General features: G+C 39.2%; 1 protein-coding gene and 2 pseudogenes across 2 annotated transcripts; 2 read left to right on the plus strand and 1 right to left on the minus strand.

Moving 5' to 3' along the window:
- Positions 1–4,886: 4,886 nt before the first annotated feature.
- SPARCL1 (SPARC like 1) lies at positions 4,887–53,490 on the minus strand. Its single transcript, XM_024574949.4, has 11 exons — positions 53,077–53,490; positions 22,907–22,971; positions 19,972–20,148; positions 18,680–19,600; positions 17,223–17,295; positions 15,991–16,109; positions 15,398–15,518; positions 13,763–13,899; positions 11,585–11,733; positions 10,824–10,972; positions 4,887–5,314 (listed from the first exon to the last, which is right to left on the minus strand). Exons 2-11 carry the CDS (start codon positions 22,958–22,960, stop codon positions 5,286–5,288), a joined length of 1,929 nt encoding a protein of 642 aa, XP_024430717.2. The 5' UTR covers positions 22,961–22,971; positions 53,077–53,490; the 3' UTR covers positions 4,887–5,285.
- Positions 28,439–77,583, plus strand: LOC112317714 (dihydroxyacetone phosphate acyltransferase pseudogene; annotated as a pseudogene).
- A 25,197-nt stretch (positions 77,584–102,780) lies between these two features.
- LOC112317834 (cytochrome c oxidase subunit NDUFA4 pseudogene) lies at positions 102,781–103,224 on the plus strand (annotated as a pseudogene). The gene has a single exon (XR_011651067.1). The product of XR_011651067.1 is annotated as a cytochrome c oxidase subunit NDUFA4 pseudogene (transcript).
- The last annotated feature ends 16,445 nt before the right edge of the window (positions 103,225–119,669 follow it).

The raw sequence follows: 119,669 nt of genomic DNA on the forward strand, positions 1-119,669 counted from the left end.
AGGAATTTGTTACATTTAGATAGAAAAAATATGCAAAAATCATTTATATTACTATTTAAACATTTAGGTGATAAACAAGAAGTTAAGCAAGATGCTATTTTAAAATGTGTGTGAACTTTCCAAAGCATCATTGCTTAAATGCTGTCCAGATTTAGCATGTTTCCAACCTGTGTTGCAGCCTCATTGTACTGGTTATTCTTCCCCCAAGTTGCCTTGTCCTTCCTAGGTTTGTCCCAGACATTTGTGGTTCCCTGGGCGGGGAGTGCCCCACCCACTGCCCATCCTTCAGGACCTGGCCAGATACCATCTCTGTAAATGAAGTTTTTGATCCACAGTCTAAGCCAACTTTGTATTTACATCTAGAAGCACTTATCAAATCACAGTTTTTTCTTCTGTGAATCTCTCTTCCTCATCAGACTTCTCTCATACTTTTTGTATTCCAGCCCTCACTATAGACCCTATTATATGGTAGACACAGTAAATATTACCTGAATGAATGCTGTCTGTACCAACAAAAGCATGAGATAGAGAATAAAGGCAATTCTGTTACGTATTTAGCCTTTCTATTATGTATTCTGGCCTTTATTAAATAAAGTCTTCTAAGAATCCAGGTATTAGGAAGATGGGAGAGGGTCCAATAAGAAGGGAAAACTAATGATACAGACCTGTGAGAAAAACTTACAGAGAGCTGGAAAAAAACCTCTAGCCAGAAGAAAGCAACAAAGCGATTTAGAAAAAGAAACAGAATGGGTATTACAGCAAGAGGTTAGTATTCTCTGCATGAAGAGTGGCCTCATCATAGTTAAAGTAATTCAGTATAAACACCTTTTTGATGGCAAGTGGAGAAAGACACTGGAAGAAATCACTGAGGATTTGGGGGGATGTGTGCGGCCCCCACGTCACACATCACCAGAAGCTCTGCGGGGAGGGCTTGAGCAGCTTATGCCTGGCGATCTCACAGAGCTTCATGGTTCTGTATTAAAATTTGGAAATGTTCACGATCATCACCCAACTAATAAATACTTTTTTCACAATTTGGAGATTTCCCAAACCCATACTTACTGGGAGCAGTCGTGGGGGTGGGAGAAAGGGAAACTGAGGGAAAAATGGTGGTGGGTAAACATAAAATCTCTGCAAAAAGAAACATGACGTCAGCGATTGCAGGCAACTGCAAACTTTTAAAACGACAAACATGTCATCTGAAAATACAACGAGACGCTTACCTGACCACTGGAACTGCCTCCAGGTTGTTCAAGCTTGTAAAACAATAATAGCAATACAGTGAAGCAACATATGGCAAGACATGACTCATTACAGAGATTTTATTCCAACGAAAATAGGTAACAAGCCACTACTGAGCACTATACCGTGTCAGTGATGTAGTTTCACCTCTGAAATAAAACATGTTTGAGTACCTAATAGGGGAAAGTTGAATTAATTTTGTCCAGTGATCAGAACATTGTATGTTTTGTCTTTAAACTTATTTCCAAAAAATGTTTTATTCATATATCTTCAGATTAATTACATATTGGATGCCTCTTTATACTTGAATCAACAATGTTCTCGGTTCAGTTCTCTGCATTTAGAATTTCAAAGTAAAGGGAGTGTGGAAATGTGAATTTAAATTTTGTATCCTCAAACACAAGATTTGAAAGCTCCCTAACTTCTCCCAAAGCTCCTTTGTTGTGAAAGAACAAAAAATGTGCAGAGGAGAGAGATTCTTGCCTACCTCGCGTCCGACATATTCAGACTATACTAAACACAGATTTGACACCTAGATCCCATTCGTGTGGATGCAGAAATCACGGCGACAGTCAACACGAGGCGGTTTGGGGTAAGGGCATTGTAAATACCGTTCAGTTTAAACTGCATAAGTAAGACCTAGGTCACTGCAGAATATTTGTTCTATATTGCTAAGTTTATCTGAGAGTTTCCTATGTTCCGGTTAGGACTCTTCAGTGCTCTGGATGCATTTTTATCATTCTTACAAGGTTCTGAAGTAGTTCTTATCGCTCATTTTACTGACAGGGAAGCCATGGGTTAGTTCTTTTCTCAAGGTCTCACACTTAGCAAATGGTACATGAAGCTGGGATTTGTAAAAGCAGTGCGTTCCCAAGACTACAACTTTCCTGGACTCCACTTTCCTCTTTTGTGAAATGAAAGCTTATACAACGCGCTTTCTAGCCCAGAAACCCCGCCTCTAGACTGCAAGTGGAGTGCACAGCTGGCAGGGAGTACTCACAGGGATGGGCAGAGCGGGGACAGTGCTCCAAAGGACAGCCAGGATGAGAAATCTCATTCTGAAGAAAGAGTCTGGAATGGAAGGGTTAGGAGATCATTTTCAGGTTTTTTATCTAAGTCCTATTACCATTGAAAATGGACTGTTTAGTTAGAGGTTTTGAAATAGTGGTCAGGCTGAATTCTGCCTCCAGATTCAGGTTTCGTAAGCCTAGACAGTGCTTTAAAACACTTCGAATGCCTTTAGAGAAGACTAGCATTCTCTGGCTCATAACGTTGCATACAGTTCCTGCTCTTCCTCATAATCTCATTGTTCAACCGATACCTGTTTGGTCTCTGAAGTTATTTGAACTTGTGATCTCTACCCACAAATCTTCAAACACCACTGTCCTATTATCCGTAGTATTGGGGACGTACCACTACTGGCTCAAATGAGATTTCTGATGCAACATACAAGTAAAGCCACATTGAGCTTCTGCCGCCGTGGGACTCACCAGACGGCCGCAAGGCCTGGATGCTGTTACTGACAATTATAATTTCTCAAGAAGGAAATGATATGAGTTGGTAGACAGTAAGTACAATATGAGTAGATTCTGTAAAGCAAATAAAGGTCATCTTTACTGGCCAGCTGATTCTGAAAGCAAACCTTTTCATGGTCTTCAACCAGTTTTAATTCAAATGAACTTTGTGAGTTTCCAAGCAAATCACTGAACTCTAGAACTGAATTTTGGAAGAAAAAATCAACTTCATCATGATCTTATCGCTACCATCCGAAGCAAGTTATATTTCTTGATACATAAGTTGCCCATCAACTATATTATTTGTACTTGAAACTGAAATCGGATTTACCTTTGTGCTATTTTATTGTGCCTGAATTTAGGCAACTTATTCCCCTTTCCCTCCTTCTTCATGTCTCCCCTTTGTATTTTTCTCCCTTAGATTCAAACCCTTGAATTTCTTTTTACCTTTGTTAACTGGAACTATTAGAAGCCATTAAATGATCCAACACAAGAACATCTTACATTCTTTTACCTAGTGCAATAGAACCAGCCCAAATGTGTCCTTTTAAAATTACCTGTGCTTCAAATGGCCCTCGGAGCAAGAATTCAAGGAACAGTGTGATCTCCTAGAATCTGATGCCCATCTAGTATTTAAGCTGTGTTACTAATTAATGCCTTTATGGTTATGGGCAATATGAGTCACAAAATTCAAAGCTAAGCTGGATAACTGTTTCCAGACTAGGAAGTCCAACTTATAAAGTATCTCAATTACCCAGAGATAGGGTTATAGACTGATTACTGAGAAAATAACTTCATCCCCTTGGTTGGGATTAGACTAATGTCTTTATTACAACCCACAATTAAAAACTGTGACCACCAAGAATATATCATTTAGGGCAGCAATACACACAGGAGCCTTAACAGACAGAAACATTTAAGCTTCTATAATTTCCTGTTATTAAGTAGTATTTTTCATTTCAAAATGAAAATTATTTTCAATTAAAACAGTTTTAGTAAATATTTAGGTAGTGTCTTTAGCATTAACATCACTTTTCACTATTCCAAAAAAGGTTAAAAAAAACCTTCAAAATGGTAATTTAGGTTGAATTAATACCTCCAAATACAATTTCACTGCTCCCAGAAAATGCATAATTAGAACCCTGGTTTGTACTTAGTTAAGGACTCTTATGACATTTCTTTGGAGCTATACATAAGAACATTCTAAAATTATTTCCCTAGTTGGAAAAAATTATAAGTAATAATTAGATTTTGATTAATCAAATTGAACTTTATTTAGACATTGTATGGTGTGATGTGGTCTGGTTAAGAAGTGACCCACTGAGCTAAGAGAAGAGGAAACAATTTTGACATTAATCAGAGAAGATTATTCTGATATAAAAGCTTAGGGGCACATTCTCTCAGTGATTATCGTAGATGAGTCTCTCTTAATAACAAATTTTTGATTGAAGAAATAATAAAAGATAATTACATTGATGTCTTCTGTTTCCTGTAGGAAAATATATTTAAAAAACCATTTTATTTTCTTTCATATATTTTAAGTAGAGTAAAGCGGGTGACAGGGTCTTCCGGACCTTGGAAAACTCTAATATGGTGTCTTTTATACTTTTGCAATCTAGCTTTTACTGTATTAATAGTTACCAAAGAAGACCTCAAATGAGAACACATTTATGATAAATTTTCTTGCTTTCAATTTACAGTACTAATATTTATCTCTGACTATGCTGGACATCAGGACAATGTAGGAATCTCCACTGTCCAGGTTATCTTTACTATATTTTGAGGACATGAAATGTGTAGAAAATTTTCAGGGCTACCCTCTCTCTCAACGTATATGGATGCCTGCGTAAAAGCTAAAATTGCTTGCATGATCATTCACATTTTAATTGAATTTGGTAAAGGCTCCCCCTTTTTTTTCTGTTTAACCTTACATTATGACAAAGGACATTGATGAGCAACTACCATTTAACAACTGAATATTTGCTTCCCATAGGAAATGTTTTTTCCCAATCACGCTCACACTTTTTTTTTTAAGTTGTAGGGTCCAGGAAGCACAATTGTAATTAGATATGAAGTGTGAACCCTGGGTTGGTCTTTAAATAAATGACTAGAAATAAACTTGAAAAAGCATTTGGGATTCTACAGGTTTTTATTAGGGTATTAAGACACTGAAAATAACATACATTCACAAGAAATGAGCATTATTCCATTTTCTTGACATGCATATTATATAATGTACAAAATGAATGTATCTCACAAATGGACGTGGAGTGATGCATTAGGCTCCTGTTTACAAACAGCATACAGTATTTGGAAATTAATTAACTTTACTTAATTTTAAAGTTTTATTTCCAAAGTTAATGTTAAATGCCTGGTGCACATACAGTTATCAAGCAATTACTCTCATTGTCTTCTCAGACATGCAAACATCTGCTAAATTAAATCTACAAGTGTCCTGGCTGCATGTATTTCAGAAGTGGCCAGAACAGAGGAGGACGCTGGAAAGTTTGAGTTCTTTCGGATCTTAATTCAAAACAGGAGATTTTCATCTATGTCTTCTGCAAAAAATGAAAACAAAACAAAGAACAGTTTTAGAAACTAGACAAAGGAATAATATAAACAAATGATAGAGATGAATGGTCAGAGCAGTAATGAATAAGGGAGCATGATGGTTCTCAGCCCTGGTAGGACATCAACATCACCTATGAAGCTTTTAAAAATATGTAACTTCAGGCTTCACCCTTGGCTTCCTGAATCAGAAGCCCCAGAGGTGGGCCAATGGTATGCATATTTTTAGAAGGCTCTGCAGGTAGTTCTCATATAGGGCTGAGAACCACTGACAGAGGATGTTGAGGGGAGGCCTAGCCAAAGAGTGCCTAGTATACTAATCTGCAGGGTTGCTGAAACATAATGGAAATAAGGAGATGTAGAGTGCCGGTTACATCAAATCTCCAATCAAACAATTGGAAAAGAACATGTTGCCACACGTGTAGAGGAAAACAGCCTGCTCTGGGGAATATGAGACCACTCTTTACCAGTATGGCCCCCCCTCACTCAGTAATTGTTGAGCAAATACTTAAAGCAGATTGATTGGAAACATACTAAACTACTGCCCTGTAGGGGCACCAGGTAACTTTCCTGCACAATATAAATCTTCCTCTCGTTCCAAGAGTGGGAAAGAGTATGAACTTTGGTATATTTCTTTTGAGCATAGGCTTCATTTGTAAAATTGGGATAACAGTCTCATTACTTATAAATTTACTTATTTAGCATATATTTGAATAGGCTATATTCTTGAATATATCTTGACTACATTTATGTTTTTAATCCATATCTTGAATATGTTTGTTTTTCTTTTCTCTAATGTAGCTGCTCTAGTTCAAGTTCTCATCATCTCTTGCCTGAATTTACCACAGCATCTTCTCCACTGTTCTTTGGCTTCTCCACAATATAACCAAAAGAATGGTTCTTAAATACAAATTCAATGAAACCACTCCCTTGTTTAAAATACTTCCGTGATCTCTCAGTACTCCCAGGATAATGTCTTTAACTGGCTTGGTAGGACCTGCATGATCTGACTCGTTTACCCTATTGGTCTCATTTGGAAGGCTTTTCTGAAGATTAGTGTGATACATGTCAGTAAGTACAGATATGTTATGTCCTGGGCAGTGAATAAGACTCCTTCATCTCTTAATTGAACTGCTTTTGTACAGGAAAATGAGACCTGCGGGGTATGAGTGGCATGCCCTAATTCACATAGCTAGTTAATGACAGACCTGGAATATTTGAGCACATTTAGTTCACATGAAAGGCAATTAAAATTCAGGAAAACCCTGGCTAAAATTATCTTGTCTTCTGTTGAATTCTCAGCCCCAAGAATAAAGGGTATACTTACAAATAGAGATTTTTTTTTCTTTACCTAGCTGCATCCCAAAGCAGTAACTTGTTTACTTGTTCTGACCAAATGTTTCATATCTGCTTTATTGCCTTACTGTGTGATAATTTTTCCCCTTCTTCAAAATAACGTAGTCACAGCCAAACCACAGTGAACAAACAAGACTATTAGGAGCTTTGCGAGTCACTGAACCTTAAGCTCTTCCTGCTCCTCCCAGACAACCGACCAGCACAGAGCCTGAGTGAGCCTATGGGCTGAAGAGCTGCTAGAACTTTCCAAAGAACAGCAAAGCGTGACTTGTTTCTTTAAATAAATGGCTCAAATTCACCTTTTGACCCCTCCTTTTAAATCAAGTTCCATACAGAAGGTCATTCATAAGTATGTTCTGCCCCAGCTAAGTTATTCCCTCTTCCAAATGGAGTGGAGAAGCTGTACTTGGGTATCTTTTAACATGAGAATTGGAAAACATGGGGCCATTTTTATGGATATATTTGAATTTGTAAGTACTATGCTTATAGAATAGCTGTTCTAACACAGAACAGAAATTGGCATTATTTGTATGAATCTGAGTCTATTCTGTCTCTATTTACCTTTTTTATTGCTGTTCAGTTATAGTTGTCCCAATTTTTCCCCCTTTGCTCTCCCCTGCCCTGCCCCTCCCCAGTCAGTCCCCAGCATGGGTCCTTTATACATGTTCCTTATACATCTGAGTCTTAATAACTTGTTAATTTTTTATCGATGCTGACAGGTATAAACTGTATGTGGCAGCCAGCCTCCAAGATGCCCCAACAATCCCCACCTCCTGCATCTCCTCCCACGTTGCAGCGGGTTTGGTCTGTGTGACCCCAATGTGTCAGAAGTAATATGTCGCTTCTGAGATTAGGTTATAAAAGACATCAGGGCCTCAGGCTTGGATTCTCTTTCCCTGATCTTTCACTCTGGAGGAAAGCAGGTGTCATGCTGTGAGCAGTCTTGTGGGGAGGGCCACGTGCTGGGGAGCTGAAGCCTCCTGACACCTGGCCTGTGAGGGAGTTTAGAGCGGACCCTCAGCCAGAACCATCTGGGTAAACTATGGCTGGAATCCTGACCCTCAGAAACTGTGAGAGGGATTTTAAGCTTCTAAACTGTAGGGTCATTTGTTATCCAGCAATAGACAACTAACACCCAGAACTAGTTGCTTACAAAAATATACATTCTTTTGTTCATTACAGTGCTTATTTCACAAAATAATATGGAAGAGACAAAGAACTAACCTTTTCTGCCTATCTATTTATGAACAAGTAACTAAACCAAACTCTCAGCTCTGTCTCTCTAATTTTAAGGCATTATACATATGCATAAAGAATATTTTTGAAGTGACGGTCGCACAAGTTACTTCTTTTTGGGAAATTCTGACCTTTGATGAACTTACTTTTCTTTACTGTTTAATTACATGTCATCCTACATGTCTGCTGTGAATATATGTATAAAACCTCTGCTTTAGAGATTTGATGTTCACTGTTCATTTTCATTCTACAAGCAGGTTTGGTCACATATTATTTAACATCTTTCAAATCTTAGTTATTATAAACATGCTTGTTCATAAAAGCAACTCTAAGTTAGGAAAAGAAAAGGAAGTAGATTAAGATATAGCCCAATAAAACAAATGTCTAAATTTAAATACTTCCACTGTGGGGGTAAAGAAAGAACCCTCTTTTCATTTTATTTTATTTTATTGAAGTGTATTGTATTATTTTATATTTTTGTCACTGAAGATGAAGTAATTGGTCACTTTCGGATGAAAGGAATAATACTGGGACACAAAGTATGATGTAAGACCCAATTCTCAGTGTGTTGGTAATGAATTCCCCAATGGCAAAGTGAGGCTAGCTGTTTTACTCTTTACATATGACTTTCAAAAGTTCAGCTCAGTACCCAGGTTAAGAAAGGATATAAAATCTTTCCCTCAGAAGGGCAGTCTTCTGAGTTCTGGCCAAGACAGAGGCATAGGCAGAAATACTTCACTTTCTCACCCAACCAAAAGAAGGATAATAACCAATTTAAAAACAAAGAACAAGCAAAATTCCAGAAAATCAAACTGCATGGAAATCCGACACCAAGGAGTAAAGAAACATTCAACCAGACAGGAAGGAGGAGTGGACATGAGCAGCCTGGGCAGAGAAGACACATGGCAAAGCAAGGCAGCAGCCCACCCAGGAGATCCCACATTTGCATGCAGATAAGCTAGGAGGAACAATGGGGGTGTGAGACAGACCTCAAAACCCAGGGTTTCAGAGTGGGAAACTAAAGACTCAAAACCCCCGGCTGCAAAACATCTGTGGGGGTTGTGGCAGTGGGGGAAACTCCCAGTCTCACATGAGAGTCCATTGGAGAGGCTCATAGGGTCCTAAAAGGTACACAAACCCACCCACTTGCGAATCATCTCCTGAAAAAGCACAATACACTTGTGGGAAGTGAGGGAAGTGATAGAAAGTAGGACAAGAGCCAAGCAAGCAGCATTGTTCCCTGTCTGACCTCTCCCCCACAGCATCACAACACTGCAAGAGGGTTGCCCTGCCATGGCAAATACCTCAGGCTCCACCCCTGAAATGTAACAGGTGCACCAAGACAAAGAATTATAGCCCAAGTGAAAGAACAGATAAAAACTCCAGAAAAAGAACTAAGTGACAAGGAGATAGACAACCTATCTGATGCAGAGTTCAAAACACTGGTGATCAGGATGCTCACAGAATTGATTGAACTTGGTCACAAAATGAAGGAAAAGATGAAGGCTACACAAAGTGAAATGAAAGAAAATATACAGGGAACGAACAGTAAGGGGAAGGCAACTGGGACTCAAATCAATTATTTGGAACAAAAGGAAGAAATAAACATCCAACTGGAACAGAATAAACAAACAAGAATTCAAAAAAGTGAGGAGAGGCTTAGGAACCTCTGGGACAACTTTAAATACTCCAACATCTGAATCATAGGGGTGCCAGATGGATAAAAGGAAGAGCAAGAAATTGAAAACTTATTTGAACAAATAATGAAGGAAAACTTCTCCAATCTGGCAAAGGAAATAGGCTTCCAGAAAGTCCAAGAAGCTCAGAGAGTCCCGAAGAAATTGGTTCCAAGAAGAAACACACCAAGACACATCATAATTAAATTACTCAAGATTAAAGATAAGGAGAGAATCTTAAAAATAGCAAGAAGAAAGGAGAGAGTTACCTACAAAGGCATTCTCATAAGACTGTTAGCTGATTTCTCAGAAAAAAAAACAAAACCTTGCAGGCAAGAAGGGGCTGGAAAGAAGTATTCCAAGTCATGAAAGGCAAGGACCTCCATCCAAGATTACTTTATCCAGCAAAGCTATCATTTAGAATGGAAGGGAAGATAAAGTGCTTCCCAGATAAGGTCAAGTTAAAGGAGCTCATCATCACCAAGACCTTATTATATGAAATGTTAAAGGCACTTTTCTAAGAAATAGAAGATCAAAAACTATGAACAGTAAAATGAGAACAAACTCACAACTATCAACAACTAAACCTAAAAAACAGTAACAAAAACAAACCAAGCAAATGACTAGAATGGGAAAAGAAGCACAGAAATGGAGATCACATGGTGGGTTATCAGCAGGGAGGGGGAAGGGGCAGAATGGGGGGAAAAGGTACAGGGAATAAGAAGCATAAATGGTAGGCACAAAATAGGGGGAGGGTAAGAATAGTATAGGAAATAGAGAAGCAAAGAACTTATATGTATGACCCATGGACATGAACTAAGTAGGGTGTGGGAATGTTGGTGGTTGGGGGGCTACAAGGTGGAGGAGGATAAAGGGGAGAAGAAGATTGGGACAACTATAATAGCATAGTCAATAAAATATACTTAAAAGAAAAGGACAGTCTTCTGAGATTTGGCACAACTCTCTGGATTCACATCATTTTCTCAGGCTTACCAATGGCTGAGAACTCGATGTAGTTATCCCCTAAATATTCACATTTGCTACTGTTTGAAATCAGAGTATCATAAAGGGAGTAAAAGTTAACCTTGCCATGATAGCGCCTACTCTGAAGGAGCCTGTCTGAACGCTGCCACCTTGCTGCGTCTAGGTTTCAATTTGAATGCACAGCAGGATCTAGCTCTGGGGGGCCTACAAGGCTCAGGGTTTGTCTGGACGAGGCTGGTGAACTTACCTTCTTTAATCCCAAAGCAGTGGCCCCACTCCTTCAGGGTGATGTGCTTATCTTTGTTGGGGTCACACTCATTGAAGAAGCGAGTGATGCAGTGTTCCATAGGCACCAGAGAGGCTCGCAAGGGAGCGAGTTCGGAACGTGTCAAGACTCTGCAGTGGTACAAATGGCAGCCTATTAGCTGTGTGGCTTGTGTATGAAAGTTAATACTTAGGATCACCAAGGGTGTTTTTCTTCCACAAGGTTGCTGAGTATGGTGAACAAGTAGTACACTCATGAAAAGTTGCAAATGAAATAAACTATTTATGAGTAAGATAGACAGCTTTTGGGATGTCAATTCACAAGGTTTCCTTCTTCACTGTCCTCCATCCACCCTAAATTTATAGGGTGCACCCAGCAATCACGTTTGTCCAATCTGGTCATGCCTGATTGTTCCAGATGTAGGCACTTGGCCCGAACTGGGCCAATCGGATGATCTTGGGACTTTATGATCAACAATGAGAGTTATGAGAGTCTCTCTGAGAGGCTGGACCCTAAGAAGTGAACTTGGGAGCTGGGGTGTGGCCATGATCTGTTATTTTCAAAGCAGTTGTATGTTGACACACCTAACCACATTTGTTTGGCATTTCAGTGTTCCAGACTGAAATTGGGAAATTTCCTAAATCTGTTTAGAATGTTCTTTGTACTAGACATTATATTATTATAGATAACTAGACATTATATTAGGGAGATGACCTAGTTATGGGAACCTAAAGAGTTTTTACCTGTCCGTAGGATTTTGGTCAAGTTCACTAAACTGCCAGTGTACAGGATACACATACATATGGTAGTTTTTCTTAAAATCCCTTAAGAGAAGGTCGATGGAATGATTCCCAGGCAAGAGCCTCTTTTCATCCAGGTAAATTTTCTTGACCTGTAATTAGGAAGGAACAGGATAGAACATCAGAGAATCAGAGAAATGTAATCAAATGATCACTTGCTAACACTTACTTGAGGAGTGATAACAACATGTCAGATGAAAACAAGCCCGGGCCACTGCATGAGACTCAAAGAAATGCCTTCTAGTGAACGTGACAGCTTTTCTTCTTTCTACATTGAATAACAGCTAACATTTAAAAAAAATTTCAGAAGAAATTTGGCTTTTTTGACTTTTTCTTTTAACTAAGTAATGTTTATTGCATTCCTTAAAACTATGAGAAGGTTTAACTGAAAAGGGCTAAACTGATTTGGGCAAAATTGTTGATTAGTGAGTGGAAACCCCTGAGCTTCCTGGGTGGCATATTCCTTTCTTTTCTTTTTCTTTTTTTAAATTTTTATTGTTATTCAATTACAGTTGTATGCCTTTTCTCCCATCCCTCCACCCCACCCCAGCCGAACCCACCCCCTTCCTCCACCTCCACCCTCCCCCTTGGTTTTGTCCATGTGTCCTTTATAGTAGTCCCTGTAATCCCCTCTCCCCACTGTGCCCTCCCCACTCCCCCCTGGCTTTCTTAATCCTGAGTGCATTGCCACCCATTGCCTGCTCAGTCTCAGTTTAGCCCTGTTGTGGTACTGTTGGGCCACCCTCATTGAAATTTCTGTTTTGTTTCTACTGTTCTCTAGGCTGTCTGTGATGATGTATTGAGAAAGAGGTGGAAATTATTTGGAGGCAATGTGTGTAAAATTCTCAGCTTGTGACATTACCCATTATTTCACTGTGTAATTAGAAGCAGTCAGAGTGGAACTTCTATCCATTCCCATGACCACATCTATGAAATTCCCTTCTTAACACCATGCATGAAACTTCCTGTGCTCTTAATCTAAGCCCATCCCTCACGGATGCTCAGGAACCCGCCCCTTATCCTTTACTCAGGAATACCCTGTGGCAGTGGGGTATCTTTCTTTCTCTCCTGGGTTATTTCCAGAAGCACACAAATATCCTCTACCATCTCCCACGGGCAGAGGGGAACTCTTAAACCCACATTCCCCTCCAGCTTCCACTCTATTTCACATTTTCCCTTTACAGCAAAATGTCTTGAAAATATTATTTATACTTGCTGTTTCCATATTCTTCCTCTTATTCTATTTTGAACCCTGTCCACGCAAGCTTTTCTCCTCTCTACTCTGCATTCACAGCTCTTGTCAAGGTCGAACTCTGATTGCCACATTCCAGATTAGTGGCCACCTCTTAGTCCTCATCCCAAAACCTGCACACAGCATTTGACACAGCTTATGCACGCCCTCCTTCTTGTTTTATTTTTGTCTTCATAGCACATTTCATTCCACCTGACATATTGTATAGATATTTGCATGTATAAATATATACACATACATGTATTTAAATGCATACATATGCACTTATTTGTTGAGTCTGTCTTTTTGCCTAGAATGTGAGCTCATAAAGGCAGAGATTTTTGTTGTTGTTCATGGCTGGATCTCTAGCACATTAATCAGTTCCAGGTACCTAGGATGCACTCAATAACTATCTGATGAATACATTTTACCTGGGAACTTCTGGAATCAATATTCTGCACAATTTAATCTTAATATATTACTGACATTGTGAGTAACACATTCTCCTGTATCATAAATCTATGTCTGGCTTATGAGGGCAAAAGACATTTTGATTGAAATAACATGCCTAGGCCAGAATATATAAATGCTGAACTGAGGTTCAGTTTGCTGAACCAGAAGTTGCTCTAGGTATGAGGTAAAGAGCCCGTGCTCAGGCTCCTCCCCTTTGCATAGGAATGGGATGGTTTGGTCGTGTCCCATACCTTGTGGCATGAAATGTGACCACTCTTAGTCTGTTAATCTATATGTGCTAACCAGGTTTAGGGAGGCAAAGTGCGCTTTGCTATATGCAGAGGGATGTAGCGCCCCTCCCCCATCACACCCCCTGATATCTTTTTTCCTCAGGCCTCGTAGACACACACTTAGGGAGCTGATTGTGGGTAACTTACTTTATTCCTTTGCTTCTCATTTAAATATCCAGTGTGTTTAGGGTCAGACTCATAAAGTTGTATGAGGATATTCTTGAGCCAGTCTCTCATTCTTAGAGGAAACTGAGTCACTTCAAAGTCCGTACAAGGAGGAATAGCTGTTTCAACCAGAAAGTAAATCAGTGTTAACCTTTGGGGCTCACTCCTGTCCTATAGGAGTCCTCAGTACAGGACGTGTGGTGACTGACAGCACCCTCACTGCCAAGTCATCACAGCAGTGACCCTTAGTCCCGGTGGCACAGCAAAATTGCACTGCGTGTTTAAAAAACACGCCAGATGCCAGCTTCCATTCAAATAAATTCTGATTTCATTGCTCTGGGGTGAAGCCTGGGCATCAGGATGTTTCAAAGGCTCCAGAAGTAATTCTGATGTGCAGCCACAGCTGAGAACCGCTTCTCTAGAACCAGAGACTGGAATTTAGAGGTGGAGGACACAAGAGCTATTTAATAGAGGAAGAAGGAAAAGGTAGAAGTTGGCTTCTTCTGTGGTCACAATGTAATAATTTTAAATCCTAGTGACTTAAAGGAACAAAGTTTGTTTCTTTCAGTTCTATTGAGATGTAATTGAAGTACAACACTGTATAAATTTAAGATGTGCAGCCTAATGACTTGACACACATATACTGTGAAATGATTACCACAATAAATTTGGTTAATATCCATCACCTCATATAGTTCCAAAATTTTTTTCTTTACTTGCTTTCAGGATCTACTCTCTTAGCAAGTTTCAAATATACCAGATAGCAGTGTTAACTATAGAGATATCACGTGGTACATTACATCAAAGATTTGCTTCGTGGTCCTGCCACAAGTGCAACACCAGCTGGCAGGAGGGCTCTCAGCTCATTGCAGTCTCCATGGGGCCCAGAGGGATGGAGACTCCACCACCTCAACACTATCTCAACACCAGGGAAAGGGGGCATGGAGAACTGTGCGCCAGGGCAGACATGCTGCTCCAGAATGCACACAGATGATTGTTGCTCAAATTTCCTTGGGCAAAGAACCCACATGGCAACATCTAAAGCCAAGGGTGCTGAGGGGCTGAGAAGTTTAATACTCTCATGGGTCCATAAGGAGAAGAAAAGGGGAAATATTAGAGAGCCCAGCTAATGTGGAGAATTACTTAGCAGTGAGGGGATCCAAAGAAAACAGGACATCCTGGGAAAGGAAGACAAAAAAAAAGTTCTGGAAAATGTTGTCATTAAACTTATTGGCAGAGGCCTAACTTGATGAGCGAAAAGGACAAATAATTTAGCAAAATTCCATCTCAGTTATTAAGTGGATAACATTATGCAGTGGCTCTGAGCCCTGGCCACACAGTAGAATTACCTAGGTTACTTTAAAAACCAATGAAAAACAATGCCAAGGCTCCAACCCAGCACAATAAAATTGAAATCTCTTATAGTTAGAGCCTGGGCATTCTTCTTATTTTTTAAAAGTCTTCCCAATTGATTTTAATGTGCAGCCTGGGTTCAGAACTACATTAGTTTTCTCCCAATTGCATATGTCTGAGTACATATAAGTGAATTATTCAGATATGCAGATTAACCCCAAACCATCTCAGCAATGGTGGTTGGTAGTAGTGACAGAATCTTACATTTGCAGGCTCCAAAATAATCCAGCTGCAGCTGGTGCCCCTTTTTGGTCCCCTCCAGTCTGCACTTTGCAGCAAACAGATGACAGGAGCTAGCATAGGTCTCGTTGTCAGTCCCACAGACCTAATAACGACAAGCATGAGGAAAAGGTCATGTTTCCAGACGTTCATTGGGAAAACACTCTGCTCCTTAAAGCTCCTAGTCTGTTTGGTAAAACTGCTGTGCCGCCCAAGTGGTCAGGTAGGTGAGGCTATCAAAATCATAAGTATCCCGCTTGGCACAAAAATATCAACTAATATTATACCAGTGGTGATGGCAATTTAGCTTTAGATGAGCCCAGTGGAATGAAAACTGAAGATGTTCCAAGGATAGAATGAATTTTAAAGTGATTTCTTATAGATCAGTGCCATCATTACTGCTTTAGGGCACAGGTGAAATTCTTTGATTTTGCTGGCATTTGTTCCTATTTAATATTAAGGCAAATATTAGATGGTATCCTGGGCTTTTACCTTTTTTTAACAAAAACATTTCAGTTGCTCCTTTCATTTAAACCGCTAGTTGGTGCCCCTTGGAGACCAGTTTGCAGAACACTTACTTGGTCAAGGAGCCTTGCAGGAGGACAAGACGCTGGATCTTGGCAAACACAGTGGGGTTTTCCCTGTTGGTCAGCCTTACACATGTGTCCTCTTTTACACTGGAAATTCATGCAAGAATCTAAGAGAAAAGTTTGGACAGGATAAGCTAAATTGAATATGTAAACTCAAATTCATCCAGATAATTAGCTCCACCTTCATTAATAAGAGAAAATTTGGGAAACCATTCGAAGCCATTTTAATGTAATTTTCTGGCAGGACCCTATGGCATCAGGCTACTTTACACAATAGCCTAGATTTTCTGTGCACTTTGTAAAAGGCAAAAGATTTACATGATCTGAAGAGAAACCAGAGTATTTTCTGTGCACTTTGGATCAGAGATTTAGAAAGAACGAATAAGGCTTCTTGGTCTGCCTGCAATGGTCATAGTCTGAAATCTATAGTGCAATTTTGTACAAGTTGTTCAGACAAGCCCTGAGAATTTTGTTGTGTTAAAATTTGTGACTGGGAACTAGGTCTTAATTAAATATGGGGCCTAAATTTGCTAGTAAATTACGGATTGAAGAATCAAGAAGGTAAAATTAATTCTTCTCAGAAGCAAAAGGATTTATATAAAAAGAAAGCTGTCTTTTGCAGTAATATTGCAGCAAGACTTCCAGTTTATACACCCATTTACTCATAGTTGTACAGTAGCCCCGCCCCTTATCTGCAGGGGATACTTTTCAAGGCCCTTAGTGGATGCCTGAAACCATGGATAATAGTAACCACCTCACAATATGTTATTTTCCCTATACATATACATATACATGCCTAGGATAAAGTGTAATTTAGAAATTAGGCATTGCGAAGTAGTGTTAAGCTACTATTGACCTTCTGAAGATACGTTAGGAGGAAGATCATTGGCTCTGGGTGATCCTGGATCATCATGACAATGCTGATGGTTGGGTGTCAGGAGCAGATGATGTTGATGGTTGGGAAAATGTAGTATTGTGGGACTGCTGGTCACTGCAGAGAACTGAAACTGTGGAAAGCAGAGCCACAAATGGGGTGGACTACTGTATATCAAATGTGTGCAAGAGAATGTCTACAGTTTGTGAGAGATTTCCTTGGGGAGACCTGGGGAGAGGAGAATTCTGGGCAGTGGTCACAAATGAAGGGACAGTGATAGCCCAGCGTGGCCTGTTCCATCTCTTCCGTGACATAGTTATAAACAGCTCTCTTAGCCCATACTCACCAACACTGTACACCCTCATGTTGCCTTCACTTGAACTTTCATCTTCATTCAGGGAGCTCTCTGCTTTTTTGGCCTTTATAATAACAAAAGGAGAAGTTTGAGTCTATTGGAAAGCTATATATAATAATTTATATATAATTTATGTTTTATATATAATTTATGTTATATAATTTATGTTTCTTCTGTGCATACCTTCACAGAGCTTTTCCTATCCAAATCCTTTCAGATCTCAAAAAGAGACACCAGTCACAACTGTGGAAATAGACAGTAACGTTTGGAATACAGGAGCTATTTCTATCTTCATCAACTGGATTCAGTGCTGTATCTCTGGAGATTAGTTAATAAAAGTTGGTACTAATATCAGGAGCAAAGTTGGAGCCTCCCCTTTGGATTTGGGAAAACAGCAGAAATGTAATATTATCATGCAATCCTGTGGTTAGAAATCTCTGTGAAGCTGCTGGTAAATGTTTCTTACCAGTTTCTAAAGTGTAAGAAAACTTCCACATTAGAATGACAACAGAGTTCTCAGTGATTGAGGTTATTATTGACCTTGCCCACCCAAAGCTGTGCCAAGACCTCCTGGTGGGTGGCTGTCAGGGTTTTGCATGAAAGCTCCAAATGACTAAACAACCAAATAGCAGTCTGCTTCTCCCGCCCCCCCCCCCCCCCCCCCCCGCGCTTTATCCCGATTATCATTTTTGTGTGTTTTCTTAATAAGTTGTAGCTGAAGTCCTTCTTAATCTTTATAGTTAAATTAATGAACATTGCTGGATCTCATTATGTTAGAGCATTTTGCAGACCTTGCTAATTCAACTTGATAGGACAGGACACTGACGAGGCATTGGAGCCGCAGTTGTCAGTGTCTCCCACCCTTCATATCCGTTTACCATTCTGGTTAGCTCCAGGTACTTTCACCTGCCGGCATCTGTGTCTTTGTGGCTTCAAAGCCATGGAATTCTATTTAACCTGCTCAAAGGACAGGTTACATAGACTGCAAGTTCTAGGCAATTAACAACCCTCCTGGCAATTCTCAGCCTGCGTAAATGCCTCAGCTTTCTCACTGTCCAAATGGGACAGTTCAGAGGAATGTGCTTTCCATGGCTTTCATCAGGTACTTTTGATTAGCTTTGTCCTTCCCTGTATAACTTCTCTACTCTTCTTTGTTCCCTGAACTTCAAACAAACAAACAAACAAACAAACAAAAACCACTGAAATTCAGGGGCTGCTTTCTAGGGGAACACAAATAAAACAAGCACTTTCAGCCTAATAACGGAGGTGAAGAGGAAAATAAATAATTGTAGTATATTTAGTAATGTACTGATAGAGAAAAGTACAGGAGACTGGGAGAGTGCAGAGAAAGTTGATGGCTGTTTCTTGATAAAGCCAACTGCTTTATCAACAAACATCGCCATAAATAATCTAACCCATTTGGGTTCTCCAGGTTCACTGGTACCTACGTTCTCATTCTCATGTGCTCTTTCTCTTTGCTCCTCATGTTTGATGTGATAGTAATTGGAAGTAGCTCTTTCAGCCTCGTGGAAGGCCTTGCTTGGGATGAAGTAGTCTTCACTTGCACTGTGTCTGGGGCCATCATCACCATCATCAGTGGGCTCTGCGAACAAATCCTCAGAAACAATCTTTTTCTCCATCTCCTCTGTGTTACTGATAGCTTCAAGGCCAACTTTTCCTTCTTGGCTCTGCCATTCAGTGTCTTGATTGTGCTTATTGATTTTTGAAATAGTTTCCTCTTCCACGTCTTCGTTGGAGTTATCCTGTTCTTGTTCTTGGTGAACCTGCTCAAAATCATCTTTCTGTGTCTTGCTTACTTGGGTTGGTCGGTTAAACTCTTCCAAAATACCAGCTTGGGTGCTGTCTTCCTCCTGCTTGCTGTTAGAATGCTCTGGGGGAAATTCTCGCTCCCTTGCTTGGTTATCACTGTGGGTGCCAACTGCACCTGGCCCTTCCTCCCCTTCCCCTTCTCCATTGGGAATGTTTGGATCTTGCTGGTGGTTTTCTTGATCACTTAGGTCTTCACCATGTTCGCTACTCCTGTTCAACTGAGGATGTGAATCAATTGTAAGCTGTTCTTGTTTATTTTCTGTCTCTGTGACGCTTTCTTTTTGGTCAGAATCTACAATGGAACTAACATTAGGAGCAAGGAAATCAACGTTCTCTGGGAGTTTTTTCTTTTGAGGTTGGCTCACATCTTCTTTCAGGTCCAACGCACTTTCAGTTGGTGTGTACTCCAAATTCTCAGGAAAGTCGCTTTCGCTTCCCCCTTGATCGTGTAATCCCAGCTCTTGGCTGTGACTCTCGTCCTGATCTTCCGACTGGTCATGGTTTTCCTCCTTCGACTTTTGTACTGAAGAGTTTTCAGCCTTAAAAGAAAGAAAGTTTATTTTCAAACAAATGATAATTTAACATATATATCACATTTACAATTCATAAGCCAACATTCTATATTTATTATGCTTTTTCTTCATATAATTTGTAACCTTGTATGATGTTCTTCACATTCTATAGATACAAGTTTTACTTGAGTTTGAATTTTGTGAAATTAAACAATCATATAGCACCTCAGCCCAAGGAGTAAAACTCACAATTCTCCTAGTGATCGGAGGCAATTGATACGATCACTTTTAAAGAAACTAAACTGAGATGAGAATGAAGTAATCTCTTTGGCCATGCTTTGAAATGGAAACCGTTGGAGAATTTGGAAATTATGTTAGCATAACCATGTGACTTTTACCTTAATGTTGGGATGGGCTCCTACCGATGCTGCAGCTTCCTTTTCATTTTCTGCATCTTCAGCCCTTAAAACGGGCACCGTAGTGCTGTCAGGTGTTACTAACGTTTCATCCTGTTGTACGGAACTCAGGGAATCGGCAGTCGGTTGGGAATGACCAGATAAGAACCTTGCATTTGTCTGGAAAATGAAAAACTGGTGTGTATTATTGTGTATATTTGTTAATGTTTAAAATTTTTAGTTAACCTTTTATTGTCATCATTATTAGTAGCAATATGCTTCATTTCTAACATTAATTAAAAGATATTTTCTAGAATTTTTAAGAATACAAACAAATTTTCTGGATATAATCTTAAGTGGAAACAGTCTCAATGGTGTTTAAGAAAAGTTATACATGTGGAGACTGCGTGGCAATAGAGCAAAAATGCCTTTTGAGTTTTGGAATTATTTTCTGTGTTTTTAAAACTTTTATAAAATATTCATATGCTATAATTTTGAAAAATATTGTTTAGAAGAAAGTTGAAGTTAAATTAACCATAGAGTATAGCATTGTATATTTTTCACAGGGAATAGCATTGTACATTTTCTTAAGTTAATTACTTACTGATAATTAACAGAAAGGTTATAAATCTTTTATTCAACATTTGTTTCCTTTCTTAATGCTATCAGCCTATGTGCAACAAGAAATCTTTTAATAAAAACAATTTAATGTCAACTAATTAAAAACCTGTGAAATAAGGCACCAAGTCTAGTATGGAGGAGCAGTTATGACACATTTGACTCCTATTTCTAGCAAGATTGGAGGTATGCTAGAGAAGTTGAGATAAGACACCTCCCTTCAAGTCTTGACTCTCCTATTTACTATCTTTCTGTGGTTTTCTTCATCTCTACCCCGACTTCTCTCAAGAAGAAGTGAGCAGAAGTATCAAGATAAGGTCATGTACCTTAAAATATTTGATAAACTTCAGAGTTAGTTACCCAAGTGAAAAATTACTGTAGCTAGTAGTAATATCATGCAGTGGTAGTATGAGGAAGTATCTGATATCTTAGGCAGGTATTCACCATGAATCTTTATTAAAGAGATGCTGTGGGCACTCGGATGTCAGAGCCAGGTGGAAGTATAACACTCAGTTCCATTTGGACTGACTTGGCTTTACTCCGTTAGCTGGCCCTGTAGTGCTGACTGTGCAATATAAAGAAAGGCTTGAAGTATAAGATTTATTATAGATTTGGTTCATTCTCTTGCTTTTTATTATCTTTTCAACTAAGAAGAGTGATCGTATTTTAAAATATTTCCAAAGAAGTTGTTTTTAAGGGAAGAAAGAATGGCAACCAGGTTGGCAAGTTGTTGGCTGGGGCACCATGGAAGTCAATAGAGGGAGGAGATTGTAGCTTATTAGTGGGGAATTGCTCCTCCTCTCTGCTCCTTTCCTTCTCAGGGTCCCCTCCTCAAAATGGAAGAAATGCACCAGAACATGGCAGCTTATTTTCTTTTGGAGATACCCTGAAAGTGAAATTTTTTCATCATTATGCTCACATCTATATATATAGCAATATACCCTCTGGAAATGTGCACAGAATCTTCTAGCCACACGGAATCAATCCACTGACTTTTGGAAAACTCAGGCAGGAGGGGGAAATTAAACAAGATTTCTAATAGGTAAATCTATGAGAAGGCATTTTGAGCACGTCCTGGGTCCACGTGATAACAAAGCGTCTGAGAAAGGAAACATCTGGAATGTGTCTATACGCTGGCATGTCATTCAAACACTTCGTTTAAAGACGTGTTTGATGCCTGTTTACATCGCAGCAACAGCTGCAAGGACAAAACACATTTTCAGGAGAAAACAATGGTTCTGTGGGAGCTCCTTTCTGTGCTGAACATAATTTATGCCATGTTTATAATTTCTGAGGACAGCGTATAATTTCAACTTCAACATGATTCCTAGCAGGGGTCGTAAGTGTTGCTTCCTAAGAACTGCTTGGTCTGAGTGACATGGCGTTCATCTTTGCTGACACGTCTGTCAGCCACAAGCTACCCATCAGCTCTCTAAAGGCAAGGATAGGATCTTAGACACAGAGAGGGAGAGAGGAGGGACAAAAGATAAGTTGCTTTGTTTATTTAAAGAAGCCTTATTCCTCCAATTGCTGAAAAAAGAAAAAAAAATACACAAATCCTTTAGTTTGATTAAGGATGGATGATATGGATCTTTGGGGGACATTTAAATGATTATCCGGCCATGGTTCCATATACATATATATAAACTTTCACGTTACTTTGAGGCTGCTGACATGTCTCAAATGATTTGATCTGTAAGGCTGATTTATTGCTGTGTGAATGGGTGGGGCTTATATCTGACTGCGAGGAAAAGAATGTTCTAGTCCTGTCTGCTTTTATCATGTTTGCTTGGACAAACCTCCAAGGATGAGTTAAGAACTGCTTTGTGTTTACCGTACATTTCTTGTCCGTGACCCATTGGCTCCTGTTTTTATCACAGACTCAGAATTTCTCATGCAGTATGTATGTGACTTGGAAGAAAAGGCTGCTGGAGAGTGGGGATGGGCACCCCAAGATTTCTCATATGAGTTCCTTAGATTTCTCATGCTCATGTGATGAGCTTCCTTAGGAGAATTCATTTCTTGCTGTTATCTTTGGTATTTGGGCATATTTCCTGACTAATAAACTGATAAGCAACACTTTCAGCTGCATATTTAATGTGTCTTATAGAACCTGATAGTTCTGAAAGAAATATTTGTTAAAAAGTACCTTATCTCAATTTTTTTAGTCATCCATTCCTTGCCTGGGCAAAAGCAAATATGATTAAAATTTAAAAAGAAAATTAAAAGTCACTATATAAGAACATTTTCTTTTAAATGGAGGATTTCTAAGCTAAATGTCAGGAGGGAGAGACGCAATCACAAAAGAAAGAATGTTTACCGGGATTGCAGCTGCAGTTCCCAGAACGTACAGGAAAAAAATCACTGTCTTCATGCTTTCAAGACCTGTGAACCAAGAAGATGATGATCCGTGATGGGTGGTTTCCTTATGAAAGGTTAAAATATAATTTAGCAAATATTGAGCTATACAGGGACCATCAATGTTCATCCAATTCAGAGGTTTCACATTGGCAATCTGAGTTGGCGGTGGCCTGCCAATGGGTTTGGTAGGCACTGTGTATTTTAAATGAGCATTTAAAAACCTGGAGATTTCATGTTACAAATCCATATTCGCAGTTTCACTTGAACTATTGGCCCTCTTAACATTAACAGGCTTCCATGACAACAGTTGGCTAGATCTGCACAGAGACCATCCTGTATGAGGGGTGCTGGCATTTGTACCTGGTGTGCTTCCCTGTTGTTGTTTGCCTTGCATTTGAGTTTAGTTAGTCCCAAAGTAACTTTTTCAGTTTAGAAATGAAACAAGTGAGGCTGAGAGGCTAAGTAAATTGTACTCTCTTAAAAGCGTGGGCCGTCTACATTTTTTTTGCACAGTATCCTAAGTCTGACAGTCTGAACTCTGACTGAGATTAGGGACATAGTTTTAGTCCTCAATAGAGATTTTTCTATTTCTGAAGCTCCCACAAATAGTAGATAACTCTTTTAAATTACTTTTTTGCAACCATGGTTTTTTACATTAATACATTCACAGAGCTTTAAATTCCACTTTGACATTTATAAAGTCAGTCGTTTCTTCTGCTCGTTACCTCAATACTTCCAACTAATATACCTAATTGGATATTTAAAAAGTATATTACATTATGCTTTATTGTACTGATTTTATACTGTAACAACTATCACTTCACACACACCACATGCACACCCACACATGTGCACACCAACTCTTCTTCTTTCCCCTCCGCTCTCTTCCTAAAATAATTGTATCACAAGTTTTATTTAAATCATTATTTAACGTTTATGACAATGTAAATATTCATCACACCCAGCAATTTTCTGTGATGAATTATACTTAAATTTCTTGGACAACATTTTGATTTTGTCTGGACCTAGAAATCGCCTCCCTTTTTAACATACTTTTTCATGTACCCATCACTTACACTTCCCAAATTTTCCAAAAAAAAATTAAAAATTACTTTTAATAAGATAACAACAGCAACAATAATAAAACCACAACAACAAACTCACGAAGAAACCCCCCGAGTCCCCTTGCCCCTTGGAGGTGCCCCTCCCAGAGTGTCAGTTCTCTCGCTCCATTTGACTGCTTTTCTCTTGGGATCTCTAGTCACCAGCACCCTGGAAACGCCCTTTGCTCATCTCTTGTGTTTGAGTTCTTGCTTTCTGGGTTTTATGTACATATTTTTTGGTGTTTTCCCTCATCTTTACAGAGCATATCCTCCAGAAGCTTCCTGAGAAACAGTCATATAGGAGACAACATTTTTGAGACTTTGTATATCAGAAAAACACTTGCATTTTCTTCACTTAATGCATAGTTTGGCTGGGTATAGAATTTTAGTTTGAAATTACCATTTTTGTCTGAATTTTAAAGCATGTTCCATTTTCTTATAGTTTCCAGAGTTGCTAGTAAGAACTCCAATGTCAGTTTCCCAAATTATTTATAGTGAGAATGGTTTTTATCCTTTTTTTCTGAAAGATTTTGTTTTGTTATTTATCCCCAGTGTTCTGAATATTACAATCTTTGCCTTAGTTTGTATCCATTTTAATTTATTTTAGGCACTAAATTAAGCCCTTGGAAATTTATATAAAATTAATTTTATTAATTTAAAAATTAAATTTATATAAAATTTGGAAATTCATATATTTCAGTTCTGAGAGATTTTTTACCTATTAGTTTTTTGATAATTTTTGCCTTTATAATTTTAAAAATTTGTCTTTTCCTTTTGAAATTCATATTAGTTAAATGTCATAATTCTTGAAGAGATTTTTAAAATTTATTTACTATCTTTTCTCCCCTTTTCCATCTTGTTTCTATTATTATGGGAAACTTCCTCAATTTTATCTTTCATTTCTTCTATTGAGTTTTAAAACATTTTGCTCATATATTTTTAATTTCTTATTTCTTTATGATCCTTTTTTAATATTATTCTCTTCTTTTTTATTGGTGTAATATATATTTTTATCTTTCAGAGTATATTAATTGAACATTTGGAAAATTTTCTCAGTACCCAGCATTTTCTGTTTCTGTATTATCCTTCCTTTTCTGGTTTGTTTGTTTTGGTCTTTGTTTTTCATGTTGAAAGCTTTTCTCAAATGTCTAATGTCTTTGGTTGTCCAGTACTATTTAGTAGTGAGTCACTAAAAGCCAGTTAGAAGTCTCATGGGCACACTTGTCATCTTGGAGAGTTGTCATGGAAGGGCTGCAGCAGGAACTTAATAGTTTTGATAGGACACACTAAATGTCATTGTCAGATATTTCTCTTGGAGAGATACTGTTTGTCTAGAGAAGATTGTATCTCCTACCTTGAAGAGGTGCGTATAAGCTTGGTATACGTATTCTGTGAAATGAACGAGAGAAGAAATGGGAGATCTCTTTGCGTAAACTGACTCTCAGTCCTCCAGGTTGCTGGGTGGCACCACATCCACCCTTCACTGTGCCTACCTGTCCAGAGCCAGAGAATAATTTTCTCTTTCCTGCTTCAGATAAAATGGGCATGAAGTACCCTGGCTGTGCAGGCATAAGGTTGTATCTCATGTTTATTTTTCTTATAAGCTTTTATTCAATCCTCCTGATTTCAACTTCTACTCTCACCTCGTCTTCCAGATTACCCGGTGTTTCCAGATTAATGGGTGCCTCCATTTCTTGAAACATTTCCAGGTTCTGAAATGTGAATTGGCTCCTTTGTTTACGGTAACTGTCTCTAAAAATTCTTAGGTTCAAGCTTTCCCTGTTCTTCCAGCTACTATCAATCCTCTAAAACTTTGCTGATGTCTTTTACTTTTTCTGTCTTCTCTTTTTCTTTGTCATTGTGAGTTTACTTTATGATTTTTCTTTTCTTATTATTATACTGGAATTTTAGCAGGAAGTGGAAATATGTGCACATGTTTTGTCAATCCTGTATAATCAACAAATTTTCATTTCTTCATCTGATTTATATTTGCCTTATTTATTATTATTTTTATTTTTTAGTACACATAGGCATTACTATGCATACTTGGTTCTAACTTCATTAGTAAATACAGTTTTTATTGAAGAAGAAGAGGCTGTGGGTGCTAGCACAGATATTCTTATCATGTCAGAAACAAATAAGAACTCATCCTCACCTGTATCACTATTGGAACCTCACAAGGTGGGCCACCTAAACTAGGGAACAGAACAGTGCTTTGGACAAATGGAGAGTAAAGCTGCACATAGAGGGTGATTTAGGATTGAATGTGGGGGAAAGACTCAAGTCACTTATAACCTTAAATAACTAATCTATCCCAGTTTTAATTAAAATAACATGCACTCTGCTTGAAGTTTTAAATTTAATTCTTTTAAGGGACCGCTCTGAAAATGAGTATTTATAACAAGCAAAAATTCAGAGTATTAACAGTGAAATGTGTGTTACATCATTTATACCTTTACATAAACACTATTTAAAACTAGTAATGGTGTATAACAGACACCAAAAGTGTTTATAAAGTGATAGTAAAGTTTACGTTATCAAAGTCCCTTGGGTTTACCAAACAAATTTATAAATGGGATATCATCTTATTTGATCATTGAAACAACCCCATTGACAAGGCAGATAAACAGGCCTAGAAAGGCTATGACAAGGCACACTCAAGATCAAAGAGCTGTTAAAAAGGGGATTGGACTGGAACCCAGCTTTCCTGGCTCCTGTTCTGGTATTTTCCCAGCTCTCTGGCAAATAAAGATCTCCATTTATCTCTTACACAAAGATGTTGGGAAAGTTAAAAACAAACACCCCGAAACCAGTATTGAAAGGATCTCACAATGCACTTTGAGTTTTTAAATAAGGAGTTCCAAACATTTTAAGGGTTAAGGTTTTGCAAATGTTGAAAATAAATATTTTTTATAATTGGGAGAAGAAAGACAGATTAAAGAAGATTGGTTGGGTTATATGAACCAAAAATACCTTTCAACAATGCTTTTTCAGTCTAAACAAGTCAAAAGCATAGAAATTAAATTTTCAGGGTGGTCCAAGATGGCAGAGAATTAAGTGGAAGCTACAGTAACCTCCTCCCAGAACCAAATTGGAATGACAACTAAATTGTAAAGATCATCCTGAATAACCAACTGGACACTAGAGGGAGAGAAGCCTAATAACCAAGGTCGGACAGAAGAAACCACTTCACCAAAATGTGACTGGTAGGGAGTGCAGAAGGAGAGGGCTGGCTGGGCTCCTACAGGTGGCAGCTGAAGTTCCTGAGAAATATTTCAGCATATGGGGGTTCCCTCTGAGAAGTAGGGGGTCCAAACCCCAAGTGGGCTCCCCAGCCTACAGCACCAGAGCCAGGAAAGGAACCAAGATAACACACAGCTGAGAAAAGCAGCAGGTTTTCTGTCAGCCAGGGGGAGATGGCAGGAGGTGCAGAGACCTCTTAAAGGGCCAACATATGCAATTCCATTTGCTGCTGCTTACCCTGGACTCCAGCAGAGAGAGGGCAGAGTAGAATAGAGACACATGAGGAGAGTTTGGGGATGGTGACTCTGGGGAGAGAACTGAAGAAACAGCCACCAGGGTCCCTGTGCTGAATCTTCCCCCTCACTGCAGAAGCCATCTTTATCAAAAGAGCACTCCCCTACAGGTGGCGTCAGCCTGAGGAGAAGCAATAGCCCCACCCACAAGAATTTTTCTGCCCCACCCTGTGGAGCTTAAGCCAGGCTGCTGCTGAGTACTGCTGGATATTAACTCAGTGATTGAGTTTAACAACTAAAGTGGATCTCTGGGAGGTCTAAGACCTTAGCTGAACATCCCCCAGGCCTGGTGCTGGTAAAAGCCTGTATTGGTGTGCAGCCTGGTTCTTTCTGCCACAAATGGGTTGAGTAGAGGGAGCCACAAATTGTGAATTGCTAGTAGCTCCAAACAGGTTGCCCAGGACCAGTCACAGTCAGTGTCTGACATAGGGCTGCACCAGGATCTTTGCAGAACTACCTAATACATAGAAACAAACACAAAAAGGCAGTCGAAATAGGAAGACAAAGAGACAGACCCCAAATGAAAGAAGAAGAAAATCTCCCAAAAGAAAAACTAAATAAAAGGGAGGCAAGCAATTTATTACAGAGAGTTTAGAACAATGATTACGAGGTTACTCAACAGAAGGAAAAGAGAGATAGAAACCATAAAAAAGGGCCAATCAGATGCAATATCTGAAATATATAATAAACTGGACAGTAGATTAGACGAAGCAAAGGATCAAATCAGCGATTTGGAGGACAAGGTAGAAAAAAACACTCAAGCAGAGCAGCAAAAAGAAAAAAAGAATTAGAGGGAATGAGGAGAGCTTAAGACACCTTTGGGACAACACAAAGCATAATAACATCTGCGTCATGGGGATACCAGAAGGAGAAGAGAGTGAGCAAGTGATCAAGAATCTATTTGAAGAAATAATGACTGAAAACTCCCTTATTCTGGTGAAAGAAAAAGACACCCAAGTCCGGAAAGTGCAGAAAATCCCAACCAAGATGTACCCAAAGAGACCTACACCAAGACACATCATAGTTAAAATAGCAAACTTTAAAGACAAGAAAAAAATCCTAAAGGCTGCAAGAGAAAAGCTGGTAACTACCTACAAGGGAGTTCTAATAAGACCGTCATCTGATTTCTCAACAGAAACATTTTTGGCCAGAAGAGATTGGCATGATATATTGAAGATGATGAAAAGCAAGGACCTACAACCAGGGTTACTTTACCCAGCAAAGCTATCATAAAATTGAAGGAGAAATAAAAGAGCTCCCCAGACAAGAAAAAGCTAAAGGAGTTTGTTAATAACAAACCAATACTGCAACAAAGGGCTTGTTTCAAAAAGAAGAAGAAGAAGAAAAAGAAATACAGAGGCAAATAGTTTAGAAATAAAATGGCAATATATGTATCTATCAATAATCACCATAAATGTAAATGTAAATGGCTATCTCAGAAAACAAGAAAAAGCTCAAATAAATGATCTAACTTTACACTTAAAGAAAGTAGAAAATGAACAACGTGGGCAGCTACAGACGACATCAGAGCACCACCACCCTATCCCCACACAACTAATCTTCTATAGAGGGTGGAGGTCAGTGGTCACAGCCAATACTTGAAGGTGACTGGCCTGGGTAAATCCCTCCCATTGATCTGCCAACAGCAACCAAGTCTCAACTACAAGAGGAGGGTGTTCTTAGCCCACGTGAAGAGTGCACCTCTAGTAACAGATTGGGTGACAGGGGAGGCTGTGCCACTAGATGATACAGGACACCAACTACATTAGGCCACCCTACCAAGACACAGAGTCAAAAGCAGCTCTACCTAATACATGGAAACAAACACAGGGAGGCTGCCAAAATTAGGAGTCAAAGAAACATGACCCAAATGAAAGAACTGATCAAAACTCCAGAAAAAGAGGTAAATGGAATGGAGATAAGCAATCTATCAGATGCAGATGTCAAAACATTGTTTATAAGGATGCTCAAGGAGCTTAGTGAGGATCCTAACAGCGTAAAAAGATTGAAACGAAGGATACATTAATTTAAATAAAGAACAATTTACAGGGAAATAGCAGTAGAATGGATGAAGCTGAGAATCACATCAATGATTTGGAACATAAGGAAGAAAAAGACAAACAATTAGAACAACAAGAAGAAAAGAGAATCCCAAGAAACAGAGATAGTGTTAACAGCCTGTGGGGCAACTTTAAGCAATCCAACATTCTCATCATAGGAGTGCCTGAAGGAGAAGAGAAAGAGCAAAAAATTGGAAATCTATTTGAAAATATAATGACAGAAAATTTCCCTAATTTGGTGAAGGAAATGACATGCAAGTCCAGGAAGCCCACATAGTCCCAAATAAGATAGACACAAAGAGGCCCACTCCAACACACATCATAATTAAAATGCCAAAGGTTAAGGAAAAAGAGATGGGAGGTGGGGTGTGGGAAAGTAGGTGAGAGCTGAGGGGATTAAGAAGCACAAAGAGGTGGTTACAGAATAGTCATGGGGATATAAAGCACAGTATAGGAAAGGGAGAAACCAAGGAACTTATATGCATGGCCTTTGGACATGAACAAAGGTGGAGGTGTAACAGGGTGCAACCAAGGTGGGGGGACCCAAATAGGGATTGGTAATGGGGTCTAGAACTCAGTGTCCAGGAAATATTAGAAAATATATATATAGGGTGTTCTCACCCCCACAAGTCTGAGCTGGGGGATGGGACACATGGAACGGGGCCATTGAGAGTTGTTTTGAATAGCAACAGTTTTGCAGATAACCTCTAGAATGGTCATTTAACATATCTATAACCTTTAACTGGTTTCATAGATATGTTAAACAGCTGTGGCCATGCTTTGAGCCAGGGGTATGGGAGTGACTTCAACCCATGATGTAACTGGGAGTCAACTCCCCCTGGTTACAGAGCCTGGTAAGAGCTTGGAGATGATTGGCTCCATACCACAGGGCCACACCTGCCTGGACTTACTATGGTAGTCCAGTAAAGCTGGAAAAATATGGGAATGCTGTCAGCTGTGGCCAATTGTGGGAGGAGTTGGAAATGGTGCTGCAGAGGAACATTGGTGCTGGGATTTAAACCCAGGCATGGCAGCCGTGCGGCGTCTTTTTGGACCATGCGGCTTGGGCAAAGAAGAACCACAGACTTCTATTTCTTTTTCTGAGATACAGTACTCCGGACTGGGCAGAGGGGGAAGGAAGGACTGTGCTTTGTGGGTATTCTAAAGGACTTTGGGATCTCAATGAAGACATTAAGTTATTACTCTTAAGTTTGTATAACTCTTTATAAATAATACCTTTCCTTTTCACCAATCTCTGGCATTGAGAGACGTCTTTCCCTGATGGCAGGTAAGGCAAACCTAGTATGGGGTCGGGGACCCCGGGAACAGAAAAAGGGGATCCATTCGGTAATAGTATATAATTCAACACCTCCCCCACCCCCACAGGTCTGTTCTGTAACAGAGGGATTGCCTGAAGGAATAAGGGTGCTGGATGGACAGAGGCAAAAAGGGAAAAATTAGGACAACTGTAATATCATAATCAATAACAGAGAATTAAAAATAAATAAATAAAATAAAAAACAAGAATGAATACAAAGAAAATGAACAACAAACAAAGCCTAACGTGAGTAGAAAGGAGGAAATAATATAGATCAGAGCAGAAATAAACAAAATAGAGTCTTAAAAAAATGATACAAAACATCAATGAATCCAAGAGCTGGTTCTTTGAATAGAAACAAGACTGACAAACCTTTAATCAGACTCATCAAGAAAAAAAAATAGAGAACCCAAATAAATAAAATCAGAAATGAAAGACGAGAAGTAACAACTGACACCAAAGAAATACAAAGCATTGTAAGAAAATATTATAGACAACTATATGCAAACAAATTGGACGATGTGGATGAAATAGATACATTTCTAGAAACATACAATCTTCCAGAACTAAATCAGGAAGAATCAGAGAATCCCAATAGACAGATTATACCTAGTGAAATTGAAGCAGTAATAAAAAAAACTCTCAACAAAAAAAAAAGCCCTGGACTGGATGGCTCCACATGTGAATTTTAACAAACATTCTGAGAAAAACTAACAACTCTCCCTTCCAAACTATCTCAAAAAAATTCCAGAAGAGGGAAATCTGCCAAGCTCATTTTACGAGGCCAGCATTACCCTAATTCCAAAACCAGATAAATACACTACAAGAAGAAGAAGAAGAAGAAGAAGAAGAAGAAGAAGATGATTACAGGCCAGTATCCCTGATGAAGCAAAGTAGCAGGATACAAAATTAATATCCAGAAATCAGTTGCATTTTTATATGCCAAAAATAAACCAACAGAAAGGGAAAATAAGAAAATAATCCCATTCACAATTGCTTCATAAAAATTATAAAATACTTAGGAATAAATCTAACCAAGGATAGAAAAGACCTGTACTCAGAAAATTATAAGGCACTGAAGTAAGAAATTGAAGAACATACAATAAGTAGAAGCATATACTGTGTTCATGGATAGGACGAATTAACATCATTAAAATATCCATGCTACCCAAAGCAATCTATAGATTCAATGCAAGTCTTATCAAGAGTCCAGTGTCATATTCCACAAAACTGGAACAAATAGTTCAAAAACTTATATGGAATCATAAATGGCTCCACATAGCAACAGAGATTCTGAGAAAGAAGAACAAAGTTGGAGGAATCACACTACTAACATCAAACTATACTGTAAGGCCATAGTAATCAGAGCACCATGGTACTGGCATAAAAACAGGCACATAGATCAATGGAACAGAATAGAGAGCCCATAAATAACCTATATCTTTATAGTCAATTAATATTCAACGGAAGAAGCAAGAACATACAATGATCTACAGGTAGTTTATTCAATAACTAATTTTGGGAAAATTGGACAGATACATGCAGAAAAATAAAACTAGATCACCTTTTATGCCACACACAAGAATAAATTCAAAATGGATAGAGACTTATATGTTAGACTGGAAACCATAAAAATCCTAGAAGAAAACACAGGCAGTAAAATCTTGGACATTGCTTGTAGCAATATTTTATCTGATATATCTCCCCAGACAAGGGAAACAAAAGAAAAATAAATAAATAAATGGGATTTTATCAAATTGAAAAGTTTTTGCATAGCAAAGGAAAACATCAACAAAATAAAAAGACAACCTATGGAGAGGGAGAACATATTTACTGATACATCTAAGAAGGGTTTAATATCCAAAATTTATAAAGAACTTACAAAACTCAACACACTCCCCCCCAAACCCCCAAACAATCCAATTAAAAAATGGGCAAAGAGCCTGAATGGACACTTCTCCAAAGAGGACATACTGATGGCCAATAGACATATGAAAAGATGCTCAAGGTCACTAATCATCAGAGAACTGAAAATTAAAACCACAATGAGATTTAAAACCTCACGCCTGTGAGAATGACTATTACCAATAAATCAACAAACCACAAATGTTGTCAAGGATATGGAAAAAAAAAGAATCCTTTTGCACCCTTGGTGGGAATGAAGATTGGTTGAACTGCTGTGGAAAGCAGTATGGAGATAACTCAAAAATTAAAAATGGATCTGCCTTTTGACTCAGTGATCCCACTTCTGGGCATATATCTGAAGAAACCCAAAACATTAATTTGAAAGAACGTAAGTACCCCTATGTTCATTGCAGCATTATTTACAATTGCCAAGATATGGAAGCAGTCCAAGTGTACAAGTAGATGAGTGGATAAAACAACTATGGGACATTTACACAATGGAATACTACTTGGACAAAAAAAGAAAAAAATTTTACCCTTTGCAACATCATGGATGGACCTGGAGAACATGTTGCTAAGTGAAATAAGCCAGTTAAAGACAAATACCATATGATTTCACTAATATGTGGAATCTAATGAACAAACTGAATTAACAAGCAAAACAGAGACAGATTCATAGAGAGCAGGATGACAGGTATTGGGGGTGGAAGGTTTGGGGGTGGAGGGATCGAGCAAAAATAGAAAAGGACTCATGGACGTGGACAACAGTGTGGTGATTGCATGAGGGATGGGCTGTAAGGGGGTTAATGATAATGAACACATAGAATAAAAAAATTGAATTTCCCTTGAATGAAGACCATATTTAAATAAAAACTTGTAGCATGTTAGAAATGGTCTTTGGGGCAGTTAGGTATGAAGGACAGACCAGAGAAAGACTTACTAGGAAGAAATTGCAATATTAAGGTATGAGGTTGTCAGAGGGTTACATTTTGGCTGTGGTTCTGGAAAGGGAGAAGAGTAGAATGGATTGAGTTTGTACTGGCTCACAAGAGCCAATTGTTAAATTTCCAGGAATTCTGTGACCTCACTATAAATTAAGCCATTTTTTAAAATTAAGTTATATGCACACTTACTTAAATTAATTATATTAGAACAAAGGAAATAAATACTCAAAACTCATCACTTCATACTTATTTTACTACATTTTACTGTTACTTGCTCTCTTAGGGTTATTTATGTCTGTTGTATCTGTAGGTGGAAACACTATATAATATGTGCTAATGCTCATCTGTTCTCAATTCTGTTCAGTGATATCTTGTTAACAGTTTGAAATTAGCCACAGTGGGAGGGTTACACCATGGAAATCATCAAATGTTACCCAATCCCTCCTCATCCCTCCCCAAAGCTGGTTGTTAAACTTTTACCAGCATATTGAGTTGTATACTTAAAACCTCTATGGTTGTGTTAACCAATGTCACACCAAAAAACTTAATAAAAAAATTGCCAACATGCCACTCAATAGTTCTGAGAAATATTTTAAGACAGAACAGATAAGATTTAATGACCATTTGGATATTGTGGGAAGAAGAGAAGGAACAGTGTTAGGTTATCACATTTCTAATTTGAGCAGATGGGTAAATGGTGGTATTAATTACTAAGATAGAGAATTATAAGAGGAGGATCTGGTTTTAGAAGAAAGGTGATGAATTAGTTTTGGACTTGCTGAATTTGAGTAGGTATATGCTTGAATAAATGTGTCTGCAGGTAAGCATAGAGTTGGGGTTAAGGTAGAGTTTGGGTGCTATTAGCATGAGAAGCTGTATACTGAATGGAGCAGATAGCAGGAGACAGAAGCCTGGTGAGTGAAGACCATTAGGTCCATTTGAGGATGGGAAGAGCTAAAGACACAAAGGATGATAGAAAAGAGAGCCACATAAGAGAAATATAGTGTTAAATGTCACAGAGAGGTAAAGGAAAAAAGGCCAGGAAATTATCCATTGTCTTTGGAAACACAGAGGTTACTGGGGAGTTGAGGGAGAGTAGTTTTGGTGCCATCGTGTTGGTGGAGGCCGGTCTGTAGTGACTGGGGAGGACACCGTGATGAAGAAAAGACAGTGAGTGTAGATCACTCTTTTGAGATGGTTATCTATGAAAGAACGGAGAGTAAGAGGAAAGTTCAATCACAGGAAAATTTTATTAGTATTAAAATGTGGTCATCTGAGTATTTGTATTCTTAGGGGAAGCATAAATAACCCGAATGAGAAGACAGAGAGGAAGAGAGGAGTTGTGGTTATCAACGATCACCCCAGTGCCCTACAACTCCTGGGCTGTGACTTGCTTTGGTCAATGGGACATTAGATGCATGATGCCAGCAGAGACTTGGAAAGCACTTGCACACTAGGATTTGTCCTCCTCTGGAAGCCATCCACCCTGCTATAAAAAACTTGGACTGGAGACTAGCTCAGATCACTGATCTTGGTTGCTTGGTGAGCAACCAAGAGGAGAGAGCCCTGGAGGATGAGAGACCATCTGAGAAGGTTCAGCCTTAGCTCTGCTCCCAGCTTGCTGGAACCACATGAGTAACTCCAGACAAAATCAAAAGAACCACCACCCAGTTGAGTCCAGTACAGATTTCAGAATCACGTGCAAATTAAGGGGACTGGTTTTAAGTCCTTTCATTTAGAGGTGGATTGTCATGCAGGAATAGATACCTGAAATAGGGGAAAACAGAGAAGATGCCCAAGTCATTGTGTAGCTAATATTTCACAGCAGTTAATGACATAGGCTCTGAAACAAGACTTCCTGGGCTCCAATATTTAATTTTCATAATCCTGAGTAAATTATTTAGTTTTTTGATCCTCAGTTCTTCATCTGTACAGTGATAATGAAGATTAAGTGAGGTGATAGAATCTTAGTAAGCCCTTGATAAATATTTGCTGGTCTAACGTTAAAGTACAGGTTGAAGTTTTAATTCTGAAGAGAAGGAGGGATTCATTATCTTTTTTGCAGGAAAAAAGAGAGAAAAGCTTAACTATAAGGATGTGTTTAGACAAGGCCCCAGGAATATCAATTCATTCTGTCAGCGATGGTTACACGTTCCTTACCTTTATATAGCAATTCAAGTTTATAAATTGTTTTCCTGTATACTGTCTCATTTAATCCAAGAAAGAAAGGAGAGTAGAGAACATTTCACTCTAAGAAACAGAAGTTTGGAGAATCTAAATTTCTTGGTTCAATGTGCAAAGGTAAGAAGTGAGCAAGGACTAGAAAGAACACCTCACTGTGGACTCAGAATCCAGGGTTCTCACATGGCTCAGCAGAACAGGCTGCAGACTAGGAATCAGAGGGTTTTGCTTTGGGCCCTGGTTTTGCTAAGCAATAAGTGCTATTTCGAGCAAATTACTTAATCTCTCCAAGCCTCATCTACAGAATAGGAGTGACAATTCTTTCCAGTTTCAAAGAGCTTCATGGTGGGGAAGCTCTTCGCAAATTCTAAAGTAACATAAACATGTAAGAGATTTTTCCATTGCTCTGCCTGGTCCTCTCATCAATACCACTGCAGTCATTTATGTTTTGTATTAAGTGTTAAGAGAAATGAGCCTTTAGTGTTCCTTACTCCCCCCCCCCCACCTTTTCATGTCTTCTTCCCCCAGGGGATTTGGAGCTGCCCAGGAGTCCTGGTTACAGAACATGTTTACATTTACTTCACTCATAAAAAACAAACTCACTTGTCCTGTATTTCAATCATTTAAATTCTAATTTTTTATATGTATCTAATCCATACTTAGAAGATAAGAATGTTCCTGAATTAATGTCCTTGTAGTCCCAGGAAAGAGGTATTTCACCTAGACTTTACTCCAAAGGAGCTCCTAGAATGCTGAGAATCTTGGCGTAGCTGTGGGGACACATATAAACACATAGAATAAGTAGAGGGTTTGTCCTATGACCTTAGGTGGCCAGTTGTGCAGTTTTTGAGAGTCAAACCCAACATTTCCTGCATAGTCCCTGACTGTTTTACTGTGCCCCAAGATGGAACGATTTTTTAGGGTTCTCATGCTTATTTATATTTCCATCCAGAAATTGAAAACAAAACTTAAAGGCAGAATATGGTTGTCATTTAGAATGATCCGAGGGAAACCACCTTGTTTTCAATTACGAAGCAGATGCCTGTGTTGAATTTTGGAAGATAAGACCTTGTGGAACAATCCAGTAACTAGCATGTAGAAGGCTCTGAGTTTCACAGTGTCCTTTAGACAAGTCACTGGGCATTTTTGTCTCCTGAGCTAATTGCATTTGCCACACATTGATCAAAATAATTTCATGGCCTCTAGCTTCTTATTTTAGGAACTGAACAAATGTGCTGGGAAAGGAGAGATATTTTGAAAACAACTCTCATGCTGAACATTACAGGAAGCCTTAATTAGCTGTTGCTTGCAAAGTACATTGAAAATGAAACCCATGATGTTCTTACTAAGTATGATGAATACCATTTATTCTTGGGTAAGTAAAAAGTCATATATTTTGAGACGTTCAAATTTGGTGTGCACTTTCTACAAATGCAGATTGTTATTTTTGCAGAAGAGCAAGTAAAATTCTAGGAGAAAAATGCAAAAATTAGACACATTTTTAAATACAGAGTTATTATTCTTTTTTTCAGAGTTATTATTCTTAAAGACTTAAATATGCACTGTTGATGTGAAATTAGATATTATCTTGTCCAAATGTGTGAGCTTATTCAAAGGCAGAAGCATAGCTGAAAGAACACTTGGCATGGAATTGAAAGATCCAAGTTCCAGACCTGAGCTACCTTTTGTCAGCCAAGAGACTGTGGTCAAGTGACACGTTTCTTCATCTACAAAGAAGGAAAGATAACAGTACCTTCCCTATTTACTTTCTATTGTTTTGATATACAAATGTGGTCATATATAGTCATTTGGTAATTTTACTAACTATAAAATGAAGTGAAGGATAATTTTTAGACACTCATAAGGCAGAAATTGGGTTAACAATCCCAATAATTACTTCTTCACAGAGACTTCATTCATCCCTTTACTTAGAGTTCTTAAGTTCTTTCTTTCTTCCCTCTGTGCCACCAGTTCTTTTTGTGGGTCTGGAGGGGTTAAGGAAGAGAGGTGGTGGGAACTTGGAGGAGGGCCTTTTCCTTCCATTAGGAACAGAGTGTCTCATTACCACTTTCAGGGGAACCTCATCTGGGATTTTGAAAAAAGGCAGTTAAACTGACTCTTTTAGATATGGCCTTTCTGGGGAAACCCAGGATTTGGAATTTCAAATGTCCAGAGTTCTTTTATTGGCTGGAATTGTATACTATCAAAACAAATGTCCAGATGAAACATTTGGCACAGAAACAGTTCTCCCATTAAGAACCAGATATCCATGACTGTCACCTCTATTCAAGTCATGTGGGCAGCTGTGTTCAGACAATTTCCAACATTTTCCCTCTAGTATGTATAAACATTCTAGTATAGTAAAGATGGCTGTAATTTCTTTGCTGCTCTTCCACTGAGGTGGAGTAGAGTTTTCCTCCCTTGAACCTGGACCAGCCTTAGTGATTTGATCAAATCACTGAGACAAAAGTGATGTTCTGGGATTTGGAAGGTTAGTTCATAAGAAGCTTTGGAGTTTTGACCTGGGTCACTTGGAACACTCACTTTGGGAGCCTGGCACCACTGTTTAGAGACTGTCACACCACAGAAGACACTGTTCAATAGTCCCCGAAGAGCCTAGCTTTCCATCTGTCCTCACAAATACACAGAACCTGTGAGTAGAGCCACCCTAGGACCTCTAGCAGGGGTGTCCAAACTTTTGGCATCTCTGAGCCACACTGGAAGAATAGTTGTCTTGAGCTGCACACTAAATACATTGCAACATGTATTCACAAGAAATTCTCGTAATGTTTTAAATAAGTTTATGATATTGTGTTGGGTCACTTTCACAGCCATCCTGATCTGCATGTGACCCTCGGGCCTTAGATTGGGCATTCCTGCTAGCTTCTCAGTACCTTTGAGTGACTGTTGCAAACTCCCGACCCACAAAATCTTGAGATATTATGAAATAGTTGTTGTTTTAATTCACTAAATTTATAATCAGCAATGAAGAATTTGAATGTTGGGGGGCTTTAACGCAGCCCCCCAGTCCGCCACAGATAAAGAAAAAGACTACCAAGACATGATCTGCTTGCGGAGGAAAGGTGGCCGCCTCTCTCAAAGGGGAAGGGCCTAGAGCCTCTCTCTCCAGGGGCTTTTATTAGGTTCATTCGCATAGGAATACGGATAAAGCTCATCAATCATTGTCAGCCAGTAAGGGTTAAACAATACATGATTTACAGAGAAGTTTGAGGGCTTATTCTGAGTTACAGCCAATTAGTTAGAGGGCCATAAAACTTTAGGCGCCAGACTCATCTCAGGTCTGGACCCTTATCTTTTAAACTGAGGGTACAAATTAAGTAGGTTTCACAGGAATGTATGTATTTTTCTTAGGCCTGATTCCCCAGGGAATCCGCCCCTCCCAGCACAGGACTGCACTGCCCTCTGTTATTGCTTTAGGTTTAAGTCAGGCAAGGGAAGTGAGGCTGCTAAGAGATTAGGAGACTTCTTGCAGACAGAATGAGGACTCAGGCTATTTCAAAGCCGAGGGGCGAGGGTCCATCACCCCCTTTTCCCACAGCCCCCCGAGTTCTTCCCTGCGGGCCTCTTCCGTGACCATGCCTGTCTTAGGTTGATCCTCCCTTGAGGATTCTTACCTGTCATTGGCTAACTGGCCAAGCTCAGGGCCAACCAGGGTGAAGTGGGCAGGGGTGGCACACCTGCCAGGGAGATAAGCTTTGTCTCCTTAGTGGCTTATGGTCCCAACTCTGACTCAGCCTTAATCATGGGGGGTTACAGCTTCTGAAACCAGGCAGGGCGGTTCCCAACATCTGAATAAACATTAAATATCTTGAGTGAAATAGCACTCAAGTATATTCATTAGTAGTAGAATCACTTATGTTCATAAAAGTCTTATTTTACTGAAAAAAATAGCTTTTATCTCTGACTGTTCAATATAGTAGCTAATGTGATGACTGATAGTTTTGAGATTTTAGTATAAGCCAGGAACAATGACAAGCACTTCATCTATATACACCCTTGTGTTCCCATCTGTCACATCATACCCATCCAGAGAGAGTTGCCCGAACATCCCTTTGTGTCACTGTGCCCAGTCATGAATGAGGAGTGTGGAAGCCATAGGATGTGAGAATTTCAAAAAGGGTGGCTTTCCAGGGACATTCTCTTAGATCTCTTTTTCTAGTTCAGGGGAAATTAGTACATTCTCGGTCTTCTATAACGTGTAATTGAAGGGTTACTTTAATTGTATTTAGAAGATCCTCATGATTTATCCTTGGCAAGATTGTTCAATAGCCATATTTCCACCCTTCTTCATCATTCCTTTCAGACTTCCTCATCTTATTGTCCACTCACCACTCACTGGCCTCACTGGGTCTCATTTCACAACTCCTTATGGAACGGGCCCATGGAGTCAGTGCCCGCTCTTTCCCTCAGGCATTTGCCAACCCTTCAGAAAGTCTCCACCACACCCTGCCCCTTGGGGTGGTGGAAGGAATTATTTTGGCTGTATTTACTTTTCTTTGCTCAAATCATATTATGATATCTATCCTCTCATTTTGTCTTTATCTGTGAATGCAGGGTTTTCTAATATTCACATTTATTTATTCTTCCCTCACCTCTTCTTGAATATTCTTCGGGGCACAGACATTTGATTATGGCCAGAGGTGGATGTAGCACGAAGCTAAAGATCTTCAGGTCTCACTTGTACAGGCTGTGTTCTGAATTCTGAATTTTCTATTTTTTTTAAAAGGATGCCACACATTACATTCATAAAATCTGTTATGTTAAGTTCATAAAATCTGATTCCACTCTTGAGTAAGGCTCACCAGATTGCCTGTGGCATTTGTTATGTTGCAGGACCTAATAATAGCTGAATGCTTTGCTGCATAGTGTTATAGCATGATGATTCACCTTTGGAAGCCTACATCCCCACCGAAATGATCAGATACATTAATCCTATTCTTTTTCTGCCATTAGCTCTCCTTGCTACCCTCTCATTTATTTTACTCTCCACCTCCCTGTAAGTTCTTTGCCCAGAATTCCGGGTTCTTAGTTTTCTCCTTTGACTACTCTCATTTGAATTTCCTTTATTTGTTAAACTCTGCAAACATAATATAAAACCTCTTTGGATTCGGTGGAAATTGTTTCTCTTCTTTTGTTAATTGAGTAAGTCAGTTGTTAAGGTCTGCTAAAGCTGGGAGAGGAATTTCAAGTGCTTTCAGCTCTGTGAATGCAGGAAGAATTATTCACTGGGGTAGTTGTCTTCCAGGATTAAGAAAATAGCAAATCATACCTAAGAACAGTTCCAAGTAGCCTCATTCTCATGGTGTGGGGACCCATGAGGGAACAATGCAGGCTTTGACCACTAGTTCTTGTGTGAACCACTAATGAAAGCACTCAGTCCAAGCAGAAGTCCCTCCAGGATTCAGCACGTGGTCTGCACTTCTCACGTGCCTTGGTGAGGGCCAGCACACTGAAGAGGAGAAATAACTGCTTTCCCCAGTGGTGCAACATTACTCGTTACCTGCCTTCTCTGAAAGGAACACATTCAAGAGACCCTCATGGATTTCATGGCTGGTGATTGAAGAGTTCTTTGAAAATAGGGTGGAAAACCTAAGCTTATTTATGCTTTCATAGGGGAAGCACTAGAAGGTTCTTTTGAGCAAGGAGAGGACACTGCTGGTCTGCAGCTATGAACCTTGTCTCTCCCACATGGGGGAGAAATTTTCTTCTATGAATATGTAGATACTTTTCATTTGTTCCTCCAGAGTCACTCCATGTCCACTCTCCAGCCTGATCCAGCCTGAGCTGCCCTGGGCCCATGTGAATTGCATGAGCAGATTCTCATACTTGATGGTTTCTGTTGGGTTTGGCCAATGGAAAACACTGGCAGGAGAGATTTGAGGGATGGAAGAGAGTAAATGTACTTCCTCAGGGAATGTACTTCCTCAGCTCCCTCTCTGTGACTGTGTCCCTCTGGGTTCAGAAAATGCTCTCTTCCCTGGCTCCGGCAAGCTTACCTCTTACTAACCTGTTCCTACAACTCCTTGTAGCTTCTTTATACCCTACCTATACCTTGGTAAAAATCCCATAATTATACTCTCCTCCAATCCTCTGATTCTTTTTTTCCCCCTGGATCTATCATTTTCTTACTGGGACTGGGACCAATCCAACCTCTGATTCAAAGTTTAGGATTCATGGGCTTGAATATTTTCAGATCTCCTGCCAACAAAGCTGCCTCCTGCTCCCCAGTGCTGCCCTGTTTTAAATCTTTCTATAGTTGCTGTGAGGACCTGCTTGGAACCTTAGAGTTGGTATCAAGATTATTTTAAAATGAAGACATTTGAGATTCAACAGATGCAGAAGGAAGCCTTTTTGTAGTTTCCCTTTTCTGACTAAAAACAGAAACTTCTGAGAAATGAGAACTGCCATAGATTTCCTCTTGGAGTGGCTTCTACTCCCAGGAGAAAGATCACAAGAGTGAACCTACTGTGAATCCTTCTCCAGGGCAAACTTATGATCTGGAAGAAGACAAACAGACCGCTTATACTTCTATAGACAAACACCTCAGACTCTCTTATCTCTGTTTGGTCTAAGCATTGTTTGTGTTTCCTAAAGAAATGTTTTTGTTTTTGCCACAGAAGTTGCTTCTTCCCGCTCTCTTCCTCCCACTAAGTTAGGTATATATGCATTTATCTTTAACAGTTTAGAAAGTCAGTACTTTTGTTCGTCCCTGTGTGCATATGAAGAAGTCATTTTCTTCTGTTAACCTATCTTGTCAGTTTAGTTTGCAGGGCGCAATTACTAAACATAAGAAAGTAGAGGAAAAGGTTTTCCTTACCTGCATTGTCTTAGTGGGTATACATTTTTTTTTTCCCTAATGAAGCATAGCAGGCCTCATCTTTGGAGGAAATCAAAAGCTACAATGTATTAAAATGTGATTAGTGCTCAATAAAGATGATTTCACTGATATAATCACAAGACTTGCAGGTGCTATGGAATCAAAGAGATTTAGAGGAAATATGGGCAACTAGCTCTGAGGTACTTTGTGTGGGAACATGGCGTGTTTCACGTTACGGTGCTCTTCCCCATTTCTCTTTGCATGCAATCTCTAGACTGCTATGATACCAGCATTAATCTGGAACCCTGAGAATTAAATTAGTCTTTCTGTTCTTTTCCCTTCCCACCCCACAGGGAAACCAATTCATTAGCTCAATCTGACTGAACATTTTAAACTTGTTCTAACAACACTGTTTTTAGATGGTTAGTACCAGAACGTGTAGACATTTGCCTAGTCGAAAATAGTCTAATTACCCAATTGAACCAAAGTTGTATTTCGGGTAAATAGTACTATACAAGGGCAACTGCTATAAATTCTTTTTGTACAATGACTAAGTTTGTTCTCCTGGCACTGAAATTCACACACCACACTTAATAACCAGGCTATTAGAGATATTAACCCTGTTATCCAGATGCTGGGAAGCTTGAGGTGAGTCAGCCACCTCTGGCCATGACCACAACCTTGGACCTTGCCGTAGCTGTCACCCATAGAATTTGAGAAAAACCAAACAACAAAGAACCAAATGTATAATAATCATGGGCTATATTTTTGTATGTCACCTTCTGGGAAAGAAAAGTTCATCATATTCAGACCCCAGGCCATAGTAACTCCTGACATTCCCACCCAGAGTATTTTTTTTAATTATAAGAAAACATATGCTTTTGAAATGAATCACTTTAAATTGTTTTCTGGTTATAAGAAGAAATTAATGAGCTGTTTTTATTAGTGAGCTGATGCTGGTACTCCACTCCTCCCACCCCCAAGACTATTTAGGAAGCTACTGAATTCAAGATCACTGGGAGTACTGAGGTTTAACCTAAAAGTTTTCCAGATTAAAACAAATCTACTATTCCTCTACTTATACTATGAGAAATTATGCCTCAACTGGTGTAGTTCAGTGGGTTGGGCATCGTTCCACAAACCTAAAGGTGGATGATTCGATTCCAGGTCAGAGCACATGCCCGGGTTGCAGGCCAAGTCCCCAGTTGGAGACACAAGAAGGCCACCAGATCATGTTTCTCTCCCTCTTTTTCTCCCTCCCTTTCTCTCTCTCTAAAAGTAAATTTCAAAAAATCTTTGAAAAAAGCTGCTGGTTTTAAAAAAGGAAATTACTGAAAAGTTTTCCTAGAGAGAGCTTAACCTGCACTCCACCATGAGGTCCTCAAAGCCTACTCATGTGCTAAAATTGGGGGTCAGGGAAGATAAAAAGAAGGAAAGAAGACACCTGGGGTTTAGCATTTCTATTTTGTGTCTTCTGAATTCCTACAGAAAGCTGTGTTGCTTTAGAGTTAGCTCTAAGTTGTTTGGTCCCAATAAAAGTTTGGGGAATCCTCTGAACCAATGGCTTGAATGTTACAAATAATTCCATTGTGCTAAAAGAGGGTGAAGATCTGACCACATGGTGTCTTGAAACCAGCTACACGTTTTCATCGACCCATAATCAAGATTCAAATGTTCTGACTTTTATAGATCGCAGGCCACCTTCACACTTGGACCCTATCATATTATATGGATGATTAGGTAACTCAAGTTGAATCAAGTATTGTAAAAATGCTTTGCTTTTAGAGCTATTTGAAGGTGACTCTGAATGGTGATTCTTATTCTTTTTTATTTACTCTTATTAACAATATAGATAGGCATAGCACTTTCATTAAACCTAGGCTAAACTTCATCCCATTCAAAAACAAAATAAAGGATTTACCAGTACTCACCACTCTCATAATTAAAAACCTATTAGTTGACTGAACATTTCTTCTAAAAATGTTGCCCATTTTTTTGAATAAGCTGCAAATCTGGATTTCATTCCTATTCAGTGGATTACAGTGATTGCATAGTAGTGATAAAGATTGATTAGAATCTAGTTAGTAATTTTATTGTTTCAGCAATTATATACTTATGCTAGGTATTTGTAAAACATGCATTTCCATAAATGATTATTTTGATAACTGTCTCCACTGATCTAAATTAAGTGTTAGAAATTTTAGGTGACACTTCTCCCAGCAGTACTGCGTTTTCTAATTATCCTCCAGCAGACAGATTGGCTGAAGGGGTGGCAAAGAACACTGAAGATGTCATAAACAGATTATAGGAGGCTGCAATAACTCACACCTTTTTTTACATGTCTAACACTACATTCCAAGTTCAGTAAGAGAAGTCATCTTGCTGAATCAAAAATGGATGTGAAGAGGGTGACTGAAATTTGTTTTACCCAACAAATGAATCCCTGAAAAATCTCCAGAAAATCCTGGCATTAGATAAGAAAATATTTTTCTTTGTTATGGGAATAGGGGTAATAATATATTATGACCATCATTTCCAAGCAAAGCAAGCCAAGGTCACTGCAACCTTCCTGCATAGCTGCCTAAGAGAGAAGGCAGAACACAGGTGCATCCCCTCCTTAAAACCTCTTTGGTTTGCTTCCTTTTGTATCAAAAGAATTGGCTTTCACCAAGGGAGAGGTTGTAATTATATTTCACCATGAAAGGAGGTTGTAATTAGATTTCTCAGCAGGTCTACAAGTTCTGTCCTTGGAAAAACAAGGAAAAGGACCTGAAAATGTTTTCCACTAGCGGGAAAGAGAGCCCAGGCAAGCTGGCACAGATTGGTCTGAAAGGCACTAGCAGAAAGGGCTATGCATGTGTCAGTCGCCCCTGATCTCTGGTAGAGCAACACCAGCTCTGGCCTCCAAGACCGAGAGCCAGGCCCTGCTAGTGGGAGGTGGAAAGCAGTGCATGTAATAGCAAATAGTGCTAGGACTATGCAAATATTGCAAATATTGTATTTGGTAGGAAACATAGGACATTTCTCTAAGTGAAACCCTCTGACTCTTGGTCCTAAATGTCTATCTCCTAGAGAAAGGGAGGACACTTAAAGCTTGACACACCCTAGAACATCATCCTTCATCTAGATTTAGGAATGAATTTGCACAAACAACTAGAATAGACTTTGGGTGCTCTGGTCCATTTTGAATTCTTATCTGTACTTGGTGCCTTTTCAGTTTCAATAATATTTTCTAGAAGTTTAAATTAGAATAAAATTAGGTCAGAGTAGATATTTGTATTTGATTTCTTTTCAGTTCATATAGTCTTTTAACATTAATAGAATTAATTTACACCATTAATTTAAATTTACATTTACAATGGTAAATATTATTTTTGAAGTCTGCATGTTGCTATGCCACTTAAATCTACTTACCCTAACCATCTGTCTCTACTGAGCACTTCTTGTCCCACTATACATACCTCTTCTATCTGTTTTTTAAAAAAAGTTTGTCTCTAGTAAATTTTTAAAAAACAGTCCTCACTCAAAGACATGTTTTTGATGATTTTAGGGAGAGAGCAAAGGGATAGAGGAAGAAAGAGAGAGAGAGAGAAAACATCTATGTGAGAAACATCAATCAGTTGCCTCCCAAAAGTGCCCTACCAGGGATCAAACCCTCAGCCTTTTGGTGTATGGATTGATGCTCCAAGCAGCTTAGCCATCTGACCAGGACCCTTTTCTCTCTTTTTATCTCCCTTCTCTTTCCTTTTCTCTTAAGCATTTCACAAGCTGTCTGACCACCACTGAACTTGAGTGTAAACATGGTCATCCCTACCTCTAAAAGGAGGGCCAGGCTTGGAGTTTATTCTTTTCAATCTCTTGTAATGGTTATAGCAACAACTTCTTGGAAATTTTAGTGCTGGTAGTTATTGCTTCAAGTCTTTGTAATTGAATTTTTCTCATTTTTCCTGAGTTCCTCCCCAGTCGTTGGCTCCTTGGTTGACAGCCTCAGCCAAACTTACAAGTCCTCCTCCTTTCCTTCTGGACCAATGAAACCTGCTTTAGCATTTTTGGTTTTCAAAGCAGACAGTTGCTGCTTCATCTGTTCATCTGACCTGGTCTCAGGCCTTTGGCCTGAGAAAGACATACCATATACTTTAGAAGAAGGAGAGGTTTATATTGACTGTTTCTCTGTTACTCTTCTTTTCTTCTTATTGGCATATCAATTCCTGAGGTACGTACCTCCACACTTCCAAATAAGAACAGGTATCTTCTGTTGAATTTGTTTATATCAGAGGAAGCCTGCAGGCTGCTATTTTTAGTAATTATTATAACTATGAAAAAATTTCCTTTCAGAAAAATGCAGTAAACAAAATGATTATTACAGGTACTTAATAGTCAGACTTAGAGAGAATATTCTTCTTCACCCTATCTTTACATGATAACCGGAGCCTTCGTTATCAGAGAGCAAATCCTTTAGTCATATTTTGGCTAACATATACGTGTTGTTACCTGATCCTGAGTTAACAGTGATGCTTTAGGGTTTTTAAAGTATTAATGAGTCTCTTGGGAGAGCTTTATAGCTTGGGGTTAAAGTTATCTGAAGGATTAAAAAAGATGCTCTTCTATTTCGAGTTCTCTGCTGAGTCACCATCATCTGACATCAAGCTGTTCAGTCCTATGAGTGTATGTAATATACTCAGACTCAAAAGGTACAGACTTTTCTGGAGCTCTGACCTTCAACGCCTGTCATTCTTTCTAACTGAACCCACCATCATGTGCATCTGAGCTAGGAATAGACATGGTTCATGCCTATCAGAACTTTGACTCTGACCAGAATTCAGCAGAGATGTGAAAGATACACATTAAACAGGAATCAAGCAGAGGACAAATACCTTTAGTCTCAGGTCAGAGGACCTTATGGGGAGTTGCTTGGGATTTGCCTGTCCCACTGCCGTGCCCCTTGCTCAGAGGAGCTGGCCTTCTCCCTGTTTGTGGAATAGGCCACAATCCCTCCTGCTGCAGGGTCTTTGTGCCAAACATCCACTTGCCCCAACTACTACCACCCAACACACATGCACCCCACAGACTTAACCTCTATTTAACCTTTGGATCAAGGAAAGCCATCATTGACCTTGAACAGCGGTCAGGCATCTCACATACTTTCTTAGAACAGAGGTTTTGCCTTCTTTGCCTTCATAACACTTATTTCAGTGTATAAGCATATATAATACACATAGAATATTATTTGAAATTTTTACCCCCTAACATTATGCTATAAAAAAGAGGATTTGACATATAGTCCAGTAATTCTGAGGTCTGTCATATTCAAGGCCATTTTCTCAATTATTTAATTTTGAACAACAAAGTGCCATTTCAAGAAAAGAGCCTAAGATGATCTCACACAATGCTTATTTTTGTTTTTAAGTTCATCTTGACAATGAAAAAGAAGATAAAGATATTAAAAGCAAATTTAGTAATTATTCTTGAGGTATGACTTCATTGCAAATGCTGGAGTTGAACAATTTTAGAAAGCCACAATTCACAGATTAAAGTGGTTTCAGACAAGCCCTTTAAAGAGCATTGGTAAAAGCAATATAGTAAGTAATTAACAAGTAGAGATCGTCACCACAGAATGCGAACTCCTGCCTGGGATCGAGTGCGCAGCGTCAGCAGATTTCTCAGAAGGGTGCTGTACACAGCGTTCTGGGGACTGAGGGCGCCCTCTGCATTAGATCAGTACAGAGCGGATGCAGTGAACACAGACAGTGAAGTTAAAGACGCATACAGAAAGTTTTAATAAAATTGTTTCATGAAATACGGGGATGGAAGAAGTCACTTTTATAAGTAAAAAATATGTAAAATAAAATGAGATTTTGAAATATGTATGTGTAACAACAGAGTAAATATCTTAAGTATATATTATAATCTATTATCCACACGTACATTTAGGTTGACTAAAGACTTCGGCTGAGAATTTCTCATTACAAACATAAAGATAGCTTTATAACGAGGTCACCTTATGTTAGAGCGTATGCACTTTTTATTAACGCGATGGTGTGATTAATGACTTTCTCCCTAACTACATGGGATGCTCCACGAGAGCACAGCCCCTCTCTATCTCTGCTCCATTTAGTGTCTCTAGCATTTTGCATGAGATAGCATATTGAATACATTAGTTGTTTGACACATAAGATTAAAATACTACTTGTTTACATAATTGCACGACCTGGAAAACACTGGAGAAACTAAAACAGAAATTTTAATAGTAAAAAAAAAACATTTTAATGAAAGACAAGATGTGTTAATACCTTTTGCCCTAGTGTTAATCAAGATGAGAAGAATCTTCTTTATTCATTATAAATGTAAAAAGCCTTAGTTCTTTTCATTTCTTTTTTTCTGTTTAGGAAATCAGCAGTTCATGTTATACAATAATGCGTCATTCATTGCTGGGAGATGCCAAGTCGAAAAAAAGCCATTCTTATTAGAGGTAGACTTTATCATGAAAAATATTAAAAGAAATGCTACTTATTGAGCACTTACAGTCATTAGTTCAGTTAATCGTACAATCTTATGCATTTGCTGTTATCTCTATTTAACGGTGAGGGGAACTGAAGCTTGTCTAGCTTACCAACCAACCATTACCACTGGTCAGAGGTGTAATAAAAGCCTTACATTCAGTATCTCATTCAATTCCCAAGACTATTTTATGACTATTATCGTCTCTATTTTACATATTAGAAGATGGAGGCAAAGGGTGGATAAGATTAAAAAAAAAAAACCTAGAAAGTTTGAGTGCTAGGATTGGAGCCCAGGCCGCCTGCCCCAGAATCCCCCTCGATAACCACTACACTATCTATTCCACATCATGGGGTTGGGAGGAGACAACGGGCACTTGCAAAACAGATTTATTTTGGGTGTGAAGTATGTGCCACGAAGTGAGGTCATTTCTACTTTTTTTTCCCTTGCTTTCCCAGTTGTTTTTCCCTGCACTGCACAATAAGCTGGTCACCATTTTAGTAGTTTCCTTGTTCATTTTCTTAACATCTATTCATTGAATCTTTAAAGAAAACATTTAGTTACTGCAATTGGTATACGTAAGTTGGTTGCATAATAGGAAGGAAACAAGCCAGGACTAAAGATTTCATTTCTAAAGAAGGATTTTAAAGCAGATTAGGAGTTACTTCACAGAGTGAGTCAAGAAACTCGAGTCTCTCTATACCCTTTCATTGCTGTGACGACGGGCTGCTCCTGCTACATGTAGCCAGAAAAAGCAGCTGACATTTCAATGACAGGAACATAGGGGAGAGGTCTGCAAAAACAAAAAAACAAAAAACAAATCCTCTCATTTGAATTTCAGTTAGAGAGGAAAAATACGCCCTGGAGCAAGTCAAAACCCCTATTCTTTCCTTTAGAAAATATAAGAAAGGAGAACTGCTGGGGGCCTTCTCCCCTGTCCAAGTAGTCCCATGAAAGAGAATTGACTGCAAAGCAGCATTTCTTCTCATTTTCCTCAATGACAATCTGAAACAGAAAGCGCTCTGGTTTCATTTGACTTGGCAACTAATTGATGAAGCATACTCACAGTAATGAATACTTTCTGGTGAGGCTCCCGGGGGAATACGGTAGTGCCAGATTTATTTTTTCAGTTCTTTGAATAACAAAAGATAATTAATTTAAAGAATGTTCCCTTCCTAATCCCCAATTTTACTACCAAAAAAATCATTCTGAGTGCATAACCAAATGTTTTCTCACTGTGTGTTTAGTACTCTACCAGGTGCTATACTTAGCATTAAAGAAAAGCAAACTCATTTAATTTCTAAAACAACCCCATTTGTGGGTAATATTATCATTATTTGCTTAAGAAATGGGTGAACTGAGTCCTGGAGGGGTGAAGTAAGGGCCCTAGCTCACACAATCTGTAAGAGGCAGGGTCAGGATTCAAATCCAAGCGTGTGAGACTCCGAAACCCAGGCTCTGTCCACTCTGCTGCACTGACTCTGAGGCAGAGACCTGGTGTTGACATTTTATTATACAGCAAAGTTGTGAGTATAAGGAGGAAACCCCCGAGGGAAAACCTGGAGTACATTCCCTTCTACAGACTTCCAATCAGGACGTATAGGTGGCTGGTGCTTTAGCATCAGCTACGATCAATTGATTGCTTCGTATACCACGCATAGCTGTGTTTTGCACTAAATTTTCACAACATCTCTCTGCAGCAGCAGCTAATTTTATGTTTCCCATTTCCAAGAAATGGGGAAACTGAGGCTCAAAGAGTCATTTTCCAGAGTTTGTGAAGCCCAGATCCGCACGCTTCCAGAGTGCACAATCTTATTCACTTTATTGCACCATTTTCCTACAGGCACTCTGTTCTCCAGAATTCTGCGTACCTTTTGATGCCCAGAGCAAAAGCCACACTAGCCCCAGGCGGACCACCTCTGCAGGCTCAGCTCTTGGTGTAAGATGCCCTACAGGCCCTGCATGAACCAGACCCCGCGCTAGCTGGGCATCTCTTGAGCAGCCAGGCCTACTGGAGAAGTTCCCCTGGGTTTAGGGGACTCCCTTCTCCTTCACTAAAGGTTGTTGCAGAACGATGTGTGAAGGAAAAGGGCACCTGAAGTTCTTTAACAACAGTTGTTTATGTCCTTGGTGGAAAAGATCAACAACATGCTCTGGACGTCCTGCTGCCCTTCACTAAAACAGCAGTGTTTGCGTCCTCTTAAAAATCAACTGAATAAAAATAACAGGCAGTCAAGAGGAGAATAAAATGAATGTTTGGAGTTGTCCAGATACATCACTATTCATTTTATTTTGTCATCACCTTTCATTATCTTTACTTAGTTGTTAGGTGAAACTGCGCAGGAGAACTATTGGGATTAAATCCCAAAGGACCTGGAAGAGAAGCCCGTGCTCTAATTGCTAAATGGCTGCACAGAATTTCCTGAAAGGAAAAAGGCAAGATTTATTAAGAACACGTACATATTCTTTTCCAAAATGTGGAAAGCAGTATTAGTTGATTGGATGATAAGCAGCTGACACAGATGGCTTGGCTTTGCTAGGTCTTGTTGACTGAACAGAAATATGTACTTAAATCTTTCCTAAGATGGGTGTCTTATTTTTGTAAATAGTCATAGTTAACAATGGTCACAGCCCTCAAGGTTTAGCTGAATTAGCTGTGAACTGGAAAAGACTGGCATCTGTGAGAAAGGGGCAATTTTTTAAAAAAGATTTCTGCTGAGTGGGACCGAGTGAGCATTTCTATTCAGTGTACTTAGGCCCTGGGCCAGACGAGAGCTCAGATACAGTGCCAAGGTGACACATTTAACCTCCTGGCAGATCAAAGGCTGTATAAGAAAGATACTGTTTCTGCGGTACCTCTTGGTTATAGTATCGAGCTGCAGTAGAAAGCATGGTTTCTCCCGCACGGTGACCTCCAATACCTGGAGGGGTGAATAGGCATGACTTGCATTATTTATTTTATTGTATTTTAGAAGATAGAGCTACAAATGATAGTACCTTACAGTATGAGTTATCATAATCTCTTTAACTCTTCGAGTGCCCTCGCTCTTTTTCCCCTTCTTGAGTAAGACATCGTTAGGAATTAGAAATTTTACATATGTGTATGAATATCTTAAAAATGGTAGGAGATAAGAGACTCCTTTTATAAAGAGACTTTATAGAACTATAAAAAGGAACCAGTAAAAGAATAGTCACAATAACTAAAGAATAATCAAAGAAGAATATAGTATCGGAGATTTTTCTACCTTTTGTAAAAGCAAAATGTTTCATTTCTATGTTGCTGTTATGTACAGACTGGGAGAATGGTGGTGACTGAATAGCTTCACATGATTTAGGCATAGAAAACACACAAATGACCTTGACTTGAAAGTTTTTTAAAACTACTTTCATTATGATTTGTTTAATGTAATCAGTAAAGTATTTCTTCAAAATGTAGTTCCGGATTTAGACTTAACCAAGATCTGAATGCAGTTGTAGCTGACATTAGTTCTACATTTGTGTTCTTTCTCTACACTGAACCCATCATTTACTAGTAAGTATTATTTAGTTCTGAAGGAGAAAAGGAAACATGAATATAAGAGTTAACATTCCCTGTTAAGTAACTTTTCTATAAATCATACAAAAGGATTTAAAAGAAATAAATGAATGGCTTTGTACCAGACAAAAATCTTAGGTATCTTCATCGGATCATGCACATCAGTTAAGCAAATGCAATTAGATGATACAGTAAACTTATTAAAACTTACCTTCTGGTAGGTGGCTGGACCCAGAGCCTTGGCAAAAAATGGAAGTTGAATCCCCTCTTTGCACACAGTCAGGGAATAAAAGTTCGATAAATGCCAATGCTCTTTAAATCTCTTCCCTCGTTAGCTTTGCTTCTTTGCCCAGAAACATTCGAGCCTATTGGAGTTGAAATTCTGCTGCTCTGTCACCTAGTCAGGGTCTGAGGTGACAGACCAGTTCGGAAGTTGGCACTGGGGCGTTTTTCAGACTGTCATCGTTTTTGTTGCAGATTCCTGCAGTTCTCTGGCAGGCTGGCCTCTCGCCGAGAGGGCGCGATGAGCTTTGCGAGCAGTGCAGACCAACAGGGAAAGAGTTAACAGTCTTCCCCTCAAGCTCTTGTTCTCGGGAAGCTCATAACTTGGCCAGAATATGAGCGCTTGGCTCCTCATGCACTTTTTCCCCTAAACAACTCTAAAAGGTTTTATAAGCCAGATCCCTTTTTAGGGGATTTTTATTTTAAGACTTTGAAAAAAAAAAAAAAAAACCTACATGCAGTTCTTTCTTCCTAAAGGAAATTGGGAGGTGGGAGAAAAGGAAGGGGAGAAGAATTGTAGTGGATGAATTTTCACATTGCTTAATTGGAAACTGTTCTCACAAAGACAGTCTGAATTTTAATAATAGCAGGGTCCTTCAGATACTTAACCTTTCTGTAAATGACCTTCAGAAATGTACGTATGTATGAAGCATCACTCCTTCAAATTACAGGTCACTGTATCTGATTCTCAAATATTGCAATTCACAGACTGTTTTCCCCCCAACACAACCTCCTACTGTAACCCCCTGTATAGTGATTGGTCTGCAAGAAGGAGTTTGTCCATGAAATAGGCTGGAGGCACGCACTTATTTTTGACTTGCCATTCTGGTGATTTATATATGTGTCTGATCTCTTCTGCTACTTCTACGTTTACTGCACATTTATTATGCTTCATACACCACATTAACACTTTTTATGCATTATTTTAGTTGGTCCTTACAAGTCTACATGAGCTGAGGGAACTACAATCCCATGTGAGGGAAATATAGTGTAGTGGTAAAGTCCACACACTTTGAGGCCAGGCAGCTAGGGTTTGCACCCCGACTAGGGTTTAACCACTTCCTAACTGTATGACCTTGGACAAGTTATATAACCTTCCTAAGCTTCAGCAGCAGTATCTATAACATGTAGAATACGAGCATGGGGACAATAATAGCATCTATCTCAGGTGGTTGTTCTGAGTTTTACGGAAAATTCAGTGCATAGAATACCTCCTGCCATCCAGCAGACACACATGTTAGCTATTGGGATTTGCATGAGGTAACTGAAGCTTGGTAACACTGAGTAATTTTCCCAGGGTCTCTAGCTGGTTAGCTGTAGAGTGGGATTTCAGTCCCGCTACCTTGGCAATGGCTATGTTGTGGTATTCAACCTTTATGCTATAATATCTCTTTTTGAGTAAGCTGTGAGCTCACTGAGGGTAGAAACCTGACCCCTCTGTATTCTCCATGTGCCTAGCACAGTGCTTTGCATATTGTAAATGTTCCATCACCATGAGATGAATGGTTCTAATGTAATTTAATTTAGATTTTCTAAATTTATGCCAATGTCAGTCCAAAAGCAAACCAATAAAAACAAAAATAAATAAAACTCCATCTCTAGTTCTGGGGAAATCTGCCCTCGGACAATTGTCTGCAAGGAATACATTATATGCATTGGCCCTGTGTGTTTTTCACAACACCATGAGAGAAAGGTAACAGGAATTACTTCTCTTTTGCAGTTGGGGAAATTTGGGAGCAGAGGAAACTGGGCAACTTGCCTAGGAGCAGAAAACAAGTCATGGCGCAGCTGGGAATCATCTCAGGTCTTTAGAATCAGGATGACTTGTTTCAAACTGCCTTTCCAAGCACAGGATGAAATGACGTGATGTCCTTTTGCCTCAGACAATGGGATGTTTTTCCTCAGCCAAGGTCTAGGGTGTGGACAGCCTCCTCAGAGAAAAGATCAAAGGGGTAGGCTGTGATCCACGGTGCTTCTCCTGGGCCTCCGTGCACACGTGGGTCTGAGCAGTGGGGAGCACAGGTGCCGTTTCTCCACCAGCTGCTGAGGGCCCCGGGGGTGGCGGGGCTACTGCAGGCTAAGCAGGACATGCATTTCTCCAGATTTGTCCAGTTAGCTAAGGGAAATGTCCTCTGGGACCCCAAATGTTAACTTCTTATTCTAACACCATTCCCCGTCTACTTAAAATAATTTTATGAGATTTATCTCAGGTGATTACATTGATTCAATGAGGGTGTAGAGAAAGTTTTAGCTGCAGGGTGATGGAAAAAAGATTTGACCACCAAAAATATTTTTTCTTAATATTGAAGTTGGTATTTTATGTTTCTATAAAATGATCAAAATGAAATTTCTTATAGAAATCTATGTTAGCATAAAAATAATTTGTTTAAAGTAAACTGGACTTATTTCTTAAGTATAAATATGTACCCAGAGGGTTCATTTGCAGGTAGCAACGCTTGAGAATTTTGACTCTTATAGTGGATGTTTTCTCTAGGACTTATTAATCTACATGAGTAAAATGATCCACTGTATTTCTTTTTTTTTCTGTATTATAAATAGAAAGTAGAGGATTTTTGAAAAAAATAAAAGGACCTTGAATCCACAATGTCTTTTACATGTGGCTTTATTTTGGGAATGTTTGTGGGCAAATATCCAAACTCTTATTGTTTCTGAAGCTGCCATTTATAAAATACAGCTCATGAAGCTGAGGACAGTAAACCTACAGCAATGCCCACTTAACAGATGGAGCTGTAGCTCAGATTTAGAAGCTCATCCAGTGTCTAAATGTGATGGGGGAACTTTGACTGATAAAGAGCTTATCGCATCACTGAATATGAACTGACCTACATAACATGGGCACTGGGGGGAAGGGTTTAACAAAAGCCAGTGTCAAAGCTTAAGTGCTTTTTAACCTTCTAAGTGCTAGGTGTCCCTTTGAGAATTTGATGAAAGCTGTGGACAAGCTCTTAAAGTCCATCTATGAACTCTTGCCCTTGGTTCCGTAAACCCGAACTTCAGATTCAAATGAAGGTTTAGAGAACTTATAAATCAATCCTCAAGCATTGCATGAGCCTTTTTAAATACATAGCACAAGTTTCTGGGTGATATGGAAGTAATATCATCGTTCCTGCCTATTAGGAGTCTAAGGGACACGACATACACTCGTTGTCAGGAGTGGGCATGGTTCCCCTGGAAGTGGAAGTGAGTGCGGATGAAGGAAAGCTGCCTGAAAATAGTGTCGGTTGTTATCTTGGCCAGGACCTGGCAGGAGGGCCTTCTTCCTCACTTACACCATGTGTTAGTTTGCCAGGGCTACCATAACGAAATACCACACACTCGGTGACTCACATAACGAATTTATTTTCTAATAATAATTCTAGAGTCTAGAAGTCAAAGATCAAGTAGCTAGCTGGGCTGGTTCCTTTTGAGAGCACACTCCTCAGCTTGCAGATGGCTGTCTACTCAAACTGTGTCTTCACATGGCCTTTTCTCTGGGCTCATGCACCTCTGGCGTCTCTTCCTCTTCCTATTAGAACACAAATCCTAATGGATTAGGGCTCCATCCTATGACCTAATTTAACCTTAATTATGTTTTCAAAGGTTCTGTCTTCAAATTCAGTCACAATGGGAGTTAAGACTTTGACATACAGACTTTGCGGGGGGACACAGTTCAGGTCATAACACGTGTAGGATCCTCCTCCTTGGTTACACCATGTGTTTGTTGCTAGGGCTACCATACCAAAATACCACCGGTTGGATGCAACAGGAGTTTTTCTCACATTTCTGGAGGTTAAAAGTCCAACATCAAGATGTTGGCAGAGCTGGTTTCTTCTGAGGCCTCTCTCTTTGGTTTGCAAATGACTGTCTTCTCCATGTCTTCACATGGTCTTTCTTCAGTGAGGGTCTGTGTCCAAAGCTCTTCTGAGAACATTAGTTACATGTGATGACTTCATTTTACCTTAATTACTTTAAAGGTCTTATCTTCAAATATAGTCATATTCTGAGATACTGAGGGTTAGGTCTTTAACATGTGAATTTTGGGGGAACACAATTCAGCCCATTACAGGAGTAACTCTTTCCTTTCCTGAAAGGATAAGAAACATTTGTAGCCATACAAAATTTTGGAAGTCTGATGGCCTTTACTTCATTCTGTCTTTCCCCTTTTCAGTCCAGCGTAGAGTGTTTCTGCTGATAGAAGTTCTCAAGAAACTTTTGGGTCTCCTGTGTGCTCTATGAGGGTCTAGGTCATCAGACAAGAAGATCCTCCCCAGCTGTTTCCTGGATAAATTCACCCGTATTCCTGGCATCACTGAGAAGGTGGATTGTATCCATGGGTCACACTCACGCACCTGATCTCTGTAGCAATACCCTTGATGTTCCTTCCAGAATGTGCTCTCCAGTTTTTGCTATTTGGAGTCTGAGAATTTTCAGAATCATTAAGTTCTGGTTCCTTTTTTGCTTAGTAGTTCCTTCCTCCATGTATCTCTTTCCTGTCATATTTTACTATAAGAAACAAAGGGAAACCAAGCTCTGCCTCCCATACTTTGTTTGGAAACCTTCTCAGCTCAATATTGAAGTTCATCACGTACAAGTTCTGCTTTCCACCCAACAGTAGAAGATAATTCAGCAAAGTTCCTGCCACTTTATAAAGGGGTTGCCTTTTCCCTAGTGTCAATAACATGTTTATCATTTCCTCTGAGACCTCACCAGAACTACCTTTAACATTTCTATTTCTACCAACTTTCTGTCCATGATAATATAGGTATTCTCTAAAATGATAGATTTCTCTACAGTTCTTACTTCTTTCCAAGCCCTTACCAGAATCTCTTTCATGTCCATATTTCTACCAACAATCTCTTTAAGGCAGTCTATTTTCTTTTCTATTATATGCCTCAAAGTTCTTCCATCTACCACCCACTATCCAATTCCAAAGCCACTTCTACATTTTGGGAGGTTGGTGCAGCAGTGCCAGTTATCAGCACCAAAACTTCCATTAGTTTCCAACAGTTGCCATAACACATCACCCAAAATTGAGTGGCTTAAAACAATAGAAATTTATTTTCTCAAACTTCTGGAGGCTAGACATCTGAAGTCAGCAGTCATGGGCTCCTTAAGAAAGCTTTAGGTAAGGAAGCTTACCTCTTTCTAGCCTCTGGTGGCTTCCAACAATCTCTGGCATTACTTGGCTTGTAGCTGTATCATTCTCATCTCTACGTTAGTCTTCACGTGGTCTTCCTCCCTCCGGGTGTCATCTCTGAGTTTCTGCATCCTGCTTTCTTACAAGGACACCAGTAATTGGAGCTAAGGCCCATCCTAATCCAGGATGACTTTATCTTAATTTAATTACATCTGCAAAGACCCTATTTCCACCTGAAGTTCCATTCATAGCTCCCAGGGGTTTGAGATCTTTTTGAGGGACACAATTCAACCCACTACAAGGTAAGTTGCAGATTTGACTCTAAATTTCTGGCTGACCAAAGGAATGAGGAAAATATGATTAGTGGGAGAGTTCATAGTGTAAAAAGGTTCCAGAAAAACATGTAAGGCACTATGTAAAGCAGCAAATGGTCCCCTTCTAGCATCCTTGCCCAAATCATGTTTCTTTTAGTGGCTTCCTACAACATACCCTTGTGGATAGGTCATGGAAAAGGGGTGAAGGCCAGTGAAGTAAGGAAATTTTGTGGCACACTAACAAACGGCGGTGATTTATTCTTCAGTGCTGCTATCAGCAAAACTCAAAAAAAAAAAAAAGGTAACTGTTATTTGTGAATAAATTCTGACCTCTGGTCTGTGGGTTCAGTTTGAACTTCATTTATGCTCTACTGATTAAATTTGGACACGTCTGAGGGATGAGTAGGGTGGGTCCCCCAGGAGGAGCCAAGGACATCTGGGAAAGGCTCATTCTAAAGGAACAGGAAGCTAGGCAGACAAGATTAGCTCAACAATATAACGAGTAGCGTGGTGGAATAGTTTATATCCCTTCGATTTGACCCTAGGCCAGCCCTCAATGGACTCAAGCACATTTTCGGGAGGAAGAAATTCTGGGTTTAACTGAAACAAGTAATTAATTGAATCGCTTGAAAACCCAGGGCATAAGCAGCCCTACCTTCGTACCCAGTTGACTCAGTATCACGAAAAGCACTGCCCGCTTTGGTGTGTAGGTGACTCGGGTACCCACAGAGCTACTTTAGCATCTCAGAGGCTTTAACCACAAGCAACAGCACACAGTGTAGCCCCTTGGGGTGATGGCAGTAGTGGCGTTGACTGGCAGTGACAGCGCTGCCCACTAGAGGGAGCTGGGTCTACCAAACACTGCTGCTCAGCAGGAGCGGGCTTGCCGCACGCAGCTTCCCAGGTTGTTGATAATCCCAGAGGAGCCGCGACAAGAGATTACGAAATGGGAGTTATCCTGTGAAAATCTGGATCCTAGGAGCATGAGAAATCTTTGAGGACATCAGGAAAACAATGATTGAGCATAACTTTGCGGTGGATGGCTGAATTTAAAGAATGAAGTTGAAAGCTATAGAAGTAAAGCTGCAGAGGCCTGAGGAACAAAGCAGGAGATTTTTTAACATATATATATTTTTTCTGGGATTTTAAAAAGATCATTCTTAGTTCAATCAAAACGTACAGCTGTTTTTATGTGGTCAAGTTCACGATGATATTTTTGTATCTGTGTGTGAGCACATTTTCATTTAGCCGTCAAGACCTGTCTCCTTTTTCGTATCCCTAAAGTCCTTCATCCCAACAGCAAGCAATCTTTTATTTTTGTTGTCCTCTGAGAAGTTTTAGTCACCTATGAAAGATTCCGAAAGAACCCAGTCTGATGGTGTTGGGACTATCAAATTCATTAGTAATGTGGTAGTCAAACATGTCTGAGTTCCAGTCCCAAGAGTTATACGTAGGCGCATATATCCTGCACTTTGACTTGGAACTGGTTAATTTTAAATTGAAGGACATTAGGAATTCGATGCTTGCCATTTTCTAGTACTTTCAATCATTTGTGCCTACCTCCTTATCAGGTGCCAGATTAATGAAGGATGTGCCGAAGGCCTCATAGGATTTTGCTAATGACTAATGCCATTGTATATTACCAAAGATAAATCTACTACCTCTTAATCTAAATTATATCAATTAAATGGTTAGAGGATAGAATACGTTAAAAATCCTTCCTCTCTCTGGAAGAAGTATAGTAGAGAATTGATGAGTCAGACAGACCTGAATTCAAGTCACAGCTCTGAGATTTTCTGGCTGTGTGACCTTGGGTAAATTACTTAACCTCTCTGTGTCTCCATGCCTTTATCTGTCAAATGGGGATGATAACAATACCTACCTCCCAGGGTAATTTAGAGGAAAAGGGATGATGTTTGCATAGTACTTTGTCAAATATATGGCTGCACTAAGACTTAATAGATAAATAAATTAATAATAATAATAATAATAATAATAATAATAATAATAAAAAGATGATGATGAAGGCCACTCATATGGAAGCCAGATGTTGCTGGAGATTGTCATGGAGCTTTCTGTAATAGAAATTAGAATGCCTCCTCTTTCTACAAAAACTGCTAATATACTCTGTGAGGGATGATGACTTTCAGGCAGAAGGGTGAAAAACATCCGTTAAATCAAGCTCTGTAAAAACAGCAGCTGCTCACATCAGTCCCTGGAGTCCTATGTAGCTGACTTTTCTCAGACAGAACAGAACCCTCATTGAGTCTGGGAAAATTGAGGTGGGCTACACACTAGCAACGTTGAGCTGTGTAGCTGTTCTCTTGTTCTGACCTCACTTTGGGATTAACACAGAGCCCAATCCATCAAATCGCCTGGTGTGAGGATCTCTTGTCCAAGTGCAATGCAGCTGGGCTTCTTAATATTTCTGTGCGTTTGACTTGCAGGATGTGTCTTGTTCACCAAGACTGAAGATTATACTCGGGCTGTCTCACGGGTGAGGTCACTCTGCCGTTGCTAGCCAAAAGCCGCTCCCCTCCAAATCTGTGTGATGTTTTTTTGGCTCTAGCATTAAGTTTCCAGAGCAAGATGCTTTAGACTAAGAAGTACTGTTTCTGTAATGAAGCAATCCTATGCTGGAAATTTGTTTCAGTGATTGTGATTTCTTCTTGTTTTGAGCAACGGCATTTGTATTTTTGTCAGTATTTCAGATGTGAAAGAGCACACTGGGTATGTTGTGGAGATTCCACGTGGTCTGGTTGTACACAAGAGTGTTGGTGGCACTACACGGAGGCTCGAGCTCTAGCAAACGGTAAGAGAAGCAGATTAGCACTGGCTAGAGTGTACACTAGCATTAACTGGCTGGCCATTCAAACGGAGACAAAATGAACAATTTGCACCATGTCTGTCCTCTCTAGTTTAGCATTTCTCAACAATTTCTTTTCATGATCACTTTCCCAATGGGTTTTTGAATATTTTTTCCTCTGTCCCCACCTTCACCCTGCTCAGTGGAATTGTAATGCCACAGACATACTGTGGTATTTATGTACTGTGTCTATAGCTATATTTTATACATATTAAAAATAATAGGATTTTTTGCTCCTCCCAAGAATTGATTTTGCCCCCTTGACTAGTGAGCGTCACCAACTGACTGAAACACAAATGCATAAAAATACACAATTTTTACTCTGCTGTAATCAATTACTGTGGGTGGAGAAACTGAGCCATTTACGTTTTACTATTGAACCTTATAAAATACTTATAACAGTATTCATTATCCTAAAAAGTTTATAAAGAAACAAGTTGGAATAACTTTTGGAAAACATTGTAGTTGTTTTTCAGAGGAAATGCAAAATTTTCATAATTCTAATATTTTTCGTCGTTAGCACTTCTCACATATACTAACATTCAGCAAAAATAGCGCAGTGAATATCTCTTGCATGGGCTTCCAATAGCTTCTCACTGCCTACCAAGTCAGTTCTGAACTCATGAACCAAGCATTTATACATAATGAAAATGGAAGGGAAGATATTGCCCTTCCACTTTATGTACTCTCTTCCCTTCACTCACTTTTCCTTGCTTTGTAATTTTCTACCTTGATGCTTTTGCTTAGGTAGTTTCCTCTGCCTGAAACCTTCATGCTTAAATCCTACCAATCTTTAAAGGTCCGATGTAGATGCGTCCTTCCCAAGAAGCCTTCTGTGCTACCTCTAATTGGAAGTTATTCCTTCTCTGAATTTCAATAGCATACTTTTTTGAATGTTAAAGATCTAATTGGCTTTATTGCACAATTTATGAACTGGTAGCATCCCATTAAGCACGTACCAGGTTGGCCAAAAAGTCCATTTAATTTTTTCAGTAAAATAAAAGACACATTTTTCATTTTCACCAGTAACTTTATTGATTTGTATATTTTGAGTATGCTGGCTATCTCCCACACAGTATAACATTGGTTGTTCTCAATAATGTCTTGATTTGATTGCTATGAAGTTCAACCCATCTACCTGACTGTGGAGCATCGTCCAGGGAGAAATCTCCAGCATGAAACTTCACAAAGGGAGAACCAAGATGGCGGCATAGGTAGACACACTGCACCTCCTCGCACAACCAGAACTGACAGAGAATCGAATGGCAAGGGGGACCGACACCAAGGAAGTAGAAAATAAACATTCATCCAGACTGGTAGGAGGGGCGGAGACGGGCACCGGGGTGGAGAGGACTCACATGGCTGTGGCGGGACTGAGACTGGAGGAGTGTGGGACAAATGGCGCAGGCAGTCCGAGCACTAGCCAAGACTCTGCGGCCCCACATTTGCACAGATAAACCCAGAGGGCTGGACTCAGAGTGGCGGAGAACGGGGCAGGCAGAGTGGCGGGTAGCACCCTGCGGCACCACATTCGCCCACAGATAAACCGGACAAACAGTAGGGAGCGAAACAGACCTCGAAACCCAGGGCTCCAGCTCGGGGAAATAAAGCCTCAAACCTCTGATTGAAAGCGCCCCTGGGGGTTGGGGCGGCAGCAGGAGAGACTCCCAGCCTCACAGGAGAGGTCGTTGGAGAGACCCACAGGGGCCTAGAGTGTGCACAGGCCCACTTACTCGGGAACCAGCACCAGAGTGGCCCAGTTTGATTGTGGGTATCGGAGTGAAAGATTGAAATCCGGAGGAGAGTGAGGTGGGCGCCATTGCTCCCACTCGGCCCCTCCCCGACGTACAGCATCACAGCGCAGCGACCGGCATTACCCCGCCCCGGTGAACACCTAAGGCTCCGCCCCTTAAAGTAACAGACGCGCCAAGACAAACAAACAAACAACAAAAAAATGGCCCAAATGACAGAACACTTCAAAGCTCCAGAGAAAATACAACTAAGCGAGGAAGAGATAGCCAACCTATCGGATGCACAGTTCAAAGCACTGGTTATCAATATGCTCACAGACTTGGTTGAATCTGTTTGAAAAACAGATGAAAAAATGAAGCCTATGCTAAGAGAAACAAAGGAAAATGTACAGGGAACCAATAGTGATGCGAAGGAAACTGGGACTCAAATCAACAGTGTGGACCAGAAGGAAGAAACAAACATCCAACCAGAAAAGAATGAAGAAACAAGAACTTGGAAAAATGAGGAGAGGCTTGGGAACCTCCAGGACACCATGAAACGTACCAACATCCGAAAAATAGGGGTGCCAGAAGGAGAAGAGGAAGAACAAAAAATTGAAAACTTATTTGAACAAATAATGAAGGAGAACTTCCCTAATCTGGCAAAGGAAATAGACTTCCAGGAAGTCCAGGAAGCTCAGAGAGTCCCAAAGAAGCTGGACCCAAGGAGGAACACACCAAGGCACATCATAATTACATTACCCAAGATTAAACGCAAGGACCTACATCCAAGATTACTGTATCCAGCAAAGCTATCATTTAGAATGGAAGGGAAGATAAAGTACTTCTCAGATAAGGTCAAGTTAAAGAAGCTCATCATCACCAAGCCCTTATTATATGAAATGTTAAAGGGAGTTACCTAAGAAAAAGATCAAAAATAGGAACAGTAAAAATGACAGCAAACTCACAGTTATTAATGACCACACATAAAACAAAAATGAGAGCAAACTAGGCAAACAACTAGAACATGAGGGTTGTCAATAAGGGAGTGGGAGGGGAGGAGGGGGGTAAAGGTACAGAGAATAAGTAGCATAGATGATAGGTGGAAAATAGACAGGGGGAGGGTAAGAATAGTGTAGGAAATGTAGAAGCCAAAGAACTTATAAGTATGACCCATGGACATGAACTATGGGGGGGGTGGAATGTGGGAGGGAGAGGGGTGGGCAGGATGGAGTGGAGTGGGGGGGGGGAAATGAGACAACTGTAATAGCATAATCAATAAATATATTTAAAAAAAAAGAAACTTCACAAAGCACTCCATACACAGCACAAATCTCTTTTTTTTTGCATTTCAATTGCATTTTTGTCTTTCTTGAAATAATAAAGCATACAATGCCAAAAATGTTGCATACTTTCTTCCATCTTTAATATTAAAATAGCTACACAAAAGTTCACCAATTTTAATAAGCTTTTTAAAATGCATGCTGATAAAACAGCTGTCACAATACAATCTAATAAAAAATTATGAATGAAGTTCAAGACAACTAAGTGCTACTACAGCCATCATAGGGAAAAAATGAACTTTTTGGCCAATCCAAGATCCAACTAAGAATCTTCAAAGAGCTACAGAAAAGGAAAGGTTATTAAGGGCATAGAGGGGGTAGAACAAGGAAGTCATATACTAAAAAAATGGATTATTTCTGGACAGGTCACCTCATTTGGGGAGACAATAGGGTCTAGTAGGAAGATTACTTCACTGATGCTGACCAGAAAATCCCAGATTATTGAGTTTAGGTGACCTTCCTGGGCAAGGCTGAAACTGAAATCAGGTTAGGTATTAAATCTTGGTTTCAACAGCATATTTTTAAAAATAACTTTTATTGTGGTAAAATACATATGAGGTAAAATGTACTCCCTTAACCACTTTAAGTGTTCAGTTCAATGATAATGTGGCGCAACCATTAGCACCGTCTAGCTCCATAACTCTTTTCATCTGGTAAACCTGAAACTGTACCCATTGGACAGTTACCCGCACTCCCTCCCACCCCTCAGAGTCCTGGCAATAACGTTTCTCTTTCTGTCTCTATGATTTTGACTACTCTAAGTGTCTCACATGAGTGGAATCATGCAGTATTTGTCTTTGGTTTATTTTACTTAGCGTAATATCGTCTGTGTTGTAACCTGTGTCAGAATTTCCTTCCTTTTTAAGGCTGAGTAATTTCTCATTGTATGTATACACCACCTTTTGCTTATTCACCCTCTGTCAATGGACATTTGTATTGCTTCTACATTTTAGCTGTTGTAAGTAATGCCGCTGTGAACGTGGGTGTACAAATATCTCTTTGAGACTGGCTTTCAATTCTTTTGGGTACGTACCCAGGAAGGAAATTGCTGGGCCATATGGTAACTTTTTAAAGTTTTTTGAAGAATGGTTATACTATTTTCCACAATAGCTGTAGCATTTTACATTCCCAACAACAGCCAACAAGGGTCCAATTTCTCCTTATCCTTGCCAACATTTGTTATTTTCTGTGTGTTTTTTAAAAATGATTGCCGTTCTAATGCATGCTACAGGAGCTGAGCAGAGCTGAGAACAAAACACTGTGGACATCACTCATTTATAGGGTCACCAGGAGTTGGAGCTGACTCAGTGGCACATAACACACACATACCCTCGTGGGTCTGAGGTGAATAGCATAATTTTTGATAAAGTTCTTAGAGTAAGTGCTGTATCTATATTGGTCCTGCACTCGAATGTATTGACTGAGAGGAAGCAGCTCATCATCTACCCCCTTTACTTCCCATCTCTGGCTATGTCCTTTATCATAGAGAAATACCACATTAATTTAATTTGGGGGAGTGTTTATCACTTTAATGAGGTAATACAGTTATATGTACACAGGTCATCTCTCCTTATTAGATGATATTTTAAAACTCGGATTATTTCTTACATAACCTTGCTTCCCTACAATGGTAATTGTTCAATAAATGTATGTAAAATGAACATTTGGTGACTCTATTGATTGCTTAATTCACCAGATCATTCCCTCCCACACCCTCCAAGACTCCCACATCTGCGGTGGGCTAGTTGGATGGCACAGACTGACCGAAGGCCCGTATAATTAAGGAAGGGTAATGTGCAATGGATGATCAGGCCTCGCAGGCTTTTGCATCAAACCTTCCACCAGCTTTAGCTCAAATGCTGAGATTTCTAAACATTGATCATTGCAAATTTAATACAACATCTATTGATCCTTGCTTCAAGATGCTGTTAAACAACATGCGAGTTTTCAAAGAATTGGTCTGGGGTTCTAGAGAAGTGAAGAATAAGTGAATAAGTGATTCTCAGGTTACCTGACTTGAAAGAAGAAATCTGATTGCTCGTTTGCCTTACTACGCTCCTGTGTGGAAGCCAATATACTTACTCGAAAGTGGCCACAAGAGGGGAGTGTGAACCCTGCTCTTCTCTCAAAAATGAATGGAACCCTTGAGTCATTCCTTCTCCAGCTGAATGCATGTTCTACTCTGAACAAGTCAATTGAATAATGATCCTTCTTCTGGCTAATTGTCAAAGTGAACGTGGGTTTGCCCTTCACGTGTTCACAGAGACTATAACCAACTCTCAGCTGTCTGGTCAGGCCATAGTCCTCACTGGAAGAAACATTTAGGGGGCGGCCTAAATGTTTATGCAGTCCCTCTCCCTCAGCTTCGCAATGTTATTTTACCTTTGCCCCAGAACGCTGAGAAAACTGTTCTCGGATCCCCTAGCATTGTTTCTACTGGACACTGACATGGTGTGTTGGCACGGGGCTGCACTGAGTGACGATGTCAGAAACAGCTGTTTGAAAATGTGTTCCTGTGTCAGTATAAGGATGTTGCTGACAACCTCACACAATGTTGTATTTGTGAGGGCCCACGGGAGAAATGTTGCTCAAAATGCAGGAAAAGCTGTTTGCTTTTACTTTCTGACTTTGTAAATATTTTAACTTACCATGCTTATCTCTTTCCTTTAACTGCTGGGAGGCTTCTGTTATTTAACTAATATTTATGCAGTGACCATTTTATGTCAGGCACTGCGGGAGAATGATGGGGCACACAAGGAGAGGACTGCGGTCCTCATGAAGCCTCCGTCTTAGTGGAAGAGACTGAGAGATACTCATTAATCACTCAGATGAACGTGTAAACTACAAGCTAACAAGTGCTGTGGAGGAAAGCACGCCTCACACCATGAGAGTGCAAAGCAGGAGGACTTGACTTAATTTGAAAAAGTGCCCTTTGAACCCAAGGGTGAGTAGGAGTTACCTGAGTGACAGAGGTGGGGCACTAGCACTCCCAACCAGAAGGGGACAGCACTGCCGTGCATTCTGGAAGCTGAAAGAAGAATTCCAAGGGGGCTGAAGCACAGAGAAAGGTGGAGAAGGTATGGGGCAAGGCTAAGAGGACAGTGAGGTGTTGGCAGCCTGTGTATGTGTTTCGGCTTGCTAATCTTACCCAGGCTTTTGTTCTACCCTCTATTCTTGTCTGTATTATCCTTTCATAATTTAAAAGTTGTTATTCCAAGTTGCCCTACAAGCTGACAATATCAGACATTACAGGAGAAACAATTTCTCACACACACAACACCCCCACCAAGCTGGGTCAGCACACCTTGGTCGCGGACACAGGTGTGCTGGCCCACTCTGAGTGAGTCTGTGGACTTGAGAAAACTGCTTTTCTCTGGAGGCTCATGTTATTCTTCCTCCGCAGCACATCAGGATCCTGGAGTCAGAGAATTCTTTTTAAAAGATGGCTTTGTTGACAATTTAGAAATAGCCTGTTTTCCAATTCTGTAAAAACATTATGGTCAGCTGCCTCTTAAAAGAACTTCAGGAACAAAACAGGTGAACAAAAAGGCAGTATATTTTAGTTGCTTTTTTGATTATAAACTTTCATTCTGCCAGCTTTGCTGAAGATTAGAATGTGTCAGTTAAAGAGTCCTAGTGGAAAGCTTGGTGGTCAGATGATCTTCCCTTCATCTGTTGTCCCTGTTCTTGATATAGAGTTAAACCAAGGCTTTAATGGGAACAAAATAAAACATATCAATGTTGGCTTACCTTTCCTAGTCAGGAAAAGGTCTATTTCTGAGTCCTTACTCAATATAGTAAAGCATGTTTCATTCACCAAATGGGGGAAGAAAGGAAGAAAGAGAAAATAAATTGGAGATACCAGTTGAAGTGGTTACAAATGCGGTTACCCACATTGTCTCTTAGCTAGACTGAGCTACTTGTTAAGCCTCAAAGCACACCAGACACATTCCTGCCATGGGACTTTAGGACAGGTTGCCCCTTCTACTTGGAATTCTCTTCCTCCCTGGAGCTACAAGTCTGACTTGCTCACCTACCTCTGGTTTTTGATTGAATGTTACCTTCTCGATGTGACTCACTGTGACCATCCTATTTGAAATTGATGACACATTTGAACTCCTGATTCTTTTTACCCTACTTCAGAAGTTGGCAAACTGTGACCCCTTGTTTATGCAAATAAAGTTTTATTGGAACACAAGCATATTCATTTGTTAAGGTCTGGACTATGACCAATTTGCCCTACAAGAGCAGAGTTGAGAGACACTAGACTGCTAAGTGCATGGTGGGTCTTCAATAAGTATTTGCTGAATGAATGAATGAATGAATGAATGAATGAATGAAAGTATTCTGCAGAGATTAGACAGTTAGTTATGACCATTATCATTTCAGTATATACAAAACTTGTCAAAAGAGGAGGAGGATATGCATTTTACCAGCATATATTCTCAACCTACCACGTAGAAGGTTGTATCACAAGACTTTCTCAGCTACTGTGGAAAGTGTGCTCTTATAGGTTTGTCTCTGAGCCTTATATACCTCTACTAGAACACCTACACAATTCAAAAATAAAATCTAGAGGAAAAGGCTTTTTTAATGAAAGTAAACATCTTTTGCAGCTCTAAGACATTGGGCTGTTGTCGGGAAGTGCTATTTTCATGTTCAGACAGAAGAATGGCTATTTTTACATTACAGCCAGACAAGACTTAACTTTTGAGCTAAATGGGTAGGTGCATTTTCAAACTATGTCTTTATTTTACTTAAAAGAAGAAGGGAATAGCTAGGCTTACCTTTTGACCAAGGAAATGAAGCTTCAGACTTCTAGTTCCTCAGCAATTGATAACATTTTTTCATATGGGTTACATTTCTTGATCACATTAGTGTTTGTTGAAACACTAATTTATGTAAAGTAGTTTCATGTCTATTCATGCAAAATATCCACATAGTCACTGTAACAACATTAAGGTTGGATTGCATCTAACCCAAATTCTGAAATTTATTTTTTATTTCTGTCCACTTTTATCTCCACTTCAGTGGTAGTTTATTCGAAAGTACAGAGATACCAACCTCCTGATCGTTTTTAGATAGCTTTGGAAAGTGAACGTGAGCGAAGAGTTATGCATGGCCCAACAGGGTCATCCCCCGACTGCCAGGGTCAACTGGGGGTGACTGCGTTTGGCACAGTCGGAGACATTTTTGACAGTCACAACTGGGAAGGTGCTACTGGCATCTGAATGCTACTTAGCAACACCAGTAATGCTGCTGAACATTCTGCAATTAAGTCCCCTCACCCCCTTATGTTCTGACAAAGATTTTTTTTCCATCTAGAATGCTAGTAGTGCCGAGGTCAAGAAAGCTTGCCCTTTGGTATAGTTAACATCTCCCCTTTTCGTTTCTAAGCCATTTGCTTTCTTGTTGCCTTGGTGATGTCATCTCGTGTAATCTAGGGTTAATAGTAAGTGCCCATTTCCTTCTTCGCTGGGAGGAGATAATGACCGTAAGTGCTCTAAAGCGTTCAAGCATTAAAAATCCCTCAGGAAAAATTATTACTATTTATTAAAACAGAAGTATATGTCTGCAGATTTCATGTCTATATTGTCTCAGGGCTGCTTTTTAAAAGTTTAAATAGTTTAGGAGCACTAAAGACCTATATGTTAGCTGCCCCTTTGTGGGGTTGGAAAGAGAAGGCCACAGAACACGAGATGCAGAAATCCAGGTAAAAAATCCACAGCTGGCATGTTTGCTCTTCTTTGTCCCTTTGTGGTTGTCCTGTTCCACAGTGCTTCTCCTCTCTGCCCTTGTCCCGGGCCTGCCTGACTCCTTTCTTCTCCTGAAGGATAGCTTTGCTCCAGCCTCTCATTCCTTCCCCTTAACTCACTGGTATTTCATCAATTTTCTTTTGTTATTCATGCATTCCCTTGGGGTCTCACCCGTCACCAAATAGCTTATCAGCATTTTTTTCTGAATAAATACAGTGCCCTTACAAGTTGAATAAAATTTTACTCTAAATACAAATATAAATATTTCCCCTTAAATGTTTAATAACTTTATGCCACCTAACCCTTCTCAATTAAGTAATGGATAAATTGTAATTGGTACAAAATGAAACCAGAGAAAAGAATAACTTCATCAAATTATTTATTTGGGGCTGAAAAGAGAAACTTGTGGCTTTTATTAGTTTCCTAATGTCTAAGACACCTAAATACTCAAACTGTTGTTGGAAAAAGTGTTTGTTTTTTAATTTTATAGAAGTCTGGCTTATGGGGACATAAGGCTGGCATGGTTGGGGTAAGCTTTAAGGGTTGGAACTTCCTGTCTTCAACATACAGATCATCTTCTCACAAGAGTTTATGCAAACTGAAAGAATATATCTTGAAATGGGATTATGTGCACATCTGCACAGGGGTCTGAGGCTCGTGATTAGTATATAGCACAAGGCCCTCTACTCGGCAAGCTGGAAACACTTTAGGTGTAGAAGACAGAGTTGCACAGGTCATTGGTTCTCCCCATTATGTTCTTTCTTAGGTTTCTTATATATTTTCTTAAAAGAGGATAGTCTGTCTTTATCAATTAAACTCAAGAGGAAATGTAATTTACCTTCCATTTACACCCACTCTAACACCCAACGTCCTTGCAGTGGCCTGCAAGGTCTAAAGCCATGGCTGCCATGATCTCGCTGACCCCACTTCCTATTCCTCTCCCCTCCCTCACTCTGTTCCACAGCCCTGGCCTCCTTGCTGCTCCCCTGACCCTTCTGATACACTCTGGCCCAGGGCTTTTGTACTTGCTTTTCCTTATGCCTCAAATGTTCTTTCCTAGTTTATCCACTTGGCTCACTCTCTCCTAACCTTAAGTCTTTGCTCCAATTTCTCCTCAGTGAGACCTCTTCTGACCATGTTATTTAACACTGCAAACTACACCTTTGCCTTCTTCCCTCAGCTCTCTTGATCTTTCTTCCCAGCTCAACAGTTTTTCTTTTTTTATGTAATAATAATGATCTAACAACCTAAGTTATTTACTCATTTATAATGCATTGTGTTTGTTTTCTGCCTTTTCCTGCTAGAATGCAAGCTTCTGATTGGTAGGACATTTACTTGTTTTTCTCACTAATGTATCTTAAGAGCCTAGAACAGTACCTGGCTCACAGTAACCATTCTGGGCGTATCTGTTGAATAAGTGAGTGAGTTGGATCAGCACAGACAGGGACAGAGGACTGCAGTTAGGGCAGCAGCGTTTATGAGGAATTTGTAACACTCAAGAGGGCACCTTGAAGACACCACAAAACAAAGACAGAAAGAAGACAAACAGAGAAGGGGTAAAGGAGATTTTATGTATTGCACTTTACAATTTTCCTAGGGTTGACCTTGCTGGCAGGTATTTGGAGTCTAGGAAAATGCTTGGATATAGCTGTCTCCAGTGTGTTTTAAGACTGTGTGTGTGTATGTGTGTGTGTGTGTGTGAGAGTGTGAGAGAGAGACAGAGAGACAGAGAGAGACAGAGAGAGAGAGAGAGAGAGAGAGAGAGAGAAGAGACAGGAAGGCATTGCATTGGTGTTGCTAAGAAATTTCCCATCACTCACTTGACCTCCCAGACCTCCCACCCCTATACTCAATCTTTGTGCTTCTACCTGCAGCATGCCATCTGGTTTTATTTTTATAGCCAGACAAAGATGACAAACTCAAGATATCTCTGGGTACAACCAGGGCCATAATGAGACAAAACAACTTCATCTTTACGAGACACAAGACAAAGATGAGTCATCAGACAAAACAAATGTACTTTTCCAAACCCACCTATTCCCCCTTGGGAAGTTGCTTTAACCTGATATTCCAGTAGCTCTGGCTGAATTAGAAGGCAGAATGGAAAGGTTATTAAGAGACAATACAGTCATATCAGTTTATGCTCCCTTCCCCACTATGAGGGTGCTCATAGTGAGCACAGCTCTGAGCCTGAGCTCTGTATTAGTTTGGAGGGTAAGTATCAGACTGCCTGGGTTTAAATCTTGGCTCCATTACTGGATAGCTATGTGGCTTAAGGAGAGTTATCTAACCATTTTAACCCTCCATTTCCCCATCTGTAAATAGTACCATGATACTACTATGAAGGTAAATGAGCTAATGTACATGTAAAGCCTTCATAAAGCAGAGCTCTTAGGCATGCCCTATGACGTAGGTAGCCAGACTGCCTATATGAAAATGCCGGCTTTCCTACTTACTTTCCACACAGTGTATAGCAAGATGCTTTTCCTTCCTTTGTTTCAGCTTCATTTTCAAGAGGCAAATTATTTATCTCTAAGGTTTATTATGAGGACCCCAAAAAATAGTTTAGTCAAGTAACTTAGGAAAGACCTGACACACAGCAAATGAACAACAAAAAAAGGCAACTTATATTCCTCCTATTTACCACTACAATTTCTATGACTTACTGTTACTATAAGTTTGCAAAGAAAGAACAACCCTTAAACTTTGCTCTCAGAGAGACTTCTGTCTACAATTTTTAGAAGCACTCTCCCTCACCCTTCTATCTATATTCCTTTGTGTATCACTCAAGTATAATCACTTATCAGTAGAAATTGGTGAATGGTATCAAGATACCAGAACACAGGGGTACCCTTCACACTCTTAACTCTATAACCACGCAGGGATTTTAATTTAAACCACGCATATGAGTGCAAAAGACCTTTTTCCAGTTTATGTCACTTATACTTGGACTTGGTAATACACTGAAAATAATGGGAGAGATAAGAAGCTGGATATAATTGAGGAATAACTAACTGGTCACTGTGGGAAAGATTATGAGTTGTCTACCTAAACCAATTTTGTCCTTTCTGCAATAGTAAACTGCTGGGTCATAGCCGGGCACTCTGCTTTTCATCTGGGGAATCTATTTCCCAGACGCTTGTAGCTACTTATACTTTTATGACTCATTTCTTCACAACAGAATGGCAACAGAAGTGATACGTGCCTCTTCCGGGTTACACCCTTAAAGAACTGGGTAATGCATAGTTCTTTTCCTTTCTTCTTGCTTTTTGGGATGTAGATATGATGGAGGGTGTGGAGCAGCTCTTTGAGACCCAGAGGTGGAAGGTTCATAAAGGGAATGGCAGCGATCATCATCTCTGGATCTTTGTATGTGAGACAACAATAAACTTTTATCTTGTATTAGCCACTAGACTTTGGAATTTTTTAGCCTGTAACGAATACAGCCAAATTAACTCAATAAAAGTGACATTCTACTCAACCATAATCACAAAGGAGGACAATTTCAAACAGTTTGAATGTAATAAAGACATTTTCAGAAAGGAAACACATTAGCCTTTGAGGAAGATCAATTTAAACTCAAGGGACCAAACAAAGTTTTGAACTTTAAAGCAGTTTCCAAGTCTTTTTCTCATACTTTGTACCATGATGAAGACCCAGCTCTGGTGATTAGAATAACTCAGTTATATTTGCAATGTTAGCAATTACCAGAGATCTTTTGGATTTGAGGTTCGATACCATTTTCTACAGTTAGAATTCAAACAAGTATCAATGTGATTATCTAAATAATTTATATTCAGTCCATGGATAGAGTGATACAAACACCAAGGTATAATAGATCTTAAAATTTAGGATAAAAGGTAAGTATATTAAAATATCAGCAAAAGGTCAATGCAATCACATTGGGGAATGACGTGCTCAAGACTTGCAAGTCTGAATTATTTATTGTGGGAGTGTACTGTTTTTATATTTAAATATACATACATATATTTAAAAAATTACATGCTAAGGTTGCAACTCATTGCTTATAAGTTTAGAATTAGTCTACAATTTAGAGGTAGTTCACTGTTCCATAACAGTAAGCCCAAGCTTACTCTTAGGAAGTCAGCCTATCAAAATACACTAAAACTAGTCACATATTTGGGGATTAACACATTAATGAAGTTGAAAGAAGCAGGTTCATGTTGCAATGTTAAGTCTAACGTAAAGAGAGCCTTCTCTCAGGCTGCAAGGTGTTACAAAATTGCCTGCAAGAATGGCTGTGTGCTGTGCTTTCCTTCAGTAAACATTTGCTCTGAGGTTTGGGCTCTTGGGTAGACCCACCATAGATAATACCCTCTCTGTGGGCCAGGTTTGTCTGATATTATTATACCTGACATTCTAGCTTGCAGACAAGTCTCTTAGGAGTTTGTTTGGTATTATCCAACACCTGTGTATCCTTTTATATGTAGGTCAATGAATAAAATAAAGTTTCTGAATATTTAGAGCTGAGACCAGATCACTGAACTCAGTAAAAGCCATCCATTGAGATTTCATCTGAAATAGCTGTCCTTAGGTTCATATCATCACTGGTGTTTTTATGCTAATTTTATGTTTGGGAAGCACTGTTTTTTATTATTTAAACAGTGCTCAATTTAAATTGGACATATAAAGAAAGGAAGGTAATACTGATCTTGAGAACAAATGATTACTCCACTGCACACCAATTAACCCAGGGGAAAATACTAATAATACTAAATGCTCACAAGAATGCAGAGAAATTGGATCACTCGGATATTCCTAAGTGAAAATGCAAATGGGGCAATTACTCTGAAAAAGAATTTGGCAGTTTCTTATACTTACCATACAACCTAGCAGGTGCACAATTGGGCATTTATCCCGGAGAAATGACAACTTATGCTCACACAAAAACTTGTACACAAATACTCTTAACAGCTTTATTTATAATAGGCCTAATTGGAAATGATATAAATGTCCTTCAAAAGGTGAAAAGATAAACAAACTGAGGTAAATCTATACAATGGAATACTACTCTGAAATACAAAGGAATCAATTATCAATACATACATCAGCTTGGATAGGTCTCAGGTCATTACGGTAAGTGAAAAAAAGCCAATCTCTAAATTACATACTGTATGAGTTCACGTTTATAATATTATCTTTAAAAAATATATTTTAAATTGGCCCCCAGCTGCCATACCACCACCGCTTAGCAAAGCATCCCAGGCCCCGCCCAGGACGGCAGCCACACCAAGGATTCTTCCAGTCTATCTGACTCCTGTTTTGCTGTCGGCTCCACCTGTCCGGCACTGTCGTGCTCCTTTACTTGAAGGAGCTCAAAAAGTGGGATGAGTTTGAAGATATTTTAGAGGAAAGGAGGCATGTTAGTGACTTGAAGTTTGCAATGAAGTGCTACACCCCTCTTCTGTGTAAGGGAATCATTCCATGCCAGCCCAGCGATGTTAATGTAGCCTCCTCAATTCGGAAGAGGTGTTCTATGTCATTAAACTGCTTTCCAAGGAATCCCCCCAGTCCGTGGATGCCCTCTGAGAGGAGGCCTCTCAGATCTTGGATGAAATGAGCCATAAGCTGCATCTGGAGCCACCCGGGTTTTGCCTTTGCCCTGAGAAAATATTTGAACAAATTTTCTCAACAGTGTGTGTAAATGAAGAAGGTATTCAGAAACTACAAGGTGCCATCCAGGAGCACCCAGTCGTCCTGCTGCCTAGCCGTCAGGGTTACATCGACATTCTGATGTTGTCCTTCCTTTTGTACAACTATGACTTCCCTGTAGCGGTCGTAGCCGCAGGAATGGACTTCCTAGGCATGAAAATGGTTGGGGAGCTGCTCGGGATGTCGGGTGCTTTCTTCATGCGGTGCACCTTCAGCAGTGACAGACTCTGCTGGACTGTGTTCTCTGAATATGTAAGGACTGTGTTACCGAATGGTTATGCTCCTGTTGAATTTTTCCTCCAAGGGACAAGAAGCCGCTCTGCCAAGACATTGACCCCTAAATTTGGTCTTCTGAATATTGTGATGGAACCATTTTTCAAAAGAGAAGTTTTTGACACCTACCTTGTTCCAATTAGCATCAGTTATGATAAGATATTGGAAGAAACTTTGTATGTGTATGAGCTTCTTGGGGCTCTTAAGCCAAAAGAGTCTACAACTGGATTACTGAAAGCCAGGAAGATTCCCTCTGGAAATTTTGACAACATCCACATGTACTTTGGAAACCCGCTGTCCCTGTGATCCCTGGCAGCTGGGAGGATGAGCCGAAGCCCATATAACTTGGTTCCCAGGTATATTCCTCAGAAACAATGGAGGACATGCCTTCATCACTGAGGTTGCCTGCAAAGTGCAGCTTGAGCAGATCCAGAACCTGGTGCTGAGCCCGTGAGTCCTTGTCATTGCTGTGCTCCTCCAGAACCAGCCATCCGTGGATTTCAACACTGGTGGAAAAGACTCTGTGGCTGAAAGGCTTAACCCAGACCTTTGGGGGGTTTCTCACTTGTCCGGATAAAGAACCTATGTTTGAAGTGATCCAGTCCAGAATTTCTCTTCATGGCAGCGTCCCCAGCCTTCTCAAAGACTGGGTGGCTCTGAAACTGGACACTGGAGACTTGGAAGTGGTCTACAGCCTCATCTACCAGCATATCATCCCCCTCATGTGCTTGGCTTACAGGAACCCATTGCTCAACATCTTTGTTCCTCCCTCTTTAGTAGCTCTGGCATTGCAGGTGGCACCTGGGTGCAGGAAAGAAGATATCTACAGTTACTTTCACTTTCCTATGCAGCTTTTTGTTGGAGGAGTTCATCTTCCTTCTAGGAAATGAGCTACAGGACTTTGAAGAAGGTTGTCACTTGCTTTGTAAAAGTGAGACCATTCAGGTGACAAAGAGGAACATCCTAGTTACAGAGAAAGGAAAAATTGCTAGAATTTTTAATAGGACCCTTTAAGCCTCTTATGGAATGTTATCAGATCATTTGCAAATACCTCTTGAAGGAAGAAGATGTCCACTTCACTGAGAAACAGTACTTGGCTAGAGTAGGATGTTCACAAGTCAGCTTCTCGATCAAGGTGCCTCACAGGGGTACGATGTATTATCTTCTGATGTACAGAAAAATGCCTTAGCAGTTTCGGTGAGGCTAAGTGGGGTAGAGAAGAAGAAGGTAAATAATGGCTGTATATTTAATGTGAATGAACCTGCCATGACATTATTAGAAGAAATGCTTGGTTGTGAGACACCAGTAGGAAAACCAGCAACTGCAGCAACTGCAAAATTTTAATAATTGCCAAACAGTTATGGAAATTTTGGTCATAAAATCTCCAAGAACTCTTATTACAGCAAATAAGGATGTAAAGGGAAAGACCCTTCTTTCTTCCAAGACTCCGAGACTCAGGGTTCAGGGGAGAAAAAGGCACGACTGGTTAGAGCAATCGGTGTGATCATCTCCACCACCGTGATCCAGAAGACATTTGTGTCCAACCCTGTGTGTGTTTTAAAATAAAACAATCTTTTGGAAACATGTTTGGAAAAACAAAAAGAATATTTTAAATTATTTTAAAATCATTTTTATTGTATTTTTCCATTACCATTAAATCCCCTTATATGCCCCTCTCCCTGAAATTGTGCCCCTGTGGTCTGTGTCCACAAGTCCTTTTCCTTTTTGCTCAGTCCCTCCATCCCCTACTCTCCCCCTACCTTAGCTGTCATCCTGCTATCTATGAGTCTTCCCCATTTTCCTTGTGAGTTCAATTTGTTCATTAGATTCCACATATTAGTGAAATCATATGGTATTTCTCTTTCCCTGACTGGCTTATTCCACTTAGCATAATATTCTCTAGCTCCATCCATGCTGTTGCAAAGGGTAAAATTTTCTTCTTTTTATGGCTTAGTAGTAGTATTCCATAATGCAAATGTCCCATAGTTGTTTTATCCACTCATCTACTGATGAACACTTGGGCTGCCTCCATATCTTGGCAACTGTCAATAATGCTGCAATGAACATAGGGGTGTTTATGTTCTTTCGAATTAATGTTTTGGGTTTCTTCAGATATATGCCCAGAAGTGGAATCTCTGGGTCAAAAGGTAGATCCATTTTTAATTTTTTGAGGTATCTACATACTACTTTACATAGTGGTGGCACTAATTTGCACTCCTACCAATACAAAAGTGTTCCCCTTCCTCCCTATCCTCATCAACCCTTGTTTTTTTTGATTTATTGATAGTAGCCGTTCTGACAAATGTGAGAGATTGTATCTCATTGTGGTTTTTATTTGGATTTCTCTGATGATTAGTGATGTTGAGCATCTTTTCCTATCTGTATTGGCCATCTGAATGTCTTCTTTGGAGAAGTGTCTATTCAGATCATTTGCCCATTTTTTAATTGGGTTGTTTGTTTTTTGGTGTTGAGTTGTATAAGTTCTTTATAAATTTTGGATGTTAATACTTTATCAGATGTGTCAGCAAATACATTCTCCCATTCCATGGGCTGTCTTTTTATTTTGTTAATGATTTCCTTTGTTGTGCAAAAACTTTTTAGTTTGATGTAGTCCCATTTGTTTATTTTTTCTTTTGTTTCCCTTGCCTAGGGAGATATAACTGATAAAATATTGCTATGAGCCATGTCTGAGATTTTGCTGCTATGTTTTCCTCTAGGATTTTTATGGTTTTGGGTTTAACATTTAAGTCTTTAATCCACTTTTAATGTACTCTCATGTGTGGTGTAAGAAGGTGGTCTAAGTTTCATTTTTCTGCACGTATCTGTCCAATTTTCCCAATACCATTTATTAAATAAATTATCTTTAGCCCATTGTATGTGCTTGCTTCCTCTGTCAAATATTAACTGACCATAAAGTTCTGGGATTATTTCTGGGCTCTCTATTCTGTTCCATTGATCTATGTGTCTGTTTTTATGCCAGTACTAGGCTGTTTTGATCACTATGGCCTTGTAGTATAGTTTGATATTAGGTGGCGTGATTCCTCCAACTTTGTTCTTTCTCAGGATCACTGTTGCTATAGGGGGACTTTGGTGCTTCCATATAAATTTTTGAAATATTTGTTCTAGTTCCTGTGAAATATGTTATTGGAATCTTGATAGGAATTGTGTGGAAGCTATAGATTGCTTTGGGTAGTATGGACATTTTAATAATGTTAATCCTTCCTATCCATGACATGGTATGTGTTTCCACTTACTTGTATCTTCTTCATTTTCTTTCTTCAGTGTCATAATTTTCTGAGTACAGGTCTTTTACACCCTTGGTTAAGTTTATTCCTACATATTTTATTCTTTTTGAAGTAATTGTAAATGGGATTATTTTCTTAATTTCCCTTTCTTTTAGTTAGTTATTGGCATATACAAATGCAACTCATTTCTGGATATTAGTTTTGTGTCCTGCTACTTTGCTGAATTCATTTATCAGTCTTAGTAGTTTCTTCATGGAATCTGTGGGATTTTCTATGTACAGTATCATGTCATCTGGAAATGAGACAATTTTACTTCCTCCTTTCCAATTTGGATGCCTTTTATAACATTCTTGAAATAGGAAAATTATATGGATCAGATTATCAGAGAACAGATCAATAGTTGCTAGAAGTTAGGGATGGGGGTGAAAGAAAAGTGTGATTATAGAGGATATCATCAAGGTGTTCCTTTGTCATCATGGAATCAATATAAGTGATAAAATTTCATAGAACTATATGAAACAATGAGTGTATGTGAAACCAAGTGGGTTTTGAATAAAGTCTATATAGTCTACTACAGTAATTTTCAACTGGTGTGCCACAAGAATTTTTAAAACATGCAATACCTTACTATTTAGTCAGGGGCATTGACCTCTTTTCCCTTAAACTGTCCACTGAAAAAGTAACAACAGTCAACACAACAATAGCCACCAAGTGTGAATTGATCAAATTGTACCTAGCTTTTATGAGACCAGCAAAAAATATATTTTGGTGTGTTGCATAACTTTAGTAAGTAGTTTATATGTGCCATGAGAGGAAAAAGTTGAAAATCCCTAGTCTAATTAATAGTGTTTCTGGTTTTGATAATGCACTACAGTTATGTAAGATGTTACTTTTGGGGGAGGCTGGGGGAAGGGTTCATAGGACTTTTCTGTACTATTTCTGCAACTTCTTGTGAATCTATAATTATTTAAATATAAAAATTTTAAAAATAATGATTACATTAGCTTACCAGCTATGAAAGTTTATTTTTTGTCTTTTTATTTTATGGGGGTAATGAAGCAAAAAGGGGGGAGCATGCCAAACTGCTTTAATCAGAACCATCCTGCTTTTATCTGTTTATCCATTGGGGAAGAGTTCTGATGAATAGAGAATTTCTGGGATAAAGTTTGAAAACAACTTCTAAAAGATTACAGAAAATTCCTCAGATAATCAAAGTCGAGTCATGTGTAATAATTTAGGAAAAGTAGGTGCGGTGTGCTTTAGAAGGCAGTTTGATTACTCTAACAAAGGGTTATAGCTTTCAAGGGAAGTGGTTACAAGTAACCACATATTTTAGATATGGTATCAGAATTGGTCTGTTATGAAATTATAGCTGCTGATGTTAACCGTAACTAATATATTGCTTGTTGCAGTACAGGGAAATGAAATTGTTGATGGTCTTTTCCTAGAAGTTATTTAAAACAAGCAGCTAGTAGCACAGTGATTTTTTTCAATCTGAAAGCCTATGAGGCAAGATGAGACAGCTACAAACCTACTTAGCTTAACTAACACAGGGTTTGCTGCCAATATAAACCACATCTCTAAACATTCAAAAATATCTTTATTTGCTTCTATGAAATTTTGTCCTCATCCAGAGATTTTGGACAACAGACAGACTGAGGTGGTCATCAACCGCCTCATGTGAAGGGTTTCTTGTAACGTCTGTGGAGGCAAAGTTTTCCTGGTTGGACCTGACCAGATGTGGTTTGACCCTTCACTCTCCATCCCCAACATATCTACTCAGAGCCCCAATAAGTTTCTTCTTCCGGTGACTGGTGGCTGATTATTGCTGTGGTACTGAGATGGGGCCTCCGAGTAATTACAGAGTTAGCCTTGTGGTTGTCTTCCAGGAAATGGCAAGTACCTCTTGCCCTAGTGTGCCCCTGTAGATTTCACTCGGGGACAACAGGAAACAAATGCCATGTAAGGACATCCTGTAGAGCTGCTGCTTTTCTGTGGACAACTGAGTGGTAGACATGTTCTCGGTCACCATCTCCGTTTCTTCTTCCTAAAGCAATTTGAGGCTTATCATTGAGAAATGTACACACAGTGATCTTCAAAAGGACCTACATGATCTTTTACATGAGGATATTGAATACTTGATTTTGACCTTTCCCTACTTACAGTGATACTGAGAATGTTTTTGCAGCTAACTTTTTAAACACTATTATCTTACTGCCAAGTCTCCTGGAAAGTTCTTCAAAGAGTTTCTCTGTTTTCATCATTTATTTGAGAGAACAGTAGCTTTATTAGCTTGTGGCCAAAAATGAATTTTAAAAATACAACTTTGTTCTCAGAATCAAACTTAGTTGCAGAAATTTAACTTTTCTTTGAGCCGTTAAATTTGGATGTGTAATATGTAATGAAATTGGAGCAGGAGGATGGGAAGCCTGCTGTTTGTGGGGAGACAAGCCAGACAGGATCTTCTCAGGTGTCCTCACCATCTATTGCTCTTGGCTACTTGTCCCATTTTCCTACCACAAGAGGAAATGTGAGGGAGTTGTAATGTGAAAGGAGGCCATAGCAGGAAAAGCTTTGGAATATCCTGGAATATTATGAGGCCATTAAAAATAATGAATTAGAGCTAATCCAAATACTTTTAAAGAATTTCTGCAAACTATTGTTGAGAAAGGAAAACAAGAGGCAGAAGAGTGTGACTCTTTATGGAGCACTCAGCATTGGTCTCTCTTGCTTGCAGGTTGCGCATTAGGCAGGGGCAGTCACTAAATTAGCATTGGTGAATAGGAGTGTAGGCTGGACACATGCATAGCCTCTCTCCCTGACACAAAGCAACTTCATCCACTTGCCCATTGTGCTTGCAGTGGCTGGCTGATGGCAGAGGATGGCTGATATCGGCTGGCTGAGTCATTTTTGTGTACCTGATTATTTGGTGCCCTTCCATGTTGGTTTTCCTGTGTGAGTGTTCACATGTATTACATTTATTATTAAACTCCTAAGACTTCATGGTTGATCTCTAATGTTTCACTATGTGCCTGTTTCCCAGAGTCCGTTTTTCCTGATATTCCAAGTTTTCTCCTTTTAGGCTTCTGTAATAAGTTGAACAATGTCTCTCGAAAATTCATGCCTACCTAGAACCTGAAAAATGTAACTTTACTTGGAAATATTGTCTTTGTAGATGTAGTTAGTTAAAAATCTTGAGATAAAATTATTCTGGGTTTAGAGTGGGCCCGAAGTCCAATGTCTGGTGCCCTTGCAGAAGAGGAGAAGACACTGAGAGATCCAGAGAGAAGGCAGTATGACAACAGCGGCTGGGATCGGTGTGATGAGTCTGTACCCCAGGGAATGTCAAGGATTGCTGGCCATCAACAGAAGCTAGAAGCGAGGCTTGGGATGGTTTCTTCCTCAGACCCTCCAGAAGAACCAACTCTTCTAACACCTTGATTTCAGACTTCTGGCGCCCTTGAACTATGAGGAAATAAAATTAAGTCAGTTGATTCATGGCAATTTGAATGGCAGCTCTAGGAAATTAGCACCATATCTAACCAGCGAACCAAGCATTTGTCACCACCTTTGAGTCCATGTATATTCTAAACTTGGACTAATTTGCTCTTCACACAAAGTGGATGATAAGAGCTTCCATAGCCTGAAGCTCTACCTATTGAGGGGATTTCCCTTATTATTTTCTTTGAAGGCTACCCCTTGGATATCTATGCTAGCAGATTTCTCTCACACAATAAAACTGATACATTAAATGAAAAAATTCTGTATATTGAAGGGCATCTCTAAAAAAGTGGAAAAATTAAGTGAGACAAAATATTTGCGAAGATAAAATATGGCAAAGAATTAATAGCAAGATTATAAAAGATATCTACAAGCTAGTAAGACCACAATGAGATATCATTTAAAACCCAATCAATTTGTAAAATGAAGAAGTCTAATACCATTAAATATTGGAAAGGATGTGGATCAGTATACTAGTGTACTTCACTGTGGGAGTATAAATTGATTCAACTACTTTGGAAAATAATTTGGCATTATGTTTTAAAGTTGGACATTCATATAACCTATGCTAAATAATTCCATTCTTAGATATATGTTTTGCTACAAGGAAACATATTTTGCTATATAACTTGAGTAAAAATTAAGCCTCCAAGGATTAGATAAACCCCCATTTTAAATAAAAATTTACACTACCAGTATACTTTTAAAAAATTCTATTTATTTATTTTTAGAGAGAAGGGCAACAAGGGAGAAAGAGCGGGAGAGAAATATTGGTGGGATAGAGACATCCATCAGTTGCTTCTCATTTATAACCCAACCGGGGGCCAAACCCAAAATCCAGGCACGTGCCCTGACCGGGAATTGAATTGGTAACCCTTCATCTCTCATAATGACACCCAACAATGGAGCCATATTGGTCAGGGCCCCAATATACTTTTAAGAAATATTTATATTGTGGTAAAACTATAGTTCTAAAAGGCAAAGGGAATAATAGTAGAAGTTGCAGAATAGTGGTTACTTCTAGAGGAGAAAGGGTACAAGATAGGGAAGAGAATGTAGATAGATGTTCAAAATGATAAATATTGTATTTTCATGCTAGATGGTGAACATAGGCATTTATTGGTAAACAAACAAATATGTAAGTAACTATGTAAGTATATAAGTAAGTAAAGGTCATGCCTGGATCAAGAATGAGACTGTGCCATGGACCAAGAGTTATGATATTAGTCAAGTCTTAGGCACCCAGTATTGGAAACACACCTGGACTTTTGATTGTACAAAGATGTTCCTGGTTGAATCAACATTGGGAGCAAGAAGAGCCCTGGACCTGGGACAGGAGGAGGAGAGATGGGATGGGTTTGAAAGGGAGAGGGAAAGCAGATCCAGGAAAGTAACAAACATGGCCTACGGAGGAAAGCTTGTCAGAAAGTCCCTGTGGGGGATGGCCCAGGAGCTTGGAAAACAGATGCTTAAGGGTCCATTTTAATTTGTTTCTTGTTCTGAGCTCTGGTGTAAGTAACCTCCATTATCCAAAGCCCACAGTAAAAGTTGGCTACATAGATAAGATAAATAATAATAATAAAAGTCTTCACTCAATCACTTGTTCATTACAAATATGTTTGTTGAGGTCCTACTGTGCAGGGTACAGCACTAGCATTGCAGCAACAAACCAGAGAGACCAATCTCTGTCCTCATGGGGCCAATATATAATTTTCCAGATGACATTAAATGCTAGTGCAAAAAATGAAGCAGCATAAAGGAGAAGGAGAGCCATGAGTGAAGGTGATTTATACTGGTTGTGTTTAGAGTGAGTAATGAGAAAGCAAGCACGGGGATGATTACTTGTACAGTGGGTGAGAACAAAGGAATGGAGACAGTGAATAGGGATTCGGGATTCAGGATTCTGCAGAAGCAGGAACTTGCAATGACAAATGTCTAGGAGGACATAAGTCTCTTTTACAGAAAATCATGGAAATATTGGAGAAGGCTCTGGATTGCCCATCACATGTGGAATGGTGTTTGCATCACTTAGTTTGTAAACTAAAGGAAAAGTTAATTCCAAGGGTTGAAGAACTTGGGACCACTGCCCCTATACTTCCAACAGTTCAACTATGAAGCTGTTTCTCCAACTTCTTCTGCATCACTGGTTCTTTTTGTTCCCCAATAAATGAAGTGATTTATTTATTTATTTATTTAAAAGTATATTTTATTGATTATGGTATTATAGTTTTCCCAGTTTTCCCCCTTTATCCCCTCTCCCCCTGCAGCCCCCAACCCTCCAGCATTCCCCCCACCCCTTAGTTCATGTCTATGGGTTGTACATATAAGTTCTTTAAGTTCTCTGTTTCCTATACCATTTTTGACCTCTCCTCGTCTATTTAATGCCTACCAATTATGCTTCTTCTTCTGTGTACCTTTCCCCCTCTATTCCTCCCTTCCCCCTCCCCACTGAAAACCCTCCATGTGATGTCCATTTCTCTGATTTTGCTCCTGTTCTAGTTGTTTGCTTAGTTTTTGTTTTCATTGTTTTTCTTCCTTTAATTTTTTAGGTTCATTTGTTGATAGTTGTGAATTTGTTGTCATTTTACTGTTCATATTTTTGATCTTCCTTTTCTTAGGTAAGTCCTTTAACATTTCATATAATAAGGGCTTGGTGATGATGAACTCCTTTAACTTGAACTTATCTGGGAAGCACTTCATCTGCCCTTCCATTCTAAATGATAGCTTTGCTGGATAGAGTATTCTTGGATGTAGGTCCTTGCCTTTCATGACTTCAAATACTTCTTTCCAGCCCCTTCTTGCCTGTAAGGTTTCTTTTGAGAAATCAGCTGATAGCCTTATGGGCACTCCTTTGTAGGTAACTCTTTCCTTTCCTCTGTCTGCTTTTAAGATTCTCTCTTTATTTTTAATCTTGGGTAACTTAATGATGATGTGCCTTGGTGTGTTCCTCTTCAGGTCCAACTTCTTTGGGACTCTCTGGGCTTCCTGGACTTCCTGGAAGTCTATTTCCTTCACCAGATTGGGGAAGTTTTCCTTCATTATTTGTTCAAATAAATTTTCAATTTCTTGCTGTTGTTGTTCTCCTTCTGGCACCCCTACGATTCAAATATTGGAACATTTCAGGTTGTCCCAGAGGTTGAAAAGTTTCTCTTCATTTAAAAAAAATTCTTATTTATTCATTTTGTTCCAGTTCAATGCTTATCTCTTCCTTTTGTTCCAAATTGTTGATTTGAGTCCCGGTTTCCTTCCTGCCACTGGTGGTTCCCTGAATAGTTTGCTTTATTTCATTTTGGGTATCTTTCATTTGTTCTTTAATTTTTCGACCCAGCTCAATCAGATCTGTGTGCATTTTGATTACCAGGGCTTTAAATTCTCCATCAGATAGGTTGGCTATCTCTTCATTGCTTAGCTCTCTTTCTGAAGTTTTCTCTGTTCTTTCATTTGGACCATATTTCTTTGCTTGGTGCACCTGTTAAGTTGTAAGGGGGCGGGGCTTTAGGTGTTCACCCTGGCAGGGCAACCCTCCTTGCTGCGCTGCAGCACTGCCTGTGGGGGAGGGGCCAGAGAGGGAGCAATGTAGCTCACCTACTCATCTCTAGCCCACTTTTCAAGGAACTCTCACGTGAGACTGGGAGTTTCTCCCACCGAGGCAACTGCCGTAGTTCACAGCCAGCTCTGAGACTCAGTTTCCCCTTAAGTCAGCCCCAGCCACACAGCCTGCCACCTCGCTGCAGCCAGCCCCACCTGCATGGTCCGCCACCTCGCCATGGTTTCTCTCTGTCTGCTGCCTTACTTGTCTGATTGTTCTGTTTGACTGTTTCTTTAATTCCTTGGTTGTCGGAGTTCCATGCAGTTTGATTTTTTGTCACTTCTGGTTGTTTCTTGATTTTAGATTCATTGTTATCCTCCTTTTGGATGTGTGAGGAAGCGAAGGATTTCTACCTACGCCTCCATTTTGGCTGGAACTATGCATCACTGGTTCATTTGCAAAACTGTCTTCAGTAAAATACTCACGTAATTAATAGATAATGTCCTAATATTGCCCAACAGTAAAGAAACTAGAACACAGAAAATACTTTTTCTCACAGAAAAGCAAAGTTCTTATTGACTTGTGTTTTAAAGTTTCTGTTAAAATGCTTCACAAAACTTGCTGCCTTGAATTTCAAGGTCTTCTAAGTTCATGATTATCAGCTCATAAATGCTAGGAGAAAAGATGATTCATTGCTGCCTAAATTAAAGTGCAGCAGATTCTCAGCAAAAACAGTCCAGGGTTAGCTGATGACTAAACCTAAATGCCACATAGAATGTCTTTTTTATTTTTAGGGGCTCCAGGAAGCAAAGACATCCAGGTACAAACACACTACTGACTCAATGGGATTTGTCAGAGACTATAACTTAAGCATTTTCTTTTGAGTATAAAGAACTTGGTCTTTTTGCCTTACAAATGTCACACTACTTGCTTTCATACAATGTTCTTTCATCTATGTTTACTACTTTCTTCTAAAGTACGTGGAGAGAAATTTTTGCTTGTGTGAAGGGAAGCCTTCCAAACTTCTATTTCCTCACCACATTCCATAGTAAAACAATATTTAAAAAAAAATCTCAAGTTGCCTTTCTTCTTTCTACAACCATTTTAGTATTTCCAGGACTTGAAAACACACCACCAGCCCCCCCACAATCACCATGTCTGAAGAAAAAGTCTTGTGAGCTTATGATGTCTCTATTCTGAAGTATGTTTCCCTCGAGTACCATAACAAAGTTACTTCTAAGGCCATAAAGCAAGATAGGGCCTTTACAGTTAGTTGAACTCCAGGTCATTCTTTTTTGACTTAAACAGTTTCTTGTTTCCCCAGGACAAATATTGTAGATTTTCTTTTGGTTTGAAACAAAATAAAAGTTTGACAAAAACCACTAACGTTGTGATGCACGCTAACCTATTCCATCCCATTAAGACAATGTGGGCACCCACTAAATTGATTTCACACCCCATGATTAGGGATGACCCACTCTTTGTAAAGTAAGTGCCCTCAAATTTGACATCCCTAGCATATCAGGATGGTAGCTTTCAACCTGGGCTATATATCTGAACTATGTGTGGAGCTTTTCAAAAGTATCAATGCCCAGGTCACAGATAGGACCTACTAAATGAGAATACCAAGGGAGTCATGAGGAAAGTTCCTGAAACTTTTCACTTGACAGATTTGGGAGTACAGTAGGACTGGGGGAATGAGTTCATTTGTCACTGAGAAGTGAGATAAGTGAAGTGAAGGGGTGAGTCCAGGTTTTGTGAAGCCTGAAGCTTGTGTAATTTTGGAATTTCTTTTAAGAAAAATAATATAAAATTGGATCAGAAAATAACTGTTTTTGTAGCTTGATATAATAAAACACAACAAATTGTAAATCTTAAAAAGCTTACAAATTTCACAAACATAAACATTTGCATAAAAATATTTTTAAAAAGGATTTTATTTATTTATTTCTAGAGGGAGGGGAAGGGAGGGAGAAAGAGAAGGAGAGAAACATCAATGTGTGGTTGCCTCTCATGTACCCCCAATGGGGGTCTAGTCCACAACCCAGGCACTGGGAATTGAACCAGTGACCCTTAGCTTCACAGCCAGTGCTCAATCCACTGAGCCACAACAGCCAGGGTGATATTTGTATTACTTAATGCCTTACACGGCTCTTTAATACTTTTTATTTTACATTTATTAGATTCATACTTATGTTTAGAGAGAATAGAATAACTTTGTGGCCTTTTGTTTAGCATAGTTGATCAAAGTTTTTTTTTTATTGATGATAGTTGAGAAAACTTTCTTACAGCTTCACAACTTGTTATTGAAATATCATGTAAAATTTTCTGTCTATATTAGTTTGCTAGGGCTGCCATAACAAAATACCACAGACTGTATGGCTTAAACAACAAATATTTATTTTCTCACAGTTCTGAAGGCTGAAAGTCCAAGATCAAGATGGAAGTAGGTTTGGTTTCTCCTGAGGCCTCTCTTCTTGGCTCATAGATGGCCACCTTCTTGCTGTGCCCTCATATGTTTGCACCTCTGTCTTTGTTGCCTTTGTCCCAGTCTCCTTTGTTATCAAGAATTAGGACGCACCCCAATGACCCCATTTTAACTCAATTACATCTTTAAAGGTCCTCTCTCCAAATAGAGTAAAAATCTGTGGTGTGAGGTTAGGGTTTTTTTTTTCTTTTTTTTTTGATGTATTTATTGATTATGCTATTACAGTTGTCCCATTTCCTGTCCCCCTCACTCCACTCCATCCTGCTCACCCCCTCCCTCCCACATTCCCCCCCTACAGTTCATGTCCATGGGTCATACTTATAAGTTCTTTGGCCTCTACATTTCCTACACTATTCTTACCCTCCCCCTGTCTATTTTCCACCTATCATTTATGCTATTTATTCTCTGTACCTTTCCCCCCTCTCTTACCCTCCCAATCCCCTATTGATAACCCTCCATGTGATCTCCATTTCTGTGGTTCTGTTCCTGTTCTAGTTGTTTGCTTAGTTTGCTTTTGTTTTTGTTTTAGGTGTGGTTGTTAATAACTGTGAGTTTGCTGTCATTTTTACTGTTCATATTTTTTATCTTCTTTTTCTTAGATAAGTCCCTTTAACATTTCATATAATAATGGCTTGGTGATGATGAACTCCTTTAACTTTACCTTATCTGAGAAGCACTTTATCTGCCCTTCCATTCTAAATGATAGCTTTGCTGGATAGAGTAATCTTGGATGTAGGCCCTTGCCCTTCATGACTTGGAATACTTCTTACCAGTCCCTTCTTGCCTGTAAGGTCTCTTTGGAGAAATGAGCTGACAGTCTTATGGGAACCCCTTTGTAGGTAACTGTGTTCTTTTCTCTTGCTGCTTCTAAGATTCTCTCTGTCTGTTTCATCTTGGCTAATGTAATTATGATGTGCCTTGGTGTGTTCCTCCTTGGGTCCACCTTCTTTGGGACTCTCTGAGCTTCCTGGACTTCCCGGAAGTCTATTTCCTTTGCCAGACTGGGGAAGTTCTCCTTGATTATTTGTTCAAATAAGTTTTCAATTTTTTGTTCTTCCTCTTCTCCTTCTGGCACCCCTATAATCCGGATGTTGGAACGTTTCAAGATGTCCTGGAGGTTCCTAAGCCTCTCCTCATTTCTTTGAATTCTTGTTTCTTCATTCTTTTCTGGTTGGATGTTTCTTTCTTCTTTCTGGTCCACGCCATTGATTTGAGTCCCACTTTCCTTCGCATCACTATTGGTTCCCTGTCCATTTTCCTTTGTTTCTCTTAGCATAGCCTTCATTTTTTCATCTAGTTTTCGAACAAATTCAACCAATTCTGTGAGTGTCTTAATAACCAGTGCTTTGAACTGTGCATCCGATAGGTTGGCTATCTCTTTCTTGCTTAGTTGTGTTTTTTCTGGAGCTTTGAAGTGTTCTGTCATTTGGGCAATTATTTTATTTTTGTCTTGGTCTGTTACTTAAAGGGGCGGAGCCTTAGGTGTTCCCCGGGGTGGGGTAACGCTGGTCACTGCACAGTGATGCTGTATGTGGGGGATGGGCCAAGAGGGAGCAATGGCGCCCACTCCACTCTTCACGGGATTGCAGTCACTGCCTCTGCTACCCACAATCAAATTGGGTCCCTCTGGTGCTGGTTCCCGAGTGGGTGGGCCTGTGCACACTCTAGGCCCCTGTGGGTCTCTCCAAAGACCTCTCCTGTGAGGCTGGGAGTCTCTCTTGCTGCCACCCCAACCCCCACAGGAGCTTTCAATCAGAGGTCTGAGGCTTTATTTCCCCGCACTGAAGCCCTGGGTTGCGCAGTCTGCTTCACTCCCCACCTTTCGTCCAGGTTTATCTGTGCGCGAATGTGGGGCCCCAGGGTCTGCTAGTGGTCAGACTGCCTGCCCTGTTCGTCCCACACTCCGCCAGTCTCGGTCCCGCCACGGCCACGCGAGTCCTCTCCGCCCCGGTGCCTATCTCTGCCCCTCCTACCGGTCTGGATGTATATTTCTTCTTTATCTACTTGGTGTTGGACTTCCTTGCTGTTCGATTTTCTGTCAGTTCTGGTTATGCGAGGAGGTGCAGTGTGTCTACCTACGCTGCCATCTTGGTTGAGTTTAGGGTTTCAAAATATGAAATTTGAAGGGATACAATACAGCCCATAACATTGTCAAATTTGGAAAAACATGTCTCAAATGTGTTTCATTTATGAGTGTAAAGAAGTCAGAGCATTAAAATTGTCCCTGTGTGGAGATGGAATGGTGGAGATGTTACTACAGAGAAGCGCAGGACATGCTGTTGCAAGGCTTCCTCTAATGCTCTCATGAGGACTAAGTGCGTAGATTTCTACTTTATCACAGGGTGAATTTAAAGTGTATTCACTCAAAACATCTTTTTGCAATATTAAAGGACATAGACATTTGTTAAGTATGTAGTTTTAAGTTCCTTTGTTTTCTTTTTGATTTTACTGCCCGGTGTTCTACATTGTCCCTTCTTGTTTTTCAGTTACAGTTTACATTCAGTACTATTTTGTATTAGTTATCATGTGTGCAGCATAGTGGTTAAATAGTCATATACTTTACAGAGTGTTCTTCCTGATATTTTCAGTATTCACCGGACACCATACATAGTTATAATTTTATTGACTATAATTCCTATGCTGTTATCTACTAATGGAGTTTTGTGTACATCTTTTTGGGTTTTGTTGATAAATAAATTGATAGGCAAGTAGGGTTTCAGGGCCCATAGGGTTTCATGGCTATTCATTTTCTATGTAGTAAAAAAAACATGCTTTTATACAATCATTTTGAATAAATTAGAAATGCTAAGGATAAGGATATCCAGAATTTACATTTTGACTGAAAACTGTAGACACTCCTCCTCAGTCTGTGTCCCAGGTTTGTTTATGAGAATTCAAATGGTACAACACAGTGTTTTTATTCTTTGACGGTGTGTGATATTACAGAGAAATTATTCTCCTGTCATTGTTCAGTTCGATCATCATATATTCTTAATCCTTAATCATCATTTGTTTTATTTCATTTTCTTTTCTTTTTTCAGTTCCCTTGGATTATTAGTGTTTTTGTTACTGGTCTTGAAGACCTCATTTATGACTAAAATGTTAACATTTCTCATGCATTGCAAATGAAATACCATGTTTTTGTTATTTTACTGTGGTGTTTTATTTTGGTTGTAAATAAATTGTGCATAGAAATATAATCACGTTCCATTTCAAGAAAAAAATTACCCTGTGAAATGATTAGTTATAAATACTCTTAATTGGTGACATATTAAACTAGTTTTTGGTGTCTATGTCCTAATTATACTGATCCGTTGCTATGTCTTTGTAGATGTCAAATCAGCAAAAAAGAAAATCGAAAACATTACCCAGTGATTTACCTTTCCTCATTATTTGTATTTTCAGATAATCTAAGTGTTTACTAGTTACTTCTATTTGAAATTTATCACTTTCTCCTAATTATTGCTTTTGGTATAGTCTGAAAAAGATTTCACAGTTCCCTTTTCAACATTGGATTAATTTTGATTTATTTTTTTCTCATCTTTACTGCTTTTCTTACATAGTCAATTAATTTTTATTTTAAACTTTTCTTAGTTATTTATCAAATAAATTTAAATTATAAAAGAAATTATGCTTTATATATAGCAAATCAGAAGGTTGTAATTTCTCACTGTTTTGGAAAAACTAAGCTAAACTTCTTGCCAAACTGAAGTAGGTTTTTTTTTTTTTAAATCAAGTATGTCACTTTTATTTAAAAAATGAGGTATGGTGTTTTTATAATTGTATATACTGCATCAATGACTACATAATCTTAACGGGAGAGAACTCTGGTTTGGAGAAGCTATACATGAGAACTGAATCCCCCACTTTTTGTATGTCTGATGTTGGAAGCACTTTTACAGAGTAATTTCTGTCTCCATACATTTCAACCCTTGCTTCTCATTGATGACCCACATGGTTCTGGGGCCAACTGAATGTAAAAGGGTTATTCCTTGAACTGGCTCTGACCCTGCCACTTCGTGCTGCCAGGAGAGCTGGCACAGAGGGGTTAGGGGTATTCCCGGAAACCATTTCTCTGCTGGAACAGCTGGCAATAACTTCACTATTCCCAGAAATCACTGTGAACCACATAAATACTCCACTCAACTCAAACTGAACGTATCCCCATTTCACCTTTTAGTTTAACTAGACTCCAAATGTGCCTGTGGCCATGCAGCATCAGGGGACACAAGGGAAGTCAGAGTGGAAAGAGGCAAAGTCCTCACTGATTAAAATTTGTAACTTTTGCATATTTCACAAAAGCGTATGACCATATGAATATATTATTAGGGCTGCTCCCAGGGCTCTGAATTTAGCTTTGTTATATTCATGGCAATCTGACTCTGGAAACATCCGGGAGCTCTGCTGTCCACATACCATAAATGCCACTTAAGATTTCCTCCTAGTACGATGGTTCCCAAGCACTTGTCTTCAAGTCAGTGCCAGTCATGACAAGTTTCAATAATATAAAATGAAATGGAAAAGATGATGAATACAGTGTGATAAATACATGTCACCTAAGACTGTCAACTGTTCTCTCTTGAGAAAGACTGTCATTTTTTAATGAGTATATCCTTCCTATTGATTTAGTATTAAAATAGCCTTCCTTATTTAAAATATTGGTGATAATAGAGAGCAAACTATAAAGCTTCAACTTATGTCAATCCTTCTACCTTCTGGATAGATTCCTTCACTTTCAGCACGTATGGACAGGGGAGAGAGAGAAGTGGAAGGCCGCATGGGACAATGTGCTGTCAGGCTCGGGAGTGTGTCTTTTGCCCACATTCTTTCAATCAGACCTCAGTTCCCTAGCTCCACCCTCAATGCACGAACACCTGGGAAATGCATGCCCAGGAAGAGAATGCATCAGTAAAGGTAACATTTTCTCTATCACACTGTCTTTTCTTGGGGTCTGATAAAGTTTTAAGTGGAAGTAAGAAATGATCATGTTTTTAGGCCTCTAGTCTGTTTCATTACCTTTTACTACAATAAGATGACAACATCACTACCTGGTGTATTTGTTTTCTATTGTTGTCTAACAAGTTATCACAGACTTAGTGGCTTACCACAACACCCAACTATTATCTCATAGCTCTGTGGCATAGCTGGATTCTCTGCCCAGGCACTGCAAACCAAAATCAAGGTGTTGGCAGGGATGCATGCTCTTCTGGAGGCTCTGAGGAAGAATTTATTTCTGAGCGCATTCAGGTTGTTCACAGAATTCAGTTTCTGGCAGCTGTGGGACTGAGGTTCCCATTTCCTTGTGGCTGAGTCCATCTTCAAGTCAGCAGTGGTGCACTGACTGCTTCTTGTGCTTCCAGTGTCACTGAACATCACCCCCTCCCACACTTTTAAGGGCTCAGGTAGTCATCTTGGGCCCACACAAATTATCTCAGATGATTTCCCTATTTTAAGGTCAATTTAGTCATAACCTTAATTGCATATGCAAAGTCATTTTTTTTTTGCCATGTAAGGCAACATATTCATGGATATAGCACCAGGAAGCAGAGGTCACAGAGGCCAATATATTGCATGCCACACTAGGAGTGTCCCACAGGGATAGCTTTCCTTCTCTTTTTACTAATTTTCCAAATACATGAGGTTCCAAGAGACACCCAGCACTTTGCCAGCCTTGCAGCCTGAAGTACCAAATGTCACCAGGTTTTCTCCTCTGTTCAATTACAGGTGTGCACAGAGGAGGGGGCTGGTGTGTCTCAACAGGGGATGGGTGGGCGCAGAGGGGACCGAAGGGGTGGAGGGGTAGTCTAGTGCTGTAAATTGGAGCGAGACACTGCTTAGCTTGATGCCTCCCTATTTTTAAAAGCAAAAAGGCTGTGCTACATCTGATACATTTTTTCTTTTTAAAAAATTTTTTTATTGTTATTCAATTACAGTTGTGTGCCTTTTCTCCCCATCCCTCCACCCCACCCCAGCTGAACCCCCCTCCCTCCCCCACCTCCACCCTCCCCCTTGATTTGGTCCATGTGTCCTTTATAGTAGTTCCTGTAATCCCCTCTACCCACTGTCCCCTCCCCACTCCCCCCTGCCCATTGTTAGATTGTTCTTAACTTCAATGTCTCTGGTTATATTTTGTTTCCTTTTTTCTTCTGTTGATTATGTTCCAGTTAAAGCTGAGATCATATGGTATTTGTCCCTCACCGTCTGGCTTATTTCACTTAACATAATGCTCTCCAGTTCCATCCATGCTGTTGCAAAGGGTATAAGCTCCTTCTTTCTCTCTGCTGTGTAGAATTCCATTGTGTAAATATACCATAGTTTTTGGATCCACTCGTTTGCTGATGGGCACTTAGGTTGCTTCCAGTACTTGGCTATTGTAAATTGTGCTGCTATGAACATTGGAGTGCATAGGTTTTTTTGGATTGGTGTTTCAGGGTTCTTAGGGTATAATCCCAGCAGTGGAATTGCTGGGTCAAAGGGCAGTTCCATTTTTAGGTTTCTGAGGAAATTCCATATTGTTTTCCACAGTGGCCTCACCAGTCTGCATTCCCACCAACAGTGCACTAGGGTTCCCTTTTCTCCACATCCTCTCCATTTGTTTGTTGATTTGTTTATGTTGGCCACTCTGACTGGTGTGAGATGGTACCTCATTGTGGTTTTAATTTGCATCTCTCTGATGGCTAGTGATGCTGAGCATCTTTTCGTATGTCTCTGTGCCCTCTGTATGTCTTCCTTGGAGAAGTGTCTGTTCAAGTCCTTTGCCCATTTTTTAATTGGGTTGTTTGTCTTCCTGGAGTGGAGTCGTGTGAGTTCTTTATATATTTTGGAGATCAGGCCCTTGTCTGAGGTATCATTAGCAAATATGTTTTCCCAATGGATCTGATACATTTTCAATACCACTCTCACTCTCATCCTAACCCATGGGACTGTGAAATTAAATACAAAAGAAAAGATCCCCAAATAAAAACTCTTTTTCTAATACTAGGAAAGAATGTTTCCGGAATTCTTTAAAAAACACATACAACTCATGTTCCACATACATTCACATCCCAGGAGGTCTCCAGTAACTTGCAAACCTCATAGTCCAAGGTACAGAATATCACTGGGTTTTCTCCTCTGCCCAAGTCCAGGCATAGGCCTAAGTGCACTAGGTACACATTTCTGACATACCAATTAACCAATACACAGTGCTCACAGGCAAGAACAACTTGTTATATGCTCCTTTGTAACTCCCAGGGAGCTTTCCAGTTGCTGTGAACATAGTAAGATTTGATAAAGTGTAGTATAACCATTGAAACATTACAAGTGAATAAAATTTAAGAAGTTCATAAAATGAGGCCAGTGTGTGTCAGGAAGGCTATCAGTGCCAGAAAAACAGCAGGTTGGCATCCTGTATTTCAACAGTGGTTTTACTTGTTATGTCTAAATTCCCTCATGACTTGTCAAAGGGTCTTTTCTGTGTTCTCTGCCACTAGTTTACATGTTTTAAGATGGTATCACATAAACTGCTTTCCATAAAAATGATATTTATATAGAAAAACAGTGTTTTCATAGAAAGATAATTATAATTTCTGCATTGTCTTTCAAAACTAGACACACTATTTGCCTCAAAGTTAGAGATTTAAGTGAAGAGGTGAATACACAAAAAATCTAACCGGCTGTTACTTTCTGTGGCAGGAGTAAGTAAGCACCATGGGTCACCTCAGTCAAAAAACACTTGTAAAAATTGTGTCGTGTAGCAATGTAACTCTGCGATGTTTGCTTTTCATTAAATTGTCTTAAGGTTCTATCAATAAAATGAAGATATTTACTTTTAAAATTTTAAATAATTTATTGTGAAACTGTCCCAAACTTATGGGACAGTACCAGAACAAATAAAAGAAGCACTATGCCCATTCACCAGGTTCCTCAAATGTTATTACTTTACTTCATTTGCTGCATCACCCACACTCCATTATCATTTGCCTGTTTCTGAACCTTTGGAGGTTAGTGCAGAAATGATGTCCCATCACCCTGAGATACTCCAGTGTGTATTTCCTAAAAGTAATGACACTCTCATAAAAAAACAACCCGTAGCTTTCCAAATAAACATGTCAACAATGGTACAGTACAACTGTCTAATCTTAAGACCCCCATTCAAATTTTGCTAAATGTCTCTTTTCCTTTTTGATTCGGGATCTTATCCAGAAAAATGAGTTGCATTTAGCTGTCTTGTCTGTTAAGAAATCTTCAACTCGAAACAGTTCCCACTCTTTGTCTGCCTTTTGTGTGCTTGACAGTTTTTAAAAAGTTGAAGTCTTATATTCACAGAACGATCTCCAGCTGGGTCCATTTTATCTGTTCTCCGTGACCAGACTCAGGCCACCCATTGTTGGCAAGTGTACCACCAAAATGACAGTGTTTTTCTCAGTGCTTCATATCAGGAGGCACGTGGTGTTAACCCACCCTACTGCTGGTGGTGTTGACCTTGATCACTCAGCATGTTGCCCTCTACCAGAGTTCTCCACCTTGAAATCATCACTTCCCCGTTTGCAGTTAATTAGCATTTGGGGTATATGTGAGGGGGGCTATTCTGGTATTTTGCTAATATCCTGTACCTCATCCAATCTGTTCCCACCAGCTTCAACATCCATTCATAGTTTTTGTATCAGTCAACCTCCTTTATAATGGTTGCAAAATGGATATTCTTTATTTTCTACATTTCATAGTTGAAACATCATAAGGAAAGAACTTTCTCTTCTACTGTTCACTTATTCCTTTATTACGTATAATTGTATGGGCTCATGGATTCCTATTTTATTATTGATTGTAATCTGTTACTATCATTATTTTAATGTTCAAATTTGTTCACATTTTGGCCAGTGGGAGTCCCCTCAGGCTGGCTCCTGTGCCCCTATGACATGATCCCATCATTCTTTGAGTATTTACATGCCTTCTTATACAAAAAGTCATTCCAGGCTCATCTTGTATTTTATTTGTCTCAATCCTAGAATCAGCCATTTCTCAAGGAGCTTTGATTTTTTCCAGAGAAGAATGGTATTTAGAAGCCAAAGTATGGGTGTTTAGTGTACTCATTACTTCTGGGCTTCTTAGTAGACAGAGCTGGGATTATATAACCAATCATATAAATACACATATACAGTTGTAACTATTTCTATTCCTATCTGTATATATGTATTATAAAAACATGAGCTCACATCGTTACCTCTGATTCCAATGTTGTATCTCAAGGTTCTCTCTAGCCCCCTTCCTTTCTATTTAAATACCTTTTTGGGCAGTAAGAAACTTGTCTCCCATTTCCCCCAATTTATTTTCTTATCTGCTTAGTGTATCCAGTTTCCAACTATATCAGTCATTTTCTCCTACTGCCACCTCAGTCTCTCTACTTGCCATTGTCCCATGTCCTTGGTCAATGCAGTTGCTGGTCTTTGCCTCCCCACGATGCCCAAACCCTTTACTGCCCTGACACCTCCAGCCACCTTGCTGTCTTCTCTGCACTGGGAAAGGGAAGGGGAAGGAGAAAGACATTGTCTTTGAAATTTCATTTAACAACAATACTTTCAATTTTATATGCTACCAAATTGGCCAAATCCCATTTAATTTTCATTGACTAAATTTTTGATGTTTTTCAGTAGGATATTATGAATAAATATACATGTTTCATATTTTTGATAATGATGATTATGGTTAATCATAAATAACTATATTTTGGAAAAAGTCCTAATTGGCATTTTATTTATTCATAAACTGCCTTGATTAAGGATAAAGAATGGAGGGAGCATATAAAAATACATGTAATAAAGATATTGGAAGTAGTTTATGAAAGAAAGGGTAAACAAGAATAAGAACATAAAATTGATCCAAAAAATTAGAGTAACAAAAGTGTATTTCATAGAGTTCTTTAGACTGAGCTAGAAATGTGACTCGAGGTTTTCTCATGCATTCTGCCTGGATTTGGTTCTTGTCTCCACTATTCACTAGCAGAGGTCCTGACTTAGTCTCCCTGTGCCTCAGTTTCCTCATTTGTGAAATGAGGATAAAAAGAATGATTACCTCATGGTTAGTATATCCTCATTAGTATACTTTTATCTTCACCAGATTAGGGAAGTTTTCAGTCATTATTTCTTCAAATAGGTTCCCAATCCCTTCCTTGCTCACTCTCTTCTTCTGGTATCTCTATGATGTGGATGTTGTTATGCTTCATGTCATCCCAAAGGTTTCTTAAGCTCTCCTTATTTTTTTTTTAATTCTTTTTTTCTTTTGCTGCTCTGCTTGGGTGCTTTTTTCTATCTGGTCTTACAAATCACAGATTTGATCCTCCACTTCATCTAAGCTACTGTGTATTCCCTCCGGTGTATTATTTATTTCAGATATTGCATTCTTTATTTCTGATTGGTCTTTTTTAATGGTTTCTATGTCTTTCTTCATGCTGTTGAGTATGCTTATAATCATTACTCTAAACTCTATATCTGATAAATTGCTTGCCTCCATTTCATTTAGTTCTTCTGGAGAATTCTCTTGTTCTTTCATTTGGGGTATATTTCTTTGTCTTCCCATTTTGGCTGCCACTTTGTATTTCTTCCTATGTATTAAGTAGATCTGCAGAGACTCTGGTTCAGGGTTAAGTCAGACACTGCCTGTGACTGGCTCTGGGCAACCTATTTGAAGGTTTCAGCAGTCCACAGCATGTGGTTCCTTCAGTTGGGCCTGGCTATTTGCAGAAAGAACAAGGCTGTGCACCAGGGCTGGCTTTTACCAGCATCCAGCCCAGGAGAGAATCAATTAAAGCCTCAGAGCTCCCAGAGATCTAATTTTGTTGTTAAACTTAAGCACTGAGATGACTTCCAGCAATACTCTTTAGCAGCCTAGTCTAAAGTCCACAAGGTGGGGCATAGTAATTCCTGTGGGCAGGGCTATTGCTTCCCCTCAGGCTGATGCCACATTGAAGGGAGTGCTCCGCCTGAGAAAGATGGTTTTTGCAGTATGGAGAATGACTCAGCACCTGGTGGCTGATCCTTCATCTCCACAGAGCCAACAACCCCAGACCCTCCTCATACATCTCTAGTACATCCCAGGGTAAGTAGATGCAAATGAAATTTTGTGCATTGGCCCTTTAAGAGGCTTTCTGCATCTCTAGCCATCTCTCTGGTGGACAAAAACCCTGCTGCTTTTCACAGCTGGACATTATTTGGGTTCCTTTCTCAGTCCTGGGCTGGGGAGCCCAGCTTGGGGTTAGACCCCACACTTCCCAGGGGGAATCTCCTCGCCCACCTCGGCCACTGAAATATCCCTCCGAAACTTCAGCTGACACTCATGGGAGCCCAGCCAGCCCTCTTATGCCTTCACACTTCCTATCAGTCTTGTTGTGGTGAAGTGGTTTCTTCTGTCTGTCCTTGGTTATGAGGCTTCTCTTCAGCTAGTGTTCAGTTGATTATTCAGGATATTTTTCCTTTAATTTAGTGTAATTCCAGTTTGGTTCTGGGAGGAGGTTAGTGTAGCTTCTTCCATTTACTCTTCACCACCTTGAATCTCTCCCCTGGTTAATATTCTGTATTACAGTTTTGCAAGAGGTTGTCATTGAGGGAAACTGGATAAAGGCTACTCCAGAGCTATTTTACTCACAAAACTTCTGACACCAGATATGTGGGGTTTCTGGTATAGCAACTAATTTTCCTGTACCAGCTGATGTCCTGCAGTTTAATTCATTTCTGACACTATCTGAAGTTAGCATCTGATCCCACAATTTAAAGGCTTAGTTTCATAAGACTACCTATTTCAGAGGCTACTGTCAAGTTCCAGGCCTCCTGTACTTCTGGCTGACTGACTATAAATCAGGGGTCCTCACAAGCCCCCTCCTTAGGTTTGATAATTTGCTACAACTGCTCACATAACTTAGGAAATCATTTTACTTACTGGTTTGTTATAAAGGATATGACTCAGGAGCAGCAAGATGGAAGCAATGCATTCATTGGGCAAGGTTCAGGGTGGAGGGTAAGGGTGCTGAGCTTCCATCCCCACTCTGGGTGCACCACCCTCCCAGCACTAAGTGGGAACCTCTCCAAACCCTGTCATTTAGAGGCATTTATGGAGGGTCTATTATGTAGGCATCATTGATTAATTTATTGGCCATTGGTGATTAAATCAATCTTTAGCCCCTCTCCTCTCCCTTCTGTCAGGTTATAGGGCTGAAAGTTGCTACTCTCCAATCATGCTTTCGTCTTTCTGGTGACTAACACCAGGTACTGAAGCTATCTAGGAGCCGCCAGCCAGAAGCCCTCTCATTAGCATACAAAAGAAACTCATTACTCTATGGATTCCAAAGGTCTTAGAGCTTGTGTGCCAGGAACCAGTGACAAAGACCAAGGATGTTTCTTGTTATTACAGGTACACAAAATTTCTCTGTATTATTTTTACTATTGCATGCAATCTGCCATTATCTAAAAAAAAGTTTAATTTAAAAAGAAGAAATATATTTGTCACTTGGGATTTGCAACACATTTAAATGAGAATCTCTGATTCGATAAGAGAATGACCATTTTAATTAAATTAGGCACTTGTAGAGCAGGCACCTAGTTCATCTAGTTCAGCACTGTTATTTCAAAATAGAAAGCTGAGGCCAAGGGACATTAAATGACTGTTGCTATGGTACCTGAATCTATTTATAGAAATGGTACCTTAAGTGGGAAGGAGAGGAACACTGACGTTTAAGTGATGGTTTTGGGGTAGACCCTGAGCTGAAGGGGTTTATATACATGATCCCATTTTACTTCCCAAGAATTCTTGCAGGTATTATTCCCATCTCACATTTGAGGAAATTGAAGCTTGTCACGAGTCATAAAATTAGTAAGTAATAGAGCCTGGATTCAAACTCCTTGAGATTCCAGAGCAATTAACTTTCTGCTACACATTTCCAAACTTTTCTTAGTACAGTCCACTATAAAAAATAAACATTATATTGTAACCCCAATACACATTCAACTGGAAATAAATCTTTTTCAGATATATTTAGTATATGTGATGCCCTATTCTATTCTACTCTTTCATTACAAATACACTAAAATTGATTTTATGATCCATTAATAAGTTGTAACCTGCAGCTTGAAAAACTATGTCATTTTCCCTTTCTATTAATTCTGTAAGTCTATTAATATTTTGGAAGAATCTTTTCAGTGTTAACCAATAGTCTTTTTAGCTTTGCTCAGATCTTACATATCAAAGGTAAAGGGAATGTTTTCTTAGCCTTTGTTTATTTCAATTCACAGTTATTCATGCAAAACATTGTATCCTGATTCTTCCTGTGGCCGTAGGCATTTTAGTCTCTCTCTTTCTCTGTCTGTCTCTCTCTCCACATCCTTGTGAGGGGACAGATAGACCCATTAAAATTGAATTTTGTCATTTTATGAACTATTGGGAGGTTTGTTGCTTGAGGAGGGTCCAAGGCCATGTCCATAGGAGGCATTTTATCCACTGATTTACATGTGGTTTAAAGCCCTTTCCTAGTGGGTGTTTTGGGTGGTAGTACTAGTGGAGCTGGGCTATTTATCACCCTGGCAATACTCCAGAGTACACTTGGGTGGCTTGGTGTTCCTAACTCACTTCCTAGTGGGTGCCATGGTGTGTCCATTGGAGTCACATACAGCATCCATTCACAGCTCTTCCCTGAATAATGAGAATTAGGGACTTGAATTTCTTGGGCGACTATGAGATTTACTTTTATTTATTTATTTTTTTTGGAAAAGAGAGCTATGTTTAATTACTTATATGAAAATCTTTTCTTCTTTCCCGTCGCTTCCAGGTGCTCCGCCGCAGCCATGCTCCGTCAGATCCTCGTCCAGGCCAAGAAGCACCCCAGCTTGATCCCCCTCTTTGTATTTATTGGAGCTGAAGGTACTGGGGCACTGCTGTATGTCATGCGCCTGGCACTGTTCAACCCAGATGTCTGTTGGGAGAGAAAGAATAACCCAGAGCCTTGGAACAAGCTGGGTCCCAATGAGCAGTATAAGTTCTGCTCAGTGAATGTAGATTACAGCAAACTGAAGAAAGAAGGTCCTGAGTTCTAAATGAAATGTTTCAGTATAAAGCTGCTTAGAATGAAGGTCTTCCAGAAGCCATCCGCACAATTTTCCACTTAACCAGGAAATACTTCCCCCAAATGCACAAAATCATGTTGGTGTATTCTGTTGGGGTTTACACTGATTAATAAATGTTTGAAACTTGAAAAAAAATCTTTTCTATGGAAAAAAATCACGAGGTAGAAAGACTAATGACAACTGCAACAAGCAGCAAATACAAAAAAAAAGGAAAATTTATTTAATTTACAAAAGACTCATATAAATCAAGTGCCAATAAAATAATGGGCAAAAGATAAAGAAGTACAATTTTTAATAGAAAAAGAAATATAAATGGTGCATAAACATAAAAAGATGTTCGAACTCACTTATAATTAAAGACATACAGATCGATGCAATGAATTCCCTCCCCACCACCCCCACCTAGCAGAGTAGAAAAGTAAAAAGTTCGATGATATCCAAAGCTGACATAGGCATGGAGGGAAAGAGTCTCTTGTGCACTTTTCTGGAAGATAGTTAGGCAAGTTGTCTGAAAATTTAGAAAACACATGCCTTTTAACCCAGCAGTCTCACTGCTCACAAGCTACTTTGTGGAACTTTCAAATTTCATCAGGACACACAGACAGGATGTTCATTGGATCATTTAAAAAATTGTATTAGAAAACTGGAAACACCTGAGGTGCCCATTCATGGTGTTTTAGTTTTAAAGTCCATACCGTGGGATTGTATGCAGCTATTAAAAAACCACTGATACCCTGGCTGGTGTGGCTCAGTGGATAGAGAGCACAGGCCTGTGAATGAACTAAAGGGTCGCGGGTTCAATTCCCAGGCAGGGCACATGCCTGGGCTGTGGCCCAGGTCCCCAGCAGGGAGTGTGCGAGAGGCAACCACACATTGATGATGTTTCTCTCCCTCCCTCCCCCACCCTCTCCAAAAATAAATCAATAAAAAAATTTTAAAAAGCCACTGACAAGAATGAGGAGAAAGAACATGTTAGATGGAAAAATTGCCAAGATATATGTTTGAGTTAAAGACAATACCAACAAAAGCTAAGTAGAGAAAACTCTGTCGTTAACTTTGTGAAACAAAAACCAACATGTGCATCTGTGCGCACATGTATGTGCATCTGTGCAAACATTCTGCCTCTCTCCCCAGGCAGTTATTAGACAGTGACTGCAGTGGTTACCTTTGGAAAGCATTTTTTTTTCACTTTTAATTTCGTATCTTTCTGGACATCCAACTTTCCTAACCTTTTATCACATGACTTTTACTTATTTATTCTTTTTAAGTATATTTTATTGATTATGCTATTACAGTTTTCCCAATTTTTCCCCCTTTATGCCCCCTCTGCCCTGCACCTCACAACCCTCCAGCATCCCCCCATTAGTTCGTGTCCATGGGTTGTACATATAAGTTCTTTGAGTCCTCTGTTTCCTCTGCCATTTTTGATCTCTCCCCGTCTATTTTATGCCTACTAATTATGCTTCTTCTTTCCTGTATCTTTCCCCCCCTATTCCTCCCTTCCCCCTCTCCACTGAAAACCCTCCATGTGATATCCATTTCTCTGATTCTGTTCCTGTTCTCATTGTTTGCTTAATTTTTGTTTTCATTGTTTTTCTTTTCTTTTAGGTTCAGTTTTTGATTCTTGTGAGTTTGTTGTAATTTTACTGTTCATATTTTTGATCTTCTCTTTCTTAGATAAGTCTCTTTAGCCTTTCATATAATAATGGCTTGGTGATGATGAACTCCTTTAACTTGACCTTATCTGGGAAGCACTTCATCTGCCCTTCCATTCTAAATGATAGCTTTGCTGGATAGAGTAATCTTGGATGCAGGTCCTTGCCTTTCATGACTTCAAATACTTCTTTTTAGCCCCTTCTTGCCTGCAAGTTTCTTTTGAGAAATCCACTGATAGCTTTATGGGCGCTCCTTTGTAGGTAACTCTCTCCCTCCCTCTTGCTTCTTTTAGGATTCTCTCTTTATCTTTAATATTGGGTAAATTGATGATGATGTGCCTTGGTGTGTTCCTCTTTGGGTCCAACTTCTTTGGGACTCTCTGGGCTTCCTGGACTTCCTGGAAGTCTATTTCCTTTGCCAGATTGGGGAAATTTTCCTTTATTATTTTTTCAAATAATTTTTCGATTTCTTGCTGTTGTTCTTTTCCTTCTGGTACCCCTATAATTCGGATATTGGAATGTTTCAGGTTGTCTCAGAGATTCCTAAGTCTCTCTTCATTTTTTTTGAATTCCTGTTTCTTCATTCTCTTCCAATTGGATATTTATTTCTTCCTTTTGTTCCAAATTGTTGCTTTGAGTGCTGTTTTTTTTCCTGTCATTGTTGGTTTTCTGAATATTTTGCTTTGTTTCATTTTGGGTATCTTTCATTTTTCGACCAAGCTCAATCAGTTCTGTGAGCATTTTGATTACCAGGGCTTTAAATTCTCCACCAGATAGGTTGGCTATCTCCTCATTGCTTAACTCTCTTTCTGAAGCTTTGCTCTATTCTTTCATTTTGGCCCTATTTCTTTGTTCAGGGCCCCTGTTAAGTTTTAAGAGGGCAGGGCCTTAGGTATTCACCAGGGCAGGGCAAACCTCCTTGCTTCGCTGAGGTGCTGTCTGAGGGGGAGGGGCCAGAGAGGGAACAATGCAGCTCACCTGCTCATCTCTAGCCCACTTTCCAATGAACTCTCATATAAGACTGGGAGTTTCTCCCACCACTGCAACCACCGTAGTCCACAGTCAGCTCTCAGTTTCCTGTTCAGTCAGCCCTGCCCACACGGTCCACTGCCTTGCTGTGGGTTCTTACAGGTCTGGTTGTTCTGTTTGTCTGTTTCTTTAATTCCTTGGTTGTCAGAGTTCCATGCCATTTGATTTTCTGGCACTTCTGGTTGTTTATTGATATTAGATTGGTCGTTATCCTCCTTTTGGTTGTGCGAGGAACACCTATGCCTCCATCTTGGCCGGAATTCTGGAGATTACTTTTAGAGTCCAATAATGCTATAGGTCTGTCTGTACTTATGTTGGATTTTAATAATTATTGGCATCTATGTAGCCATCTGGGTTTCAGGAATTGAGTTAAAGACTTCACACCCATTATCTTATTGCATCCCCATAGCAATTATTATTATTTAATATTAGCAAAAGACTAGATTGGCAGGTGACATTTTTTCAGTAGACATTTAGAAGAGTTGGGGAGGGTTGAATCAGAAAATGTGATGAGAAAGGAAGTGGTAGAGCTGAGGTTTAAACACACACACACACACACAATTAAGTTTGAGGAGTTTTACTGTCCAAGTTAAGCCTGTCTCACTTTCTTCTTTTGCTGGCCTTGATCATCTGAGCTCTGTCATCATCTGTTTTAGCCAACATTATGACAGTTTAAATCACAGAATTTTCTATCTTTGGCTTTTCTCATTTAGAAAAGAGGATTGTAACTGGCTCTTAGATCGGAAGTTATTTTGTAATCACAGGCACACTCAGCTTTCATGTGGAGGACATTTCAGTTCTTTTTTGAGGCAATGGCTCTCAAGTACTAGTGTGCACATGCAAAAAGAATCTGAGAAGCACCTCTAAAAAGCAGATTCCTAATTTCCACTAAGAAAGATTCTGATTTAACAGGTCAAAGGTGGTTTCCTGAAATCTTTTTTAGCAAATTTAGATTTCACAGTTTGAATCAAGGTGACTCAGATTCCTGTTATCCAGGAACCACACTGTAAAAAATGCTGATTCTAGATACTACAAGGTGTGTGTAGGAGTGATCCACATCACTGGCCTGACCCCTTCTTAGGCCCATCTTTAAAACAGTTTTAGAAAGAACCTCAAATATTTTTATTAAGGACAATAACAATAATATTTGCTAATAACAACCATGGATGATGAGAGTTAAACAGTGGTTCAGAGCTATCTAAAATGTCTCAGCCTCATCCAATTACCTCAGATACAGGACCCCTGCACAAAGGGAGGCTAGAGACCCTTTTGTTCCTGAGGCAGAGGCTATGAATTGCTCTCCCATATCTGAGTGCTCCTCCAAAGTTCCCAGCTTCTCTTGAACTTGGGTTGGCTCTGTGAATTGGTGCTGGCCAACAGAATGTGAACAAAAATAAAGAACCACTTCTAGACCTGATCCCTGAAAAACAGGCACATCTTGGAGATACTGTGGGTTTGGTTCAAGACCACTGCAAAGGTGAATATTGCAATAAAATGAGTCACATGAGTTTTTTGGTTTCCTACTACACGTAAGATTTATGTTTATACTATGCTGTATTCTATGAAGTGTGCAATAGCATTTTGTCTAAAAAATGTACATACCTTAATTCCAAATACTTTATTGCTAAAAAATGCTAGCCATCATCTAAGTCTATTGGAAAAATGATGATGATAGTCTTGATCTATTCAGGATTGCCACCAATCTTCTGGCTATAAAAAATACACAATATCTGTAAAGCACAATAAAATGAAGTATGCCTCAACACACAATAGACTTTTATGTTCTCAGTCTCCCCTCCCCATATTTCGATAAGTAGTGCCAAGGTCACCGTAAAGCTAGAAGTTGGTAGAACAAGATGGAAACAACCTGGGTTCCTTAGTCATTGCCTACAGGAGCATATCTCACCTACACTGAATTGTGACATGACCAAAATGAGTCTGTTGTACCAAGCCATTGCAACTTTGGGGCTTATTAATTTAGGCAGCATAGTCTATCCTGTCCCGACTAATTCATTGCTATTTATTGGCAACTAATTAATAATCATAATAGAAATCTACCTTTACAGTAGCAGAACAGACTAATTTGAACTGATGCCCCAAGGGCCAATAGCCTAGTAGAACAAAGTCTGTGCAATCTTGGTGTTGCTCTTGCCCTTCAAACCAGTAGCCTACACAGAACTATTCCACTGAAATATTTTCTTAAAAGTATAAAAGTCAATCTTGTTTAGCATGCAAGGAATACACTTTTTAATCTATGAAAAATTTCTGGCCCTATATCTCAAAGTTGATAACCATTTCTTACTGCTTCATCTATAGAAGATTATGAACTCCTTCAAATTTCAGAAATGGGATGGTGTCCAAGAATTAAATGGTCCTTACATTCAACAGCTGCTGCCTATTCAATGGAAAAATAGAAACTAACATGGCCTCTAAAAGAATGAAAACTCTCAAAACCTTTGGCTGTAAACTCCCATGGGGGTTGCAGCAGGAGAAACTCCCAGTCTCACAGGAGGGTTCATTGGAGAGACCCAGAGGGTTCTATAACATACACAAACCCAACCACATAGGAATCAGCACCAGAAGGGCCCAATATGCTTGTGGGTAGCGGAGGAAGTGACTGAAAGCCAGCAGAGAGCCGAGCAAGTGGCACTGTTCCCTCTCTGACCCCTCTCCCACATACAGTGCCACAATGCACCAAAGTGGGTTGCTCTGCCCTGATGAATACCTAAGGCTGTGCCCCTTACAATGTAATAGGCACACCAAGACAAAAAAATAAGGCCCAAATGAAAGAACAGATCAAAACTCTGAAAACAGAACTAAGCGATGAAGAGATAGCCAACCTATCAGATGCATAGTTCAAAACACGGACAATAAGGATGCTCACAGAAATGGTTGACTATGGTTGCAAAATGGAGGAAAAAGTGAAGGCTGTGCAAAGTGAAATCAAGAAAAATATACAGGGAACCAACAGTGAAGGGAAGGAAACTGGGAGTCAAATCAATTATTTGGAGCAAAAGGGAGAAATAAACATTCAACCAAAGCAGAATGAAGAAACAAGAATTCAAAAAAATGAAGAGAGACTTAGAAACCTCCAGTACAACTTTAAACATTCCAAATCTGAATTATAGGGGTGCCAGAAGGAGAAGAGGGAGAGCAAGGAATTGAATACTTACTTGAAAAAATAATGGAGTACTTCCCCCATCTTGCAAAGGAAATAGACTTTCAAGAAGTCCAGGAAGCTCAGAGAGTCCCAAAGAAGTTGGACCCAAGGAGGAACACACCAAGGCACATCATAATTACATTACCCAAGATTAAAGATAAGGAGAGAATCTTAAAAGCAGCAAGAGAAAAGGAGACAGTTACCTACAAAGGAGTGCCCATAAGATTGTCAGCTGATTTCTCAAAAGAAAACTTTGCAGGCAAGAAGGGGCTGGAAAGAAGTATTCCAAGTCATGAAAGGCAAGGACCTACATCCAAGATGACTCTGTCCAGCAAAGCTATGATTTAGAATGGAAGGGCAGATAAATTGCTTCCCAGACAAGGTAAAGCTAAAGGAGTTCATCGTCACCAAGCCCTTATTATATGAAATATTAAAGGGATTTATATAAGAAAAGGAAGATGATCAAAAATATGAACAGTAAAATGACAACAGCCTCACAACTATCAACAACTGAACCTAAAAAGAAAACAAAAACAAAAACAAACTAAGCAAACAACTAGATCAGGAACAGAATCACAAAAATATAGATCACATAGGGGGTTTTCAGTGGGGAGAGGGAAAGGAGAGAATGGGGGAAAACATACAGGAAATAAGATGCATAAATAGATCCAAAATAGACAGGGGTTGGTTAGGAATAGTGTAGGAAATGGAGAAGCCAAAGAACTCATATGTACAACCATGGACGTGAAGTAAGTGGGGGTAATCCTGGTGGGAGGGGGGTGCAGGGCAGAGGGGGGAGAAAGGGGAGAAAAAATGGGACAACTGTGATAGAATAATCAATAAAATATACTTAAAAACATAAAAGAATGAAAACTAATAAAAATCTGAGAAGCTACTACTACCGCTCTTCAAATTTCTTTCTTTTTTTTTTACTCTTCAAATTCTTTCAAAAATGCGATCATTTATCTTGGCCCATTATTGTTCACATAAGCTGTGAATACTGACTTTATTGACTAATCTGAGAAAAACTGTTCTTCTTTCTGTGTGTGCTGGATCAGTGTTATCTAACTGCCCACCACGACATGTTAGTGGGTTACAAATCAATTCAGGGAATTGAAACCACTACAAGCAGTATTACAAAGGAAATATAAGAGCAATTATGAAAGTGTGTCACACATGGTAAGGGTATTTTTATAGTGCATGAAAATTGGTTCTGATATAAACATACACACACACAGAGTCAATTCTTGTTATCAAGGTAGTTATGTTCTGTTCAGTTGCTTTGAATACTGAATTAGTGAACACTGAACCATTGCTCCTAAGGGAAATACAGGGTTAGGTTCCTGCTGGTCTTTGGTCACATTTTCATCCACTGATCAATACGTAACCTTGTTTTATGTGCATTTCTGTTACACTAGCATTGAACTCAATGGCCAATAGCACTATAACTCATGCTTTAATAAAGTTCATTGAACACATATTTTCTCCCAATGACACATCATAGCCTTCTTTTTTCATTTTTATTAAAACAATTTACATTTAATATTAATGTGTATTAGTTTCAGGGGTAAAGCACAGTGGTCAGACAATCATATACTTCACAAAGTGCTCCCCTGATATTTCCAATACCCACCTGTCACCAAACATAGTTATTGTAGTTATTGATTATATTCCCTATACTGTACTGTACATCCTCATGATTATTTTGTGACTACCAATTTGCACTTCTTAATCCCTTCACCTTTTTCACCCAGTCCCTCAACCCCCCTGGAGTGGTTACTGGAGTGAGCCACTTACTGATTGGCTTCTGTCCTTGGGGTTGTCACTGACTGGCAGTCTTTTGGAAGCTTGGGCTATCACTGATTTGCAACCTTTCAGAAGCATAGTTATTGGAGTGAGGCTGTCGCTGATTGGCTGATTTTCAGAGAGTGTGTACCAGTCTGTTATCACCAACTAATGGTGGTTATTTGTTCATCACTTGAGACTTTGGCCAAAGAACAGTCTTTTCTTATACATGAAAAAAATATGTATTTTAATTTTAACTGCCCTTTTTGGTAATGCCTCGGACAAACCTGCAAGGGAGAATGCATTGGATTGTCCATATGTTCGGTTAGTGTTGCCAAATAAGAGGTTTAAGCACCAATTACTGTGGTGAAAAACTAGTGTAAATAACCAACTTTGTGTGATTGTTGAGAAGAGTTGAGTACAGGGCGTTTAAGTCATCCTCACAAAGTCAATTTGGAGAACAGGAAAAATCATTAAAATATAGGACATGTCCTCTGTATTCAGGACATCAGGCAACCTGGTCCCAACCATGTCTTTGGCTCGCTTCTCTATGATCTTCCCAGCATTCACGGCTCATGCTGTAGGTCTCAAGGCTTCTCAAAGGGGAGTGGCCCAAAGTGAGGCTGGACAGTTTAAGATGTTCTAAGCCAGATTAAAGAGTCACTCAAAAGTTTGAATCCAAGTAGTGACGTGATTAGATTTGCGCTTTAGAAAGATCAGTCTGGCATTTGTGTAAGAGATTTGGGAGTGGGGCACGGAAACTGGGAGCTGGTGAGTCTGTTAGGGGTTTTAGCATTCAGGAAGAGAGAAAGAATGAGAGCCAATAGACTTTTGTTTTCACCAAAGATCAGTAATTTATTTACAGTGTTGAAAAAATAACTGTCACAGTTTTGGGTCTTATTTAAAAAGCATCACTTTGCCAATAATCCTAGGAAAGTTTGGTCAGTGACAACTAAAGGACTTGGACTTAGTGAAGAACCAAGAAATCCATAATAGCTCCCCTTATTAGGACTTCTGTGTATGTCGCTGGACACTGAGTAGTTTTCCATGTGGTACCTTCACAGTGTCATTCAGAAATAAGCAATTAATTTGGTGCTATGGCTAAGGGTCAGGTTCTAGGTCAGAATTCTGAGGTTTAAATCTGGGTTCTGTCACTTATTGGTTGTGCCACTGTGAAACCTGATTTCTTCACCTCTGTGATGTAGATAATTGTGTAATCCTGTGTGAACATTTTAAGGATGACATGAGATAATAAGCTTACATTGTTCTCTCTACATAAGTGTTCAACAAGTGTTAGCTACTATTATAACATAGTTTCACAGATGAGGAACTCAATCTTAGATTAGGTTACCTTTCTGAAGTCACACAGAAAGTGACAGGTGGGGGGTTGACCCAGATATGTCTGACTTCAAAGCCTCTGATCTTAATTATTACTCTCTACTAGCGCTTAATATCTGAGACACAGTTTTAAAATGTATATGCACATGAAAGGAGAAAAGTTAAATATTTCTTTTTTCATAGGAAGAAAAGATTATGTGGACTAGTAACTGCTGTGGTTTCCGTCAGAATAAGGCAATGGAAGCTAAGACTGGCCCACGGACAAGTTTGTCACATGAGGTTCAGTTTTAATGTCTTTTTAAATAAAGTTATTTCTGAGAACATTATGCCAACTGTAGACCTGAGGGAAATGGAATAAAAAATTTAGAAAGAATGGTTACCACTTTTTAAAAAACTATGGTTGTTTCTTCAAAAAATAATATTGTATCTGTTTTCCCAATTGCACTAGTATTAATTCAATATTGGGCAATTTAATTGAAGGTTTTTATCCTTTAAATTTATACCAATCAAGGATGCCTTGCTGGGATGTTGTACATCTGCCCACACAGAGAACCACTACTCATGTGCCTTCTGCTGGTTTGTGAGCCAGTTTGAGTCAACTTGAAAAATTTGAATTAAAACATTCTCTCTGTGTCTGTACTGCAATTGCTATTCTTGCCTCAGTTTTGACATTTGGCTCAGCTACGGTTTATCCAAATTTAAGAAAACAGGAAGGCAGAGAGTTCAAAGTCATGCTAATAGAGTTGCCACCAGGTTGAGTTCCATTCCAAATTCTTTCCTAGGAACAGAATAACAATCCTAATTAAGGGGTTGTAGATAACTTGTTTAGTTACGAAATTGGCATAGAAATCTGAGCCCAGATCTTAAATTTTAGTTGTTTGGTTTCCATAATAAATTGGGGTCTATGTTTCCTTTTGGGAGACCTTATTAAAGCCATAGTTTTCACTTATCAATTTATAGGATTTGAAATGGCTTAGTTACTCATTTTATTGAAGTAGAAACTGGCACACAACAAACTGCGCATATTTAAGGCGTACAATTTGATATTCTGACATGTATATATAGGCACCTGTGAAACCAGTGCCACAATTAAGATAATGAAAAGTATCCATAAAAACTGTCTTATGACCCTTATAGTCTCTTCCTTCCATCCTCCACCTCACCTGTACCCCAGCCCCACGAAGCCACCGATCTGCTTTCTTTCAGTATAGATTAAAATGTATAGTAGGCAGAATTTTAAAGTGGCCCCTGATGGTCCTCACCCTTGGATAATCTCCTCTCCTTTGAGTATGGGCAGAAAGGGTAAATATGATGAAGTATCATGTCCACAATTTTGTCTTGTTATATAGCAAAAAGGATTTGACAGATATGTTTAAGTTGACTAATCAATTGACCTTAAGATAAAGAGATTATTTAGATGAGGCTAACTTAGCCAAATGAGCCTTCTAAAAGCAGAGGTATACTTGGTGACTTTTTAGGCAGCAATAGAAAACTAACACAGATTTTGGTATATGAGAGTTGGGCCGGGGCGGGGGGGGGGGGGCTGCTATAAATATTTCTAAACTGTAGGAGTGGCTTTGGAATCAGGCAGTGGGTGGAGGTTGGATGACTTAATAAAAACATAAATGTTAAAGATACTGCTGGTGAGGTCTCAGAAGGGAGTAAGGCATTACTGAAATGTGAAGGAATGAGGATTCTTCTTATCCTCTTGACAGAAAGCTTAGCAGAAATCTTACCTGAATTACACCCTTCAGTTATGTGCAAAGCAGAACTTGTAAGAAATGAACTTGGATATATAGCTCAGGATATTTCCAAGCAAAGTGTTGGGGATGCTGCCTGTTTTCTTGTGGCTTACAGTAAAATGCAAGAGGAAATACATTGAGAGAACTGTTAAACAAGAAGAAACCAGGACCTGATGATACTGAAAATTCTCCGACTCTCCAATGGCAAAAAAATGATAAAATTTAGAGATTCACTGTAAGAATAGCACGATGTAAAAAAAAAAAAAAAAAAGGAGAGGGAATGATTCTACAACCCTCTGCTAAAAGCTGGGAAAGTTATCAAAAGATCAGAATATCCATCCGCGAGATATTAAGAGTGCTCCTCACAGATCTTTTCACTCAAAAAACAGGTCCTTTAAGTATTTTCAGAATATTAGCCTTCAGCTATCTCAGCAAAAGCCAGAGGGAAGGAAAAACATGTGGATATGACTTTGTCTAAGTGAATCTTTGTGAAACCCATGAAAGACTTCTTGAAAAATTTACATAAATGGAAGTACAGCCTGCTTAGATTAAAAAGGACAATCTGGAGAGTACGAAATGAAAACAGGCTATTGTGGGAAGGCTTTTAACTATGACTTTAACTTCTTTAATAGGTATAGGGCTATTAAGTTATCTATTTCTTTCTGAGTGAGCTTTGGTGGTTTCATGCAATCTACCCATTTCACATGAGTTATTGAATTTATTGGCATAAAGTTGTTCATTGTATTCCCTTTTTAATCTTTTAATGTCTATGGAATCTGTAGTATTTCCCCTCTCATTCCTTATATTGATTATTATGTCTTCTATTTTATAAATTTTATTGAGCTTTTAAAAAAGCACAGCTTTTAGTTTCATGGATTTTCTATGTTTTTAAAAAATTTTACCAATTTCAGTTCTGATCTTTACTATTTCTTTTGCTTAATTTGAATTTAGTTTTTTCTTATTTTTGTAGTTTCTTGAAGTTGAAGGTGAAGTCATTATCTTGAGACCTTATTCTTTTCTAATACAGGCATTTGGTGATACAATTTTCTCCCTACGAACTGCTTTAATGACATCCTGCAAATTTTGATAAAGTGTTGTGCTTTTATTTTCATTTAATTTCAATACATTTTGAATTTCCTCTTGGCTTCTTCTTTTACCTATTGATTATTTAGAAGTGTGCTATTTAGCTTCCAAATTTTGGGGCTTTCCGGAGATTTCTCTGTTACTGATTTCTAATTTAACACTATTGTGATCAGTAAACATACTTTGTATAACTCAAATCCTTGTAGATTTATTGAGGTTTGTTTTGGGACCTAGAATACGATCTCTCTTGGTAAATGTTCCACCTGTACTTGAAGAGAATGTTTATCTGGCTGTTGTTGGGTAAAGTGTTCAGTAAATGTCAATTGGATCAAGTTCGTTGATATTTCTTTTTACAACTAGCTATCTATACTGATTTTTTTCTGTCTACTAGTTCTATCAACTATTGAATTTCTGAGTATAACTCATGTTCTTTCAAATTAAAGGAAAAGGAAGGCAGGCTCAGTTCACTAACCTCCACTGGAGTTTGTGTGAGTGAGGGCGGTGTGTTACTCCCCAGAGTGACCTAAGGCCCCTTAACACTTGGTTAGGCCTTTTAAGCCACCCACACAAACATGCTGTCTAAATAAACAAAAGTGATTGCTATGAAAACAGCTTTAAGGCAAATCCTCTTTTCATTCCCCTACTCCCTCTCAACCTTACTGCTTTCCTTGTAATAGTTCTATATAGAAATTCTGTAGTTATTCTGTACCACTGATGGGTGGTCATATATTAGTGGTGCAACATGATGCATATCCTTTGATGTGACAACCTACAAAAATATTAGATTATACTTGAAAATTCTGATCAAATTCATAGAAAGACATAGATTGTCACATTTTTGAACTCACAAACTGAAGGCATGGTTTAGAGATTAACTGAATCATAGCACGTGTCGGGGTTCAAGAGAATGCTGAGTTCAGGCACCAAAACTTTCTTCGAGGAACATGATCCGGTTTCTTACTCCATCCTCCACAGCTGACATATAACAGAGATAACTGAGGGCTAAATCCTTTGTACATACTTTGGCACATCCAAACACCTCACAATATTTTGAATGTCTATTTTAAAACTTACTCTGAATAATAAATTGATACATTTTAAAACTTCACATCAGTGTTTAGGTAAGAGAGATTTCATGGAGTTACTATTTATAGATTGTTAAAGGCACCTCTGGGGGCAATGTCAAGGCTGTTGTATGTGGATAGTTTCTTGAATTATAGCGCAGAAACTTTAATACCTACCTCAGGAATGACAGGGATCTTAAATAGGTAGTCATATTTACTAAGGAAACCTAGAGTTTTCTTAGATTGCCAACCTTAGTAAGACAAGAAATGTCAGGGTGACAGAGTTTAAGTGGCTCTTTTCAGATATGTTACACTGATTCTCTATATTTAAGATGCAAAACAGCCTCCCAAAAGCTATTTAATTAAGTGAAAGTAAGTCTAGTCCCTTTGGAACCAAATGGTTCAGTGAGCAAATACACATCAGCAGGTGAAGGAGGTGGAGGAAGTTATTATGTGCTTCACAGACCTGGTGACACGTTATAACCCTATATCAGAGATCCTAAACAGTGATTGGTTGAGAAAATTATCAAACTGAGTTTAAATTTCGGCAGGTACAAAATTATTGTGCAAAAGTCCAGGACAGTGTGCTACTCAGTCTTCAAAGAAAAAAGATAAGAAATCCTGGATTTTCAAAGTCCCTTTGAAGGCTTTTAAGGTAAGATGAACCATTCTTTTTATTTAGAACCAACAGATGCCTTTAGAAAGAAATTTGAATTTCAGAGAAGCCAACTAGATTTTAAGAAGTGAATAACCCTATATGATTAGATTTTTGCCTCCCCTTTTGACTCTTCAAATCAACAGTTTGTATTAAAAGAGAATGGAAAATTATATGGTAAGAAATACTAATTCCACCTAGCAAAATATTGCCTTACTGAAGGATAGGGTTTATTTCCCCCACATTTGTCAATAGAAAGAGTATATGAAAGATGAAACAAATATTTTAAATCTAAAATATTAATAACAGAATGAGTGATTAGAATATTTTATGTATAATTCAGTGAAGTTCATTACTGTTGTTTTTATCCAGAAAAATCATTTTTAAGGACCTTGAGTCTAGTTAAAGCCATATTTTAGACCCACCATTGCAATGTAAGATGTGATGGGACTGAGTGAAAAAGACAAGAAACAATCTCTTCCTCTTCTAAATGGTAACAACACTAATGTTTAAACACAGACTTTTTAAGGAAATAAACATGAATTTCATTTAACACATTATGTTACACTTATTTCAAAGCCTGTCTAATCCACTCAGTGATAAACTGACATCTGTTTCTAGGGCTCACTATCTGGCCCACATTAGGCCTTCCAATGTTTGATGAATGAATGAATGAATCTAAGTTTCCATTTAACTTCTTGGTCCCTAAAAAATTAACTTTTGACTTAAAAAGTTATTTTTCTGTTTGCCAGTTGACATTAGAGTTGTAAAGCTATATTAAAAACACTTCTACTTAGGATATCTAAAGATTCTAGCTTCTTTTCACACTCCTTCTCCATTTTACAACATGGTACATTAGAAAAAAGAAAGACATGTTACTAAAAAATTGGCAAACTGAGAAATGGAAATTATTGGAAATTATTTTGATAATTATCAAAATGGAAATTTGATAATTATCTGGTTGCTTTGGTTAGTTTCATTAAGAAATTAGATAACTCAGATTTTAAAAATCCAGCTTGGATTTTCAAACAGGGCCTAATTGGGCTTTGCTTTTCACTTGAAAAAAGTGTCCAAATTAACTAGGTATTTTTTAAACCTCATTTCATTTGTGACAATACATGAAATAATCTGAAGGTGGTTATGGCAAGCCAGAATATTGATTGATTGATTGATTGATTGATTGATTGTTGTTCTATAACAGTTGTCCCAATTTTCTCCAGTTGCTCTCCCTGTCCCCACCCACTCCCGGTACCCACAGTCAATCCTCACCCTGTTGTCCATGTGCATGGGACATTTATACCTGTCCCTTGACTAGACCTCTGGGACTTCACACAATTCTTAAGCCTCTGCTTTCAGACTGACAAAACTGAGGCTATTTCTACAGGAGTCTTTCAAGCCATTTAGCTACCTGTGTACACAGTGATGAGCATCATTAGAGTGTATCTGAAACGAAGTTAATGTGGTCAGATTTCTGAACTGCAGTTTAGAAATGGGCTGCTCATAACCTTGGCTTTTACTACGGGTACATTTCCAGGACACCATGGCTCCTCCAAATCACAGTGTAGACGGGTCTTCTGCAGAGTCTGTATAATAATTAGGTGTGGGATTGCAAAGTACAGTGTAAGCCCTGCGTACTGAACAGCTGCCCTTTGACATCTTTTCCCAGAGCTCTGCGTTATACTTGTCCTGAGGTCACCTCAGCCTCGTTCCTAACCTATAGCATTTGGGAAGCAGGTCTTGGCTTTCTGCTGAGCAGTTCTAAGAGTAAGCACTTTTGTTTTTCTCTCAGTAGCTGTAGAACTGTGTCCTCCTTCCTGTAAAGAAATACTAATAACTCTATGGCAGTTGATGTTCACTGAGGTTTTATGCTTTCACTATCAATGTTAAATTCAATAAAGGCTATTTTATAACAAGCAGCATTATAATCTACAAATCCAGTGAGAGTTCATGAAATAGGAGTAAAACTCCCCCTTCCTTTCTGTAGTAATGATATCATTACATCAAACAATCCAATTCACAGTAAATAGAAATTTAAATTTTTGATTCACATGGACTATGCAATGCCTATTCCAATGTATTAAAATATGTATTAGACTACTTCTGAATGTGAGTTTTAATGGGAATAATGGACCATATGTTTAGAATGCCCTCATAATAATTGCTATCATTTAGTAGGAGATTACTAAATACCCAGGACAGTGTCAGGTATTGCTTATATTAGTAAGTATTTATTCATCATCAATATTCATAAAATGCATTTTCCTGTGTTGTGTATTGGAATGCAATGACTATCAAGACATTCTCCTGGGTCTCAGGAGCCCTCAGTGGGGCAGGGGAATATGTAAGTAACTGGGCTGTTTCAAACAGACAGTATGTTACCAGTGAGGTGTGTAGAGCTGCTGGGTGGGGAGAGAGGGAGAGAGAGAGACCAAACACCCTCTGAAATGCAGTCAGAGAAGGCTTCTCAGAGATTTTTCTGCTAAGATAGGGGGGGTAATCCTGAAATGCAGGAATTATTATTATTATCCCAGATGGAGGAAACAGGCTCAATATAGTGCTTAAATTTCTCCAACTCACACATCAAATAACAAAGGTAGAATTCAAACAAAGGTCTGTAAATCCAAACTCCATGTTCTTTCCATTAGCCTAGGGTCCCTCACATCTGTCCCTTACAATCTAGAATAGCCTAATTGTATGAATTTGGAGAGGGAATGATAAGTGCTTCATCTTTTAAGCACAATCTTAGAACAATTAGTTAATTCTTGATTAAAACTATTCAGAAGAGACCTGGCTGGTGTGGCTTGGGAGATTGAGCACTGGCCTGTGAACCAAAGGTTTGCCAATTTGATTCCCAGTCAGGGCACATGACTGGGTTGCAGGCCATGTCCCCAGTAGGGGTGTGCGAGAGGCAACCACACATTGATGTCCTCTTCCTCTCTTTCTCCCTCCTTCCCTCCCTCCCTCTGTCTAAATCTTTAAAAAGGTAAAAAAAAAAACTATTCAGAAGAGAGATTATTACCATCAAGAATGGCAGAAGGACAAAATTATGATTATGAATTTGTGGCTGCA

Source organism: Desmodus rotundus, chromosome 4, assembly GCF_022682495.2.
Source record: "Desmodus rotundus isolate HL8 chromosome 4, HLdesRot8A.1, whole genome shotgun sequence".
In the NCBI taxonomy this organism is placed as follows: Eukaryota; Metazoa; Chordata; class Mammalia; order Chiroptera; family Phyllostomidae; genus Desmodus; species Desmodus rotundus.

Coding starts and splice junctions, on each gene's coding strand:
- SPARCL1 (XM_024574949.4), bottom strand. CDS start 22,960: ATGAAGACAGTGATTTTTTTCCTGTACGTTCTGGGAACTGCAGCTGCA. Junction 19,601..19,971: donor GAGCCCATCCCAACATTAAG/GTAAAAGTCACA, acceptor CTTTCTTTTAAG/GCTGAAAACTCTTCAGTACA. Junction 13,900..15,397: donor TTATTTTGGAGCCTGCAAAT/GTAAGATTCTGT, acceptor TGGTTGAAACAG/CTATTCCTCCTTGTACGGAC.